At 36.6% G+C, this 144,179-nt stretch overlaps 1 protein-coding gene across 2 annotated transcripts; it reads left to right on the top strand.

The window, feature by feature from the left end:
* Window positions 1-3,426: 3,426 nt before the first annotated feature.
* On the top strand, window positions 3,427-77,804 carry stim2b (stromal interaction molecule 2b). Of its 2 annotated transcripts, none has more exons than XM_041274432.1 (12): window positions 3,427-4,815; window positions 39,246-39,376; window positions 54,679-54,790; window positions 64,039-64,150; window positions 66,465-66,580; window positions 68,305-68,482; window positions 68,715-68,892; window positions 71,743-71,904; window positions 72,615-72,715; window positions 72,851-73,089; window positions 75,978-76,176; window positions 76,954-77,804. In XM_041274432.1, the coding sequence occupies exons 1-12, from the start codon at window positions 4,683-4,685 to the stop codon at window positions 77,396-77,398; spliced, it is 2,106 nt and encodes a 701-aa protein (XP_041130366.1). In that variant the 5' UTR covers window positions 3,427-4,682; the 3' UTR covers window positions 77,399-77,804. The 2 variants fall into 2 exon arrangements, with proteins under 2 accessions (XP_041130366.1, XP_041130374.1); XM_041274440.1 differs by having other exon boundaries at window positions 3,428-4,815; window positions 77,004-77,164.
* Window positions 77,805-144,179: the final 66,375 nt, after the last annotated feature.

Genomic DNA, 144,179 nt, shown 5'->3' on the forward strand with positions numbered 1-144,179 from the left:
CTCTATCTTTGGACGTATTCTCTTATCAAAAACAGAAGGGTTAGCCAGATTGACATACCCATCTCAGTGGTTGTACGTTTCCCCACAAAATATTAAGTGCATAAATTCTGTCATCTTTAAATGTATGTGGTGTAACAAAACCATTATATAAGAAAGTCAACTAGTAAAAGGTTATTCAGAGGGTGGGGTTGACTTGAAAGTGATAAAGTGGTTAAGGGCTTGTATACACAATAGTGATTCTATAAATCAATCAACCAATCTTTATTTTATATGGTGCCTTTCATAGTGGAGCACCATCACAAAGCGCTTTACAAGATACAGTAAAGAAAATCCATAATATTTCAAATACAGAGAAATGCATAATACATGATATACAGTTACAAAAAAAAAAAACAATGGATAATACATTATATACACTGGAAAGTACATAATATATGGTAGTAGCCTAATACATGAAATAGTACACTAAATACAGTGGAAAGTGCAAAATACACAAAATGGTACATTAAATACAGTGGAAAGTGCATAATACATGATAGTAACGTAATACGTGAAATAGTAGCATCAGCTAATAGCAGACATAAGGTTTAAGGAGCATGGAAAGCAAGAGAAAACAGAGAGTTGATTTAAAGCAAGCGACCGTGGGAGCATCATGCACCAAAGCTGGGAGAGTTCCAGAGTTGGATCTATGAAGTTAAATGAGCATTGTCCAAATGTGGTGCACTTTTGCTTGGGAATAACAAGCAGGCCAGAGTCGGAGGACTTCAGCTTGCTGGCAGGTACTCGAGGTCCTGTGTGATGAAGAGCATTGTATGTGAGCAGGAGAGTTTTTAACATAATCGTGAACTTTACAGGTAGCCAGTGAAACTGGGCAAGATGGACGGACGGACAGGGGGTGGGGGGTTGATGTGTTCACATTTTTTACATCTAGTAAGGATCCTGGAAGCAGCATTCTAAACTAGCTGCAGTCGGTTTATGGTGTGTGCCAGGATAACACCACATAGACCGTTTCAATAGTCGAGTCGAGAGGAGACAAATGCATGACAAAGTATCTCCGCATCTGGGAGGTAAAGGTAGGGATGGACTTTGGAGATGTTTTGAAGATGGTAGAAGGAAGATTTGACCACAGAGGAGATGTGGGCATCAAATGAGAGGTTGTTATCAAGAAGTACACCAAGGCTTCATACTGTGGGAGGAGGCAGCAGCAGACAGTTTCCGAGGTTTAGGGCAGCTATATTGAGATTCTTAAGTTGAGTTTTGGATCCTACTAGAAGGAGTTCAGCTTTGTTACTGTTCAGTTGAAAAAAATTGGGAGACATCTAGGCCTTGATGTATTGAGTGCAGGCTGAGAGCCAGACCCATGGCAGAGAGGCTACCAGGGTTGAGTTTTAAGTACAGCTGGGTGTCGTCAGCACAGGAGTGAAACATGAGGTTGTGTTGGTGGAAGAATGTAGATATCGAAGAGAAGGGACCCAAGAACAGATCCTTGGGGAACACCACAAGGTTTCATGTTCCAAATAATTTATTCAGAGAACTGGGAGGTTTGGAGGTCTTAATTAAATGTGATTATGACTTTTTAAGACTTCCCATACAATTATCAGACTCTTACAAACAGGCATTGCTATATTGAAAAGTGGTCTTTTCTCACAATTTTACACCTCACAACTCAATGCTATGGAATAATAGTGATCAAAATAAACAAGAAATCTGTGTTAAAAATTAATGCTGTGATAGAGATTTACTAGTTACGCAGGGTTTATATTTATGTTATAACGTTTTTGTACACAAATTCAACCTATTACTTACTAATAAATGAATAGTTATTAAAGCCATACCCAGGCCTTAGTACTCCTCATTAGAGGTTCACGTCAGTATTAAGTTAGTCCTACTTACTCATCCTTATTGATTAATGGTTTACACTTTCTAATAATAAAGATAATAACAAATGGCTTTGTGATGCTCTAGAAAACCATGAACCTTCTATTTAACCCATCCAATTCCACCACAAGCTAAAGAAACTCACTTTTAAATTATTAGCTCTGTATGTCTACTCAGAAAAGTTTTCGTTTTGAAAATCACGCTTGTGTATTTTGTCTCTCTAATATTAAATCTCTGAACACTTATTTTATTCCTGGCCTCTACTAAACAGGTCTGGAATGGAAGTCATACTTGGTTGTCTATAAAAATTTTAAAAGTTCCAAATTTGATGTATGATGACGTTATATGGTATTTTAATGCAACCTGTAATAATGACATTTTATTTATTGTAAATCTGGTTATCATTTTTCATTCACGACTTACAGCCTTCATTCATAGCTGTTACTCATGAGATAAAATGATGTAAAATCTCTCAAAATGGTCAATTCTAAACTAGCATGTAAGTCACGTGATTTGATAACCCAATACCTCCTTATGTAATGGGGTTATACAGTTTACAATGTCTACATGTTACTCATCTCCATAACAAGTCAGTAATGCAATCTGAACCCCTGGTAATGACTATTGTATTTCTTCTTTCTTCTCATGTTCCTTTCCAACATGTTCCTCATTTGTACTGGAATTTCTTCACTGTTAAAAATAAACATATATATATATATATATATATATATATATATATATATATATATATATATATATATATATATATATATATACACACATATATACACACACACATATATTAGAGTATATAATGACAGTCTGTATATGTGATGTCACAGAACGAAAACGAGACCGGCGATTCTCTGACCTGACTTGACCCGGATACAGAGCCTGGGAGCTAAATACTTCTACCAAACAGAAGCTCAAACAAAAGAATTAGGAGTTTCCTGCTTAGCCTACTCTTGGTAAACAGATGACAGATTTAGTATATTCCCGCAAATTACAACCTAGTCCCGCCCGCAACAAAGTTCATGTTTCCTGCCCCCACCCAGTATCGTGTCCTGGAGCCCACGGCGGCTCCGGTCCACGCTTTGTTTGAAGTCTCCATGGTTATATCTTCATCCTCCCGATCCTTTGTAAGTCTCCATGGTTATATCTTCATCCTCCCGATCCTTTGTAAGTCTCCATGGTTATATCTTCATCCTCCCGATCCTTTGTAAGTCTCCATGGTTATATCTTCATCCTCCCGATCCTTTGTAAGTCTCCATGGTTATATCTTCATCCTCCCGATCCTTTGTAAGTCTCCATGGTTATATCTTCATCCTCCCGATCCTTTGTAAGTCTCCATGGTTACATCCTCATCCTCCCGATCCTTTGACTGTTTCCGTGCCCGAGTCCCGCGCAGTGGTTTTAAATGCTGCCAACAAGATCCCTCAAGCAACCAATCATGGCTTGACATGTTGAAACACTCGGACCAATGGCAGGCTAGAGCAAGACTCCGATAGAAACGCCTTGGAGGCAGCGCCGGTTCCAGCGACGTGGGGTGTGTGGCTGTACAGCACGACAGAGTGGGAAAAAGGGAAATAGCGAAAGCTCACTATGATAACAAAAAAACTATTGCTTCATTAATGGCATTGCCATTCTGGTAATGTTTCTTATTCGTAGAATGTATGCTGCGTTTTTAACTGGCCGTTCAGCTAACATTTTGACATAATATTTTAAACGTAAATGTTGCAACGCGGTTATAAGTCCTAACGAAAGTGTTATTTTAGCACGAAAAGTTCAAACACAATAATATCACTAATCACCCCAAATAAAGAAACTGAATTTTCGAAGGTTTCATGTAATTCACCACCAGCAGGGCTAAATAAATTCCTGTTGCTGGTGTCAGGTTATTTGCATATGGACTTCCGCCCGACACAGACCGGGTTTGCATCAGGCAAGAGGAGTCTGATGAAGATATGGCACACTGGAGGCATAACATCTTGACATAAAGTTTTCTGTTCAAGTGTGGAGAAGTTTTGGACGAGGGAGTTAAGACTTTTTATATGATTTTAAAACTGTGGACGCGTTTTGCAGAGCAAATACATGTTTTCCTGTGTTTTTCGTAGAGGATTCGGCATGACCCTTCTATCTACAGAGAAGACGGATCTGCACCAACTGCGTGTTCAATATGTTAACACCACGGAAACTCATATATCTGGAGATACCATGAATATCAGGCCTTAATTAAATCATAAGGATTACTGTTACATTTTGAATATACAGGACAGGATCTGTCAGCGCATTGACAGCACGTATTTTCTGCTTTGTTACCCTACAGACTGTACAAGATGTTCGCTACTTTTTATTTTTGTTTTAATTTGAAGATGCAAGTCTGCATTAGCATTACTTCTGTGTATTTATTTTGATGTTTTGTTACTTTTTTTCGAGGTATTCGTTGTACCACGATATAAACAGCACTGGGATATTTTCACTTTGGCTGGAGTTTTTATGTTTTCACTTGCCTTTCTTTTTAGTAAACGTTCCATTTTAACGACATATGCTTTTTACATAGTACATTTTCTTAACATCTCTTTATTGTGATATAGATGGTCTTTTTTTATTATATATCAGACACATGATCATTTAAAAAGTGGTATAAAGTATACACGCTGTGGATTTCGTTCTTTTCTGTACTGGATTGATTCCCACTTTCTATTCAAACCGCAATCGATCACATTGTTTCTGAAGCCTGCGAATAAGTCGTTGATACATTTTTTTTTTCGCAGAAAGGGATTGAAAGGCTCTTTCTGTTAGCGATGATTTTCTTCACTCAGCCTATACTAACTGTGGTGCTACATGGATTCCTCGTTTCTGCAGTATTCGGATCGGAGGTTTATTCTAACAACCAGGCAAAACGAGCCACGTCTGACAATACAGCCTTTCCTACAGGTAAATATAATTTACGTGGACCAGTAATGTGATTCTGATGTTTACGGGTACACTGATTAATGGTAAGTGTTTATTTCACAACCAGGAACTATATTCAAATGTTCTAACATAGCCGTAAGTATGATTGAGTGCATATGGATATACTAATTGTTTTGCATTGCTTCAGCAACAACTATGTGCTGTGGCTATAACGTTACCTCAAAAGCAAAAAACAAGCTGTTTTATTTGTTCCACTGTTGTGTACTGGTACATCGTCAGAAAGTGGTACACATACCAAAATATGGCCTGTGTAATGTCAGCAAGTGGTACTCTATCAGATTTTAGTAATTGTGCAATCAATTGTGCCCTGATGTGTGTTTCTCTAATGTGAAAAGGAGATACATTGTTCACTTTCTAATGAGTGTTTTGCAGCTGTGCCTAAGTGGTACATGCTTATTTAACCCTTTCAGGACCAAGCATTTTTAAGTGGGATGCTCCCCCAGGACCAGGCATTTTTTTTGGCTGTATTTGACGCTCTTCCTATAAAATGTCACTAAAAATCAATTATGAAGTACTTAAATATTTATAATATTTAGGTTTGGTTTATATAAAGTATTTTTTGTTATGTATTCTGCTTAGAGATACATGGATTAAAAAATTGTTATTCTATGACCCGGCAGACGTTACAATACTTCATGAAAGTTTTGTTGAAAAATATTGATGTCTGGGCAAATTACAAGACATTGTTTCACCTGGGTGATTGCAATGACATAATACACGTTTATTCTCAGAGTCTTTATAAGCAATAATGGATACTACTGTCGATTTTATTTTCTCAAAATAAATACTTATTCATAAAATAGTTATTAATTCTGTTGCGGGAGTTTCCATATTGTTACATTTTCTTTGCACACTGTACAGTAGCTATGTTTTATTTCTATCCCGGGTTAGTTTAAGTCGTCCTGATTTAGCGCCCTCCTCCGTACAAAGCAATAGAGATTTGTAGGAAAAACACAAAACAAAAGTTAATTATACATATTTTTTGCAAACTTAAACTGGAAACAATGAATTTCTCTAAAACGAAGAAGAAAATTATGATTAATTCAATTGAAGACCAAAAGCAGCATAAGGTACCAGATTTGAACGGGCACTTGTGTTTTCAAAGCAGTACCTGAAAATAACACTACACCTGTCTCTTGAGAACACTGTATGTGCTGCATATTCTGAACTATATCCTAGACATGAATTTGGGATAGAGAGATAACCCATAAGTCAGAATATTCAACACTAAACATATAGTATGAAAGTAATATATTGCTACTACGACTACTGTGTTACCCGCCTTTATCTACTGATGATAATAATATTAAGACTTAAACTCATAAAAAGTGTGGGTTAGAAGTGCAAATGGCAGTATTTAGTGACAAGCGGACTGAGTTGTTTGCATTAGAAATGCTTCTTGGGGGGGAATGCCATGTCATTTTAAATGGGATAAGTGTATGTGAGGAGATCATTATCCCTGAACATGCTTCCTTGATAGCAGCAGTGGCGAATTAGCAAATTCACAAGCTCCCCTAACATGGATGCTTAAAATAGTTCATCATTTGGAATCTGTGATGTAAATGAAAAAATGCAGTTAAAGGACAGTTCTGCTCTGACGTGTTCGATTCGGTTGTGAAACACTCGTGGGAGAGTGGAAAAAATGAGAAAATTTGAGGACTCAATATAAAAAGATATTCTCGGCACAGGAGGCTTATTTTATAGCTTGAATGTGGTAGCAGTTTCTTGATTCTGTAGGTGTTGGGTGTGTAGGACTCTTCTACAAGCTGCAGAGTAAACATCAACAGCACATATAGTGATAAACCACTTCCTCCTCACACCTTTATCTGAACACTGTACGTTATACTGTCGGCAGTTAAGAGACACAACGTATTTCTCTTTTCATTTTGTTCAAACGTTTTCTGATATTTACTGTGCAGATATAACATAAATTGCATTGACTTGCAAATGCTTGTCTGCTGAGCACACAATGTACAATCGTGGTATTTGCCATATGCAGTTTTCTACCAATACCCATTCAACACTGAACTTGAGGGTGTGTGTTGCCTGTGTTTCACTGTGAGAAACCAAACAGCAAGTCCTGGTACTGCACTAAAGTAAATTGCAGTATATGTGACATTTTAAAATTTAACAGTGGCTCTGCAGTAGAGCCAGAGTGTCTGAAAGGAAAGCATGTCTAGATGTGATTAGTGTTTTACAGAAGAGTTGCCAGTGAGCCAGGTTTATAGTTTGGATACTTTGTGGTTATCCCTCCATCGACTGAAATGGTCCATTTGGACCCCATGGATCTAAATTTCAAAATGCTTTGTCACCTTTTAAGGTGCCTGGCGCCAGCCTCTATAAACAGTTACAGCTTTGTGTTCATGCAGCAGTAATTTTGATACCCCTCATTAGAAAAGAAAAAAACTCCCCTTGTTCTGGTTAGGGGTTCACCCGGACCCCACATGATGTGAAATGACCAAACAGGTTAAGGTTAGAATCTTCTGTTTTGCAATTTGAACCTATCAGAATTTTTGCATTGTTTATTTTTTAACTATGGCAGGTGGCAGGGTAGGTTTAACTAAAGTTATAAAGCACTTTTTAATACTCTCTGGGTGTTAAACACACACACACACACACACAACACAATATATATATATATATATATATATATATATATATATATATATATATATATATATATATATATATATATATATGTAAACAACATTAAATTGTACAATAGTATTGACAAAAAATGTTTTAGTTAAGAGTTACAGGATCTTTCCAGTATTCTATTTTATTATTACTTTATGATTTTTGCATTAGCTACAACCTCTGCTAGAACATTAATTTATTCAGTTGTGTGTTTACTGTAGTCTTTGTTTCCATTCATCTGTGAAATGTTTGCTATATAGTCTGTACCAGGATAGGATTGATCTATACTGAGAAGTTATTTTAATACACTTGGCAATAAACTACTTTGTCCACACAAGTCTTCGCTATTCAGACAGATATGGTGTAATATCCTGACAGTCATCAATCAAACGAAAAAGCTGTCGTTGGTATTTCAAATTTTTACCCTTACTGTACATGCGCCTGTATGTGTGTGTGTGTGTGAGAGAGAGCTGGTCCCTTAGTAACAGCCTCTGGTGTCTAAGTGCACCTCAACCTGTGCTTCACCTTTTAACAGTTAAAGGTCTATTTCAAACAAATACAACATCCATTAACAATACCATCAGCAGTTGTCACATTTAAGCATAAAACCACATGTACAACCTTCATTGTGTGTTGGATTCTGAAGATTATGGTACTTTAAACTAAAGTACTTGAATTGTATACTGTAAATAGAAAATAACATTTGCATTTTAGGTGAGACTGAGATTGAGCTTTTATGTGGGCCTTACCTGCTTCGGGTTATAGACTTCTGAAGTTGTGTATACTGTAACTTGGCAATGGGATACTGTTAATCTTCTTGAACTGACTGCAACCTTGTCTAACCTTCACGTTTAAAGTACATATTTTAATTTATTTTAACCTAAGTTTACAGTGGGTTTACGTTATATAAAACTTTATTATTGGTTCTGTGGTTAATATTAAGGACAGAACTTTATTTTCTGATGTATTTGAAACAAGAGTCATGACTGGGAAAAAAAAAAAAAAAAGTTATTTTAATGGTGTATTTAGATTGATTGAAGAACTTTAATATTGGGTTTACGTGTAAAAAAAAATAAAAAAATAAAATAAAAATAAAAAGCTGTATTAAACTTTGTATGCTATTTTTGAACCATAATTTTTATTTAAGTGTACAGAACAAAATTTTCTCTGTCATAGGCAACACAATACAGTGGAATGCAAATATGTACTTCCTGAATGGAAAATTGTTATAACATGTTATTTGGGAGTTTAGCTTGTAAAGTGCTGCTTTGTTAACCTAAAGGGCGTGTGTCCTAAGGAACAGTCAGCATTACCAGTTTGGCAGGAGTATACAAAAGCAAAATACTAACCGTCAATTTAAAATGGATGCAACGGTTCTGTCGTTGTTCACACGAGAGATTACATTAGATATTCCCTCTTAACACATAACCTGTTTTGAGAAAGCCAAACATGACAGAATATATTGCTCCTAATAGGAACAGTCACACCAGCTGTCGCGCAAAGTGAGCGCATTTGTAAGTAGGGCTTTTTTTTTGTTTGGGTACTGGCCCTATTTGCTTTGGAACTGACCGGTATGAAACAGGAAGGTGTGTCTTTCATGTGGACACAGAGTTTATTATTGCCTTGTTTTGGTGTTGCTCCTTCAGCAAAGGACATTTTTTCCATTTAATACTCAAGATGAAGAGGTTATGGGCGATGTGGTTAAAGTCTAACAGTTTAAGAGACCAGCCCTGATTAAGCTGAAACTGTAGTTGGATGTAGTTTGGTTCAATGTATGTTTTTACCTTGACATTGACCTTCGCATTCCATGCAAATTGAGACATCACCACAGCAGGATTTTTTGCTGCAAGTACTGTAGCAACAGAGAGAACAGTGCAGTCACATTTCATTTTCCACTCTCACAGGCCTAGCATATTATTGACTGTTAGTCTCTTAATGTTAACCAGGAGTCTAAACAAGTTTGAGTGGGTTTTTTGAAAATCATGTTTTCAATGCTTCCAGGCTACAGTATTGTTAAGTTATGCTAAAAGGGGAAAGTTTTTAAATAGGGCTTTTCTTGGTCCCATTTTCTCAGGTCAATTATAAATGTAAGGTTAAATCTTTTTAAAATGTGTAAATAATTATGATTGGTAACATAAAAATGTACAGTATTGTAAAGTTCTAGGAGGTTTTCTTTTCTATTTCTAATTTTTTTTTATATCTTCAAGCTGTTTTCCTGCAACAGCTTGAAATGCCATTTCTTGGTTTTCCCATGTTTCCTGGTGTAGGACCAGAGGTCCATAGATGTTATGGTCTTGCATTGTCAAAGTCTTTCATGTTCTGTCTATCCATTAGCCACTCAAACCCGGAAAGCCACAGAAAATGTGTGGGTTTCTTCAACGGGTAAATGCAAAGTGTGAATCTTGCAAACTGATTACTGTATTTACAAATAACACTGGAAGGAAGAGATTTGGGATCTTTATGGGAGAAGTGCAAATCTAATCAAAATCAACTGAGCTATAACATGCCTTTGAATGTAGTTTAGCTTTAAAATGCAAACTTGTTAAAGGGGGAGAAGATGCCTGTCCTTTCATCTAAAATTACCTTTCAGGAATATAAACAAACTTGACATAGACTTTAACTGGAGAAGAATTTGCTGTAAACACCAATAAATTAAAGTTTAGAGTAAAACTGGATTGTGGGGTAGCACAAAATAACTAGATTTGGAATGGAATGTTTTGCACACAAGGGCCACCGTAGACATGTACTAAACAGTATACAGAATGTAGGAGAAGAAACATTGGTTTGACATTTTTTGTTAGTTCTCTAAGGATGCTGCAAAAATAATTTTTGCTAAATGAAAAATATAAACTTATATTGAATAAAAGAAAATATCATTAAAAATGGAGAAGTAACAAGTACTTTAAAATTAAAGCGTGGATAGGAGGGACCCTTATGGTGAACACTGTAACTGTCAGGAACTTTCATAGTTTACAAACTTGTGCCTGGATCAGTAGGGCAGGATTGAAAATGATAACTCCAGTGTTAATCAAGAAATCGGTATGCAGCACTGACTGTGACATTCTCAAGCGGTCAGTATGCCTATCTCGTTATTTAATAATCATGCTAACGTGATTTTCGAAGTTATGTTGATTTATGAAATAATGTTAATATCTGAATGAGCAGGGCTTCTTCCGACTATTGCATGGGAATTTAAAAGCATATCCTTGTTAATTGTCATAATTTATCAGGAGTTAATTTGCGCTTGGAAAAGGAGGGTTTTAATTAACAAAAGAGTATATAACTCACCTTGAAACAGAAATTTAACAGATTGATTCTAAATTCAATATTTGTAGTTATGAAAATATTTTAGCCTTTTCTGTACTTGTGGTTATAAATTAGATTTATTCACTTATTTTAACCATTTTAACCTTAGAGCGTTCGTTGTATTGCTAAAATTATACGTCTTTATTTGCACCCGGTGACCAAGAATTTATCAGCTGTAGCTAATTGAATTGTGCATAAGTATATTATGACAGCTGACATCCACTGTAGATTTTACTTTAATTATACAACTGAAATCTTGGTATAGAAAATGGCATATTAGATAATACAATAAAGTTTTCATGGATGATTGCGGATTTGCTTTTACAGTGGCTTGCGAAAGTATTGACCCCCCCTTGGCATTTTTCCTATTTTGCTGCCTTACAACCTGGAATTAAAATGGGTTTTTGGGGGGTTTGTATCATTTGATTTACACAACATGCCTACCACTTTGAAGATGCAAAATATTTTTTATTGTGAAACAAGCAAGAAATAAAACAAAAAAACAGAAAACTTGAGCGTGCATAAGTATTCACTCCCCCAAAGTCAATACTTTGTAGAGCCATCTTTTGCAGCAATTACGGCTGCAAGTCTCTTGGGGTATGTATCTATAAGCTTGGTACATCTAGCCACTGGGATTTTTGCCCATTCTTCAGGGCAAAACTGCTCCAGCTCCTTCAAGTTGGATGGGTTCTGCTGGTGTACAGCAATCTTTAAGTCATACCACAGAGTCTCAATTGGATTGAGGTCTGGGCTTTGACTAGGCCATTCCAAGACATTTAAATGTTTCCCCTTAAACCACTCGAGTGTTGCTTTAGCAGTATGCTTAGGGTCATTGACCTGCTGGAAGGTGAACCTCCGTCCCAGTCTCAAATCTCTGGAAGACTGAAACAGGTTTCCCTCAAGAATTTCCCTGTATTTAGCGCCATCCATTATTCCTTCAATTCTGACCAGTTTCCCAGTCCCTGCCGATGAAAAACATCCCCACAGCATGATGCTGCCACCACCATGCTTCACTGTGGGGATGGTGTTCTCGGGGTGATGAGAGGTGTTGGGTTTGCGCCAGACATAGAGTTTTCCTTGATGGCCAAAAAGCTCAGTTTTAGTCTCATCTGACCAGAGTACCTTCTTCCATATGTTTGGGGAGTCTCCCACATGCCTTTTGGTGAATACCAAACGTGTTTGCTTATTTTGTTCTTTAAGCAATGGCTTTTCTCTGGCCACTCTTCCGTAAAGCCTAGCTCTGTGGAGTGTACGGCTTAAAGTGGTCCTATGGACAGATACTCCAATCTCCGCTGTGGAGCTTTGCAGCTCCTTCAGGGTTATCTTTGGTCTCTTTGTTGCCTCTCTGATTAATGCCCTCCTTGCCTGGTCCGTGAGTTTTGGTGGGCAGCCCTCTCTTGCCAGGTTTGTTGTGGTGCCATATTCTTTCCATTTTTTTAATAATGGCTTTAATGGTGCTCCGTGGGATGTTCAAAGTTTCGGATATTTTTTTATAACCCAACCCTGATCTGTACTTCTCCACAACTTTGTCCCTGACCTGTTTGGAGAGCTCCTTGGTCTTGATGGTGCCGCTTGCTTGGTGGTGCCCCTTGCTTAGTGGTGTTGCAGACTCTGGGGCCTTTCAGAACAGGTGTATATAACACTTAGATTGCACACAGGTGGACTTTATTTAACTGTTTATCTGACTTCTGAAGGTAATTGGTTGCACCAGATATTATTTAGAGGCTTACTAGCAAAGGGGGTGAATACATAAGCACGCACACTTTTCCGTTATTTATTTTTTAGAATTTTTTGAAACAAGTTTTTTTTCCATTTCATTTCACCAATTTGGACTATTTATGTATGTCCATTACATCAAATCCAAATTTTAATTCCAGGTTGTAAGGCAACAAAATAGGAAAAATGCCAAGGGGGGTCAATACTTTTGCAAGCCACTGTAACACCAGTGTTTTATCTATACAAGAAGAAAGAGCAGGTGTCAAGAACACACAGTTTATTTATCGCACAGGCCAAAGATTAACAGAGAAAATGCATATTGTGTATTGGGTTGGGGATTTATCGTAATTGTAAAAGCTTAATAAATATATAATGAAGTTTTACATACATGGTATACATGTATAATAACTAACTACAAACACCAGTGACACTTGAAATGTATGTATCTATATATAGCTGTGACAGGGTCTTGCTCGTGTCAGGCATGTGGGTCGCCGCTGTCAAGCATACAGAGAGACAGACGCGCAGGTTTTATTCACACACAAACAGAAAACAAAAGTAAAATAAAGGTGGTAATGTGACGTTACCAGCGATGGTAACGCACAGAGGACTAATACAGCAAACTGTACAAAAAGTGCAAAATAAAACACAATACCACAAACTATAAATCAAAAGGTGCCGTGAAAACGGCAGGCCTTGCAGCAGCCCCGATCAATCTCCCGCGGATGTTTTTAAACTGACGGACACTCAGTCGAGACCTGCCCACCTGCTGATTGAGAACCAGCACAGCCAATCACTTGCTGCCCTTCCCTCAACCAAGCATAGCAGGCAGCAAGTCTCAATCGAACGCCCGTCTGTAAACAATAATTCAGTCAAACAAATCAAGTCCCAAAACGACACAAAATAAACCCATTCCCACATATAAACCACACCAACACTAATTTACCACTGTGCAGGGCAATCGCACTGCCACAATGACCTAAAATCCTACTTAAATACATACAAAGTAGATATCATCATAAGAAAATACATTCCAACCAACATACATAGATGGCTTACTGTATTTTTTCTTTTTAACCAAAAAAAGCAAAGTTAAGATTAAATGAGTTGTATATGTGGCAAAATATTCCTCTGAATGAGGGTAAAATTACTAATGGGGTTTAATTGTTTTTTTAATTGTTTTTTTAATCCGTGCCTACTCACGCACATGCACAATTTTATATGAGGTTTTAGAAATCATTCATACAATAGATATTTCCATTTGGCTGCTGCAAGCTAGTGGGAGAGCCGTCTCCCTCTGCGCTAGTAGTTTCCATAACAGCAAATTCTGCTTCTATTAATTTCTCTTGAACTTCTTAGCATGCATTTTGATTAGCAAGTCCCCCTTATTTAGTCGTTGAGACAGGAAATGATATGTGACCCGCGACAGTTGAGCTTTTTAACAAGAAATGTTTTCATTAATGACCTCATAGACTCACATTTCACTTGCTACTAAAGCTGTCGTTACTATAGCCCAAGTTCTATACAATAACGCTGGCTTTTGAAAGGCGTGGTTGTAGTGTCTTATAAAGTAGTTTTATCAGATTGTGTTTTGGTATAGTTCAAGAAAATGCTGACTTTACAGGAATGTGTCTGTTTTACATTACTTACAGCCAGATTTTCTTCCGATTTTCTGCTTGTGTTACTAGTACTTGACAGCTCTGATATGCAAAAATGACCTTTTGATTAGATTTATGTTTACAACATACAACAATTAGTCCTGTGTTCCTCTAGTAGTGTGTGTTTTTTTTTGTGTGTGTTGACCTACAGTATGTTTTAGAATTGCTCTTTTTAAATGATTAAGAATATTAGTATTGCTAGATAGCATGTGGAATATGCTGTTGTGGGTTGCCTCAGTTCCTCTAATTTTAAATTGTATGCAGCGAGTGCAGGTAGCTACAGTAAGAAGTGTATTGATTTAGCAGCACTGAAACTATGAGTTTGGACTTCTTACCATTCTGGTAGACAATCATGGAGACTGAGTTAATAGTCACACTAGTCAAGGTAGGTATACATATGTATATATGATATATATATATATATATATATATATATCTATATATATAATATATATATTTATATATAGCCATAATTTGCCATAATTTCCAAACATTCTAGGCAAATTCTGTTTGTACTGATTTTCATCCACTAATTTATCCCATTTTTATTTTTTATTAGTTTTTTTTAAATGTAGTCATCTCCAATTTTTTACCCCGGTTTTTCTTCCTAATTTGGTGTGCCCAATTATTATTTGTATCCTCGGCTCACCGCTCGCAACCCCCCTGCTGACTCGGGGGAACTGAGGCTGGAGCACGCGTCCTCCAAAACGTGCTCCTGCCAGTCTGTCATTTTCTCGCACTGTGGATCCACAGCGAGGCCACCAGACCTATAGTGCCGGAGGACAACACAGATCCGGAGGCTCAACTGCAGAACCACAGGGGTCGCTGATGCGCCGTGAGCTGTGGATTCCCCTGCTGACCTAGACCCACCGTACCCGGGTTAGGGTTAGGCCAATTGTGCTCCGCCTCTTAGGAACTCCCGGTCACGGTCGAACCTGCGATCCCCAGAATACAGGGCACATCCGCGTGTTGCTGGATGCGCCACTCGGGAGTCCCCACAGTCTTGTGAAGCAACGTTAATTAAAAGTTGGCCGCGCTGACATACTGTTGCATTGTACTGCTTGTGATTGAAGGCTACATTTTGTGAATCGCTTCTCTGCTTTTGACTACACCAGTACTGTACATACCCAGACCATTGATTATTAGCATGTGTCATTTATTTCAAACAGTTAGTACATCTGAAAATGTGTACACTGAGATAGCAGAGTGCATGGTGGTAGCAATTTTTTTTTGTGGTAGTTTAAACTTTCAGTGAAAGGATAATTTGAAATCAGGGTAAGCCACATGGCTGTAATGAAAGGCATCAGCAACACTTGACTGAACATCCCATTAGAAGTGTTGATGTTTCAGATTTCCACTGCACATTATACCTGGTCGGGTGCAGAACTAGGTGGGTTCTTGAGCCATGTCACTATTTAATGGAAACTACTGGTAAAGTCTAAATGGCTCTACTGTGCTTCCTTACCCTTTGTGAACACATTTTAATTCATGCTTAAAGACTTCAAATCCAAAGTTTCACCTATAACCTGAGTATCATTGCTACTGCATGATAATTGTTTGCGAGCAACTATTGTAACTAACAGTTACAAAACAAGAGCATGGATGAATATGTCTTAAGCTTCCACAATGTCCTTGATGTGGGGGATAATAAGAAAATACATGTTACAAGAAACATTGCATTCTTCAACAGATCATTCTTCGACTTTCCCTCCGTTTCTGAATGTTTCATATGTATGTTTCATATTGATGATCGCTGAGCAATCTTGCTTGTAAAATGTGTTTTATTTTTAAAACTTTGTGGAGGTGGTAAAGAAGAGCTGTAATACAAAAAACATTTGAAGAACATTTACAACCATACAAAAAGAACTGAAGAATTTAAACTACCAATAATTCATCAGTTTAAAGGGGTATGAGTTGTTATTGTATGTGTTACCTGATAACCTGTGGTAGGATTCATTTTATATGTTTAGTATTGCTGTATAGTATCTCATCAATTAGTTTTTGTTCTATATAGCAATAATGTACATACTGTACCTGATGATAACTGAGTCCTGTTGCCTGAGGTCCCTCCAACAAAGTTTGTCAGATCTTTTGATTACAACTGACTTATAGGGTCGTAATTTCCAAAATAAATTGAAAAGTCATGTGAGGAACAGTCCATTAACACAAACTAAACTTTGTGTACAGTCATATTAACATGGGGTTTCTCTCATTTATTTACTTATTTATTTTAAAGGGTGAAAAAGTATGCAAATTATTGAAGAGTAAATTGCCTCAATTTGGGTTTTACTGTCCTCTTAACATTTGATAATGTTTGCAAACCGGAGCAGCTTTTCTGTTGCATTGCCTGCCATAGGCATACAGCTCAGGTTTGTACGGGTTCTATCTCCACACTAAAAAGTAGTAGGTGAACTCAGTATTTGGGTATGTGTTAAGAACCACTCAGGAATGCTTGTACATATCATAAATAAGGCAAAGGGGCAGTAACACGCTTTGACATTTTTTTTTTTTTTTTATCTGACAGTAATTCGCTGTTTTCACATCTTTTTAAATAAATAGCTACACAGTTGCTGTTGTACAGTAAAAGCTGAGAATTTGTCATGAGTTACAAATCAGTAAAAAGTAAAGCTATAGAGCCTTGTTCAGGTGTGGACCGTGTAGTTAACCCTTTAGTAGATTGTAGTCTTGGTTGAACCTGCATAGCAAATCTTTAAACTATTTCAAATTCGAGCCTATATACAACATTTAGGTGTAAGCTGAGAAAATATTTATTGGTTATGAATCATTGGATGGTTTTAACCTTCCTGGTTATGTAATGTACAGTATACTGACAAGCAAATTAAAATGAGCTTTTTATTTTGTACTGACAACAATTTACATAGTTACTGTAGAGTTTAGAGGTTACTGTAACTCCTATAAAAAACTCCAGAAATAACCCTTTCTGCCCCCCCCAGTACTTGTAACCATACCAAATTCAGATTTGTACATCCCTCCCCCAATATTGCCTTGGTGAAAGGGTTTGAGATTTTTAGTGTGTGTACAGGTATATGTGTGAGAGGTAATTTGAGTAAACTGTCACTCATTTATCCAGGGGTACAGATGTTATGACATCATCAGAATCATTGAAACAGAATCACTGAAACAAAATGCATAGCTTACCTTCGTGTAGTATAGCACATTGAAATACATAACATGAAAATAAATGTTCTGTAACTTCTCCTGGGTAATTAGCTTACCTTCGTGTCGTATAGCACATTGAAATACAACCAATACTTCCACATCCAACACTGAATGAAAATTGCCGACATTTGCCAAGCTTTTTGAGATGTTATAATAATAAAATAATGACTTGGTTAGCAAGGAGTTTGGTGATAAATCGAGTGATCAGGAGATGATTTATCAGTATGCATGACTATGAAGTAATATGTGATAAATACAGCGAACAAGGAGTGGGGCTTGGCTGGAGATGCAGTACTGAGTGCCATGCTGATATGCAGTGCCATTTAAACCTGTTTTACTGTGAATAAAATTACTTTTAAACAGTGCGTGCAAAATACACAGCTTGTGTGAAAATAAATTAGACCCAACGCGCCTGAGAGGCGCTGAATAACAGCTCTTTCAGGTATAGCACAGCATGTTAACTAACCGTAGTTTGGCAATACTAAGGTTCTGCCCATATTACCATTTTCATACCATGACGATAATATAAAAAATGTTGCAATATTCGATAATAACGTAATTTTTGAGGCCCCAACGCCACATATAGATTTGAGAACGTAACTTGACAACATACCCGCAGCCCACAAAAAAACATACGCAAAGTCAAAACCATGAGCCCCCCCAAAAAATAACACACGCAAAGTCAAAACCATGAGCCCCCCCAAAAAATAACATACGCAAAGTCAAAACCATGAGCCCCCCCAAAAAATAACACACGCAAAGTCAAAACCATGAGCCCCCTCAAAAAATAACATACGCAAAGTCAAAACCATGAGCCCCCCCAAAAAATAACATACGCAAAGTCAAAATCATGAGCCCCCCCAAAAAATAACATACGCAAAGTCAAAACCATGAGCCCCCCCAAAAAATAACATACGCAAAGTCAAAATCATGAGCCCCCCCAAAAAATAACATACGCAAAGTCAAAATCATGTACCCCCCCCAAAAAATAACACATGCAAAGTCAAAATCATGTGAGGCCCCCCGCCCCAAAAAATGGCCAAGTCAAAATTGAAGCACATCAACAAACGGAAAGGAAAATGAAATGACCAGCAATGGACGTTTTAACTAATTTAGTATGATTGCATTGTAGCTAGCGGTCAGTTGTTGAACGTTTTGAATTACAGTACATCCTCGCTATAATGCACTTCATTAAAACGAATCTTTGGCTATAACGAACCTGACCCCTGGACCCCAAATAATAATAATAATAATAATAATAATAATAATAATAATAATAATAATAATAATAATAATAATAAAAAGATAATATTGTTATGTATACTATGCAAGGTCTGTGAAGTGCAGGAACACTTGGAGTAGGAGCGGCTGTGTGTCACATCGGTTGAACAGCCTATGGGGGACAGGCATGGACCACAGGAGCTTCTGGTGACTGGCCATGAAGTGGGACGAGGCGGGACTAGCTGGGTCTAAAAACAGGGGGTGGTGGTTGTTGTTGTGAAGCAGAAAGAAGCGAATAAACAGAGACAGAATAGTTCCAAAGCGAACTGTTAATTGTTAGTTAACAACTGGCAGATTGTCTTTGATCAGGTATTAGTGTAATAAATATCGAGTTTGGCCCTGAATCGACTGAAGGCTCATTCTTACAGTGTTAAGATTTTTTGTTACAATATACACACACTGTCAACATCCCGGTCTGTACACATGGGAGGCCACCTCACAGTCAACTCTTTTGTCTTAATAAGAATGTGTGTGTAATCATGCCTCCGAAACAAACATCATTTTATGTTGCAGCAAATCTGAAAACTATATTGATCGTTTGAAAAAAAATGAGTAACGCAGTGTAGCAGGGCAGGAGCCCTGCACATGAAGAGTGGGTTTTGTGTGTAAATATTGTAAATAAGTGTGTAAATTGTTGTAATTAATTTAAGGAAGTACCTAATGCTCCTGGGATAGCCTGCCTGCTGTGTGTGATTGCCAGCTGCGGATAATCAGCAGGTAGGTGTGTTCCAGCACGGCATCGGGTATAAAGAGGTCCTGTTTGTTCACCTCGGGGCTGCAGCAAAGCCGCGGACAACGGGCAAAAGATCGTCCACGCTACCCGGACATGGAGAGCTGGCTGCGTGATCCTGATCGCCGTGAGAGTGACCCGGGATCAGAAGCGAAACCGCCAACTGCCCTGCTAGTAGTTGGAAGTCGGGGTTTGTTTATGATTGAACAGAAAAGATTAGTTCAGGGATTGTAAATCCCACTAATGTATAGTGAGCGAGGTGTATAGAGCGGGACCTCCATGTCTTAGGGAGTAGCGCACGCCGTTATTACGGCACCTTTATTTTGATAGTTTTTTGTGCTGTTTTATTTAGCGTTATTTTTTTGTACAGCTTGCTGTAGCAGTCCTCTGTGCGTTACCATCGTTGGTAACGTCACATGACCATTTGTATTTACTTTCACTTTCTGTTTGTATGTGAATAAATCCTGCGCGCCTGTGCCGGCGTTTCAACTTCAACCCCTGTCTTGATCTCCTGCCTGTCACTCAGCAGTGAATGCACACACCCAGAAGCAAGACCCTGTTACACGCAGGCATAGCTCTGTCATGAATATAGGTTGTCAAAGCATTTTGTTTTTTGGCTTCAGCAACCACGCAGCAAAGCAAAATTCATTTAAAAAAAAAAAAAAAAAATTTTTTGAAAAACTTGAGGCTCTGAATAACTTTTCTTTCATCTCAAACTTCATGTTGGGTTAATTTGGAATAATATCAATCTGGGATTCTTGCATGTTGGATTATAATCTGGTGCACTTTAAAACGATTCATGTCAGATTGATTTTTCAAAGTTCAGCTTCAATTTTTTTTTTTCCTTTTTTTTTTTTTTTTTTTGTTTTTTTTTTTTTTTTTTTTTTTTTTTTTTTTTTTTTTTTTTTTTTTTTTTTTTTTTTTTTTTTTTTTTTTTTTTTTTTTTTTTTTTTTTTTTTTTTTTTTTTTTTTTTTTTTTTTTTTTTTTTTTTTTTTTTTTTTTTTTTTTTTTTTTTTTTTTTTTTTTTTTTTTTTTTTTTTTTTTTTTTTTTTTTTTTTTTTTTTTTTTTTTTTTTTTTTTTTTTTTTTTTTTTTTTTTTTTTTTTTTTTTTTTTTTTTTTTTTTTTTTTTTTTTTTTTTTTTTTTTTTTTTTTTTTTTTTTTTTTTTTTTTTTTTTTTTTTTTTTTTTTTTTTTTTTTTTTTTTTTTTTTTTTTTTTTTTTTTTTTTTTTTTTTTTTTTTTTTTTTTTTTTTTTTTTTTTTTTTTTTTTTTTTTTTTTTTTTTTTTTTTTTTTTTTTTTTTTTTTTTTTTTTTTTTTTTTTTTTTTTTTTTTTTTTTTTTTTTTTTTTTTTTTTTTTTTTTTTTTTTTTTTTTTTTTTTTTTTTTTTTTTTTTTTTTTTTTTTTTTTTTTTTTTTTTTTTTTTTTTTTTTTTTTTTTTTTTTTTTTTTTTTTTTTTTTTTTTTTTTTTTTTTTTTTTTTTTTTTTTTTTTTTTTTTTTTTTTTTTTTTTTTTTTTTTTTTTTTTTTTTTTTTTTTTTTTTTTTTTTTTTTTTTTTTTTTTTTTTTTTTTTTTTTTTTTTTTTTTTTTTTTTTTTTTTTTTTTTTTTTTTTTTTTTTTTTTTTTTTTTTTTTTTTTTTTTTTTTTTTTTTTTTTTTTTTTTTTTTTTTTTTTTTTTTTTTTTTTTTTTTTTTTTTTTTTTTTTTTTTTTTTTTTTTTTTTTTTTTTTTTTTTTTTTTTTTTTTTTTTTTTTTTTTTTTTTTTTTTTTTTTTTTTTTTTTTTTTTTTTTTTTTTTTTTTTTTTTTTTTTTTTTTTTTTTTTTTTTTTTTTTTTTTTTTTTTTTTTTTTTTTTTTTTTTTTTTTTTTTTTTTTTTTTTTTTTTTTTTTTTTTTTTTTTTTTTTTTTTTTTTTTTTTTTTTTTTTTTTTTTTTTTTTTTTTTTTTTTTTTTTTTTTTTTTTTTTTTTTTTTTTTTTTTTTTTTTTTTTTTTTTTTTTTTTTTTTTTTTTTTTTTTTTTTTTTTTTTTTTTTTTTTTTTTTTTTTTTTTTTTTTTTTTTTTTTTTTTTTTTTTTTTTTTTTTTTTTTTTTTTTTTTTTTTTTTTTTTTTTTTTTTTTTTTTTTTTTTTTTTTTTTTTTTTTTTTTTTTTTTTTTTTTTTTTTTTTTTTTTTTTTTTTTTTTTTTTTTTTTTTTTTTTTTTTTTTTTTTTTTTTTTTTTTTTTTTTTTTTTTTTTTTTTTTTTTTTTTTTTTTTTTTTTTTTTTTTTTTTTTTTTTTTTTTTTTTTTTTTTTTTTTTTTTTTTTTTTTTTTTTTTTTTTTTTTTTTTTTTTTTTTTTTTTTTTTTTTTTTTTTTTTTTTTTTTTTTTTTTTTTTTTTTTTTTTTTTTTTTTTTTTTTTTTTTTTTTTTTTTTTTTTTTTTTTTTTTTTTTTTTTTTTTTTTTTTTTTTTTTTTTTTTTTTTTTTTTTTTTTTTTTTTTTTTTTTTTTTTTTTTTTTTTTTTTTTTTTTTTTTTTTTTTTTTTTTTTTTTTTTTTTTTTTTTTTTTTTTTTTTTTTTTTTTTTTTTTTTTTTTTTTTTTTTTTTTTTTTTTTTTTTTTTTTTTTTTTTTTTTTTTTTTTTTTTTTTTTTTTTTTTTTTTTTTTTTTTTTTTTTTTTTTTTTTTTTTTTTTTTTTTTTTTTTTTTTTTTTTTTTTTTTTTTTTTTTTTTTTTTTTTTTTTTTTTTTTTTTTTTTTTTTTTTTTTTTTTTTTTTTTTTTTTTTTTTTTTTTTTTTTTTTTTTTTTTTTTTTTTTTTTTTTTTTTTTTTTTTTTTTTTTTTTTTTTTTTTTTTTTTTTTTTTTTTTTTTTTTTTTTTTTTTTTTTTTTTTTTTTTTTTTTTTTTTTTTTTTTTTTTTTTTTTTTTTTTTTTTTTTTTTTTTTTTTTTTTTTTTTTTTTTTTTTTTTTTTTTTTTTTTTTTTTTTTTTTTTTTTTTTTTTTTTTTTTTTTTTTTTTTTTTTTTTTTTTTTTTTTTTTTTTTTTTTTTTTTTTTTTTTTTTTTTTTTTTTTTTTTTTTTTTTTTTTTTTTTTTTTTTTTTTTTTTTTTTTTTTTTTTTTTTTTTTTTTTTTTTTTTTTTTTTTTTTTTTTTTTTTTTTTTTTTTTTTTTTTTTTTTTTTTTTTTTTTTTTTTTTTTTTTTTTTTTTTTTTTTTTTTTTTTTTTTTTTTTTTTTTTTTTTTTTTTTTTTTTTTTTTTTTTTTTTTTTTTTTTTTTTTTTTTTTTTTTTTTTTTTTTTTTTTTTTTTTTTTTTTTTTTTTTTTTTTTTTTTTTTTTTTTTTTTTTTTTTTTTTTTTTTTTTTTTTTTTTTTTTTTTTTTTTTTTTTTTTTTTTTTTTTTTTTTTTTTTTTTTTTTTTTTTTTTTTTTTTTTTTTTTTTTTTTTTTTTTTTTTTTTTTTTTTTTTTTTTTTTTTTTTTTTTTTTTTTTTTTTTTTTTTTTTTTTTTTTTTTTTTTTTTTTTTTTTTTTTTTTTTTTTTTTTTTTTTTTTTTTTTTTTTTTTTTTTTTTTTTTTTTTTTTTTTTTTTTTTTTTTTTTTTTTTTTTTTTTTTTTTTTTTTTTTTTTTTTTTTTTTTTTTTTTTTTTTTTTTTTTTTTTTTTTTTTTTTTTTTTTTTTTTTTTTTTTTTTTTTTTTTTTTTTTTTTTTTTTTTTTTTTTTTTTTTTTTTTTTTTTTTTTTTTTTTTTTTTTTTTTTTTTTTTTTTTTTTTTTTTTTTTTTTTTTTTTTTTTTTTTTTTTTTTTTTTTTTTTTTTTTTTTTTTTTTTTTTTTTTTTTTTTTTTTTTTTTTTTTTTTTTTTTTTTTTTTTTTTTTTTTTTTTTTTTTTTTTTTTTTTTTTTTTTTTTTTTTTTTTTTTTTTTTTTTTTTTTTTTTTTTTTTTTTTTTTTTTTTTTTTTTTTTTTTTTTTTTTTTTTTTTTTTTTTTTTTTTTTTTTTTTTTTTTTTTTTTTTTTTTTTTTTTTTTTTTTTTTTTTTTTTTTTTTTTTTTTTTTTTTTTTTTTTTTTTTTTTTTTTTTTTTTTTTTTTTTTTTTTTTTTTTTTTTTTTTTTTTTTTTTTTTTTTTTTTTTTTTTTTTTTTTTTTTTTTTTTTTTTTTTTTTTTTTTTTTTTTTTTTTTTTTTTTTTTTTTTTTTTTTTTTTTTTTTTTTTTTTTTTTTTTTTTTTTTTTTTTTTTTTTTTTTTTTTTTTTTTTTTTTTTTTTTTTTTTTTTTTTTTTTTTTTTTTTTTTTTTTTTTTTTTTTTTTTTTTTTTTTTTTTTTTTTTTTTTTTTTTTTTTTTTTTTTTTTTTTTTTTTTTTTTTTTTTTTTTTTTTTTTTTTTTTTTTTTTTTTTTTTTTTTTTTTTTTTTTTTTTTTTTTTTTTTTTTTTTTTTTTTTTTTTTTTTTTTTTTTTTTTTTTTTTTTTTTTTTTTTTTTTTTTTTTTTTTTTTTTTTTTTTTTTTTTTTTTTTTTTTTTTTTTTTTTTTTTTTTTTTTTTTTTTTTTTTTTTTTTTTTTTTTTTTTTTTTTTTTTTTTTTTTTTTTTTTTTTTTTTTTTTTTTTTTTTTTTTTTTTTTTTTTTTTTTTTTTTTTTTTTTTTTTTTTTTTTTTTTTTTTTTTTTTTTTTTTTTTTTTTTTTTTTTTTTTTTTTTTTTTTTTTTTTTTTTTTTTTTTTTTTTTTTTTTTTTTTTTTTTTTTTTTTTTTTTTTTTTTTTTTTTTTTTTTTTTTTTTTTTTTTTTTTTTTTTTTTTTTTTTTTTTTTTTTTTTTTTTTTTTTTTTTTTTTTTTTTTTTTTTTTTTTTTTTTTTTTTTTTTTTTTTTTTTTTTTTTTTTTTTTTTTTTTTTTTTTTTTTTTTTTTTTTTTTTTTTTTTTTTTTTTTTTTTTTTTTTTTTTTTTTTTTTTTTTTTTTTTTTTTTTTTTTTTTTTTTTTTTTTTTTTTTTTTTTTTTTTTTTTTTTTTTTTTTTTTTTTTTTTTTTTTTTTTTTTTTTTTTTTTTTTTTTTTTTTTTTTTTTTTTTTTTTTTTTTTTTTTTTTTTTTTTTTTTTTTTTTTTTTTTTTTTTTTTTTTTTTTTTTTTTTTTTTTTTTTTTTTTTTTTTTTTTTTTTTTTTTTTTTTTTTTTTTTTTTTTTTTTTTTTTTTTTTTTTTTTTTTTTTTTTTTTTTTTTTTTTTTTTTTTTTTTTTTTTTTTTTTTTTTTTTTTTTTTTTTTTTTTTTTTTTTTTTTTTTTTTTTTTTTTTTTTTTTTTTTTTTTTTTTTTTTTTTTTTTTTTTTTTTTTTTTTTTTTTTTTTTTTTTTTTTTTTTTTTTTTTTTTTTTTTTTTTTTTTTTTTTTTTTTTTTTTTTTTTTTTTTTTTTTTTTTTTTTTTTTTTTTTTTTTTTTTTTTTTTTTTTTTTTTTTTTTTTTTTTTTTTTTTTTTTTTTTTTTTTTTTTTTTTTTTTTTTTTTTTTTTTTTTTTTTTTTTTTTTTTTTTTTTTTTTTTTTTTTTTTTTTTTTTTTTTTTTTTTTTTTTTTTTTTTTTTTTTTTTTTTTTTTTTTTTTTTTTTTTTTTTTTTTTTTTTTTTTTTTTTTTTTTTTTTTTTTTTTTTTTTTTTTTTTTTTTTTTTTTTTTTTTTTTTTTTTTTTTTTTTTTTTTTTTTTTTTTTTTTTTTTTTTTTTTTTTTTTTTTTTTTTTTTTTTTTTTTTTTTTTTTTTTTTTTTTTTTTTTTTTTTTTTTTTTTTTTTTTTTTTTTTTTTTTTTTTTTTTTTTTTTTTTTTTTTTTTTTTTTTTTTTTTTTTTTTTTTTTTTTTTTTTTTTTTTTTTTTTTTTTTTTTTTTTTTTTTTTTTTTTTTTTTTTTTTTTTTTTTTTTTTTTTTTTTTTTTTTTTTTTTTTTTTTTTTTTTTTTTTTTTTTTTTTTTTTTTTTTTTTTTTTTTTTTTTTTTTTTTTTTTTTTTTTTTTTTTTTTTTTTTTTTTTTTTTTTTTTTTTTTTTTTTTTTTTTTTTTTTTTTTTTTTTTTTTTTTTTTTTTTTTTTTTTTTTTTTTTTTTTTTTTTTTTTTTTTTTTTTTTTTTTTTTTTTTTTTTTTTTTTTTTTTTTTTTTTTTTTTTTTTTTTTTTTTTTTTTTTTTTTTTTTTTTTTTTTTTTTTTTTTTTTTTTTTTTTTTTTTTTTTTTTTTTTTTTTTTTTTTTTTTTTTTTTTTTTTTTTTTTTTTTTTTTTTTTTTTTTTTTTTTTTTTTTTTTTTTTTTTTTTTTTTTTTTTTTTTTTTTTTTTTTTTTTTTTTTTTTTTTTTTTTTTTTTTTTTTTTTTTTTTTTTTTTTTTTTTTTTTTTTTTTTTTTTTTTTTTTTTTTTTTTTTTTTTTTTTTTTTTTTTTTTTTTTTTTTTTTTTTTTTTTTTTTTTTTTTTTTTTTTTTTTTTTTTTTTTTTTTTTTTTTTTTTTTTTTTTTTTTTTTTTTTTTTTTTTTTTTTTTGTTTTTTTTTTTTTTTTTTTTTTTTTTTTTTTTTTTTTTTTTTTTTTTTTTTTTTTTTTTTTTTTTTTTTTTTTTTTTTTTTTTGATTTTTTTTTTTTTTTTTTTTTTTTTTTTTTTTTTTTTTTTTTTTTTTTTTTTTTTTGTTTTTTTTTTTTTTTTTTTTTTTTTTTTTTTTTTTTTTTTTTTTTTTTTTCGCTATAACGAACCCCTCGACATAATGAACAAAGGCTTGGACCCCAACAGGGTGTAATGTCCATCTACTGTCTCTGAGAATGATTTTCCTGCGAACACTACCATGTCCTGTGTATTTATTTATTTATTTATAATTTCTTGCGTGTTTGCGTATGCCAAGCGACGAGCTTGCTCGACAACAATGTCTCAGATTTGCATCTTTTCACATTGAAGCATTAAGTTTAACAGTCTCATTTGATTGACAAAATTAAAAAAAAAAAAAATAATTTTACCTTACCTCATATTTGAACATAATGGGTCAATTGCAACAAATTTACAGAGTTAGTCCGGAGCTGCGTACTCCCTCTCCTGCTTGTTACATCCAAACGAACACACAAAATGTGGATAACGTTTCCAGTCTAAGACACGCCCTCCCCCCAACATCACACACACAAGCACACATACAGTTGAAAAGTAACAGTGGTCTTGTTCTAAACCTCCACACAGTTCTCTGGGGCGCTACAATGTTTTAGCACAGCATGGTATGAATGAATATATTGAATATAATGAATTTGTAACGTGTCTTATTTTATTAGTTATGTTTATTTAGGACTAGTGAAGATATATAGAAAAAACCATCCACATTTTCTAATAACGCGATATATGACAATATCGAATGTTGGCACAACCCTAGGCAATACCCTTATGAAAGGTCTTGAAGCTTCCGAGGAAATGGCAAGGCCTGCTTTGCAAAGCCATTCTTTGCTGCACACCTCTTCATTAGAACTGTTTCAGTTTAAACAGACCTCATAGGGTGGAGCTCAGCCTCAATGGAGCCATCCCCGGTATCTGTAAATGTACTGTTTGAGATGTAAGATATCGTAGGAAACATTTTAACCATCACTGGTAGAATAACACTGAATTGAAATGTACAAACACAATGGCAACTGAAAACAACTGACCAAGCCTACATTGAGAACCTCAAGACTCATTTTTACTTTTGTTTCAGAGAATGTCCAGGTTCCTTATACTGGACACTATATGTGAACAATACTTGTAAAGATTCAATAAAACTCTGTCAATTTGTAATGAGATAGCACAGTTTGGGGACGTCAGTTCAGGAAATCACTTTCTTGACAAGAGTTCCCATATTAGAGTCTGAATATTTCTTTTTTGCACTCTGCTGCTTGTTCTTGACTGTGCTTAAACCCCCTTTTGCTTTATTAGTCAGCTGCTCTTGCCTTTCTTTGTCTAACCCTTACTCTGAGGGGGTAGTAATCCTCTGGGTTTTAACACTTCACTTACAGCAGTTCACCCTGAGGTGATTTCCTGCCAGCAGCAGTCTGTAGAAGGAGGATGGGGTATGTTATTCATAGTGTTCCGCATTTCTGGTTTATTCCGAATTTTACAGAAAAGTTACAGGATTTTTTATTTATTTTTTTGCTGGATGTCGGTTTTTACTGATTAATACCCAATTTTGTGTCTTATTCAATATTTCCCAAGTGCTATTTTCTAGGAAATGCACAATATTTTGATTTAAAATTCTGTTTTATTTTGACTGACATTGTAATAAGCAACCCTACACAGTATCCTAGGATACAACAGACGTTTAATAACTTTCAAACGTGGTTCTCTGTCACTTCACAAACACTTTATCACCTGATTATGTTGGCCAGTCAAAGTCTGATTATGTGGTAATTGATGGCCGTAGTAACTACTAGCTTGATCAAAATCTAAATTGAAATACTTGCACGAAAACATAACATTTTTAGTGGATGAGGAATGGGGAGAAAATGTAAATCAGTTTATGAATATTCAAAAGAAAACTTTTATGTTTCAAAGCATACAAAAAGCAAGAATAGCAGAGTGTGTAAGATGAGGCAGAGCATGCATAGCGCTGTAAATACTGCTGCACTGAGGCACATGGTCACACAGACAATAAAAGAACCTACTGAAAAATAAGCGACACATTAAACTAAAACAAGAAAGTGAACAGAGACTAGCAATCCATTTATGAGGCTTTTACACATGCTTTAATAAAAGAGAGCGCAGAGTGACTGCGCTAATGAGTTTGTCAGAGCGCTGTGCTTTGCTGGACAGCCACTGTTTATTGCAGAGAGGTGTGCTGGTGACTTTGTGCGGCAGTACTGTCTGTCCCTCATCGAAAACACTGCCTAACACTGACAATCTAAATCGGCAGTATTTGACAGGAAATGGTGATGCTTTAGTTTGTAAACTTGTGGAACGCGTTGATGGAAATGTCCAGTGTTATTTTTGAAGCGTCCCCGATGGCTTGCACCGCCCTAATCAGAAACCAGAACTGCTGCGCATCATATTCCACATGTGAAGTGTGTATACTGAGATTTCTTCCCCCAATTTTTACTGATGTTTCAATTAAAAATTATTTATTACTGATTGTATCCCTTTTTTTAATATAGGTAAAATAAAAACAAAAACTCCAGGGATTTTTCTGAGTTTAAAGATAAAAATTGAAAATGCGGAACCCTAGTTATACATCAGGTTTAGTTAGGGATATGGAAGCACCAAAAACGTATGTCTTTTGACAAGTAAACCAAAACTGTTTGATACTTTTTAATATAGTTTATATAAATCCAGTAGCCCCTAGGCACATATATAGAAATGCATACAGCAATAAGGGCTATAAGTAATACAGGTGCCAACATGATTCGTTTTTGATGTGGTAACTTGTTTTTAGAATTATTTACTTTGTTTTCCCCTGTAAATGAAATAAATAAATATTTAGGCCTGTATTTTAGACTTGGGGTACTGTGTCCCACTCAATGTAAAACCAGGCATTTCTGAATGACATTTTTGACAGAAGGTGGCATGACACTTTTGGATGCTCCCTATGTGTGTTCAGCAAAGAATGACTGGCCCTTTAAGAGCATGTCTGCTATGAAACTATAGGAATTTGGCTTCCTGCCAGTTTTTACTGCACCGAAAAGAGAACTGGACACATTATACATCCAGCTACGGTGTAGACCGCTCAGGGTTACATTCCGTGCCTGGGCTGACCCAAAAAACATGAAAGTTTGAATCCAACATGTGTCTTGAGAAATTGGCATACAGCAACTATGAAAGTAAATGCAATACAGTGAAGTGGGCCAGCATGATAATGTATGACTGATCAAATAGAAAGCAGGCAGTACGGTTTTCAAAGATGTTCCTACTTGAAGTTGTACAGAATAGACATATGAGGTCACTTTGTAATTTCAACTTCAGCCACTGTGCTGTAATAGGTAATACTGTGCAGGCATTCTGTGATGTAATAGGTAATACTGTACAGGCATACTGTGCTGTAATAGGTAATACTGTACAGGCAAACTGTGCTGTAATAGGGAATACTGTGCAGGCATACTGTGCTGTAATAGGTAATACTGTGCAGGCATACTGTGCTGTAATAGCTAATACTATGCAGACAGTGTGATGTAATAGGTAAAACTGTGCAGGCATACTGTGCTGTAATAGGTAATACTGTACAGGCAAACTGTGCTGTAATAGGGAATACTGTGCAGGCATACTGTGCTGTAATAGCTAATACTATGCAGACAGTGTGATGTAATAGGTAAAACTGTGCAGGCATACTGTGCTGTAATAGGGAATACTGTACAGGCAAACTGTGCTGTAATAGGGAATACTGTGCAGGCATACTGTGCTGTAATAGCTAAGACTGCAGGCATACTGTGCTGTAATAGGTAAAACTGTGCAGGCATACTGTGCTGTAATAGGGAATACTGTGCAGGCATTCTGTGCTGTAATAGCTAATACTGTACAGGCATTCTGTGCTGTAATAGGTAATACTGTGCAGACATACCTGGATGTAATGGGTAATACTGTGCAGGCATGCTGTGATGTAATGGGTAATACTGTGCAGGCATAATGTGCTATAATAGGTAATACTGTGCAGACATACTGTGCTGTAATGGGTAATACTGTGCTGTAATAGGGAAAACAGCAGTTTGATTTGAAAGCAGTTGAAAAATAATTAAGAGCCACATGCATACCATTCCAATAAATGTGCACAAGTATACATTGTTGATTTTAGGATGTTTTCCTACTGAATAATTTAAAACTTGGATTTGAATTCCTTTTTATGTCCGGTGAAGTTAGATTTCTAGTTGATGCATAAGACTGTATTCACCCCACACACCTTGCTGGTGGTCTTAATGAGTGAATGCAGCTTAAGTGAATGCAACAGGGTGGCGCTGTTTTTATTCACAAATACATGTTTTGTACTTTTTTGTTGTTTGAATATACCTGCTTTTATCGTATTTCTGTTGCATCAACAGAACTTGCAAGTGATGCACACATACATTGGCGGCTGTCGTAGTGATGTCGTGGGTCTTCTTGTTTTCTTTACACTAAGGAATGTTTAAATGTTTAAACATGTAAATTCTAATACGTGATACGTGAATTTGAATACTTCAAGTTATTTAGTATTACGTGATTGCACAATAACTTAATATATTACTTGATTGTGTGTTAATTTGGCATTTAGGATTTGTTTGGGAGGTTTATGTACACTAGTACAGTATGTAAAGGAGAGTGGTGTTTGAACACTTGAAATTGTAATGCTCAAGTACTCGTCTCGAGCAACAATAGACCTCAAAAACCCCACTACTACTATCAAAGAACACAAACTTTTAAATCTGTGAGGCTTCAATATCAGTCACAGTGCTCTTTAAAATTCCAAAATATTATATTATTTTATCACGAGTAATTACCTTTTTCAAAAGTGAAAGTATGTCCATCTTTTTTCAATTGTAAGCACTTCCTCTTTCCTGTAGTAATTTTGCATTAGTGCTGTACAGTGGGAGGTGGTGTGTATGGTTTTTTTTTTTTTTAACCATATAATTTTGGGCAAAGTTACTTATAACCAAAAAAAAAAAAAAAAAACGGAACCGGTTCCTGTTTTTTTTGTTGTTAAATGAACCTTTAAGAAACACCCTATTCTAAAAACATTATACTATCTGAAATGTGTTCAATAATATGTATGTATATAGTTATATCTCCACTAGCAACTTTAATTACAACCATAAATATACACATTTCAATGTATACTTTGATGTGTACATGGTTTTTTGTAGTTAAGTCTTTGGGATGTTAAAACGTTATTTACTTTTTTAGGGTTTATTTGCTTAAATACTAACCAGGGCTGTCAGTATCAGAATAGTAATATAAACAGTGTGTGTGTATAGATATGGTTTAAACACTGACATTGCAAAGTGTTTAAACATTCAGAAAAATGTACAGTACTGTACCTATTATTGCCAAGCAGTACATGAATAGAAAGGTAGCAACATTATGCTGTGCTTTACTGTTAAAACGTCAGTCTCCCTCAATCCTTTTACATTTTACAGTAAAATGCTTAATTCTTCTGTAGCACTCAGTGTTGCAGTCCATTTCATATAGCTCATGTTTTTATTATCTGCTCATAAGTTTCTGACAGGGTAGCTGAGTGGTGAGGTCAGGCCATATGCAGGAAGAAACACAGGCAAAGGTACTACGGTGCAAAAAGATGGTACTGCGGTGTTAGTTTTAACGCAAAAATAAGTGTTTTACAAAAACAATGCCCACAGAGCAAAACAAAAAGACAGACAAAAACAAATCACAAACACTAATCACTTCACTGATCCTTTATAGTATCTGTATTTTAGTTTTGTTTTTTCTCTTGCTCCCGTTCTCTCCTCTGAACACCCTTCCGGAGTGCAGAGAGCTGCCGGCTGTTATGCAGGTGAACATCTCCCAATTAGCAATAAATTAAACAATTAATTAACAGGGAGATGGCCACCTTCTGCACAAGGTTTTTTTAATAGTGGATGGGGCTTCCCATCCACACTACCAAACAGTACAAAAACAAAACATTTGATTACGCTGTCATATTTACAATAAGTAAATCATAATACAAAAATAAATACAAATTGTGCACCCGGGCGAGGATTACCCCATTCTAAATAAATACTAAATCAAAACAATAGTGTGGCACCTCGCTCGTCCTCCACAATTAAAAAGATTTTATAGCATGGCTTTGCCCTGCTCCCTTTTAATAATGTACAGGGCTGTCTCCTGCTGCCCTGCTACAGTGTCTATTAGGCAAATAAGCAATGGTAAAGGTTATTATAAAAACTGAATGCTTTGCTGATGCCAGATGCTTACACAGATGAGTAAGAAGGCTGTAACTGAAAACATTGTAAGCCTCAGGGAGAGTCCCTATCCTCCCCAGCGAATGATATTTGCGTCTTAATAGCTGCTGATGATCTGAAATCCTAGACCCTTGAGAATCTTTATTTACGCTCTTTTATCAGCTGGATGTCTAAATGAATGATGGGCTCCCAGGACAGTTTCAGTTAAAGGGGAAGTACCACGCATCTATGTAGTGGCATGTCTATATAATTCCTGTGCTCCACCAGTGATAACTGTGTTAGTTACAATACCATCCTGTGGCAGTGTGCCCTCCCCCTATGTGTATTTGTGTGTTATGTGTTGCGTGTGGTGTGTTAATGTTGGTGTATATGGTATAGGGTCTGTGTAGCATGAGTGATTTAAAATATATAGTTGTATTTATGCACTTCACTTCATGTGCATTTAAAGTAATTAGTAGTATGTGAGCACGGGGTTGCACATAGTAGTTCATGTGCTGGGATTCAAGTGAAAAATGAATTAGTAATTGAATCCTGGCACAACAGTATATATAGATGCACATTTTACTCACCCGGGGTTGTGTGTTCAGGGCGATGGAACGGGAGTGAGGCAGTAATAATAATAGTAGTAGTAGTAAATAATAATAATAATAATAATAATAATTATTATTATTATTATTATTATAATAACAACTGCAATGAGTGCTGGAAGCACCAGCACCGTACTTGTTTTGTTTACTGTTCGTTCCCTGTTTGTTAATGTCTGTTTTGTTTAGTGTTAGTACGTTTTGTTTGTCTATTTATTTTGGTTTAATGTGCCGTGTGCTGATTTTTTGTTTAAACCTTTTATTTTGTTCACTTATTAAACTGCACAACAGTGCAATTCACATTTCACCTGGCAGTACTCTGTGTTTCTTCCGGGTCCAACGTCACCACTACAGCCTGCTTGTCACACATCCCTACTCAACAGACAACAAATGGATGTCCATTTGGAATTCTCCAAAGCAAAAGAAAGGATACTGGGTGTGTCTTGTGGAAGGATAGGAATGATATCCCAGTTGCTGCATTTATCGTAGTGCTGAGACAAACGTGGGCGTTCGGATATTTGGATCTGAATATTCCAATAGTTGCCTGAAATATTGAACATTTGTTTGCAAAAAGTTATCAAAGCTTTTATATTTAACACTGTATTAAAAATGAAAAATATCCCAGAAGGAAAAACAGGTTGTGAAGGTCTTACTTTACCCTATAGTGAATTAACTACAAAACAAACAGTAGTTCTAGTTTAAAAATATATATTGTATTTCAGGTAAAAGCCATACAAAAAGTAGACCCAACTAGGATTGCATCTTAAAAGAAAAACAAAATGTTGATCATGATAGGAGACGTTTCTTTTGCAAGTTGGACCAGTGTTAGAAAGTGTGAGACATTCTGGAGTGAGGTACCAGATCTGTATCGTATTGCAGACAGAAACGGACCCAATTGACTCACTTTCCACTAGTATCAAATCTTCTTTATTTGGCTAAATTGCTTGAACAAGTGCTGATCAGTTACTCTCGCATCTTTCACAAAATAATATATTGGAAAAATTTCAGTCTAGTTTAAGAATTGCACACAGCACTGAAGCTGCTGTGGTTAGGATTGTAAATGATCTTCTGAATGCTGATGCTGGTGCTCTTTCAGTATTGGTTCTTTTAGGTCTTTGATACTATTAACCACCGGATTATGCTGAAGCGTCTTGAAAACCTGGTGAGTGGTGAGGGGGGCAGGTCTTGATTGGTTCTGCTCATATTTATCAGATCATTTTCAATACGTGTCCTATACTGGTCATAATTCTACAAATACTCGCCTTGTTCATGGAGTCCCATGGTACTTTTTATCATTTATATGCTGCCGTTGGGTGATATTATTCGAAAGCATGGGGTTCAATTCCATTCTTATACAGATGATACACAGATATATTTAAAAATAAATTCTAACACTGATACAGTCCTATCTGCTTGTTTGGCAGATATGCAAACCTGGATGTCAAATATTTTTTTTAAAATTGAATGCTAGTAAAAGTGAGCTGTTACTGGGCTTTCATGCTCTTCTGGTGACTGCCTTGTAGATGCCTCTTTGGCAGTCCCAGTTTAGGTGTTCAACTTGGCTCAAAGCTTTTATTTGAAAAACATCTCTCATCAGTGGTAAAGACAGGGTTTTATTACTTAAAGAAAATTACCAGAGTGTGTTGTTTTCTGCCCCCTAGTGATGCTGAGATTCGCGTTCATGTATTTGTCATGTCTCGTTTGGATTATTGCAATGCTCTTTTTGTTAATCTTCCTGCTCACCCTTTACAAAATGCAGCAGCAAGGGCTCTTACCAGTACCAAGCGGACAGAACACATTACTCTTGCCGTTAAGCATTTGCATTGGCTTCCTATCCAGTCCCTTGTTTCCTTTAAAATATTATCCTAGGGTCCTAGTTATATAACGGACCTTCTTAACCCTTGCATCCCTGGGAGGCAGCTTAGATCCTCTAACTCTGGATTGTTAAAATGCATGCTTCCAAAACACGTTCCTCTCGGAGGGCTTACTTTTTAGCTGTGTTGCTCCTTTTCTTTGGAACTCACTACCAGCATCTATTAGAGAATCCACAATGGTAGTCAAATTTAAAAATACCCTTAAGACGCACATATTTTCTGCTGTAGTTATTTATTTTTTACGCACTTATTTTCTGCTGTAGTTATGTATTTTTTTACTCTTCGACTATGCTGCAGTCTGCACTGTATTATACTGTACTTTTATGATTGAATTTATCTATTTACCTATTGTAGTTTTTATGTGTATGTAGAATTGAACTGATTGTTATTCATTGTGTTTTGTAATGTTGATTTGTGTTTGATTGTTTTATACAGAGCCTTGAGACACCTAGGTGTGAAAGGTGCTATAATAAATTAGTTGTTATAATAATAATAGTAATTCAAAAGTAAAGAGACCGGGTATGACATTTGTTACCCTCTGATTATTTGGCATAAAGAACTCTTTAGAGCTGCTTGCAGAAGCGTGGTGAAACTATACATTTTCTATACAATGTTATTTCTGTTATTCTTACTGGTTTTTGTTCTTCTCATTACTTAGCAATGTGCGGAGTAGTTAGTAGCGGTAAAAGTGCATGATCATGTTTTAGTCGACACAGTGTGTGTACAGCCCACCCTTTAAGGAAGGCATGCATGTTACTCACATCCCTTGTTTATTCAGTTCAGCACACTGGTCGAGGCATGTAGTCACATTCTGCTTGCAATGTATCTCTCCACACGTGTTATCAAAGTCACTTTAAACTGATAACTGATCCAGAATACATAGAAGTGCATGTGACACCTAATTTAAGATACAGGATCTAATTCTGTGGTGGATGAGGAGCGCAGAATATCAAAGACCCACACATTGAGGGCAGGGCCTGGTATTAACCAGTGCTTGGTCTGATGACCCTGAATTAATGGCATCTTTCTGATGTCTTAGCCTTGAGGTCAGCTTTCTGATTTCCATCCTACAGTTGCTGTCTTTTTTCTGTAAGAGTTATTAAATGGTGTTGAATTACAGGGCATGTCTGTTGCATCACATCACTTCTGTCCAATGGGTATTTCTCAATTTATGACAATCTTTCCTCATCTTCACTTGATGTAACTTCCTCTAACTATGTGTGTTCTTCATGGGTTCTGTGATTACTCTTGTATCATTGTGACTCGGTTGAAAGCGTAACTGTAAATAAAGTGATGTACTCTGTGTACACCAGATTAGGAAAATTACGTCACAGCAAGGCTAGGGTTCTACACATTCGCTGTAAGCTTCCAAGCGTCATTGACACTGTGACGTGGTGGTTTTCAAAGCTGTTTTTATAAAACATATTTAAAAAATAGCATCCCAAAAAAGTCACCAAGAATATTCCTCGGACTGTAATCGCAATAACATAACGAAACAAAATGGGGGCCCTCTATTGTGATCGCCATTAACATCGTATTAACAGTACCTGTTCGGTCAGTTGCTATAAAAAATATATTCTGTAGCACTTTAATACATTTGACCTTTTGTTAAAATTACAAACGGACTCCTTCCCACTCCTCTTCTACTATTCCCACTTCCCACACAGTAATAACACAACAGTAGGGGTTGGAAGCAGAACTGCTTCATACATTTTTACTACAGTCATTTTATGCATTGATTTTGTATCCACGTTAAATGTTTCCTGCAAACCCCTGTCTTTGCAGAGTCATGACGTGTGAAGCTGTAATCTTCAGTAGTAGAATATATATATATATATATATATATATGAATTAATCAGAACCTTCAATTAATTTGTTCTTTTTTTTTTTTTTAAATGGGACTTATCAACTATATACTGATGGCTTCAGTTGATGGGTTATATATGTTTAAAAGTATTGAAAATCAAACCCTTTGGTTGATTTTGTATACGATGTATTCACAGGCAGCAATGTTCTGATAATTGCACTCCTCAGTATTCAGCCACAACAGCTTTTGTTTTTGTAGTTACTAAATATTTATACAGGACAGCATCTGCTAGCACAAGGTTTAGTTTCCTGGGACCTACTTCCTGGTTGTATGGCTATTGTTCCTGTGAGAAACAGGACTCTGATTTTCCTTTTTGCAGATTAAAAAAAAAATGTTGCAGGATAAACAGGATATAGCCAACCAAACTGAATATTGTATTTATATAGTGTAGTTTATTTTCTGTCAATGCCTAACACTTCATGTTAGTCTTACTGCTGATCTCAGGATACCTAAGGGGATTGAATAAAGATGCAGAAGGCATTTTTCCAATTACGAAAACAGCTGATAAAAGGAACCATTGTTCAGTAGGATTTATTTGGACATTTCGTCGCAGCTGAAAGCTAGAAACTGGTTGAGCTACGTCATGTCGGGTGCAAAATCAAAGCTTATTATCCAAATCTATATACTGGTTAAGCTGGTCCAAGAAAGAAGTTTCATTAAAATCCCTTGCTTTTGCACTTTCTTAAACCTTCATGGGCATATCCTTGAGTGTGAATTGTCCCCAGCCCTTCAGGGTCTACTTTGTTGTCAGTAATCAACTAGCTGACATGCAGCCAGTAAGATGTTTAACTAAACACACTGCTGAAGTGAAATCACACACCCTATTTTTAAGAGGCATTGGATAAAGGCATCTGCTAAATAAAGAAACAGTAATTGTTTCTTTCAAAGCTGCACACATTTATGACCTATATCACAAGTAGATGTGCACAATATGACATTATTTTGTTATCAACAACCATTTGTTACTTTTTTCGAAAGGCTTTTACATATTGCAGTCTTTGGGACCAAAGAATAACCCTCTTTTTCCCAGGGCAATTTATGCCAATATAAACCTGTCTAAACATCCCATTAATCAGCCATGAAACAATCTGTGTAAATAATAATAATAATAATAATAATAATAATAATAATAATAATAATAATAATAATAATAATAATAAAATTGCATTTTATAATAGCATCATTTTAAATAGGGTCCACCTTAATTGTGTAATGATGTGTACTTTTATTTTGTTATACAGCAGGCCACAAGCATGAATTGCAGGCTTTATATATTGTCTGTTTTGCAGCATTAACTTTATAACATAACATAAACTTTATTTAGGCCCACTCTGTAAAATATGCCAAAGCACCCACAGCCTGTATGCAGATAATTCATTTGCCAAGTTCGAGGGTGAACAAGCTTCAATTTAATCATTTTTTTTTATTTTTTTCCGTTTTAAGACCTCTAAAGAAAAAATATTTAGACAAATGACAGCTTTATTGAAATAAAAAAAAAAAAAAAACGACTTCTCTGAACGGTTTGCAATCAGTTTGTATGAACTTTCTTGCTGGCATGGTGTGGTGAAACAGTAGTAACGCTGCATTGCATGGGCCACTGTTTGTTTGTTTGGATGTAGTCACATTAATTCACATCGAGAGCAAACCTCTCAACCTCCTAAACGAATAGTCAATGTCACTTTCAGGAAGACAGTGCTGACTGCCTAGTTTGTGTCCGTAACAGTATGGATAAAAAAATCAAAAGCCCTAATCCGTGCTGGAAAAGCCTGCTGTATTTGGGTTGTGGTATGTTAGAGAGGAATTTAATGTGATTACAGACTTTATTAATGACAGTGTTGTTTTCAGGTTTACTAAGCTTTTATTACTAATGACATGAGACCCACTGCAGTGCATTAAAGCCTTAACAGACTGAAGTAATTTTATTGTAGCGCCAGCTCATTCACAGCAGCCTGTAGTATAAATAATTCCTATTTATAACAAAATTAATTATCCACATTTTTAATAAAATATCTGTTAGCATAAATATAAAACAAAGCCACAACAGCAAATTTATCAATCAAAAAAAAAAAAAACATTAAAATACATTAACATCCATACTGTAAATAGGCTTCAAAATTCTAAATGCGTCTAAAAATGGTTTTGCCAACCGATTTTAGGAATAAATGTATACACATTGAAATAACCTTAGCACTGAAGCATATTCTTAAAATGTAGTTGCTTTTGTCAGCTGCTTATGTCACATAGGAACAGCTTGTCTTGTTCCAATATGAATAGGTTGCCAGTAGTTGTATCTAGTATACAATCCAATAGAATCTGAACTGGAGCAGACAGAGTCCCGATTCAACCCGGTTTGAGCTCAGGCTGCTGCGGATGGAGACAAACTGTGACAGATGAAAACATGGCCTTAGGTCAAGATATCTGGAGCACAAAGGGAAGCAAGATGAATGCTCTCAATTCTGAATGTGACCCAAAGTGTCTGGGAATGTTTGTTGCAATTATTGCCAGAGTCAATGAACTTGAAGAACAATGAAAACTGTTCTACAGGCATACACAGTGTAAACATCAGGAAGTTTGATGCATTTGAACCACTATTATTTTTTTCTTGTGGTTATTTATACCAACTTGTACGATGTTATTTTTTCATGAATTTCTTTTTTGGGGATATTGGAGTGTAAAGGTGACTGTTACCTCAGCATTTGTAGGACAACTATAAAGGCAGGAGAACCTTAATGAGCCATTTTCATCTATCTCCAGTGACCTTTGACTTTTCCATTTCAGATCCTTGCCTCATTGTGACACCACCATGCATCAGTGAAGCAGACAGGCTGAGTTTAGAAGCGCTACGCCAAATCCACAAGCAACTTGATGATGACAATGATGGTGGGATTGAAGTAGATGAAAGTGTTGAGGTAACATGTTTTGCTAGCCAAAACCATTCTGATTTCATCTCGATTTTGTCTTTTACGAGTTGTTTCACTCTATTAATAATAATTTAACTGCTCGGGATATCATTATGTTTTAATTTCAAGCAGAATCCTAGCAGTAAAAATATCATAGCAGTTTATCCTTGTGAATCAGTTTGTCTTTAATCTGGGCCGGGATCTGTTCTGGTCTCAGTGGTTATTAGGTAAATACAAATTGATGGTAACAATAATGCCAATGTCTGGCCTTTGTTTACGATTCATAAATTAGTAGAACACCACAAATGTATATTGATTTTTTTCCAGTACAGTAGCAACATCCTGCATTACAGAGAAAGCTGAGGGTTAACTGCTACTCTTAGCTGATGTAATCGCTGTCTGTTGTAGACTGAGGCATTTCATATTCAGTTATATATATATTCAATAATTTTCCTCCACAGTATCCTTGAACATATTTATGTATCCTTGATGAAAATATAAATGTATATAATTTGGGATGCACTTCATATAGGTAGTTATTTTGTCAGTGTTTGGTAATTTTGTCTTCTCAGAAAAAAAATAAAAATAAAAAATAGTGCTTGTGACACTTAGGAGTAAAATGCTTTAGAAATTACCTTTTGCATTTGGGAAACCAAGGCTCTGTTTTATGATTTTAAAATTATTATTTTTTCAACCAGTCCTAAAATGTTTAGCTGGATATTAGAAACCCTTTTCATGAAGGTCAACTAGAGTAGGGCTTTAGTTCAGGCCGGAGGAAAGAAAGACGAGGAATTACTTTTCATACATGTTGTGAAAAATGTCCTGAACTGTATGGAAAGTCTCAGGGGGTGACAGGTGTGTGCCTATGAAAGGAGTCTGCTCTTAACTTTGGGTCGTGCCAAGAAGTCACTCAATAGGATCAAATTGCAGCACTTACTGTAGGAATACCAAGACAGAACATAATGCACGCCAAGGCCAAAAGTACTTTTAGAAACTATCAATTTTAGTCTGAACTATATCCATCAAAGATTAATTCAGAATCAACTACCTGCATAATGAACACCTATTGTATTTTCTTCCTTTTTGAATTTTTAAAAAATCATGAACTCTGTTCACCAAACTTTAGCTTGTTAGTTATTTAAATAATGTTTTTAGTCTGTTTTTGTGAATAAAATAACATTTGGTATTCATTAAACGGTTATATGTTATTTTCACTTCATTGAATGCCGAACTGTATTTCATTTTTAAGAACACACTAGAAATTAGAAACTTCTTCAGAAACTCATTAGTTACAACTTTGAAAATATGCCCAGCTCTCTTCAATGCACTGACAAATGAAAAAAGCCCAGCCCTGCCAAAAGCTTTTTCTTGTTTACTTGTGGAAGAAAAGTGATTGGTGTCAAGTTTCAGGATTTAGAACTTTAGCAGGAACTACCAAGTAGTTAAGAAACCAGGAGCCACATTTACAAGATCTGTTGCTATTTAAACACCAAACGCATAGCAATGCTACATGCAAATACGTCGGGAGAATGTACTGCTGTTTTTTTTTTTTTCTTTTACTACAGCAACTACAGATGCTGTGTAATATATGTATGCAATGGGGTACTCCGATGGGGTGTCTGTCTACGGGCGCCTTGGGGCGTTGTGCATAACGAGGCGGAGCAGAGTGCCTCCAACCCCTGAGAAGGCCATATGTTTTAAGTATATGAACACTCTGGAGGGCCTTATTGCATTTATAATCCAGGTCAAACAGAGGATTTGAAAGAAAAAAGCGGAACTCATGTTTAGGGCAAAAAATTATTATTTTTTTATTAAATGTCCTTACGCCAGTGCAGGGACCAGAAAAGAAGTCCCATTTATAACTTTGAACTACACACTAGGCCTTTCAGGATGACAGTGCCCCCATCCACAGAGCTCGTGTGGTCGCCCAGTGGTTTGGTGATCATGACACTGATGTTATCCATATGTCATGGCCTCAGTCACCAGATCTGAACCCAATCGAGCATTTATGGGATATTCTAGAATGATGCCTACAGCGTTTTCCACTTCCATCAATCAAGCGTGAGTTGATTGACTTTCTCGTGGAAGAATGGTGCCACATCCCTCCTGCAGAATTCCAGAGGCTGGTAGACTCTATGCCATGGCGCATACTGGCCGTACATTAAGTGACTTTACATTGGTGTTTCAGTTTTTTTATCCAGTACCTGTAATTGTTTTCTAAATTGGCTGCTTACTATTTTGGGGATTATTTTTGGTTACTGTAATTGTAAACAAGAGGGCTGCCGATGCTGTAAATTCTGTGAGGCAGCGCGATGATTTCTAATGTGTGAAAAGGCTCGAACTGTCCGTATCCATCCAATATACGGACAGCTGGAACCTTGCTCGACCAATCGTATTGACGTTGTATTGTCAGCCCAGGATTATATTAAATAGTAATGAAATGCATTCCTATGAAATATCTGTCTGTCTTCCGTCACTTTAACACCAGATTATTTAAAACTAATTCAGTCTACTCTGTTATGCACTAGGACACTACAGCTTACTAATTTTGTAATTTGTATAAAACAGAACACAGTTGTGACCCACTGATGTGGTATTTTTATAGTCTGTTACAACAAGTAGTCTTGTGTGTGCAAGTGTAATTTGGTGACACATAAAAATTATGTGTTACATGCCTTCTCTTTAAATTTACACTGAACAAAAATATAAACACAACATTTAAAGTGTTGGTCCCATGTTTCATGAGCTGAAATAAAAGATCCCATAAATTTTCCATACGCACAAAAAGCTTATTTCTCTCAAATTTTGTGCACAAATTTGTTTACATCCTTGTTAGTTTCTCCATTTCTCCTTTGTCAAGATAATCCATCCACCTGATAGGTGTGGCATATCAAGAAGATCATTAGACAGGTGCACCTTGTGCTGGGGACAATAAAATTCCACTCTAAAATGTGTAGTTTTGTTACACAACACAATGCCACAGTTGTCTCAAGCTTTGAGGGAACGTGCAGTTGGCATGCTGACTGCAGGAATGTCCACCAGAGCTGTTGCCAGAGAATTGAATGTTCATTTCTCTACCATAAGCCGCATCCAGTGTCGTTTTAGAGAATTTGGCAGTACGTCCAACTGGCCTCACAACTGCAGACCACGTGTAACCACGCCAGCCCAGGACCTCCACATCCGGCTTCTTCACCTGCAGGATTGTCTGAGACCAGCCACCCAGACAGCTGATGAAACTGTGGGTTTGCACAACCGAAGAATTTCTGAAAAAATGGTGCTGTGTGGGCAAGCGGTTTGCTGATGTCAACATTGTGAACAGAGTGCCCCATGGTGGCGGTGGGGTTATGGTATGGGCAGGCATAAGCTATGGACAACAAACACAATTGCTTTTATCGATGGCAATTTGAATGCACAGAGATACCGTGACGAGATCCTGAGGCCCATTGTCGTGCCATTCATCCTCCACCATCACCTCATGTTTCAGCATGATAATGCACGGCCCCATGTCGCAAGGATCTGTACACAATTCCTGGAAGCTGAAAATGTCCCAGTTCTTCCATGGCCTGCACACTGACCAGACATGTCACCGATTGAGCATGTTTGGGATGCTCTGGATCGACGTGTACGACAGCGTGTTCCAGTTCCTGCCAATATCCAGAAACTTAGTACAGCCATTGAAGAGGAGTGGGACAACATTCCACAGGCCACAATCAACAGCCTGATCAACTCTATGTGAAGGAGATGTGTCGCGCTGCATGAGGCAAATGGTGGTCACACCAGATACTGATTGGTTTTCTGATCCACGCCCTTACCTTTTTTTTTTTTTTTTTTTTTTTTAAGGTACCTGTGACCAACCGATGCATATCTGTATTCCCAGTCATGTGAAATCCATAGATTAGGGCCTAATGAATTTATTTCAATTGACTGATTTCCTTATATGAACTGTAACTCTGTAAAATCTTTGAAATTGTTGCGTTTTATATTTTTTTTCAGTGTAGCTGAGAGTCCAGTCTTAAAGGAGAGCCTATATGTTCAGAACTTCATGAACTGTTTATAACATGCAAAAGGAAGTTAACAATATTTATGTGGTTGTTTTTTCTGTATTTCTTTTAATAATGTGCATGCATTATTAGCATTCCAAGAATGCAATAGTGCAGTACAATCAACATTTAAACAGCACTCTTAACACTGAAAGTTATTTTGGCCACTGCCATTTCATGTTTTCTAGTCAAATTGTACTTGTTATTGATCTACTTTCATTATATTTCAAGCCATATCTGTAATGCATGCGAACAGTAAAATCAGATAACATGATATCGTCAATTCATAATTGTTTAGATTTGAGGTGTCTCTCTGTCCAATTTTGTCCTGCTTGTTCCGAATAGTTCCCTCTAACACTGATAGGTATATAGCAGTACTGTACATGCTGTCATATGGGTTTTCTTGTGTTTTTCATGTGTTTAGCATGGAACCTTTAGTATTTCTGTGTGTCCTCTCTGTCTTTTTTTATGGCCCTGTTGCAGACACATTGCTGTCAGACTAGTGTCAGACTAAATTTAAAAGGCAAAACTGTGCAGCTACTTTGCATGTCAAAATAAAAATTCAAAGATGTAAAGAAATTTCTAATGTGCCTGTAGTTGCCTGTGTGAGAAATTAAAAAAAGGTTGCTCAAAAAATTAATAACATAAATTGTCAACACATTTTTTGATTGTTGTTGAAGTTTACAATAATTGAATAGAATGAACAAACTAAAGGTTTTTGAAGAAGCTAATTTAAATCTTGCCTGTTATGAATCTTACGTGTTGTGCATTTAAAGTTGCTATGCATCTGTGTAGTTTTAAAAGAACCACTTGGATGTAACAAACAATTAACTGTGAAAGCCAGTGCATCAAAGGTCTTTAAAATTGGTACTTTGTCATTCAATTCCAGTGCTGTGCTTTTACAAACTGTCAATCACATGGCCTGCCCCCGCTGTCAATAATCAGGAAGCTCTACAGACTGCCAAACCAGGCAACCAATGAGAAGCATGATTGAATTGCATGTTATGTCACATGTTGCACAAGGTCTGTGTGTGAATATTCGAGTGGTGCACATTATTTTCTTAAAGGTGTGAATTTTCTCCGCTTTTAAAAGTTATATTAGCAATGATTTGTAATCCAAATTTAGTTAGCTTAATTGTGTTGTTGTTGTTTGATATAATTTACATAGCATCAGAAACTTTGTAGTTCAGTGTATTTAACTTTAACCAAACAGTAACCATAAATAAAATAGAATTTGTATGAAATAAAAAAAAATTTAAAACATCTCGGCTATGTTCAGCAATGGCCAGAGTGCCTGCAGAGCTCTGGCTGAAGTATCAAATTCAGCTAAACTGCAGGATGTGAGATCAGGGTGGGGAGCAGGGGCATTGCATGCTAACACTGCATTGTAATGCACACTGATGTCTGCAATTGCTGTAATGTGTTTAACTTAAACTATAGTTTTGAAAACCTTGGTCCTTCGTTATTAAGGTCTTTGACTACCTATAGACGGGCCTCCTGAAATGGACATAGTTTTGCAATGATCACATCTTGTCTGTCCAATTAAAAATGGCATTATAAATATGCAATGGAACATGCCACTCCAGTCCGTGTAAGAGTGCTGTGTGAGTCGTGGTAGTATCCTACTGTAGCATATTTTGTTTAAGGTTCTTGAGCTTTGTATATTTGACAGTTTGCCATTCTTTGTCATGGCACATATCATTTTTGAGTAAAAGATCAATTTAAATTCAGTGGGTCTAACATCCCTGAGTTTGGTGTAAATTGGAGGGGCCTAGTGCTAAATCCAGTATGTTTGGGTGATTTGTGGTGAAAGGACTCAGTTGTTTCACTGTTGATGAACTTTGTTGTTGATGTTTGATTCACTGAATGTTCCTCTCACCTGTCATAGCTAACCTGTACCTGAAAATGAAATCTCTTTCCATACTAGGGTAGATCTGTTTTCATGATTTTACACTGTCCTTTTCGAAGATAAAAAAAAGTTCCGGATTCTGCCCTGTCAACACCCCACCACAAGTTTCAGCTGAAAGTCAAATTTTCACCATTCGTTTCCGGTGTCATCTAGTTATTGATAAAAACCTGCACAAATAATGCCTCGGGGATAATATTGCGGCTCATGTGATTAGAAAAAGCTGCCAGGAAGTAGTTGTTGTGTGCATTAAATGGTTCATGGTTAGGGTCATCTTCAGTTCAGATAACGAAGACATTCAGCGGCTTCAGATCAGATGATACAGGCTTGGCAGTCTGAGTGATTACACTTTCCTGTTCTTATGCTGCAATCCATATTTTGGATTCTATTTTTTTTTTGTTATTGTACATTTTAATGCTTTAATGCTACTTTGGATATTAATTTATTATTTTGTGTTGTGTTTTCACACTGGACATTGCAATTTCTTACTTGCAGAGATTATGTACAGCTCTTTATTTTAGTGGCCACGTGTGTATGTTTTTTAAATGTAGCGACATTTATTTTAGAGTTTTTCACTTAAAGATGTGTTTTTTCATGATGTGGGTTTGCATAGGACACTGCAGCTTTAAACTTTTGTTTGTTTTGTGAAAAGATTTGAAATGACAAAATAGTGGACATACTGCAGCAACTTTGTATTTCTCCAGTCATTAAATATGTTATCTGCACTTCTTGATTCTTTATCGTGACTGTGTGCTGTGCTCTACCTTTTGAATTTTAAGCATGCTAATTGTAAACGTAATCTATCTGCCTAATGTTAAAAATACTCCCTCTGCAATAGTGCCTGTAATTTTGCCCCTGTCTGAGTCAACACCCCCCACACACTTGCATTAAGGACAACTTTACACCCCCCTGGGCGTTGACTTGGCGGAACCCGGTATTACAGGACTGAATTCACAACAGTAGATGCCTGATAAAGCAAAACCTTCTAGGGAAATTGCTCTTCTACTAGCACAGTTTTACTTACAGGGAACTTGGTTGAGTTCCAGTTCATTCTGGGTTTCATGTATTGGGCCATTTCCATGGCAATGACAGAGCCATATGTGAGTTTGTGACGTCATTGAAAGCTGAAACTTGTACATTTTTAAGAAAACAGTGATAGTGCTATTGTGTCAGGATTATATCACTTTAACTATAATTGAGCTTGGTTGTTAGGTATGCACGTAACTGAGCTGTAAAATATGCAAACGTTCTGTGTAAATACAAGCTAATGCTTTCTGCACCAATCTGATACTATATAGGTATGGTACAGTAGGAGCTATTTGTCAATCTTAAAACTTTATCATTATTATTATTATTATTATTATCGTATTTATTTTAATTACATTATAGAACTATTTAGGAAATATAGGCAGCTTAGTTTCTTGACATACTTTAATTCACTGTGAATGTTACTAAAGGTCACAGGTGTAAACCCATAGCCTCTAAGACTGCCATCTTTAGCTTATAAGATGAGGCTTTGTTATCTGTCCACTTTTCACAAATAGCCTGCTCATAGTTAACATTGTAAGTTTCCTGAGTTTGATATGGAGACATTTAGAATTAGCTGTAAAATGTTGTATTGAGAAATGTGATTGTTTGTAAATGCAATGAAGTCATTTTAAACAGCTCTTTAGGGAGCAGTCAGCCATTGTGTGGCATTGCGTATCTTAATAAAACAGACAATACTGCTGATATTTAATTCCCAGGGTGAAACAGGAACTACTGGATATATATATATATATATATATATATATATATATATATGAAGCCAAGCTAAAACTATTTTGTTTCAAGAACTTCATTCATCAAGAAGCTAAAGACAGAGACAGAGGGCCAGCCCCACACAAAGCACAGCTCATATTCATACAGCACAGCATGTTCTCAATCTACAGTGATGGCAAAGCCTTGCCTCACCTACAGTATTAGGATTGAGACTAATCAAAAAAAAAAAAAACTTTCGACCATAGCTCTATACTCAATTTTTATTCTAACAAACAAACTTCTTTCACAAAACCTGTTTTTTTTTTATCAAACAAATATGAGCAGTTCTGGAGCTGTTTCCTGAAACAGATTAAACACAATCTTTGGATGTGAAAAAAAAAATGCAAAGTATCACAAAATTGTGTTTGCATACACAGGTAGTTTTGGATTACATTTCTATATAACAAAAAAAGGTCTTTGCATGTGACTAAGTCGTAATGATCACAGTCAAACCTACCCCGATCAACACCATGATAGGCAATTAGAAAAATAGAAAAATACCAGTGCCCTGTTTTAGTGGCCAGGTTGAACAGCTTGAGAAACATGGAGTTGGAGAAGAATGATGTAGAAACAGAAGTACCATGCAGACATGATAGTGGTATGAGGAAGCAGTGATGACGACTTATTTTATTGAAAAACGGGACCATAAAAAAATGAAAGGCAAAAGCACTTGTAATTTATCGTCTGTCACTACATGACCCGTTACAAAAGTTTACTAAAGTACAAGCATATACAAGTGTAATAAAGTCGAGTTAATGCATGGGTAAGCACTGTAAAACCCTTTAGAGGTATGTTAAAGTAAACCCTAGTAAACTATGGTAAATGCATATTGCAAGAATTTACTATGGTAAACTTTTTATGAAGGTTTCATCATGTACTTAGAGATTCTGTCCACCTGTAGTTTTCCCTTATTATATTGAACAGCACAAGTTCATCAGCCAGTGATGCTGTTACATGCTGGTAAATATATATTTTTTTAGTCTGTGGTTGTGACAAGACGAGCTTGGAAGCCTACCAAACAGGCACTGTCAACACAAGAAGAAATCTCCTGCATAAGACAGAGATGAGGTGGTTTCTAGTATACAGTATAAAGCATGTTTAAGATTAAATATTATTTATTGTTTAATAAGAAGTTGTCTTATTTTAACACATTCATTTTGAACGAGGAGTTTTATCCCTTTCATATGTTTGTGTTATTGTGTGGTAAATTAGACCCTCTAGACAGTGCTGCATGGCCCCTCAAATCGTTCATTTATTCTCTCCGGTTGTCTGCCCCCACATGCATTCTCTAAAACACAAAATATATTAGGAGGGAGGGGGTGGGGGTCCAGCCTGCTGTTTGTACTCTGTATCAGCTCTTGAGAGGGGGCTATTTTCCTAATTCATCAGCTGACTTCCACCAACACACTTTACTTCCTCACCCTTCTAAAAGGTCTAAGTATTTGCTGATGGAAATATTTGAAGTATTCAGATCACACATGTGCTATATGCACCTGCTGCTCCCCTTCGTTAGGAGGGTGAACGAGCAGTTCTGTTACCACGCTTGTCTCAAAACAAAAAGGGAAACTTGCTTCTCACTTGTATCTGTTATTTGATTCTATTACTTTGTTTAACATATTACACAAACTTTCAACATGCAAAACAGTCATTAAAATATCAGAGATGTTAAAGATAGAATCAAAGTCACTTTTACAGCAGTCCTCTGTGCTGCGCAGCAGATGCTCTTTAATATTTTAAAGTGTTATACAGTTTAAATTAAACCGAAAGCTGTGCATCATGTAGCTCGTATACTTTGACTTCCTTCTCTTGAGACAAGTTTAATGTTAAATTGGGTAAAAGACTCGGCTTTGAACTCATTAGTTGTACGAAGGCAGAAGTCTTCCACACATGACCTAATAGATATCATACAGGGGATTCAGTAAAGTAATATCTGAGCCTCTGCGCTAGGCTTAAGTGCAAGCTACTACTCTCTACTGTTGGTGGCACCTGTATCCATTACAGAAAAAATATGATCCAAGCATCTAGATCAGGTCCCCATTGCAGTTTGTTAATTGATTTAAAGCCAGTAACATAAACCAGCCTTTACACAGCCAGGCATGCTAACCCACAGTACCCTGTCCTCTCTTTCGGATTTGATTCTGTGCTGGCTGCAGGTCAAGCATGGGGACTGAAAATATTACTTCTAAGGGCTGGTTCATACTTCTTTTGCAGATTAATGCAATATGACCGATGCAGACAGCTATAAAAGCTGTGCAGCTTTACTGTTTGCTGTACGAAGGACACATCGTGTCACAGCTTCACTGTTTGCTGTAGGAAGGACTCATCATGTCACAGAGCTTTTGACTGCACAGCTGTTCATATTTTTAAATACAGGCTGCATTTGCGTAATTGGGGGAAAAAAAGTGACATATTGGAGGATGTGCTGAGTTTGTGTCTCTTATATAGGTTTAAAAAAATTTAAGCAATGTTGGTACATCTGTCGTCTCAACCAACAGAGAATCCGAAAGGGAGAATTTCAAATTCTGAGAGTTAAATTGGAGAGATTCTTTAGGTATTTTAGAATAACAGATTTGATGATCTGTTAAACAGATTGGAGCCACTGCTTCAATACAAAAATACACAGGGATGCAGCGACACCTGCAGACAGACTTGCACTCACACTGCACATAAGTGGCAATTCCAGCAAAGCAGGGCCACAGGCTTTGCAGTCTCCCCAGCACTTTTTTTTGAATAATACACATCAACACTGTTATATTCTGTTATTTGGCCATCTCTGTATTCTTTAAGTGCTGAGTTATAATAATGTGGATATTTACCAGTGTACGACCATGCAGAAAATGTTGAAATTGTTCAACATCATCTGACCCCGTGCAATTTCAGGTCTCAGACGCATGAAAATGTTGTTTGACTTTCCAAAAAAGACACACGTCGTAAGAGTGTGGATGACATAATTCCGACCTGTCGCACAGTGTCTGAAGTATGAACCAACCTTATGGTTTACACATTTTAGGATGGAGGTATTGAGATTGTCCATTATTTTGATCTTTTGAAATAGACCCCACTGTACCTACAACTAGTGATATTAGGTTCTTTACATGTTTTTTTTTTTTTTTATTGTATATTCGAGTGTAATAATCTGTGTTATTGATTTCACAGTGTAACAAATTTTAATTTTTTTTTGGTTCCTGGGTAGTAAGTGTTATTTCCTAATTGCTTATGCCTCAAAAGTATAGAAAATGGCTGCTATTCCCCACAAACTTTGCTTTTGTGACCAGGACAGTGATATTTTGAAATGTACCTATTTTCCAGAACATTCCAGATAGATTCAGTGCTAGTAAACTTGGAGTAACTTCTAGAACTTTCCAGTAATATAAATAGTAGTATAAATACAGGGGCCTTAAGCTCACCAGTTCAGTTTAGTTCCAGCTGCCTAAGTGGATACATATCTGCATTTTTCTGAGATGGCATCAAGAGGCTGCAATGGTGGCATTCCTGATTGGTCTCCAAGGCGGTTTTACCAAGTTTCCCTGCTATCTTTGCCTTTGGGACAGCAGGGACACCAAGGCGCACTACCACAGGCGGGACTGGCCACAGCGGACCGAGTTCTCTGTGGGGAGGAACAACATCAAGTGGGAGCCACTGGTGGACCCCCGGAAGGTGCTGATGCCACCACTGCACATCAAATTGGGCCTTATGAAACAATTTGTCAGAGCTCTAGATAAGGAGTCGCCAGCCTTCACGTACCTTCAAGACTTCTTCCCTAAGCTGTCTGAGGCAAAGGTCAAAACCGGTGTCTTTGTCAGACCACAGATAAAGAAGATCCTGGAGTGCAATGAATTCCCCAAGAAGCTCACTAGTAAGGAGAAAGCGGCTTGGAACAGCTTTGTCACAGTGGTTCGGGGCTTCCTGGGCAATCACAAGGCCGAAAACTATGTGGAGCTGGTTGAGACTTTGGTGAAGAACTATGGCACAATGGACTGTAGGATGTCCCTCAAAGTCCATATCCTTGATGCTCATCTTGATAAATTCAAGGAGAACATGGGAGCATACTCGGAGGAGCAAGGCGATTGCTTCCACCAGGATATACTGGACTTTGAACGCCGCTACCAAGGACAGTATAACGAGAACATGATGGGAGACTACATTTGGGGGCTGATTCGTGAAAGTGATTTACAGTATAATCGTAAATCCCGAAAAACTACTCACTTCTAAATCTTTGGTAGTCATTTTTGTATTACTTTAGTATAAATACATGTTAATTTGGATTCATATGTTGTTTTTTTATGTCTTTATGTGAACGACAAGACAGTTTTCTCATTGGAAATAGGTCAATTTCAAAATATCACTGTCCTGGTCACAAAAGCAAAGTTTGTGGGGAATAATAGCCATTTTCTATACTTTTGAGGCATAAGCAATTAGGAAATAACACTTACTACCCAGGAACAAAAATTGTATTGCATAGTGTTTTCAGTCTTCAAGTTAGATACTTCAGATTGGTTGCAGGACAATTCTCAATACGAAAGCAATCTCAGTGCAGTTGTTTTGTTAACCACACGCACATGCTTATTTAAGCACACTGTTTTATAATGTACCGTTTGAATTGTAACAGGTGTGCCTTAGTCTCTGTGAAGTGTTTTACAGATCTTTGTATTTACAAAGTGGTAGTTAAAAAACATTCCCTTTCCGGGCTGCTGTGATTGAGGCTTTTATTTTTTATTGGCATGTGAACGTTCATCTTGGAGAATGGACAAACCTGCATAAACCAGCGTAGAAAATGAAGCACTTTGCTGTTGCAGCGCTAGTACGGTACATGCATTATCTGTGCCACATTGTGTCTATGGCTCAAGACATAGATGATTTGTAGTAGCCTGTTGTACATTAATGAATGATTACCTTGGAAGGGCTTTCTCGATAGTTTCAGATATACAGTAGAATGTATCTTGCCTGATTGATTTCAGGAGCCAAGTTAATGGATTGGCTAAAATTGCTAATTTATCTAGACTTGATCGACCTGTATTACAATTTAGGTGGTTTTATATTACATTTGTAATAAATGTAACAGCATAATTTTCAAAAAATAGAAAACTCTTAAAGTTGTATTACATTAGTAACTTGTTGAAATCCGTTTTCCTGCCATTTCCGCTGTATCCATATTCAGTACGTCAGGGGTTCCCAAACTGGGAAACGCCAACGAAAGAGCCTGAGGAAGAAAACACATGCAGTGATGCTTCAAACAGTGAAGGCATCAAAATCTTGAAAATGTGACGCAGAGTACATTCAGTTTGGGTTTTCTTGCGTTACAAAGAAAGACGGCCTTGATTACCCAGAATGTGTGATGTGCTTCGAAATCCTATCTATTGAATGCCTCAAGCCGTCAAAGCTGAACAAAACCACCCAAATGAAGCTGGGAAATCTATACATTTTTTTTTTTAAATGCCAAATTTTAAAATAAGCGAGTACTTTTAAGCAGCACGTTACTGTTCCAGAGAGGGCCTTAAAGGCACCTTTTCCAGCCTCATACCACATTGCTCGCACAAAAAAAACGCATACAGCTGGGGAAGAGTTAATTTTGCCAGCGACTGTTGATATTGTTCGTGAAATACTGGGTGAGGAAGCAGCTAAAAAAACTGAAGTGGTGCCGTTGTCAAACAACACTGTGTGCCGAAGGATAGGTGACCTGGCAGAAGATGTTTTTTGCAAGGTTGCGTGCGAGCCCGTATTTTTTCTTGCAGTTAGATGAAAGAACAGACGTTGCAAATGCTGGACAGCTACCCGTATATGTTAGGGTTGTTTGAAGAATTCCTTTTCTGTAAAGAATTACCAGGGAGAACAGCCGGTGAGGAAATATTCAGAGTGCTAGATGGATATATTAAAGAAACTTCAATAGACTGGTCTCTGTGTGGGAGTGTGCACTGAAGGTGCAGCTGCTATGACTGGCAAACGTAATGGTATTGTAGCCTTTATAAAGACATTATCTCCAAATGTCGTTGCAAGTCATTGCATACTTCACTGTGAAGCACTTACTGATGAGTTTAACCAGCTGCTGCAAGAAGTGATAAAAATTGTCAATATGATAAAATCTAGGCCCCTGAAACACAGAATGTTTGCGGCGCTTTGTAGTGAAATGAGTCTGAGCCACGAGCACTTACTGCAGCACTCTGAAGTATGCTGGCTGTCAAGGGGGGCAGTCATGCAACGAGTGTTTGAACTTCGACATGAGCTGAAACTGAGACTATCGTACTTGTCGGATATATTGGGAAAGTTAAATGCTCTGAATCAAAGCATCCAAGCCCGTGATGGAACTGTATTAAATATGCAAGACAAAGTTAGATCATGCACTAAAACAAATAAACAATAAACTGAAGGAGCGACAGAAATGTTTCCACTTTTACGCAAAGAATGAGTACTAGCAGCATCCTGCCACTCGTCGTGGCTCATTTGATTCATCTGCAACAGTTCTTCAGTGAATACTTTCCAGAGCTCGAAAACGAATATTTGAATTGGATCCAAAATCCCTTTGATTCTGAAATCGATACAAACCTGGACCGGAAATCCCAAGAGGATTTGATTGAACTGTCAAACGACGGGACTTTAAAAATTACATTCTCTGCTGTTCTGGTACTACAGTTCTGGATACACATTGTGGATGAGTACCCTGTTAGCGAACAAGCTCTAAGAACTATTTTACCCTTTACTACAACATATATGTGTGAGACTGGGTTTTCCACACTGACAGCACTAAAGACAAAGCACAGATCACGTCTGCATGTGGAGAGTGACATGCGAATATCATTGACTGGAATGAAATGGCAATTTAATGACCTGTGCAGGAATTACCAAGCGCACCCATTCCATTAGGCATGCAGATCCCAGAGAAGTAGTATTATTTCCTTAAATTTATTTTTATCCTCATTCTTTTTTGTTTCATTATTTAATTTGTTGTTTGCAATCAGAGTGAGGTGATCTGCTCGGTATCTACAAGAAAAAATGTTGGCACTACTACTGGTCTGCCTTTATGCTCACCACGTGTCTCTTTTTCTCACGTAGTGAGACATAATGTGTAGCAAGGTGTATTTTTTGTAGTGATGTTGTTACCCTTGTTATGTATATGTAGTACATTTTATGTAAGTTAAAAAAAAAAGTCACACTGGATAAAGGCGTCTGCAGCTAAATTACATAATAATAATAATAATAATAATAATAATAATAATAATAATAATAATAATAATCATGCAAATTCATTGGATGGTGGGCCTCAGCCAGGATTCGGAAAGTTTTAGGGGGACATTGAGCTGAGAAAGTTTGGGAACCCCTGCTGTATGGCACAGCTTGTGATAGGGGACGTTTTATTATTTATAACATATATAACTTTAAGCACTCTGTTTAGAAGAAAATGATTGTTTGGATGTTTTGTGTTACAGTGAAGGCAACGTGCCTGCAAATGTGGCTGTATTTATTTTCATTAAAAAGAAATCTCTTCCAAAACTTTTTTAGGAGACTTGCTTAAGGCAATTATGATTGTCATCATTTTACTTGTTCACTAATTTATGTATTTGTTTTTACAGTTCATTATTGAAGATATGAAACAGCAACAAACCAACAAACACAGTAACTTACACAGGGAAGATCAGCACATCACCATCGAGGAATTGTGGAAATGCTGGAAATCTTCAGAAGGTTGGTCTAAACAAAGTTCCTATTTAAAAAAAAAAAAAAAAAAAAAAAAAATGTTTAGGTTGAAATGATCTTAGTAAGATTTACATTTTGCACTGTCAGCACAAAGGTAATAAAAGGGCAGATCTACCAGCTACTGTATAGTAGGTTAATAGCACTGTTAGGAAGAAGATTAACAATAAAACACACTTTCTGTAAGCAGAGTTCTAACTAAGTAACTAAAATTCTTGAGTGAAAAAAACATATACAATTGCTGTATTTGTATACTAAACATAGAATCAATGAAAATAAATTAAAAACCCATTTCAATTGAACATGTTTTGCACATTTAGCAGCAGTTAATTAAAAGAAAAGACACAGCATATAGATGAACATTGCTACAAATAATATATATATATATATATATATATATATATATATATATATATATATATATATATATATATATATATATATACAGTGCCTTGCAAAAGTATTCAGACCCCTGACCAATTCTCTCATATTGCCGAATTACAAATGGTACATTGAAATTTTGTTCTGTTTGATATTTTATTTTTAAACACTGAAACTCAGAATCAATTATTGTAAGGTGACATTGGTTTTATGTTGGGAAATATTTTTAAGAAAAATAAAAAACTGAAATATCTTGCTTGCATAAGTATTCAACCCCTGTGCTGTGGAAGCTCCCAGTTTGCACCGATGAAAGAAATTGCCCTAATGAGGGCACAGTTACCTTACCATTGGCCTCCACCTGTGAACCATTAAAGTTGCTGTCACATTTTCTGGATAAAAACCCCACTGTTGAAGGATCATTGGTAAGGTTGTGAATCTGAAGGAAAATGAAGACCAAAGAGCATTCTACAGAAGTTAGAGATAAAGTAATACAAATGCATAGATTAGGGAAAGGGTACAAAATAATATCCAAGTGTTTGGATATCTCAGTGAGCACAGTTGGATCAGTAATCAGGAAGTGAAAGCTGCATCACACCACCCAGGCACTGCCAAGAAAAGGCCGTCCCTCAAAACTCAGTGCTCAGACAAGAAGGAGACTTGTGAGAGAAGCCACAGAGAGGCCAACAATCACTTTGAATGAGCCACAGAGTTCAGTGGCTGGGAGTAGAGTAATGGTGCACCAGTCAACCATATCAAGAGCTCTGCATAACACTGGCCTGTATGGGAGGGTGGCAAGAAAGAAGCCGTTACTCAAAAAGTACCATCTGAAAGCACGTCTGGAGTTTGCCAGAAAGCATGAGAGTGACCCAGCTGCGATGTGGGAAAAGGTTTTTTGGTCAGATGAGACCAAGATAGAGCTTTTTGGCTAAAACTCAAAGCGCTATGTGTGGCGCAAACCTAACACTACCCATGCCTCAAGACACACCATCTCTACAGTGAAGTATGATGGTGGCAGCATCATGCTGTGGGAATGCTTCTCATCAGCAGGGACTGGGCATCTTGTTACAATTGAAGGAAGAATGGATGGAGCAAAATACAGGAAAATACTGCAAGAGAATCTGCTTCAGTCCACTAAAAAACTGAAGCTTGGGAGGAAATTCATCTTTCAGCAGGACAATGATCCCAAGCACAAGGCCAAAACAACATTGGAGTGGCTCAAGAACAAAAAGGTGAATGTCCTGCAGTGGCCCAGTCAAAGTCCTGATTTCAATCCCATTGAGAATCTGTGGCACTATTTGAAAATTGCGATCCACAAGCGTCGTCCAACCAACCTGAACAACCTGGAGCAAATCTGCCAAGAAGAATGGGCCAAAATCACTCCGACACTGTGTGCAAAGCTGGTACATACTTACCCCAAAAGACTTAAAGCTGTTATTGCAGCAAAAGGTGGCTCTACCAAATATTAACGTGTGGGGGTTGAATACTTATGCAAGCAAGATATTTCAGTTTTTTATTTTTCTTGAAAATATTTCCCAACATAAAACAAATGTCACCTTACAATAATTGATTCTGAGTTTCAGTGTTTAAAATATAGAACAGAACGAAATTTCAATGTACCATTTGTAATTCAGTAATGTGAGAGAATTGGTCAGGGGTCTGAATACTTTTGCAAGGCATTATAAGTATGTATGTATGTATGTATGTATGTATGTATATATATATATATATATATATATATATATATATATATATATATATATATATATATATATATATATATAAAAATAACATTGCTATATTAATGCTGAGGTTTTATTGTACGAGGTATGCTTTTTGTTCAGAACTCACATTAAAAAAAATAATGCATTTTCAATTAGTACGTGGTGTAGAAAATGAAAAAGTGATGGTCTTAATAAGCTCAATCTCTAAATGGTAATACTTGTAACAAGAGTAGAGTTATTTTGTAAAAGGCATTAAACACTTATTTCATCCAGATGCAATTTACTTGAGGGAGTTTAATGTAAGACGTAATAATGTTTTCATTGCATGTATGGATGGATGTTTCTGTTTTGTGTTTTGGATGAAAGGAGTCTGACTCTATTAACCCTTTAATGTGGATACTGCTACAACTTAATTACCCCAAACTTTCCAGCACTTCCTCTCTGAAATGTGCAGTTTTGAAATAAGCACATGTTCAAGCAAACATTTGTTTTAAGGTACAGTAGTCTTGAACTTCATTGGTCACGTCACCTGGAGAGTGAAATTGTCCCCGTCCATGCTTACAATATTGACTGTCATATTTTGCAACCAGTAACATCCTCCCTCTGACCCCAAAAAACTGTTGAGCTGAAATGAACTAAGAAGTGCAACAATAACAGGCTTTAAGAAAGGCAAGGAATGCAAACGGGACATTCTTCCCATATATAGTACACAGTAGCATGTTTTAAATTAAGAGGCATGTTTTCTTTCAAAGTTGCATATTATTTTGAGGCCGCCTGCATGTGGTGAATGGAAGCGCATGAGTTTTTTGAATTTTGTCAGCTGCAACCTACTTTAAGGAATCTGTTTCCTGCCTTTTAAGTCAATATGGTTTCTGACATTTTAAATGCACTATTTTAAAAGACAATAGGATATTAGCAGTCCTGATGAAGGTCTGCTTTTTTACCACTCAATAATTCTGTACAAAATGATCTTTTAATGACAACGCAGGAACAATAGAACGGTACTTTGTTAAACCACATTGGTGGTATTAGCGCATGGCTGTAGAGTGATACCACACTGCTAACCCTATCACCGTGCTACTGCTTTATACCTACACATTTTCTGGACTGTTATAAATTGTGCTAAGGTTGCTTTATGGTAATGTACTGCTATTTAAATGGTAGACTCGTAATATTTGTAATACCATGAATAGCAGGAGGGCTGGCTCAACAGAATATCATTTTGAAAGCAATTGTCAGAATGTCATGTAGAGAAACATGCAATACAACGACAAGAACTAATATATTGACTGTTATCATAATCGTTTTGTCAGTACAAACTGTAACTGGAAGGCTTGAAATAACATTCCTCTTCTACACTGTGTCAAACAACAGAAGTTGTGTGAGAGCGAGTTGGAAGCCTTTCTTCAACTAGTTGTTTGTTCTGTACGTCTTCAATTGGCACGCGAGGTACACTCTTTCACCATGAGACTGGGTCCACTGTACATGTCAACTTATTATAAATCATGTTATCATTTTAAAAAACACAATACGATGCTGGTTAGCATTGTCGTCAGTTTACAGTCAACAGTAAGTAAAATGTAGTGGAATGTTGTGAGAGCTGGTTTTCTGATTGGCCAAGACTGCCCTCATGATTTTATAATGAAAATAATACTTGCTCAGTACTATAAAAACACTACTTATTTGACTACCGAGTGATTGGAGCACAACGAGAGACGGTAGCCTTGACCAGTTATGTAGTTTATGCAAATACATTTAAATTAGTGTTAAAAAATGTGGAATAATGATGTGCACTGCTCTCTAGTAAATACTAGAGTGCAAGTCTGCTTATCTTACTGTTGATTCCTCCACGGTTGAAACACACATACCTTGAAGTTATCAAAGACAGTGCTCCTAACTGAGCTCTTATCTGTCATGGATGATCCATGCATTTAGGTCCACACTTAAATTGTTCATATTTTTCTCAATAATATTTCCAACAAATCCTTTTAATGTTTTATTGTTCTTTTAACAGTTGCAAGATTTACTGGAAGTGCACAAGCTATAGTCTTTTATCACAGAAATTGCTCACAACTATAATAGACAGTTGTTTGATGGTTAATCTGCTGCAGTCATTTCTTTTTTTGAAAGTGTTTACACAGCTTCTGGTGTTCACAGAATTGGTATGCTATTCTTGGTATTTGATCACTTACTCCCCCAGAAATGTTTGCTTTAAAGCATTATCATAAATGGAAACTGCTTAATTCCAGCTCACTGAGTCAAGTGCTGGAGTGCTGGTGCAATTGCTGCCATAATGTGTTTGAACTGTGTACCTATGCTGTCAAGGACCAGCTCGGAAATATATTTAATGCAATAAATACAACTACAGTAAATAGAGTTGTAAAGTTTGTATCTACTGTAGATTTGTGTAGTGAGTGAGGCTGTTTAAGTTTGGGTTCACAATATTAGACCACAACTATAAAGTTGTGTTTTTACTAGTGTGTGTTCTTGCTTTGTTGTAAATTAGTAGGAATATGTATGGTACAGTAATTATTTGCATAAAGATAATGTTAAACCGATACAGTAGAACTTAACTGCCTCTAATAAACACATTGGTGTCTGTTTTAAATTATCTTAACCCTCCTTCCCTTCTCTGTTCTAAACAATGCACAGCGCAGGGTTTTGTTAGAAAGGATCCTGACAGGAGAAAGTCATTATTAGCAGGCATGTGTGCAGTTCACTGGAAAGGTTCATTCATTCCTTTTTGAACTGGGCTCGAAGCACACTCTTTCCTCTGTTTCAAACATTATCATTTATGAACTGGACTCGAAGCACACTATTCCCTCTGTTTCTGTTTGATAGTCAGTGGCAGTATACGTGTGTGCGAGACACTGGCAGTGTGTGTGTGTGTGTGTGTGTGTGTGTGTGTGTGTGTGTGTGTGTGTGTGTGTGAGAGTGTCACTGGCAGTATGTGTGTGTGTGAGAGTCACTGGCAGTGTGTGTTTGTGAGTCACTGGCAGTATATGTGTGTGTGAGAGAGAGAGTCACTGGCAGTATGTGTGTGTGAGCGTCACTGTTAGTATATGTGTGTGTGTGAGAGTCACTGGCAGTATATGTGTGTGAGTGTCACTGTTGGTATATGTGTGTGTGTGTGTGTGAGAGTCACTGGCAGTATATGTGAGAGAGTCATTGGCAGTGTGTGTGTGAGAGAGAGACAGAGACAGAGGCAATATATGTATGTGTGAGTCCCTGGCAGTATATATGTGTGTGTGTTTGAGAGTCACCGGCAGTATATGTGAGCGAGTTATTGGCAGTGTGGGTGTGTGTATGAGAGAGAGTGTCACTGACAGTATGTATGTGTGTGTGAGAGAGAGAGAGTCACTGGCAGTGTGTGTGTCTGTGTGTGAGAGAGAGTCACTGGCTCTGTGTGTGTGTGAGAGAGAGTGTCACTGGCAATGTGTGTGTGTGTGAAAGAATCGCTGGCAGTATATATGTGTGTGTGTGTGTGTGTGTGTGAGAGAGTCCCTGGCAGTGTGTGTGTGAGAGTCACTGGCAGTATATATGTGTCTGTGTGAGAGAGAGAGTCACTAGCAGTATATATGTGTCTGTGTGTGTGTGAGAGTCACTGGCAGTGTGTGTGTATGAGAGAGAGAGTCACTAGCAGTATATATGTGTCTGTGTGTGTGAGAGAGTCACTGGCAGTATATGTGTGTGTGAGAGTCACTGGCAGTGTGTGTGTGTGAGAGAGAAATAGTCACTGGCAGTATATATGTGTGTGTGAGAGAGAGAGAGAGAGAGAGAGAGAGAGAGAGAGAGAGAGAGAGAGAGAGTCACTAGCAGTATATATGTGTCTGTGTGTGTGAGAGAGAGAGAGCCCCTGGCAGTGTGTGTGTGAGTTACTGGCAGTATATGTGTGTAAGTATCACTGTTAGTATATGTGTGTGTGTGAGAGTGTCACTGACAGTATGAGAGTGTATGTGTGTGTGTGTGTGAGAGAGAGAGAGTCACTGGTAGTATATGTGTGTGTGTGTTAGAGAGAGAGTCACTGGCAGTGTGTGTGTGTCTGTGAGAGAGTGTCACTGGCAGTGTGTGTGTCTGTGTGAGAGAGAGTCGCTGGCTGTGTGTGTGTGTGTGTGTGAGAGAGAGAGAGAGAGAGAGAGAGAGAGAGAGAGAGAGAGAGAGAGGACTCACAGTGTGACCGTCTGTATATAACACACACAGGTGTCAAGCTGTGTGTGAGTGTGTGTGTGTGAGAGAGAGAGAGTGAGAGAGAGAGAGAGAGAGAGAGAGAGAGAGAGAGAGTGTCACTGGCAGTATATATATGTGTGTGTGTGTGTGAGAGTCACTGGCAGTGTGTGTGTGTGTGTGAGAGAGTCACTGGCTGTGTGTGTGTGTGAGAGAGAGAGAGTGTCACTGGCAGTATATATGTGTGTGTGAGTCACTGGCAGTGTGTGTGAGAGAGAGTGTCACTGGCAGTATATGTGTGTGTGTGTGAGAGTCACTGGTAGTATGTTTGTGTGAGAGAGTGTCACTGGCAGTATGTGTGTGTGTGTGTGAGAGTCACTGGCAGTATGTGTGTGAGAGAGAGTGTCACTGGCAGTGTGTGTGTGTGTGAGAGAGTCACTGGCAGTGTGTGTGTGTGTGAGAGAGAGTGTCACTGGCAGTATATGTGTGTGTGAGAGAGAGTCACTGGCAGTGTGTGTGTGTGTGAGAGAGTCACTGGCAGTATATGTGTGTGTGTGAGAGTCACTGGCAGTATGTGTGTGAGAGAGAGTGTCACTGGCAGTATATGTGTGTGTGTGTGAGAGTCACTGGCAGTGTGTATGTGAGAGAGAGTGTCACTGGCAGTATATATGTGTGTGTGTGTGAGAGTCACTGGCAGTATGTGTGTGTGAGAGAGTGTCACTGGCAGTATATGTGTGTGTGAGAGTCACTGGCAGTGTGTTTGTGTGAGAGAGAGTGTCACTGGCAGTATATGTGTGTGTGAGAGTCACTGGCAGTGTGTATGAGAGAGAGAGTGTCACTGGCAGTATATGTGTGTGTGAGAGAGAGTCACTGTGTGTGTGTGTGTGAGAGAGAGTGTCACTGGCAGTATATATGTGTGTGTGAGAGAGAGTCACTGGCAGTATATGTGTGTGTGTGCAGTGTGTGTGAGAGAGAGTGTCACTGGCAGTATATATGTGTGTGTGAGAGAGTCACTGGTAGTATATGTGTGTGTGAGAGTCACTGGCAGTGTGTGTGAGAGAGAGTGTCACTGGCAGTATATATGTGTGTGTGAGAGTCACTGGTAGTATATGTGTGTGTGAGAGTCACTGGCAGTGTGTATGTGAGAGAGAGTGTCACTGGCAGTATATGTGTGTGTGAGAGAGAGTCACTGGCAGTATATATGTGTGTGAGAGAGAGTCACTAGCAGTATATATGTGTCTGTGTGTGAGAGAGAGTCACTGGCAGTATATATGTGTGTGTGAGAGCCACTGGCAGTATATGTGTGTGAGGGAGTGAGTCACTGGCAGTGTGTCTGTGTGTGTGTGTGAGTCACTGGCAGTATATTTGTGTGTGTGTGTGAGTGTGTCACTGGCAGTGTGTGTGTCTCTGTGTGTGAGAGAGTCACTGGCAGTGTGTGTGTCTCTTTGTGAGACTGTCTCACTGGCATTGTGTGTGTGTGTGTGAGAGAGAGAGAGAGTTTCTGGCACTATGTGTGAGAGAGTCATTGGCAGTATATGTGTGTGTGTGTGTGAGTCACTGGGAGAGAGAGAGAGAGAGAGAGAGAGAGAGAGAGAGAGAGAGAGTGAGTGAGTCAGAGAGAGAGTCAGAGTATATGTGTGTGAGAGTCACTGGCAGTATATATTCCAGGTTGGGAGAATGTGACAAGCAGCAGCATGATGTATTTCTGCCAATAGGAGTCAGAGTTGCTTTTTTAGATGACTAGTTGTTAGAGCAATATATCGTTCAACGATTAGAGGCACATATGTGTTTATTGAATGTAACATGACTAGGATTTCAGCTATTCTGTGTGTTTTTACCAACAAGTACTACTCGCCTTTTAGAGCTACATATTTGTTCATTGAATATAACACTATGTAATTATTCAAAACAGTATTTGTGAATAGGGCCCAATGCTTCAAGACTAGAAATAACCAAGATTATTATTTAATGGCCCCTACTGAGTCTGCACCTGTTGTTGTTTTAACTTTTTGAAGAAGCTTGAGAAATGTGTATTATAACTATGTTAGAACCTTGAGCAACAGGAATTCAGTAATAATGCCAGTGTTCTGTTTCTCTTGGTGTCCTTCTTGCACAATGCTTGATGAATTAGTCAGTTGGCAACAAATTACACCCTGGGCTGAAATGCAATAATGCATTCCTAAATTGCTTCCAATCATGATAAGATATCCTCTTTTGGAGCCCATACAAGACTTGATTGAACACAAAGGCTGCTATTCTCTGCTTCTAAGTAACTTTCCAAAACTAACTGCTTCACTGTGCTCAAGGACTGAAGGTTTCCAGCAGCAGTCAGGCTTTGGTACTATATTTCAGGAAATACAGTGAAGAGAATAAAGTAGGAAAGTTGATTCCAGGCTATTAGGTAAGATATTCATTTAATAAGTGTCGTTCACCCAAGTACCCTCCCAAATATGTGAATTATATACATATATAATATATATTATATAATATATATAGAATATATATATATATATATATATATATATATATATATATATATATATATATATATATATATATATATATATATATATATATATATGTGTGTGTGTATATATGTATATATATATATATATATATATATATATATATATATCTATGTGTATATATGTGTGTATATATATGTATATATATATATATATATATATATATATATATATATATATATATATATATATATATATGTGTGTGTGTGTATATGTAAATAATGTTTTAAATATATAAATTAATATAATTTGTTTTATTTTGTACAAAGCTGTTATGATTAACTGTAGTTGGGGAAGAAAGTTTCACATCAGGACCCTTAAAAAAAGGGAGGTGGGGTATCCCATTCAAACTGATCAAAGTTTACAATGTTTGCTAATTTTCTTTTTAGTGTAAAACGGAAACATAACTTATTTGAATCTATAACAAATGTGACCCTTTTTCTTTCAGTACACAACTGGACATTGGAAGACACAGTGCAGTGGGTGGTTGACTTCGTTGAGCTGCCTCAGTACGAGATGAATTTTAGAGATTATAAAGTCAATGGTAACACCCTGCCACGGTAAGTCACTTGTGTAGAGCATGCCAGCTCATCTTACACTAAACACACAAACACAAGGCTTAGTAAGAGCACTTCCACATCATAATGGGTGCTTACCTTGATGTATTATGCATTTGTGACAATTACTATTTTAAAACAGTCTAATTTTATTTTCTAAGTTAGTTTGAGTAAAATGAGTCGAATAAAATTCTAACATGTACCTAAAAATAATTTTACCCCCGATTTTCTTCTCAATTACCGCGGCCTTGCCTGTGCTCCACTGACTGTATGACTCGCCCTGCGCACCGCGCGGCCTTGCCTGTGCTCCACTGACTGTATGCCTCGCCCTGCGCACCGCGCGGCCTTGCCTGTGCTCCACTGACTGCATGACTTGCCCTGCGCATCGCGCGGCCTTGCCTGTGCTCCACTGACTGTATAACTCGCCCTGCGCATCGCGCGGCCTTGCCTGTGCTCCACTGACTGTATAACTCGCCCTGCGCACCACGCGGCCTTGCCTGTGCTCCACTGACTGTATGACTCTCCCTGCGCACCGCGCGGCCTTGCCTGTGCTCCACTGACTGTGTGACTCGCCCTGCGCACCACTCGGCCTTGTCTTTTTACCAAGTGAGCCACTCGGGAACCCAGTATCACTTACATTTTTATGTGAAATTACAAAGGGTGTTTTTCACTTTATTATACTTTAACTAATTTTGTGTTTACAGCTGTAGCAGAGGATTAACTTGAGAAAACGCTTTATATAGATTTTGCATCTACTGTCTAGCAGTCAGAAAAGCTGCATCCAAGTTTCTCTCTGTTTGGTTTTACTAAAGTGAATGAATATTGTGAAAAATGACATATACCTTGACCCAACAGTGCCGACTGCTGGTAATGGAAGAAATTAACATAGTGCTGCGAAAGCTTACAGAAGAAACAAATGAGTTATAAACTGAATCGAACACACTAGGCTATACACTTCGAGCTGGCTGGAATATCACAAATACTCAATTCCTAACACAGTTATTTAAATTACCCTAAGGAACCCCAAATATAGTTTTCTTCTAATAGTAAACATTATGTAAGGGTAAAAAATTAGAATTATCTGTCGATTTTTGTCTTTTAATAAAACTGCTGACAGTTGCAGACTGTTGTAATTACTTTTCAGTGAAAACTAAAAGTGAATTTCAAACAGAAATTTATGGCAATTCATTAATAAGGTTGTCTCCATGTATAGAAGTTATGATACCCTGTCATTTTCATCTCTTAAAAACAGTTTGTACAATTTTGTGCATGTCAGGGCTGGATTAAAGCAATGACAAAGTATGTATAATTGTCTTCTACTTAGGAAAAGTGAGGTCTGTTAAAAGAAAAGCAATCGAAAATGACTCATCAGTAGTTTTTGAACACTGTCACCTAAGTGACACAACAAAATTGGATTCCTGCATTTCTACAGCTGTATTGTGATACTTTGCCCTACAAGTAACCCTAGTTTGATACAGTTTTGATCTAGAGAATGGCTGTTAAATAAATAAATATAGATAGATAGATAGCCTTTAGTGTGCTCTTGATTTATCTGTTTGTTCTGATTTGCATGATCTCACAGCTTTATTATTTGTAGAACTAAAATGTTATCCTAGACTTCTCTTGTTTGGGGAATTGTTTGCTATCCCTTCAAAGTATCAATGCGGTTTCCTCTGGTATTTTTCGATGTTTCAAAAAACAGCACCAGTGATAGTTGTATTGTTCTTATTTTTGATTCAGTAGATGTTTATTTAACAAGAAATGACAGAACCAGCAATATATGCTGCTTTTATAGAAAGACTTTATTTAAACATTAGAAATGTCAAATATTTTACCTGGTTTGAAGAGTGCTGTTTGTCAAGATATGTGTCCCAGTGAAAAATGCTCAGTTGTGCTATTTTATATCTTGAAAATTGGACAATAAAACAATTCCTGTATTTATTTAATGCAATCAGAAACATACATCAGCCACATGTTGCTCATTATGTATTGACTGAATGTAAAATTTATATTATCAAAACATAATAAAAACAAGCAGTAACTCTATTTTGAGGCATTTGCAAAATTAATTTTCAGAATAAAAAAATGTAACTGTATAAAAAAAATGTGTTGCAGAACCAGTTATTTTACTGAGTACTTTTTCAAATAATTTTACTCTAACCTCAAATTATCTCTATATTACACGCCTGGCTTAAAGGCAAGATAGGCTATTGCTTTTAGAAACTCTTGATGAAGTTCTAGACACTTGCATCAAGCATGCAGTACATTCCAAGTAGGAGAAATGAAATGTGTTCATTGATTTTGTTTGTTGTTATAGGATCGCTGCTAATGAACCTGCGTTTATGACGTCCCAGTTGAAAATCGTGGATCAGCGCCACAAGCAGAAACTAAATCTCAAGGCCCTGGATGCTGTGTTATTTGGACCCCCTCTTCGTTAGTATATTGGTTTATTGATTTATTTCAGAAACTAGTCAATTTGTATGCTAGAGATAAGGCAGTTAATTGTTTCAATAAAGCAACAATGTAGCATGAGTGCTCATGCCTGCTGTGGTAGCCTACATTAAAAACATCACATGTTTCTCTTGAGATACACTTTCATTTAGTGTCTTCAAATAGTGTATTTTGTCTTCAGTCAGCGTTCAATACAGCAGACTGGTTTCAAACAGCCTCATGCTGTAGGGCTGACACATGGAAAAAAAAGGGCCTATGGATGACTTGCTTTGCACACTGAATACTGAGAGAAGTACTAAAGTGAAGTAACCCATATCCTTATAGAATACACAGTGCAGCTCCAGTTGTGTTTCACAAAACTGCTTTGTTGATAGGGAATGGTTACTTTCTTCACTTGTCTTGGGTGCTAACCTGTCAGTTAGATGCCAAAAACACTGAGCATGTGAGACTGCTTTTTATCAGGAGTTGCATTTGGCAATGCCAGAGTTTATCAGTATCAAAGACAATGGTATATCTTAATCTGTGCTGAAAACTTTTAGCCAGAGCTGTGGGCTACAGTATGTTTCAACCAGAGCCACTTGCTGGTACGGGGCATTAAATATTTACACTATATTTTAAATAAATAAATAAAAATTCTGAAACTACTTATATGCTCTGACATATAAACAGGAATCACTTTATCAAAAGGGGATGAAGTCTTATGAAATAACATTCTTTATTCTAGTGATTCTTCTGTAAACTTCAAGAGCTGAAATCGTTTTACAACACTTTTTTATTTTGAAAAACAATGGCTCACCTTTGGCTCTCCTGATGGGGCTGCCTTCGAAACTGCTTAAATATAAATACATCAGGTTGTGCCTTGATTCCCTCATTGACATCTGACAGACTTGCCTTCTTGTAGAGGCAGGAAACACTACTTATGGCAGACTGCTTATGCTGACAGTATATATGACTATTATACTGTATATTAGGAAAGCAGAACATTCCCACTTTTTTTTTGGTTTTAAGCTCAAGACTATTTATGCAACCTTATATATACTATATTTATTTGATAGAGCTTCGAAAGAATGATGTGGCTACTTAGCACATTACTAATGACACACCTCTATAGGACAGTGTGCTTTTGTGGACCAAACATTGCATCATTGTAATGCCTTGGTTCCAAACGTCACTTCTGTATAGTATAAGTGAATTCTATGGATGCATAATGTTTCTTGACCATTTTTTTTTTTTTTTTGCATTTAAGTAAGACTCACTCATTTATTTTTATTCAATAACTTGCTTACAAAACAGTTTTCCCCTCCTCACATGTGTTGCTTCATTGTGATTGGCTACAATGTGCAGTGGCAGTGAGTAAGAACAAAATAATCGCTGTGGAGAGCGATAAGGGAAAGTTGCCTTGTTAGAGCCCCTGTCTCTTCACAGCAGTGTGGACACTCACATTGAAATGCATGGGGAGCACATTCTATTTTGGTTTTATTCCGCTCGCCTCTCCTCACCTCGCTCTAGTCGTGTATGAGTAAATCCGCCTATATACTCAAAACTAAGTCAAAATGTGCAGAGATATTGACATTGGATCTGTTTACTGGTTTGAGTTGAAGTTTATGTCCTATAATGTTTGAGTAGCCTGCAGTTTTGAGCTGAGTTACTGTAAAATACACTTTGTAAATAAAAATAAAAATAATCTTCTGATTTTGTCTATTAAGGTCCTCACCACAACTGGCTGAAGGATTTTGTCCTGATGATTTCTATTATTATTGGCGTTGGAGGCTGCTGGTTTGCTTACGTTCAAAATAAATCCTCCAAGGAACACATTTCAAAAATGATGAAAGATTTAGAAAGCCTCCAAAGCGCAGAGCAGAGCCTTCAAGAGCTACAGGAACGGTAAGCAGGTTTAAATCAAGCATGCAGTTCCATCCAAAATGTTTGAATAGGGTTCATTAGTGCACAGTAGAGTGTGTTTTCAAAAAACATTGTATTACTAGCATTGGTTTTAACAAGTCCTGCTTTTACTCCATATTACTGCATAATGACACTAAGAAACCATAGTAGCAACCAAACATCATTTATAAGCTTTCTTTGTGACACTGTTTTCTTAATTTGGTCAATTTTGTAGACTTGAAAAAGCCCAGGAAGAGAACCGAACCGTTGCTGTGGAGAAGCAAAATCTAGAGCAAAAGATGAAAGATGAGATTAGCGATGCCAAGAGGGAAGCGCATCGTTTGCGAGTGCTGCGGGAGGGGGCAGAGTGCGAGCTGAGTCGGCTCAAGTATGCAGAAGAGGAGCTGGTTCAGGTACAGTAGGCTCCGATTGCAGCGAGCATGAACTGTACAGATTGTGCTGCAGCACATTATAACAGTGCTTTTATTAGGGTGACTAATAGTTAAAGTTGTAAAACTGCTACAATTGAGCAACCCATAGAAAACCACAACCTGATATTATCCAGTCCTGTGCTTCCAGAAAACCTACAAAATAACCGAAGCTACGAATTCACATTTTTGGTCACACCTTTTTTTAAAAAAAAAAAAAAGGTTGTGTTTTTAAAATGTTCTTAGTGCTATAAAAACTGGACCGTCAGTATGAATTCTAATGTTTAAGTCACTTTAGCAGCTTGCAAACATGTCCTCCTTGCACTGATAGTTTTATTAACAATAATAAAAAATAGGAGTAGAAAACACGTTTCTTCTTAGACTAACCATGCAGACAATCATACCATTTACACGCAGTACGGTATGACATTGTTGAAGTGCAGTGATTGTGAAAGTACATTAGAACTTTACACTTGCTATAAGAACAAAATGTGGAATACAAAAAAAAAGTAACATTAAGAAAATGAATGTTTTAATAGATAAATAATGATCTCTTTAAATTTATAAATGGTCTTAAAACAATTGTTATTATTTTTAATGAGTCCTGCTTTTACTCCATATTACTGCCTAATGACTTGGCTTATGATATATGGCATCCTGACAGTGAGGATTTATTTCGATCTCCTTTCTGTTGTTCAGTGAGTACACGCTGTTAGTGCAGGCATTGGAACACGTGTTATAAATAAATGCATGGTGGAGCTTGCATCCAGCTGATAAGTGTTACAGCCACAGTAAGCCGACGGCAGGGTTCATGTTCAAATATTGAAAGACTGCGTTATCAAATGTCAGAAAATATTTCTCTGTGTGCTGCTGTCCCCACTTTGGGACTGTGGTGTACATTTTCTGATAGTCATTGTAACATAAATCTTTAAGATATCTCGAGACACACCTTTATGTATTTGAATACAATATCAAGACACACCTTTATGTATAAACAGTATTTTACTATAAATGATCTAGGGTGTTCCTACTATATCTTCCTATGTCGCCATCAAAACTACATTCATATGAATATATATTTTACAGTAATCATTGAATTATGGCTGTAAATTTGATTAATTGATTTGGCATATGATTTAATGTTTAGACAATATTGAACTTTGGTTCAATTCAGTGTTATCTTTAGTGCTGTTCAACAGTCAGAATCAAAACAAACAAATCTTGTTGAAAGTAATACCTTTATTATAAAAGGTTATATTAGATTGTAATAATTTGTTTCCAATGTATAATAAACTATTATAATAAGTATGTTTAAGAAAAAATAACCATATATTCAGTTGAAATTAGGATTCTAAATATATTCAGCATTTAGCAATGCATTCATATATTTTATCATATAAATTCAACATAGGTTAATGCCATTACTTCATACTCAATTTAAACAGAATTAAGTCATACAGTAGATTTATGCACCATGGAAATTCGTAAGTTGTTTAGCTACGAGTACTTAAGTGAAGAAAGTGGAGAGTCTCGCTATGTAGAATTACTGTATATAGCTTTCTCCTTGTAGTTAAAAGTTGAGATCTTCAGTTTGTAGTCCTCTCCACAGTTAAAAGATTTTGAAGAAAAACAAGATGGCGATTTTAGGACTCCCTGTCCCACGATGCAATGAAGTCACACAAAAAGTGGTTTCCTCTTCCTGTGTGTTAGAAGAGTTCTTATCAACATATTTCTCATCATTATTTCAGTAATTGGCTGTTTTGAATGCAAACAGGATGATATAACTTCAAAAGAAAATACCTTCCCATCTTCATTCAAACAAAGCATTGTAAATCACAGAAGATGCATTGAGTTAGAAATACGCTTTTGTGAAATTACTTTTTTTTCCTAGGTTTTGTTTTAGGACCATGTGCAATAAAAAAATTCAGCTACAGCTAATTTACATTGATAGTCCCACAAACTGACAACTACAAATACAATGATAATAACAATAAAGTTTAAAAAAAGAATACTAAAATAAAATACAATCAAAAAACAGTAAAATACAGTAAAAGAAAGTCAACAAATGGAGGGGGACTAGACGTGGTCACAAACTTGTCCTGTTTTAGCCCTTTTTTCAATTCTGTTAAACTTTTATAGTCTGATATGTTTTTCATGGTCTGGATCCAGAACATGGCACCCTTGATTGAGCAAGCTGTTCAATGTGTTGAACATTTTTACTTAATAATCACAATTAAATTTTCTTGATGTGATTTCACACAATGCGGTGCCAAATTAAACCATAAAAGTCCCATATTCGTCATTTGTTCAATGATAAATGACTTCATTTTTTGTGATTTAAATAAGGCTTTTAATATACTACATCTTCAATGTTTGTAAATTTACAATTATAACAGTTAACATTTAATGTCAAACTGAACCATCTCCATTGTCCACCAGATGGCAGGATTACTTTATTTTTGACCAGATTTTGTATGGAATACACATTATGCAGACATCAAGTCTGTCTTTAGGGAGATAGGAATTTACATCATCCTGTTATCAGTTGCAAGATGCAAGGTGCAAATAAAATATGTGAAGCTTGGTACTTAGTTCTGATAACAATCTGCATTTGTTTAAAAAGGTTCTTCCTGGCTGGTCTTCACAGCAGGTGATTTAGCTTAACAAATGGTACTCTAGTCCGAGATGAGTTTTTCCAGACTTCTTGTCAGAGTGGTTTTAGGATTAAAAATTCAATGGGCATATTATCATTTAAGCAAACATAAACTGTACTTTCTACCTTACATGATGATGTTTCCCTATGGCGTAAACGTGTTTATCTTGACTCATTGTTAGGTCCGCATGGCACTGAAGAAGGCAGAGTTTGAAATGCATGGGAATTGGTCAGTTCCTGAGGCTTTGCAGAAGTGGCTGCAGATGACGCATGAGGTGGAGGTGCAATACTATAATATCAAGAAACAGAATGCTGAGCTGCAGTTAGCCATCGCCAAGGAGGAGGTAAACCAGCGGCCTTTACGACACTGTTTTATAAGAGTCTTATTCCATCTGAAATGTTTTGGTGTGCATTGGGATCAATATAATAAGATACCTGTAAACCCGAACACCACTTATTTAAACCCCTGCCTATAGGAAATGAATGAATGTCTTACCTAGAAGCTGTACTGCACAACACCTGTGTAGCGTTTAGGCAGGTCCTCTGCATTGCACGTTGCAGCTTCAACAGGTTGACTTACTCTAGAATTCCTTATTAAAACATTTCACAAAACATTTGACTATATACAGGGTGATTAGAAAGTTTACCACATCAACGCACCATATTCATGTGGTAAACTTACTTTCTAGTCACTGTATAAACGACACCTTGTGTAGGGGAAAATAACGACATTCCCCCTTGCAACTGTTTGTTTTGCTGTCATCAAAAAAGAGACTTGTGTGTTGCATAAAATAAGCACATATTTGGTTCCGCAGTATCTCCATTGTGGTTTTAAAAATAGATGTATCGTATCACAGCGGGCAACACATTTAAGCTGATAAGGCACACACTCTGGGACTCACACAGAGGAGTGCACTTAATGGTTTTTGTTGTCTTTGCAGATGAAAGGCGTTGAAAGACTTAACCTCTCCCCCTTCCTGGCATTATGTTTGTGGTGTGCCTTTTCAGTTTTCTACACCACTGGCATGACATGTCTTTGTTAATTCCTTTTTAGGCAGAGAAGATCAAAAAGAAGAGGAGCTCTGTCTTTGGCACACTACATGTTGCCCACAGCTCCTCTCTGGATGAGGTTGACCACAAAATTCTTGAAGCAAAGTAAGTTTAGTAACTTTGCTTTTTTTGTCTTGGGTTTTTGGCCGCTACAGCCAATCAGCTGAAATGCTGAATGTGTAATTTTAGCACCTTTTCCTAAACCCTAAGATCTTTTATGTGACTTTTTTTTGCTTTCAGGAAAGCGTTGTCTGAAGTAACAGCTTGCTTGCGTGAGCGCCTCCACCGCTGGCAGCAGATTGAGAAGATCTGTGGCTTTCCTGTAGTTCACAACTCGGGGCTACCCACCCTGACAGCCACGCTCTACTCAGAACCCAGCTGGGTAGTCATGCCAAGAGTGTCCGTCCCTCCATATCCTATTGCTGGTGGAGTCGATGACTTAGACGAAGATACTCCTCCAATCATTCCACAGTTTCCCTGTACGTCCTCATCCAGGGAGTTGCATAGTTGTGATAGAGTAGCTAACGTGATTGGTTAGCACTGACACAGGCTATTCTATTGATGTCCTGGTAACCTGGGGTTACCAGCAATAAAACAACACTAACAACTAGGGGTGCACCGATAAGATTTTCTTGGCCAATGCCGATGGTTATCTACTCATATCCACCAATACTGATAATAAATAGACAGTACAGGTAAACTACTAGAACAAGACATATTTAAACTGTTTTATAATTATAAATGCTAAACAATTAACAGATATAATTTACTTGTATTTATGCATTTACTTCAGAAAATGAATACAAAGAATACATAGTATTATATTGTGTGCTTGTCAGCAATTTATACATTTGTTTTACAGCATAGTCACACAAGAATACGAATTTGCATTTGTACTAGTTAAAACACTTCTGTAGAAAAAATGTGACATTTTTCATAGCCAAACATTGCGTATTTATAACTTCGACCTATACTGTACAGCAGAAAAAATAATTAACCTACGCTATGTCAACTACAACAACGTTCGTTAAATTCTTATTTTAAGCATTCACTGTTTAAAAATGCAGCCCAACTTAAATTGTTCACTTAATCAAAAACAAAATGATGTCATGAAAATATCTGGTTACAAAATTCAGTCAAACGTGAATTTGTTACTAAACAAGACGACACAGTAATCAAGTCTAGCTTCAAAATGCTGCCTAATATACCCACAACCAATGCAGATTAAGATAAACAAACGGAGCAAAATAAACAAAAATTACAAAACATAATCGCCACTTAATGTTTAGAGAGCCCACAGCTTCTTGGAAGTTAGGGAGATTGTTGTCGTTGCTGCTCTAGTCTAGTTTTAAAAAAGTGCTTTATAGCTAAACTGTTTACGGTCAAGGATTTGATCAAGTGAGTTGCCAAAGAGAGAGAGACGGAGCAGAGAAATCACAGAGGCAGTTTTGTAACTAACCATGCTGTATTTGAATAATAATTTGCCCGGTTAATACTATTTTCTTACGAATGATGAATAGCTGTAGATTTATTACAGTTTTGTCAGCCTGAAACTAAGTACAAAGCTGAATGTTAGCCTGGTAACTGTACAGGCTACATGTACTATAAACTACTACTACTATTATTATTAATAATAATAATAATAATAATAATAATAATAATAATAATAATAATAATAATAATAATAATAATATAAAAAAGGATAATGTGTTAGTTACAAATAAATGTTTATTTAATTTTTTTTTTTTTTAAAGCATAATATTCTATTCGTAGTTCATTGTTGGATTTAATGTAGCATCTAGTGTGTTCTGCACACAGCTCACTATCCTATTGTTGTCTTCAGATATAAAAAAATAAAAATGAAAATCCAAACACTGCTGTTTTTGAGACATATTGACTGCATTTTGGAAGCACGTTGCACAGCACTGGGAAAATTAGTGTCTCAGTGGTTGTGTGTCATTAGTATGGTAAGTGTGCCTTACTATACTAATGACGCATAAATTTAGTGCTGGAAGAAATTCAAGCATGAATCTCAGTGTACATTATCGGCTAAAATAACAAAAACTGCCAATAGCAGTTCCTTATAACGGTACCATGCCGACAGGCTACCAATTATCGGTGCACCCCTACTAACAAGTTGAGTAAATGAATGAATTGAAATGTGTAGATGAACACTTTAGTTTGCTTTTCCTTTACTTCTAGCCATCGTTTGTTATGTGTTTATGCTATGCAAAATGGATAAGTTGCCCAATGCACATAGCTGTCTCCTAGCAAGTGAAGGCACCACTGTGTTCTGCATGCTGTAGTTTATTCTAGGAACATGTGACGGAGGCGCGTGAGATATCACTGCAAAGCGCCTGGCTGGAACTGGAACGCTGTCTGTTGAAGTGACCGAGTAATAGGCAACAAATGAAACTTTAGAAGCCGACTCATGTCACTTGAGCCTTAGTTTTGGTTTATTGTAGTTTCATATAGGAATGTGTGTTCAGGACATACGGTACAGCATTGGGTGCTTGACAACTACCTAAAAGGAAACAAAAGTCAAGTCATAATAACCGATAGTGAAGCACCATGGGGTCCAAATGGAGGGTTACATGTTACAAATAGGTCCAAGCCTGGCATTGTACACACTTTTAAATGCAGAAATACTGAAATTCGCATTTCTTAACCATATAATTGTAATGTTTCATTGAATGCTATGCCGGTTTTACTATAGATAATTTGAGTTGTGTTTGATTGTCTGGAAGACATGTGGTGCATACAGGCACACGTACAATGATAACAGGAAAAAGAACAATGAACCTGCCCTTCAGCAACATTCCTGAAGAATTATTAGACGTTCTCAGTAGTTACAGGAATTTTGATACTCTACTGAGCTTTCAATGTTGAATCACAATGGGGCATTTCAGCATTACCTATGTGCCTCCCAAGTGTGCAAGTCAGGGACAGCGGTCTAATTCAAGAGCAAACGTGACAGGAAAGGAGGCCTAAAAATAACTGCTCAAGCTATAAATAAGCTGTGTGCAGGTAAAGGTACCTTTTACTGTTACAGTATTACTGTTTTAAACTTGAATCTCTTGCCTAATAAAACATTATAACATAGCTACAGCTAATTGAAATAAGAGAAATATGAGAATTTAAACTTACTAAATGATGATTTCGAAAGTACTATTTGTCTATTAAAAAAGATCAGTAATGCTATGTGGAATTAATAGAACACTTAGCATATAAAATAAATACATTTCCATTCAAAGAGCTAGTATTTCAAGGAGAGTTCTGAAGCTACCTTCACATTAGAAAGTCGATGTCTTGCGTTGTGTAACCAACACTAGATAACCAATTGTATTTTCACCTTTACCCTATTTAGCTCCACTAATGAAGGTGGGATCATTAGCAAGAAGCAGTAGTCAGTGCCGCTCCCGATGCAGTGTAAAGAGCTCACCTCCACAGCCCCAGCCTACCCTGCTTTCCCCAGATCCGGATCTTCTGTCAATGGCTGGCTGTCCTCCAACTTACCGTACAGAGGAGGAAGAGGATGCTATCTATTTTAATGCAGAGAAAAAATGGTATGTAATGTATGTGAACAAATATGTGTCGTTCCTATTGTTTGCTATTTTATATATATATATATATATATATATATATATATATATATATATATATATATATATATATATATATATATATATATATATACACACACACACACATTAAAAGAAAATGAAGCATGCATGCTGTCATGGAAAGGCTCTGTTCCTGAGCTGGTTTGATGTTTACTTTATTAAGAGTACAGTTTCCACTCACACGTAGGGTCGTTAATAGTTAGACAGCATGAAATCGCTTATATATTTGTTTTTGCCTGCAGTTACTTTGTTACTGTGTTGGGTTAAGGTACTGGGGTTCTTTTTTAAAGCTATGTTACTGTTATTGAGTAAAGAGTTCTATAGGCCTTGAATGACCTCAGCCGTGGTTAGCTGTAAACACCAAATAAACAAACAAAAAGAAAAATTACACACATACACTGTACACACACAGGGTGACTAGAAAGTAAGTTTACCACATCAACGCATGGTGCATTGATGTGGTAAACTTACTTTCTAATAACCCTGTGTATATATTCGTAATTCAGATCTGTGGTAAGTGAATTCCTTTGTGCATCATAGTGACCTGTGCTTTTAGCAGATTTGTATATTTACTTGGAATGATATGCTACCCTTTTAAAACTGTTGCATTTGTTATTGCTTGTGAGAGAAGTTCCTCCACAGAGTAATCCTGACTCTGATGGTAGGATTGTAGAACCAAGTAATCTTAAAAACTCCTCAACGCTATGTGTTCTGTTACAGGGACTTGCAGGATACATGGTCAGATTGTGATTCTTTGAACTCTTCTATAGGAAGAAAACAGTTTGCAAGCACAGAAGTACAGGAAGTTCCTTCTCGAAAGACCTCCAGGGATGAGCTGTTTGATCAAGAGCTACATTTTACAGATTTGCCAACGTCCTTTGATCAGTCCAAAGGTTCACCTGACATCGAATCCAAAAGCATGGTCTACAGCCCTGCCAGTAAGATGGTCTACAATGGCATCTTGGAGAAGTCCTACAGTATGGGCCAGCTGTCCAGTGGGCTACCTGTCTCAGAAACCCGCTACCCTTCTCTTACCTCACTGAACATTGAAGGCAAAGTAGCGAAGGAACAGAAGATGCACAGTGTGTCTCAGGACTCCTGTGATGATGGTGACAAGACGAAGAAGTCATCCAAGTTAAAAAGCTTCTTTAAAAAGAAAAAGTAAGAACGCTTCAGGAAGGCTGTCATCAAAGCCAAAATCTGCCATTTCAGATATTTTAGTGGAATGTAGCTCTAATTCAGTGCCCTAGATTGGAAACCATTTGGAATGCCTCTTTATTCACTGATAGCCTCATAGTTAACTAACTTCAGAGGCCAAAGGTCATGCCAGCCATCACCTAGACATTGATGAAGTGTGGACTGTTTACTGTCACTTTTTGCGGATTTATTGTTTTTGGGTTGTTTTTTTTTAGTTAGAAAAAAGTTCTTGTTTACTGAAGCCTTGAGTTATCTTTGCACAGAGCTAAGAAGTTTCTGTACCTGACTAACTTACCTGCAGTTTGTTGCACTACCACTTTCCAGATGCAGAAGGTACCTCTGCAGGAATTAAATAATATATATATATATAATATATATATATATATAACCTCATATAGGTATATACATATATATATTCTAGAATGCTTACAGAGCTAATTTACAGAGTTCTAGTACAGGTTTGTATAAACACAGGATTTCTGTTGGTTGGGTTTCAGTAAGCAAGACTGTTTTTTATTGAAATAGAAAATAAAATCAATCCCTTTCATGTGCTTCAGATATAAAATGAGCCCTGCTGTTTAAAACTGTGTTCACAGGGCTTGGCTCTCACTGTGATTTATTGCAATTGAAGGCTGACTGGTATTTGAGTGAATAGCTGAACAAGGCTGCAATTTCCCTGTTTTTCTTGTACAGGTGGTAGAGTCTGGCCTGGCACACCTATTTTTTTTTAACTCATCATTGACTTGCTTAAAAAGAAACTAGTTTACAAAGGTTAAGAGTTTTAGAATATTTTGTGTGTGAATCATTGTACTGTAGAATAAATTAATAAATGGAGGCATTATGGCATCCGTGGTGTTTATTTTCCATTTCACAGAATATATTTTGTACCTTAAAGTTTTTATTTTATTTTATTTGTAAGGCTGTTGTTACTTCTGGTGGAGGGTGTGGTAGTTCCTTTTAAATGAAAGAACACACCCTTTGACACACGAGGCTATATTTTTAAGTTGTGTACCAACAATCTGGATTAAGGTTAGCATCCAGTGTGTACGAGTTAGTGCTTAATGCTTGCTTGTGGTAACCTCCTGTGATTATCTTTTCTTTTGTAAATTATCTCTCTGTCTTTGCAATACTGTCATTTTGGTAGATTGGACATCATTTTGCGTTGCAGTTGCTCTACTTTCTGAGAACAAAAGCAGGATGGGGCTCGATTATCAATGTGCCGGTCCGAAAAAATCACTTTCAAATCACTGAGACATGACTTCTTGTCATGAAGACATTTGCGAGTCTGGTCTTCAGGATCTGTGAACCGTTGTGTGACGTAGCCTACTGTATAATCTAAAGGGCGTATATGTGCATGTTTTTCTTCATGATAAATCGAGATAAACAGCTCGCAGACAATGAAATATGACTCAAATTACTCACTCCTTTCGCGTTTGCTTTTGTAACCAGGTGAAATGTTCCAGGCAGTAATACAATACAGTTGGATGCAATAAATAATTGATTTACGTTAAAATAACATGAGTTTAAAAGCACACCAGTTTTGCATAGTAGTTCTGCCAAGAGCAGGAAAATACGGTGCTTGTCTCCTAACCTGTCCACTGAGAACACCGGGTGTCTGCTGCAGTCAGCAAGAGATGATCTTGTGCTCAGCAGGTAATGTTGTGCGCACGGATACTAAGATATTAATTCACATCATATCCCTTTAGGAGTCCTGTGTTTTTTGTGTCTGAGTAGTGCAAATATGAAGGGAATGCCATAAAGTTAGACTAACACTTATATGTAGCCTATTTATTGCATAAATGCTTGCATACATATTGAATCAGATGCTATAGTAATGTGTATAATCTTGTTTAAATCTTCAAAACAAAAAATAAATACAAATGCTTTATGAATCAGGCCCATTTATAAAAATAAAAAAAATTCAAAAAACATCATCAGTTGTGAATCAGACCCATAGTACTGTTAGCACAGTTTAGGTTAAGGTTTCTTTGTTTAATCTTTGTTAATGTCCTTGTTTAGAATTGTCTAAGTAATTTCCTGTTAGATAAGGTGCAGTGCAGCCATATATTTTACACAACAGAGTTGTTGATATTAAATTCCCTTATATAAATTGGTTATTTTTAAATAAAAATACATTGAATTCTGTTCAGCTTTATTTGAAGGTGTTGTGAGCTCTTGGGATGGATCACTTACCTTTTCTCTTTTGTAATTTTCTATACTGTTAAGAACAGCAAGCTGGTCACACATTTCCATTGCCCCTATGGTCAGAGACATTGTTTTATAGATTTCCCAAAACAATCTTTATTCACAGAGCAGTGATTTCTTTTTTTGCATAATGCATTTAAACAAATTCCTGGTAAACTGAAGAATTTATTCAGGAAAATAATTGGTCTGTTGGGTACAGTACATGAACCATAGCTTCTGTTTGGGACGCACACCCAACTATAGCACACATACTCACACGCACAGTTATAGCACACATATGCGCACACACACACACACACACACACACAGCTATAGCACACATATGCACGCATATACACGCATGCACAGAAACACACCTATAGCACACATACACATGCACACACACCTATAGCACACATATGAATGCACGCACACACACACACCTATAGCACACACGCACGCACACATGTGAATGCAGGCACACACATACACACGCTCAAGCAGCTGACACAGTTTCAAAACAAGCCAATTTGTTGCTGGTGCACTGACTAAGAATAACAAACATTTATATTCATTGACAGCAGCTCCAATGTTAAATATGCCCTGTCCATATGTTTGCTTGTGTGGAGAGGAGCTTTGAAAAGAACAGAATGTAACACTTTCTTCAGTGACTGTTCTTTAAAAAAAAAAAAAAAAAAAAAAAAAAAAAAGTGAATAATTATTATTTTTATGGCATATGCAGGTTGGTAGGTTTACATACGCATCTAAACAGTGCCACTTGAACAGCACTATCAACCCACACTGATCATGCTGAGGTGTCAGGATGAAATCTGACTGCCTGCTAGAACAAACGCTGCTGTACTTCATGACGATTAACCAGTCCACTACAAATCAGTGGGTTACTGATGCCTTAAAAACTACACGTACTTCATGTGACCTGGTGATTAGAGCACTGGACTGTGCATTGAGCTCTAGTGAGGGTGTAATTAGTCTTATACTGTTAGTTTGTTTATAGATTTTTTTTTCTTTCTTGGCTCATTGAAAGTAGAGGTTGGGGTGCTCACCGTGATACTGGGATAAGAGTAGTGACCGTCCCAGTGTCTGTAAAGGACTGTGTAAGCTGTGCTAGCCTCAATCTGCAATAAAATGTGCCTTGTTTGACTTCACTTATTTCTTGACGTTTTTTTTCCTGTTTTTTATGGTACCTGTGCATAAAATGTTCCAGGTGGTTCAAGTTGACACCAGCTATCAAGTGTTATCAAAAGATAAGACAGCATTTGGAGAATCACATGATTATGGTGAAATGTGGGGATTTTCAAGTCAGGTCCTTGTCCACAAAGCTGGACAAATGAAGATCTACTTGAACATCAGATGGCTGGAGGCAGTCCACGGAGGATTCTCACCCCTTCAGTCTGGACATACAGTGTCCGGTAAAGTAAAGGGCATTCTAATCCCTGATCAATAATGAGCAGTGACTCTGTTTTCCTAAGCAAGACAGAAAAACTATTTTGCACATACTTAACATTCCTTCTTTGGTATTCAATACTTTGTTTCAGCTTGTTTTACAGCAAGATCAGTTATTGAACCACTAGGTGGCCACATTTACCAATTTAGAGTTAAGACCAGACATTTTTAAACACATATTGTTTATTCAAATAGCAGAATATAATTACTAGAACAAATAAGAATATATGCAGCGATAAAAAAAAACAGTGAGAAATACTGTTGGAGATGCAGGAAATTGATAGAATATGGACTATCAAATTAAGATAAAGGTGAACAATAGGCAGGCTAGAAAAACATGAAATTCATCAGCATGTAGCATATTATGAAAAAAAATATCCAAAGCAAAGATGTTCATGGAATTTGAACAGTAAAATCCACAGAAGAATCTTGAATTGTTAAGTCCAACCTGAAAGATGCTGCAAGTACCCTATGATTTAAAAGGCTAAATGGAATTTGTACTGTACTTTTGTTCTGTAAAAGAAATTAAAAGTGCTGTAACAAATGAGTGGCCACTGAAGGGCTATTTGGGTGGTGGTAATGAGCCTGAGGCAAAGCTATATAGTAATTTTCTTATTTCTTCCTTTTGTATTCGGTTATTTAATTCCTCACAAACAATTTCTTGACCCTACAGCAAACAGCAACGTGTAGTTTTGTGTAGTAAAAATGCAAATATCGTATTACTTCAATTTGGCGCCGCTGGGTTTATTTTAAATTGATCAAAATTACTGCAGCGCTGAAGAGGGCGGCTTTTATTAATAATACTACGATTTTCAAATGCTGCAATATTTTATTACATGATTTATGACATTTTAGAAGTATCGCGGTTTCATATGTTCTGTAATACGGTAGCCTACCTATATGTAGCAGCTTGTGGCTAACCTACTTTGACTACAGTACATTTATCGGTGACATTTACCGAGAACCAATTAGGTGGGGGTAGGAAGGTCAGGGGAATACTGAACCAGCAAATCAGGAGTGTGTATTGGTTGTTAAGGGGCGGGACAATGCTGGTGTGGCAGTTAAATCCAAGAGTGTGATGTACATGTTTTTCTGCATCAAAAATTACCTCAGAATATCATCTCAATTTCTGTATAAACTGCAATATTTACTACTTGTTGTTTTTGTTTTTTTTCCCACTGTAACTTGCTTGTTTGTAATTTCTCTGCAAGATAGATAGTAAGCACTTTGTTTTTATTTGTATGGGATTGAGTACGGGAATTACAATTGAACAAAAAACAAAACAACAAAACCACCTGTATAAACTTCAGAAGGACTGCTGTTCTGTACGTATTTTATCTTGGATTTTCTTTCAGAACTGTACCATAAAAATAAATGTGCTTACTGCGTGTGTGTACATGACATTAGCTTGTCATTTATGTGCTAGATTGAGGCTCCCCTCTCTTCTGGGCATTACATGTACATAGTCAGTGTTTATTTGTTTACTGTGTGTGTTTTTTTAGTAGTGGGAGAAAAAATCCCTTACTGTTTTGTCACATCTGCTGCGTTTTGCAGATTTTCACGTACTCTTTTTATTCGGTCTTATTTATTTTCTGTTCACTCTGCACACACTCTTAACTCAGGGGAGACGTTAGGAGGACAGAGATGTTATAAACTCCTAGTGGTTTATGTTCGAGCACTGGACGAGCTGTATGCATGTTCATATAACCTTTATTTAATCGGAAAGAAAGACACTCAAGACTCATTCATTTTAAGTTTTACGAATCAGAGCAATGCTCCCTTGGTTTATTAAAATGCTTTTAATATTTGTTAAAAGGTAGGTTGATCAGACCTCCAAATTCCAACACAAGCAGTCTACAAGCACCCACTTCTATATTTCAGTTTTATTCAATATAACACTCTCTTAAAACCAAAACATAGTTTCAAAACCTTATAGCAATGGAACCAATACATGTGAGATATAACAATGTTAGTAATATGCTTACCTCCTATTATAAGCGTGAACAAAGGAATCAGTCTAGTGGAGATCTGCAAGTGATGGACCACTTCACCCTGTCAGGCAAAGATCTTGAATGTAGTACCCTTTTCCGAAAAGTGTGAGTTTTTATAGGATTCGTCTCCATAGGAATACATGGAGAATCCTTATCAAGTCTAATTCTTATCGCTTTGGCACACAAAAGCCTTAAAATTTAGAGCCTTGTGCCAACAATTAATAAAAATATAACACCTGGTCCACACACCCGATCATGATCTCACCCGCTCATCTCTCGACCCCTCCTCTATCTAAAAAGGTAGGTGAAACAAAGAAAATAATATTATTTTGAATATATGAGTGTTGTCTGAAATATATACAACACTATTAGTTATGATTATATTGATTATATGTATTAATGTCTAATAATATATTCCCTCATGCCATTCTATTCTTCAAATTAGTTTTCTTTCTCTCTTTACAGGCATGTGCTTAACAGATATTATAGGGAACTTCCATCTTATGTTTTTCCCAATAGAGTTTCTCTTCATGGATAATCTATTTGTTTTTTATTTAAGTGTAAGATTTTAACGTCTCTGTCCTATGAGTTTCCTAACAGCACAAATTCAGCTGAACTGCGGACGACCTCCTGTTTTTTTCAGCTGCACAAAAACCAGCTAAAACCAGTTTTCTAGTTGTGCGCTTAGCTTTCCAATTTCCAGCGATAATCAAGGTTCTTTCCAATTTTTTATGGTGAGAAGACACTCTCTAACCTTGACGCTGTTCGATCAGAGAACTCCTCTCTTCGTGCCAACTATCCCTTTACTTTCTGGCACGACTTCAAGACAGGCTCACAAGTTATAAAGTTGTTACTTTCTTAAAACCCATCTATTCTTTTTCTTAAAATTACCTTTTTATATTTCAACATCATAGTACGCACATCAGGTATTTCATTCCATTCATCTTCTCCATTCCCCAACTTCTCAATATAGGAATAGAAGAGATGAGCTAAGAGAAACCCCATAGTTGTTTAAATGTGAAACAGGCGCTCTATGCATTTTATCATAGCAGGCAGTGTTTAAGCATGTGTGCTCATTTTAGAGTATTGTTCAAACTACTTCTTAAGGCAAGCATACTATATAAAATTCTACTTCATCCTACTTCACACAGTAAAAAAGTGCTACAGAAACCTGTCTTTTAATTCTGGGAATCAAGCCCATCTTGATAAAAAACTGCTCAAAGACTGGCCACTGCCCAAAAGCTGGCTATGTATCAAATTATACCAGTTTCTTACGGCATCATTTTATACCTAAAGAATGCATGATTTTCACAATTATTGATTAGAGTAACATTAAACATTACTTTTGATTACACATTCACATAATTTGCCAAACTAAAAGATTATACAAACACTACAAAAGATTATAATTTTCCAAACTAAAAGATTATACAAATACTACAAAAGATTATAGCACATATCATTACATTAATACGTTTCATTTTAAATTTTAATGAAATTAATAAATTTAATAAATTTTAGATTCAGTGTTTTACTGACCAGCCTAGCTGATTCAGCGTTATTTGCGACAGTTTCTTTACTGATAGCGACGATTATTCGAGGACGGCCTCTATTATAAAACTGATATATGACTGTGGTGTCAATACGAGGGCGTCTTTAATTCGAGGGCGGCGCCTAATTGAAGTAATACAGTAGTTTATTCTGTGGGACAGTGAGTGGTTTATACAGAGAACCACACGTAAGGAGCTGGAGATGCATACTGTTCAAACCAGAAGTGGTACTCCAAGCAGCTGACCTGGAAGTGACAATAAAATAATTCAGTGTTCTGTTTTAAAACTGAATCCAGCATTCACATAATATGGAACGTTCTGAATAAAAAGAGGGTTTACCAGCTAATCGGAGTGCACGAAATCTTTCCATTGAAGTATAATTCACATTAAAAAAAAAAGTTCCAATCCTCACCTAAAAATAGTATCAATGCATAATGCGTTCTTTTTTACTTCTTTGCATTTACAGCATGTAACAGCAAATGGCAGGTCCATTTAAATGTGTACTATAGACATGTGTATACATGGTTCAAACTTATATGCAGTTCATCGTTAGTTTAACTTCACACTCAGTATATACACAATAACCCTATTTTGTATACTTGCAAACCTTAACCGACAGTAATAGAAAATATATATATATATATATATATATATATATATATATATATATATATATATATATAAAAGAAACACAATTTCTAGTAAAGTTTACTACATAGGATCAAATGCAACCACACTTGAGGTCTTAATAAAGATGATTTCAGTTGCAAAATGTCAGTTAGGGCTTATAGCACCATGACAACCATTCCTTGCTAAGTGATCCATCTAAACTGCTAATTGCTTTTCACAGTCTAATATTGCACTCTGTGCAGCAAACTCTCTCCACATAGCTCTTGTCTTTATCACCCTGTCTGCAGCCATCTCAGCTGTTTAAGTCTGTTCTGATCAATAGATGTGGCAAACACTACTACTATTTGAACAGATCATTTAGTACCACCCCTTTCTGCCCATCATTCAGAATTTGTAAACAGAAGTTTAGAGGTTGCTGCTGGTGTTCATTTTCTCTCACTGTCGGTAGTTTTAAAAGGTTTTAGAACACAGCACGCTTAAGTTACTGGAGATTTTCTGCATATTATTTACTGGTTTGGCATTTGAGTATACTTCATAGTATATTGTACAAGAGGTGTGCCTTCCAAAGATGTAACCCAAGGTGGCTCGTTAATTAAGCAGTAAACCACAACAGTGTGCATATTGAATGCCTCAGTGCATTATAACTCGCCATTAGAAATCGCTTTATTTTGTATTAAGGTGATTGTATTCTGCTGCTAATGCAAAGTAGTCTCTGTACTATAAAATTACCCAAAGAACATATTACTGCTGAATTAATAGTTAATTTATTTCTGTAGATATGTAAATGTGCGTATATATAAATATATCTATACACTGAACAAAAATATAAACGCATGTAAAGTGTTGGTCCCCTGTTTCATGAACTGAAATAAAAGATCCCAGAAATTTTCTATATGCACAAAAAGCTGATTTCTCTCAAATTTTGTGCACAAATTTATTTACATCCCTGTTAGTGAACATTTCTCCTTTGCCAAGATAGTCCATCCACCTGACAGATGTGGCATATGAAGAAGCTGATTAAACAGCATGATCATTACACAGGTGCACCTTGTGCTGGGGACAATGAAAGGCCACTCTAAAATGTGCAGTTTTGTCACACAACACAATGCCACAGATGTCTCAAGTTTTGAGGGAGCCTGCAATTGGCATGCTGACTGCAGGAATGTCCACCAGAGCTGTTGCCAGAGACTTGAATGTTCATTTCTCTACCATAAGCCACCTCCAACGTCATTTTAGAGAATTTGGCAGTACGTCCAACCGGCCTCACAACCGCAGACCACGTGTAACCACGCCAGCCCAGGACCTCCACATCCGGCTTCTTCACCTGGGGGATTAGTCTGAGACCAGCCACCCGGACAGCTGATGAAACTGTGGGTTTGCACAACCAAAGAATTTCTGCAGAAACTGTCAGAAACCGTCTCAGCGAAGCTCATCTGTGTGCTCGTCGTCCTCACCAGGGTCTTGACCTGACTGCAGTTCGGTGTTGTAACCAACTTCAGTGGGCAAATGCTCACCTTCGATGACCACTGGCACGCTGGAGAAGTGTGCTCTTCACAGATGAATCCCGGTTTCAACTGTACCGAGCAGATGGCATACAGCGTGTATGGCGTTGTGTGGACGAGCGGTTTGCTGACGTCGTGAACGTTGTGAACAGAGTGCCCCATGGTGGCGGAGGGGTTATGGTATGGGCAGGCATAAGCTACGGACAATAAACACAATTGCATTTTATCGATGGCAATTTGAATGCACAGAGATACCGTGACGAGATCCTGAGGCCCATTGTCGTGCCATTCATCCGCCACCATCACCTCATGTTTCAGCATGATAATGCACGGCCCCATGTCGCAAGGATCTGTACACAATTCCTGGAAGCTGAAAATGTCCCAGTTCTTCCATGGCCTGCACACTGACCAGACATGTCACCGATTGAGCATGTTTGGGATGCTCTGGATCGACGTGTACGACAGCGTGTTCCAGTTCCCGCCAATATACAGCAACTTCGCACAGCCATTGAAGAGGAGTGGGACAACATTCCACAGGCCACAATCAACAGCCTGATCAACTCTATGCGAAGGAGATGTGTCGCGCTGCATGAGGCAAATGGTGGTCACACCAGATACTGACTAGTTTTCTGATCCACGTCCCTACTCTTTTATTTAAGGTATCTGTGAACAACAGATGCATATCTGTATTCCCAGTCATGTGAAATCCATAGATTAGGGCCTAATGAATTTATTTCAATTGACTGATTTCCTTATATAAACTGTAACTCAGTAAAATCTTTGAAATTGTTGCATGTTGCGTTTATATTTTTGTTCAGTAACACCACACACATATATATATATACATACATATATATATATATACACATATATATACATATATATGTGTGTGTATGTATGTATGTGTGTGTGTGTATATATATATATATATATATATATATATATACAGTGCCTATAGAAAGTCTCCACCCCCTTGAACTTTTTTCACATTTTGTTGTGTCAGTGTCTCAGAGTTTCATACATTTAAATGAGGATTTTTTTCCACTTGTCTACACATCATACTCAACACTGTTAATGGGGAAAAAAAGTTATATGTTAAAAATACAAAACTGAAAGATCATAATTGGATACGTATCCACCCCCCTGAGTTAATACTTGGTGGAAGCACCTTTGGCAGCAATTATAGCTGTGAGTCTGTTGGGATAGGTCTCTACCAACTTTGCACACCTAGATTTGGCAAAGCCTGTCGGACAGTTTTGGGAACCCCTTGAATTACTTGTTGTTAGAAGTTAAGTACCACAAATTATATATATATATATATATATATATATATATATATATATATATATATATATATATATATATATATATACACACACACACACAGTGCCTATAGAAAGTCTACACCCCCTTTCAAAATTTGTACCTTTTGTTGCCTTAGCCTGGAATTAAAATGCTGAAACTGGGACGGAAGTTCACCTTTCAGCATGACAACGACCCAAAGCACACAGCCAAAGCTACACTGGAGTGGCTAAGGAACAAAAAGGTAAATGCCCTTGAGTGGCCCAGTCAGAGCCCTGACCTAAATCCAATCGAAAATTTGTGGCATGACTTGAAGATTGCCATCCATCAACTCTTCCCAAGGAACTTGACAGAGCTTGAACAGTTTTGTAAAAAAGAATGGTCAAATATTGCCAAATCTAGGTGTGCAAAGTTGGTAGAGACCTATCCCAATAGACTCACAGCTGTAATTGCTGCCAAAGGTAATTCCACCAAGTATTAACTCAGGGGTGTGGAGACTTATTCAATTATGATCTTTCAGTTTTGTATTTTTAACATATATATTTTTTCCTCAATAAAAACTTTTTTCCCCTTAACAGTGTGGAGTATGGTGTGTAGATAAGTGGAAAAAAATCCTCATTTAAATGCATGAAACTCTGAGGCACTGACACAACAAAATGTGAAAAATGTTCAAGGGAGGTGTAGACTTTCAATAGGCACTGTGTGTATATATATATATATATATATATATATATATATATATATATATATATATATATATATATATACATAGGCATGACGAATGTAGAATGTATTGTTTTTCTGCAAAAAAAAGCTACATCAAAAAATTAAACGGCGTGTTTAAATGTGTTATACACATTGGTATGTAAACGTGATGTATACTTTCATAAATCATGCTCTACACCTTTACATTTTAACAGTAGAACTGTGGTCAATTTGACCATTTGAAGTTTTTTAAAATTTCATTTACTCCACCTGTCTGTCAAATACAGGGCTGTGGGTTTATGACTTTTCCTAAATACACGTATAAAATGCTGTAGACTGGCCCCTTTGCCTCTTATTGTTTGGGCTCGTCAAGTCTTTTAACCACAAGTTCCAGCTTTGACCTTATTAAATAAACTCCTCATCATTAGATTAGAGAGTTCACATGAACAGAGAAATTCTCAAGACAGGTTCAAGCAATGTACAAATGTTTTCATTCTGCAGTGAGAGGAGAAAATAACATTGGATATGTTGTAACTGCAAATCCACTTAGTACAAAAAGAATGTGCTGGAGATTTTATGCTTTTGTGAAAGAAGTGACCATGGTACACAGTAAAAATCAGACAAAGCAATCAGCAGATAGCAAATCTCTGAACGACTTTGCTTGATTATGTATTTGCAGATCATTTCAGCATCTTTATTATCTTCTAAAGAAACACAGGCAGTATCAAGGATCTTGAGATTGATTACAGTTATTTCCAAAGTGCTGAAGATAGTGATTTGCAGCACTAACGTCAGCTTTCTTCTGTTTTAACAATGGTCACTCATCTCAGAACTAGTTATTTAGTATCCTCTTCATCTCCTCAAAATAAAGAACTGGAGACCATGCATTACATTAAAGGGACTATCCAGCACAACTCATGCCTTCAAGCATCTTATTGCTTTTATTAAACAGATTTATTAAAAATGAAAGGAGAAATATATATTGTTTCTAAAGAATTATTAACATTTTGAGGTATTTTTTTTGTTTCAGTAAATACAACTAATTAGTTTTTTTTAACAATAAAAACCTTGCTTAGATGTGTTTCAGTTCATTTTTCTGACTTTAAATAACTATAAAAACCTTGCTTAGATGTCTTTATGTCTTCATTTGTCTTTATAGACATTGATTTGAATGTTGCTGCTAATTGCACAATTATTAAAATAACTGTCAATTGCTGCAGGAGGAAGCATTACAATGCAGGAAGAGGTTTTGCTCTCATCTAATCTTGTTTGTTTATTTGGCAATGCCATGGAGTGTTACCCTGACAAGATGTTGCTCTGTTTTCCAGTGAGAGTGCCAGTAACTCTCCAGGGAGGTCTCGGATCTTCGTTTTGTACAAGGAATGCACTGGAAAAATAACAGTAGGAGAGATTTCATCTTGAAGCTTCAGCGCTTCGGCAGAAACATTTCAATCAGAAAACTACAAAGCAACAGAGTGCTGCAGCAGCACAACCTGGATTCAATGCTGCACCAGTGACACCCGCAAGAGAAAACACATTACTTTCGTTTTTGCAGTTTTGTATGTGCATATGCTTATTTACACACTAGTTTATTTTGAAATGTGTATGTTATTATAGGTGTTCATTTTTTGAAGTAGTGCTTTATTAAGTTAGAAAATAAACCCTTTTATGTTTAATTGTTCATTTAAATACAGCATTTTGGCTGTGCAGATGTTTTATATGATGTGCTTGAATAAACTTTTGTATTGTATCTGAGTTTGTCTTTCATTTTAATATTGATGTTGTTTAAAATGTTACCGTCATAATGACTGCCGGCACCAGTTCTACTGTTAAAGGTCATGGTGCCTTGCTGTTTTCATCTGTTTTTATAATACAAGTCAGCTTTTAGCTGTCTGTTTCCTTCCTTTACTCTGCGTCCAAAATGTAACTGGACATCGAACCAAGCGTTACTAGCAAGACCAGTAGCTGGTCAGGGGTTAGGGCATCAGAATGTCTATCAGCGTGACAGGTTAACTTTTTCTTTTCTTCAGTTTCAGGAGAGTTGCTTTTATGAATTGATGCAGCTTTGTTTTGTAGCCTTTCATCAATTGTCATGGGCGCAAACAGTTCAAAAGTGCTGTATTCAGTATATTCCATGAATGCAGCTATTTTGACAGGATTTTTCTTTGATTTTGAGTTGCGCAGTGATACGTGGTCAGCACAGGTGCAGTGATTTGCCTTCCTAAATAGTACCTAATCCTGACATTGTGTTGGATATTGTAACAGCTTGGAACGCTGATGGACCAATCAGCATGCAGCATTCTAACACTCATTTTTATAAATATTATGCAATCACATTACATATTATATATTTACGTATACAGTACATGCTGAAGAGTATTAGAAACATAATACTGAGGATGATAAGGATGCTGAGGATAAACCAGGTTTCTCTTCTACTGCTGTTTTTAAGTAAGCGAAACAGTTAACTCCATCTCACACTAACCTAAGCAAGCACCTGTGAAAATATATTCGTGCTCCTCTACCTCACCTCAGAACTAAGATCCCTGTATCACTATTTTTAATATTACTACTTAATTATCTACTGGACACATTTCTATTCTTGAGCTTATAACTTTACCAAGCACTTTCTACATAATTATTATACCAAATGAATTACGATATATTGTGTATTAAACATAATTGTGTTTAAATAAATCGTGCAGACTCTCGCATCACTATTTGTGTTTCATTATTTGAAGTTTATCAATGTTCCAAAAAACACCCTGTTTTACTAAATATTTTACAACTAATACTCTGTCCATCCATTTGCCATTTCTTTATGACATCACTGTGATCTTAGGCTGTATACACATTTGACATCCGGGGTCTTTATGAACCACGTATTTTCACTTCTCATTGGTCAGTTTCCCTAGTAAAGGCGTGTGCAGCTCCAGGATTTGGATCAACATTACTGATCAGGGGAGCCTGATCCAGAGCCTTATAGTAAAACACCATCTCACGATCCGGGTCCAGGGATCTCGGATCCAATCCCATTTGTTATTAGCTAGTACAACCAGCTCAGTGTGCAAGAAGGAGCAGTGTGGTGCTGTAATTCTGCATAGATTTTATATAGGCCTACATTTTTTGTACCTAAATTTCAACCACTGCAAAAGAAGGCTTGAATAGATGACCCCTCAAGTCACAGACTTAACTGAAACCGAGGATGGAGATGATGAAAGTAGACCCAATGAGGATGAAAGCAAGCCTGTCGATTTCTGGGGAGAGGCAGCGACAAGTGTGATGATCAGTTCATCACCATTTTAAACGCAGTGGCAGATCCAGACCCATCTGCGTAAACCAAACCTCTCGCGACCAGCCCATAGACATACCTTGAACTCAAGCACAATTTCAACAAGTCATTGCATATCTGTTCTTACCATGCTGTTATCATTCAAGTAGGGTAAAGTTGCTTTTAGGAAATAAAATAAGCAACACAAAAAAGCCCACAGCAAACACTGAGCTATATAGTAGCAGCTCTTAGCTGGTTTTAAATGGTCTGTTAAATCAACTAAAACAGTCATGCATAACAGACAATGTGCTTAATGATCTTGGTAAATAGCAGGTACTGCAACTTAAGCCTACATCACATGTACAGTAAGAGCCCTTGATTTGCATTCCTCACCCAAAGTGACTTTCTAATGTTATCTGCAAGCCGACGATGTAATGTCTTTTCATATCATTGAGGAAGCTTTTTATTTATTTATTTATTTATTTTTTGGTCCAACTGCAGGATTGGATCTATAATGCCTTGAGTATACGCCCTTAAATCTCATTAGAGCTGATTTGATGGGAAAATCATAGGGCAATTAAATAGACACACATGTGGTTAATTGGAATCTCAAACAAGTTCCTACATGAAGCTTTCTGAAATGTATCTATATACAGTAGTCCTCGTGTATAGGACCTCCTAAGAGAACACTTCACCTAAGGGAACACCGTTGTGGTGAAACTGATTTTTCCCATTGTAAATGTTCCAGCTAAAGGAACAGGAACTTTGCTTAAAATAACACCACCTTGGCACCGATAATGACTCGATCACAATGGATACAGTTCTGTTTTGTAACCTGATAACTCATTATCATCATCAAATTTAAATTGAAATGGTTTATTCAGTCTTTTCAAAAGTAACTTCTCATATCATTGACTAGTTTTGCGTTCTGATTTCCAGGAGTGCACCTCATCGCTACTAAATGGCATGTAAACAAACAGCGAGAAGCGCTGCTGTTGCTCTTGCTACAAAAAAGATGGAAATTGTTTGAGCTCCTGAGAAAAACCTGAATCTCTGAGCAATTTGGTGTTTCCCGTTCTGGTGAGGTGCTTCACCATTTTGTTAAATAATGTTGTGTATGTCTTGTATATTGCTGCTGCATTTTTTAACATCTGCAGGGGTGCTGTGTTAATTTAGTTTGACAGATAGTTTATTAACATTAGTTTGTCTGTTACTTTCTTATTATAGTTTATTAACATACCATTGCCTATTGCTTTTCTCTTATTCAGTTAATTTCATGTCTTGATACACGTGCATCATGACAAATAATACATACTTATTTATTGATTGATTCATATTGTGTCTGGTGGTTAACTCTGTCTTAGAGAACAATTGGGCTATAAGAACACTTTGCTTGCTTCCTGAGGGGAGTTCTCTTAGTTGGAGACGACTGTATTTGTAGCTCAGATATAGTTTTGTGGCTATAGTTAACTTTTGGTTTTGGTGAAATATTCAAAGTATTTTGTCATCAAAGTTATACTTGATTTTAAACCATGAAATACTGTTATTTCAGTTGTTATTAGAGTCCAGTTAATGACTTTATGAGTCTTCTTTTTATTATGTTTATTTTTTATTATCCCACAGGTTAAGCTGTATATTAACACCATCAGCCAATTGAATAAATGACAACATGAAACTCCTCTTGTTTGGTCTTGATCCCCAGTAAAAGCTGTTGCATATTTTTCTAAAGGATGCACATGGTAAATTGCAGCATGACAATGTTAGTTCGACTCCTGATAGGAGCTAGTTTACCTGGCAGGCTCGAACAGAAACATGCCATTCTACAAGGCAGGTCATCAGTGATTAAATCCCTTGGTGTATTCATTGTCATTATGGGAGCTTAGGTGGGAGCTGTTCAGAACCAGTAAAAAGGGGCGATGAGTCAGAGAGAGAATTACAGTAGCTGTGACTGACACAGCAATGAACTGTATGGGAGTGCTTCAAGTAAACTGTAACATGGTTAAAGGTTGCTCCCCCCTGCTGTACACAAAATACATCTGTTTCCCCTGCCATTACCACCCTGTGGCTACAGTATGTTGGAATAAACACAGTTCTTCTGGCAGAGTCTGTAGAGACTGCAGACAAACTAGCTTAGGGTGACACCAATAGCATTACAGTTCAGAACCCACCATGGGGCATAGCAGGCCTTAATGAATCAGAGAAGGAGATGTATTAGGCTTCTCCCGTAGGCTATTGGCATCATTAACATGATGTTTTGTCGCTCTGATAGACGTTCCAGCATTTCTTGTTGACATGGCTTAGGTGAAGTAGTGTTAAATAGATTACAAGGCTCTGTCCGTGTAGTCTGCGTGTATTGATAACAGTGACGTAAGCACTCATGTGACATAACATATGCACCTGTAGGTTCCTACTGTGATCATGTGACACAGAACTGTCAAATTCCAATGAACACAATTTCAGCAGACGTTCATTTTGAAGCCTGGATCCCTGTAGAGTAAGTTAACATGCAATCAAGTATTGATTACTGTTTTATTTGTTACATGCCAATAGAATGTAACGTTTGTTTTCAAATGCATCACATTACCTAAAATTGTGAAAGATGCTGTTTCTCTATGGTTCATTGTGCTGACAGGAAGGTGAAAATATCTATCTTCATATTTGAAGTACAGAAAATATCTGGGCTTACATTCAGCCAACCAAAATTAATAACCAGTTCATGTTTTAAACATTTTGCAGTTGCATACCAAACTAGATGGTTTTACGTGAGAGATGAATGCACTACCCTAGCAAGATTTGATTATGCTAGGGTTGATTTGTGAATGCCAGAGATGTCTGTGTACTCATTAATATCAATGGATTCATGTCATTTTCGTTTTTGTGTGCTCCATATGCAAGAGCAGGCATAATATCAGTACTTGTTAAAAAATAAACAAATAAATAATAATAACAATAATCTTGTTTAAATCACAATTGCAACTTCACATACCCCCATGCATATGTATTTGGTATTGTGTGAGCAGTGTTTAGCTTTTCTGTGTTATTCCAGTAGGGGGCAGGCTTGTGCTTCAGACACACAGTAGAATGCAGTGTGAGTCATCAGCAGGATAGCAGTAGAAACTATAATTAATACCGCTGTTATTAAAGCATGTGGTACTCAACAGAATGCCTTTAATGGTGTTGTCTGATACCCTGGCCTGTGATTATGCTGGTACAGGGATACTTTAAATGCAGCTAATGTAAGTAAAAATAAATAAATAAAAACATGCTGGGATTGTATTGTATTGATGCAGAAGTTCCTAAAAGTGAAGGTAGGAATTTTGTTCAACATATCTTTTTGTATTCTTGTTTACTGTATGTGTACAGTCCCTGTTAACATCTATACTACACTGAAGAATCATAGCCAAAACTACAAGGATCTAAAATTATTCAAGATTGTGTTAAGTGTTGTTCGGTGGAGCCTTGATATTTTAGATGAAAAAGATACAGTAATAGATCTCTGAATTGAATGAACTCTTCCTGCAAAGTACAGCCTACCTATTTTTAGTGTAAGGTCAGATTCTAGCATGCTCCCATCTTTAGTCTTTAAATGTACTCTTCAGAAAGTTGTATGAGTGAATTTGACAAATTACAAATATTCAGCTATGGTCAGACAGGTAATTAGCCATGGTAAGTCAAGAACAATGAATTATACATGGTCAGACCTTCAGCATCAATTTAAATCATGGTACAGTGAGAATATCTTTCTTAGTTTGGTTTACTGTGACTTGTTTCTTAAATCTATAAAGGAAAATCAGTATTTACTCTATAGAAAAAACAACCAGCATTTGCTTGAAGGAGGGTAAGATTTTATTTCCTGTTCTGTTTTTAGCAATTTTCATGCCTTTGATTGGGGACCACAAATTGCTGTTTTTATTATACAGTATGAAAGTGATTAGACTTGAACTATCTGGCACTGCCTAAATATACTGTTCTGGAGCTTTGATGGTCAAATCAAAATAAGAGCACAGATAGAAATCACAGGATTCACTGTATGTTCACACCCCGGAAGCATAGCTACAAACTACCCCCAGGGAACACTACACCACTAATTACTGGTTAAAAAACAGATACCGAACCCGAGAACATACAGTTAGTGGTTACGTATTCTATTTGTGCCAAAAACATTCTGATACATTAGATGCACCGCTCTCTGGTGTTTAAGGTTGGCTTGCCATTGCATTACAGCACCCTTTTCTGCTGTGTTATTTCTGCTGAGGTCACAGGATGTTCCAGCACTCATACAGTCATGCCAAGTCTGACGTTGCTGTGCGTTCGACTGACAGGTAGACAAAGCCTTGTCGGCTTCCTGAGCTGTCCTGCCCTTGTGAGCCAGCCATTCTTCTCTCTTCACTCACATGAGCTTACACTGCGAGGAATATAAAGAAATGCTAGCCTCTGCATTGTCAGTGCTCCCCTGTGCATTTAGCCTGTTTATGTGAATGCTTTTTTTTTTTTTATTTCTGTAGTTATGACAACTCGAGTAGGTGAGTTTGCACCACACCAAAGTGTGTATGTAAGTACCAAATCATGGTCACACTTAGGGTTAATAATCTATTGCTATGAATAGACATATTAAAGGTGCTGAGGATTATGAACTAGGGGTAGGTTTATTCCAAAACCACTTCAATGAAAGATTCGAGTAGTGCTGTAAAGTAACTACAGCACCAAGTTCTTATAACGGCATTGTTCACAACACTAGCATCGCCTAATGAGCTAATATTTTTTAAACATACATGTTGTAAAAATCCTAAAACAGGTATTATCTTCATCATTTACTTCAACACTCAATCATGAATTCTGATTGCTGGAATTTTTTTTGTGTGTTGAAACATTGCTGTTGCTTGTTTTATAGATTTCAGAAGACTACTATAAGGATTAAACATCTGATTTTTAAATATCTTTTAAAACTCTTTTTTTTTACTACAGTAATTGCAGTACATGTAGTATAAAGCCCACAAGTGCTATAAAGTGTTTTTAGGGTTATTAACCCATTCGCTCATTAATACTGCATTTCACACACTTGATGCGGAGAGTTAGGGAGAGGATGGAGGTGACGAATGAACTGTGCAAGTTCATTATTAACATGCTGAACTGGATTGAGATCTGGCGACTGTGGCAGCCATGAGAGATTCTGCCAAGTCAATGCCCCGGTTTGACTGCTCTTTATTAATTTCCAGTTTTTAATAACCATGCACAAGCAAATAATGGGAAATATCGCAGCTCACGTGAATAGAAAAAAATAAACTGCCTAGAAGTAGCTTCTGTGTGCATTCACGATTCAGGGTTAGGGTTATGTAACAGACCGCAGTCTGATTGAGTACGCTTTCCTGTTGTTAAGATACAATCCATATTTTGCAGGCGGTTGTAACTCAGGCACCGTTTTTTTTGTATGCTATAGTGCTACTTTGGATATTAATTTATTATTTTGTGCTGTGTTTTCACACTGGACAATGTAAATCTCGTGAGTCATGTTTATTGCGATGAATTCCAATATGTTTACCATTTTTTTTCTTCCAGAATTCTACTGGCGTATGGCGTACTTTGAAAATAAGTAACGTCCCATGGTGATATGCTATAATGTCAACGCCCTTGTCTGACCTGTTTTGACCAATCAGGATACAGTATTTAAAATAGACATTTTATATTATGATTTATGGATTTGATCTTCTCTAAAAGAAGAGATAATTCAGGGATTCTTTTTTAAGATGGCTGTTTTCAATGAAGAGGTGGACAGGATAGTAGAACAGCGTGCCAGGAAAAAAACCAAAACAAAACAAAAACAACAGTTTCACTAGTGCTGGGAGGAAAAAGGTTTAAAGGCCAGACAGCATTAGGCACAGGAGGAAAACTGTGTCCTTTGGCATCATTTTTCATGTTTAAGGAATATGACATGTATTGCATGTGTGGTATGCTTTATAACAATTTCTTGTTTCCTTTTAGGGTTACTCTTAAAAAGTAATTCTGTACTTCTTTTACTTAAAGTCTTTACCAAATTATTATTTTTGTTTATATAAATACCATTTGGTATTTGTTTCTGCTTGGATATAAATTTAAAAAAGAAGCAATTTGGAATAACTCCAAAAATGGTTTTAATTAACTTTATGGTAACCCTAAATTACACTAGGTTTCACCAGAGTCGAGTTTAGTTCAATAGGCTGTATAAATGTACTTGATGAAAACAAAAAAGACCTCGCTCATTTGCATCAGCCTTTTGGTTATTTACACATAAATCCCTGAGACCACCAAAAGCAAACTGTTTCAGCACATCTTTAATAAAAATTAAAACAGGGTAGCGGTGGGGGGCACTTCATTTGTATGTCTATATAAAATAATAATAAAAAACAATAAAACCTGACCCCGAAATAATGTAACACAAGTTTCCTTGTCCTGCGTTTCCTGGGAGTCTGTTTGCTTTAGCGTATTGTAATCAGTGATATATGGTTCAGGGAGTTTTATGACCCTGGGGATTTTGTCACTCTGCATGCTAACTACCGCTGCTGCAATAAAACCATTTATCAATATATAAACCTCGAAGGTCTACAGTAGAGATTGTGCTATGCACCACTAAATATGACAAGGCTAGCGTTTTTACAGATTATTCACAGAAAAGTATCAACAGAAAGGTCATACAGGATTGGCTTCTATTTACCATAATCGTATTACTTTACTTTTCATATTTTAAATGTGAGTGGGGAAAAAAAAAGCTAATTCATCAATATAGATGAGCTGTATTACAGATCACCCACAATATGTGTTTCACTGCAGTGGGACATGCTTGCTTCTCAGCAACAGTGGCTATTAAATACTCCCAATAGTGTGCTCCCTTTGCTCCACTGGTTATATTACCTGTGAATGTCAGTGCCAATACAGTGGCTCTTTACTCACCTTTTTAGCCATGCTTACCAGTGTCACTGAACTGTACACAATTTACATTTAGACCTTGAATTAGATTTCTACTCTACATTGCAGTGATATGCTGTCATATGGGTTTGCTGCATATCAGAATTTCATTTTTATACACATATGTCCGGATTTATGTTTTGTAATGTTTTGTGCATTTTTTTTACAGTGCATAATATCTTTCACTTATGATGTATTTTGCGACATGTATGCTTATTATTGTTCCCTTTCAATTTGAAAATGATTGTAACGGGAGACCTGGATGATACTGCAGGAAGACGGTAGCAGCCCCGGGGTATCAGCCAACTAGTCATGGCAGTGGGGAAGAGGGCGTGTGGGCTTTCCCTCTCTCTGACTGGCTGGGAGGTGGGCTTTGGGGGGTTGCTGGGCTATAAATGAATGCTCTGTGTTTCCTCAGGTCTGCCCCTTTAGACCATACCAACCCTGCGGAAGCACGGCTAGTCCTGACTGGATGAAACAGAAAAGGAAAAGGAAAACGAAACTACTGAGAGAAGATAAAAAGGAGATAGCGAGAGAGAGAACAGGGAATCCTTGGGCAGACCTCGATAGTGTGCCAGGTAGCTGAGGAAGCAGCAGAGTAGGATGGAGACCCTGGCCTTGTGGGTAGAGATGGCTGGGGTGACGCTGCCGAGTGCAGCACCTTTTATTTGTAGATTGTTTACTGTGTTTTATTTTACATTTTTTCTCCTGCCTTTGATTTTGATTATTCTTTTGAGCACCTGCAGGTGTACTGTACAGTTTACCTGGTACTGTTTACCGCACGCGGTATGCTTGTGGTCCTGTTTATTGTAGTTGGTAAGCAGGCCACGGACAACAGCGTCCTCTACGGGCTAAACATAAAATAAGCAAATTCAGTACTGTGTGTGAGTGTGATTTTATTAGTTGTATATTGCCCTTGCTCGATTTGCATTTGTTATATGTTGAATATAAATTCCTGGGGACCCCTGCCAAGAATAGGGGAACCACGTGACCATCAGGTGGAGGCATCCCTAAAGAAGAAAAGTGTGATAGTTTGTCTGGTAACAGTGTGCAAAAACAAAAGGACCATTGGTTCTGGGATAATAGATAAGAATCCAGGGCCCTTACTGTTAGGTGCAAGGCCTATTTGTGTAGGGGTAAGTGAGACAAGTGTTACACCAATAAGGATATGCACATCAATCAGGGCAATATAGAAGGGTTCAGGTTGCAGGAAAAGGCATGTGCATTTTATTGAAGTCTAATGTGAACTGAAAGATACTGGTCACTGTTTTGTATATCTTGAACACAGAAAAAAAAAAAAAAAACGGTTGCTCAGTAAGGCTGCATGACATGATATCCATTAAGCTGCTAATGGCCTTGCCAATGAACAATTACCCCATTATTGTAGGAGTGACCCTGAATAAGTATATGGGCTTTGCTGGATGTCATAAGCCATCCTGATGTATTTGCAATAACATGCAGATAGAATCTAGTCTTCATTCCTAAAACTTTGTGTACTGTAACATAGTAACTGTGTACTGTAACATTCCTGCCATGCATGCAGCATCGTCCTTGAGGTAACTATCCCTGCCATGCATGCAGCAGTGTCCTTATAACTATCCCTGCCATGCATGCAGCAGTGTCCTTATAACTATCCCTGCCATGCATGCAGCAGTGTCCTTATAACTATCCCTGCCATGCATGCAGCAGTGTCCTTGAGGTAACTATCCCTGCCATGCATGCAACAGTGTCCTTGAGGTAACTATCCCTGCCATGCATGCAGCAGTGTCCTTGAGGTAACTATCCCTGCCATGCATGCAGCAGTGTCCTTATAACTATCCCTGCCATGCATGCAGCAGTGTCCTTATAACTATCCCTGCCATGCATGCAGCAGTGTCCTTATAACTATCCCTGCCATGCATGCAGCAGTGTCCTTGAGGTAACTATCCCTGCCATGCATGCAACAGTGTCCTTGAGGTAACTATCCCTGCCATGCATGCAGCAGTGTCCTTGAGGTAACTATCCCTGCCATGCATGCAGCAGTGTCCTTGAGGTAACTATCCCTGCCATGCATGCAGCAGTGTCTTTGTTGTGGTTCACAATGTATATGGAGCATCAAAAGAAACTTATGACTAGTATATCACTATTATAACATCTATTTTAAAAAAAAAAAACCATAAAATATTAAATTACTACAAAGAAAAAAGAAAAAGTTTAAACATTGTAAAAAAGTTTTACAATAAACCAAAAAAATTTACTCGATCGTCGCAGTCAGCAGAGCAGCCTTCGTGCAATCGGCATGTTGGAGGCTGGACTAGGGAAGTGTACTGTGGCTGTCCGTCTTGGGTGCTCACAGACAGCAGTTTCAGACCTGGCGAGACGGTATAACCAGACACACTCTGTCAATGACAGGCCACAAACTGGGAGACCAAGAGTCACAACACCTGCCCAAGATCAACAGATCATTTTGCAGCATCTTCGTGATGTCAGTTGTTAATCAGCACAATAAAAAATCACTGCAGCTATCCTAACATTTTATCCAAATATAAGTGATAAGTTTACCTTGACTATCAGTATATGTGTGAATGATTTCAAGCATTCACAACCCTCGAAGCTGTAAATGGCATCTCTTCTGTCCATAAGTACATGTTCCTGTTGCCGTCGGGTTTCGTCAGAGATGAGCACTGTGTCCTGATTCAGGCTTCTATCAGGGTAGGGTGCTTATGATCTCATTGTTGCAGTATTGTTTTGAGATACCGTGGCCAGAGACACTGCTGTAGGTTCACAAGCAGATGGCCTCAGTCATATAATGCTGATTAATAGTACCAGGCTTAGAGGTTCTGTTTCTGTTACATTCACCCCCCACAGACAGCCCCTCACTGAAACCATTAACACTCTATTCAGCATGTAGTTCTTATAAGCCCTAGGCCTTCATTAAATCTAGCTTCACTTGATAATAATAGCACCTTGATTCTGTAGCAACTGCAATCTTGCATAACATCTATTCTCAATATGAAGGAGTAAACCGTTTAGGTGACTGCAATACAGGGTTTCTTTAAATGGCAGGTATTTAATAATGACATGTCAGGGACTGCATTTAAAATTTAGGATATGCATTTTAAAATTAATAGAGCTTTCCTCCACCCGCAAGCATAGTTTGTAAGACACCGCATTATGCTGAAAGATCCTAATACACAGCCAATATTAAAAATGCTCCTCAGTGAAATTGCTTTCCCCGCGTCTACTGTACGCAGGTTCGTTGGTACCATGCTATTTGCTCGCTGCATTCCCTTTCTTCTTCCTTCACTGGGAGAGCGTGTGGGTTTGTGTGTTTGTGATGTAAACAAAGACATAACTATTAAACTTGTAGCCCTTTCCCTTAACATGCAAAACTGCTTCTGGTGCAGAACACCATAAGATTGCAGTATCCAGTGGCCTGTACATTTTACACAAGAAGTCCATGCACATATATATTACTTACTGGTCCATTATCAACTTGTTTTTAAATACTCTTAAACGCTTTAAATACATTTTTGGTTCATTTGGTAGAAAATCCATTAAAGTATCCTTCAAGTGTGATACAGCACATAAATAAGCAGACTGATCAGAAACATACATTAAACATTTTAATAGACCCTTGGCAACTGATCTGAAAAGCACTGAAGACAGTGAAAGATGAGAAAAACAACGCTTGGTGCTGGGAAGGTGAACCAAAGAGTGAGTTAATGGAGGCTGCAGTTCTTGCAAAATAAATAAACGGCAGCAATTAAAATATCTTTCATATAGAAAAACTAGAAATCAACAAAGCGATACAGGTAAGATTGACTGGGATTATGTTGTTAGCTTTATGTACTTTCATTGACAATATTGTGGCAATACCCCCATAATATTTACTATAGTAAAAGCATAACAAAGTGTAATAAAGTCTAAGTGAAAGCTTGGCTATTGTAATGCTTTGTATGACCATGTAACAAGAGCAAAATTATAGTGCAAAAATACTGTGGTAAACTGTTAAGTGTACTGTGGCACTATGGGGCAATGGTGTGAATTCTGCTGCAGTTTCTTCAGGGTAGTGCCAGTGATAAATTTGAAACCTCTGAATGAATTTGGTTAGTTTAAACAAGAAATCGGACCTAAATCTTTCTTAACATTTTTTTTATGTTGCTTCCAGAAGATTCATCGATACTTGAAATAACTAGCTGTATCCCCAAATAAAACATTCCCCATATGTCCTTCAAAGGTGTGGTGATATGTAAAGTAGCCTTGTGTGTGCGGATCTGGAAAAGGTGATACATATTCCCTTAAACTGTGCATCGCCGGAGGTCATGATGAGGAGGAATGGAAACATAGCATCTCCTTTTATCTTTGTATTCTCCAGAGAGATGTCCATCGATGCCCACAGTGCTCTCTGACACATCATAAAGGGCTCAAATTATTTGGGGGATTCTATGACTAACACCATTTTATATCAATGAAATCAGAAACCTTTTTGAAATCAATAAAAAAAGAACGACAACATAAATTGTGATCATTCACCCCTTCCTTTACTTGACAGAGGGTATTGATCATGTTTTTATCCACTGGGAGGGTCCTTTAAAAATGATGTCATGCAAGTTTCTTTTCCTGAACTCTCCACCATCCCACTATTTTGAAGTTACTCTTTGGTGTTTTGTTATTTTTTTAATCTGCAAAGACATTGGAGACACATGTCTTCAATGCAACCAGATGTTGTGTTTCAAATTAATCTTGCTGATCGGCTATCAATAATAGAACTGATGCATTTGAGCAATAATCAAGGAACTGTAGATTTAAATGCAAGACAACTAAGGGTAAGCAGGATGCCTAATCTTGTGACATCCATATTATTATTTATTTAGCAGATGCCTTTATCTGAAAGATGGAGCACAAGGAGTTTAAGTGACTTGCTCAGGGTCACACGATGTGTGAGCTGGGATTTGAATCGGGGACCTCCGCTTACTAGCCCTTTTCTTTAACCGCTGGACCACCAAATCTGTCATTGCTTTGTTGGTGGAGTTATAAGCTGCCTTTATAATTGGTGAACCTAATCTAGACCGCTCGAGGAATTTCCCGAATGGAGGAAATAGATATACATTCAAGTTAACGTAAAAAACCAGAAAGAATCAAACACAAAATGTCTTTGCTGTAGGATTCTCAAAAGTGGCTTATGGCTGAAAGATAAAATAAAGTTCTCATTATTTTATGTGTTATGTAAATAAGGGGACGTAGTGCTTCCCAGATTTCCATCACACAGAGGTGGTGAATTGTGTCCCAGACAAGAGAATCTTGCCTCATGAGGTGAGTCAGCAAACTCAGCATATTTGAAGACAAAAAGAATGTCTACCCAGCCATGCTTGGTATTGACCTTTTTATCTCCTTCATTAAATTCATGCTTTTTAGTGGAATCAAAAAAATGTAAATAAAAAGGGTGTTCACTCTGGGATAGCAGGACAGCAGTGTCATAAAGCACATGTGGGATGTATCGTCATGGCATAAAACAGATAACAGCTGCTCATATAAAAGCTGCTGTAGAAAGAGTGCAAAGAAGAGCAACCAGAATTATTCTGGGTTTAAAAGGTGTGTCATATGCACAGGCTAAAATAACTGAATCCATTCAGTCTTGAACAAAGAAGACTATACAGCAATCTGATTCAAGCATTCAAAATTCTAAAAGGTATTGACAGTGTCGACCCAAAAAGAAACAAGCACCAGGGGTCACAAATGGAGATTAGATAATGGGGCATTCAGAACAGAAAATAGGAGGTACTTGTTACACATAACCAACTCCCCAGTAATGCTGTTGAAGCTGACACCCTCCTTCAAGAAACTGCTTGACGAAATTCTGGGATCAATAAGCTACTAACAACCAAACAAGCAAGATTGGCTGAATGGCTTCCTCTCGTTTGTAAACTTTCTTATGTGTGCTATAAATACCTTGCTGAGTACAATTTTTCCATATGTTTGTGATCTTAAGAACAGCTGTCATCTGTGCAATGTGCTACTGTACACTTCAAACGAGGAAATACTTTTTAAAACTTCATTTGAAGTTAAACAACATGAATTACAAATATATCTGGAAAATATACTTTTCTATTAGGGAGATACTTCAAAGCCAAGGTACTTAAGATTGTAGTATGCCTATGGGAAACAAATGTAGAAGGTATTGGACCCGCTATAAGAAAAAAAGGAAGTGGCAGAAATATTTCTTTTCTTCTCCTTATTTGTGTTGCTTACCTCTTTCCCACTACACCCTATAAGAAAAGCATCACAGATCACTTAAAAAGGAATTATACAGATAATAATGCATGGGGTAGTATGTGATATGAGAATTTAATGCATGGGGTAGTATGTGATATATGGAGAATAATGCATGGGGTAGTATGTGATATGAGAATTTAATGCATGGGGTAGTATGTGATATATGGAGAATAATGCATGGGGTAGTGTGTGATATGAGAATTTAATACCCACTTGATGGGTGGGATGCTACTCAAACAAGCATCCCACCCTGAGAGGGGCATCCAATTTTCACTTACCACTCCCTACCCCATGCACTATTTTTTATAATGTCTGGTGAGCAGTTTTTTCCTGCCAGAACCCTAAAGTTCTACGTTTCTTGTTGTGGAATTCCTTTCAGTCTGACGGCTCGCGCTGCGGTCACATTCTGTTGCTGGTGTTAATGAGCACGTGTTTCTCGGAAACCAAGGCCGAGCCCATTGAAAAAATTGCTCACCTGTTATTATAAGGATTTCATGCTAATTAATGACTAAAATCCAGGCAGAAAAGTAACCTTTCTGCTCTTTTCTAAAAACATTTTAAAAATCAAAAGGTCACTGGTTCACAATTTCTTTTCATCCTGCACATTAATGTGGTGTCAAAATGTGATTTGTTGCCATGGATTAAAATGAAGGCTACTGCATTTTGATAGGCACCATAATTTCTGGAAGAAATGTAATAGCATGGTACTCTGTAGAATGGAGACTAAAGATTAATGAACGCTTTGACAAAGTCTGTCACCCAGACTATTAAGACATCCTAAGGAAATATTTCACAATGGAATCTGTAAACATTATGTATTAATAAAATAAATTGAATTCAGTTAAACCATTTTCAGGGTGATATGTAACATCTTCATTTCTTTTTTTTTTAGGTAATTTAATAAAAAGAGAAATATATAGTGTGGTTGTCAGTCAGTTTGACCTGTATCTTAAATGTAGCAGACAAATGATTTCCTTACGGTTGGAATAACTGGTATGTTAAATGCTACAGAGGGTTTCAAATCAATTTTACTACCTCATATTAGCACTGGCAACATTATCAGCCCCCCCCCCCCCCTCTTTTCTTGTGTTAGATCTTTCGGTTCTTTGCCTTTTATTTAAATTCTGTACATTCCAAATGAAAGTTAAAAACAAAACAAGACCCACAAGGCTTCAATAAAGAGACACAAGGGAGCTGGTTGCTGACACCAACAGGCTGTAGGAAAATAGTAATCATCCATTTAACCCCTTTGTAAATGAAAGATTAGGCAAAATCATTTTTTACTAAGACTTTTAGTTCCAGTTGAGAAGTACAAATTTCAATCTTGTAGACATGTTTTTTTACTAAGATCATTTCGATATGTCCAGTTCATTTCTAACTTAAATAGCTGCTAATTGGTTGAACATTTCTGAGAAATAGAGGCTTTACAGGAAAATTAACATACACTTAGCAAGTTAGTTGTTAATATTGTGGTTCCTATTCATTTCAGTGAAGGATTGGGTTCAGGTTCTCTGCATAATGCTTCAAAATGAGTCATGTCAACCCGTGACATCATTCTTCAGTATTTATAAAGTGATAAAAAGGTTGGCTCGGGCTTTGCTGCTATAGACACTGTTGAAAAAAAGTCTGACAGATTCTCCAACAATTGATTTCAGGTTGCCATTCAGATTAAACTATTAACGGCAAGAAACGTACATCCTAAATATGCCTTAATCAATAAATAAATGATATTCCTGCATGGTGCAGTACCAGCAAGTATCTATCTGGAGGCAACAGGTAGACATTAATCCATTTACTACTCAAAATACAAAAATACACAAATAAGAACAAACACATCCACAAGCACACACACACACACACACACACATTGTGTGTGTGTGTGTGTGTGTGTGTGTGTGTGTGTGTGTGTATATATATATATATATATATATATATATATATATATATATATATATATATATATATATATATACATACAGAGCCGAGAAAGTTTGTGAACCCCAATGATAACTATGGAAATTCCGTAGTTTTACCATAATAGCCTTCTTGAATCTTTTCTTAAATATACAATAGTGTTTATATAAACCAATTCCACGTCTTTCGGAACAAAATGATGTATAAATTAGACAAACAATAAGTGATCAAGATTCAGTTTATGTGATAAAGTAAGTGAACCCCTGGTTTTATCAGCTCAATTAAGGGGATAATTAAAATCAGGTGTTTAAATTATTAAGTAGCTCTTCAGGGGTGAGTTTGGGAGGCCCCACTCTATATAAAGATCAGAAACTTTGTGAGTTTGGTTATCACCATACAGGTGTGTGGAAACACCTCATGCCACGATCAAAAGAAATCTCTCAGGACCTCAGAAAAACAGTTATTGATGCTCATCAGGCTAGAAAGGGTTACAAAACCATTTCTAAGGATTTGGGGCCCCACCAATCCACTGTCAGACAGATGACAAATTCTACAAATGGAGAAAGTTCAAGACCACAGTCACTCTACCCAGGAGCAGTCGTCCTACCAAAATCTCTCCAAGAACAAACCGGAAAATCATTAAGGAAGTCACAAAGAACCCCAAAGTAACATCCAAGGATCTGCAGGCCACTCTCACCTTGGCTAATGTGAGTGTTCATGACTCAACTATCATAAAAAGACTGAACAAGAATGGTGTTCATGATGATCTACAAGACTTCTGGAACAATGTTCTCTGGACAGACGAATCAAAGGTAGAACTTTTTGGCCTCAATGAGAAAAGTTATGTTTGGCGAAAACCAAACGCTGCATTCAAACAGAAGAACCTCATCTAAAACGTCAAGCATGGTGGTGGGACTGTGATGGTTTGGGGCTGGATGAATGGACTGATGAATTCTGCATTGCATCAGAAAATTTTAGAGGAGAATGTCAGGCCATCCGTTCCTGAGCTGAAGCTGAATCAAAAGTAGGTCATGCTGCAAGACAATGATCCTAAACATACAAGCAGATCTACAAAAGAATGGCTGCACAAGAAGAAATTTCTCATTTTAGAATGACTTAGTCAATGTCCGGACCTAAACCCCATCGAAATGTTGTGGCAGAACCTGAAGCGAGCTGTCCATGCAAGGAAGCCCTCAAATGTCACCAAGTTGAAGCAGTTCTGTAAGGAGGAATGGGCCAGAGTTCCACAAAACCAATGTGAAAGACTGACCGTTACAGGAAATGCTTAGTTGAAGTCATTGCTGCTCAAGGGGGTGCCACCAGTTACTGAATCTAAAGGTTCACATACTTTTTCACACATGGATATTGAATGTTGAATCATTTGTGGATAAATAAATGTATAAAAATTATCATGTAAGCTATCTTACTATATCAAGAAAGGGATTAAGTACAACCTCATTCATGTCAAAGGGTATAGTTGTTTTAAAAATATAAGTCCAGAAGGCCTCACGTCTCAATATTTTCTGATTAATATCACCATCCCTTCTTTCTATATAGACCTTGTCAATACCAGTGCATTTCAATGCTTGTACATTGTGGTTAAATTCTTTGAATGTCCAACTGCCAGTGACATGAAATCGTTTCTTCTAATAGCACTTTTATGTTCCCCCAATCAGATTTTTAACTGTCTTTTGGCCTTACCTACATAACCAGTTCCACACAGGCATAATAAAAGATAAATAAATTAGCACTATGACATGTCAACCTTGTGTGGATCTTAAACCTTTTCACTGTACTTGGATGGACAAATGAATAGGTTTTCAATAAGGTTGTTGCAGGAGGCACATTGATGGAAATGATAGCAGCCTGGTGTAATTGGGAAGAAGGGACAGGGTAGTTTAAAAGCATCTGCATGGATTAAACGGTCCTTAAAATGACATGCTCTGTGATAAGTAAAAAGGGGAGGATCCCGCAAGATAGGCAACAACCTTGAATTAATAGAAAGTACATGCAAATGTTCACGTATAACAGATTGTATAGCACTACTTTGTAAACCATATTGACGAGAAAATTACAGAAAAATACTCTAGAACTTGCTGTTTGTAATGCTTGTGTTAGCCAGATATCGGGATAACCTCAAATCTTAAAAACATTCAAGCATGGCTGCTGTCTCCCTTTCAAAATCCTGGTCCTCCTCACAGATTCTGCATAACCTATACAGTTGACTCATTGTAGACCACTCTTAAGTGATTTAGGAAGAAACTGTTTGCCATAAGCAGTGTATTTTTGTCAGTTGGCTTTCTATAAACTGTTGTTCTCAGTCTATCCCCATCCTTAAGAAAAGTCTTTGCTTTTAAAACAGACAAATTTAAGTGAATACTGTTTAAAAAAATCAACAAACTTCTCCAAATCATCTTCATTACCAGACAAAAAAAAAACAACAACAAAAAAACATCATCTATATAATGTCCCCAATATTTAACATGATCTTTAACAGGGTTATTGCCATCATTGTTATCCCTCTCAAATTTCTCCATAAATAAATTTGAGTAATTGGGAGCCATTGTTGAACATATGGCTGTTCCTTGAATCTGTATATAATATTTTTGTTCAAGGAGAAAATACATTTTTAACAAAACCAATTCAGAAAATCTTATTAACAATTCAGTTGGGGATTCTTTCTCTTGTTGTTTAATCAAGGTGCATTCTTAAATCCTCTAATCCTAAATCATTAGGGATGTTAGTATATAGACTTGAAACATTCAATGTTAGAAGCCAATCATTTTCAGAAATCAATAGAAGCGGAATGACTTTTCTTAAGACATCAGATGTAGTCTTTAAGTAAGAAAGTAAAGTTTTAAATAGACGTGCTATATGGAGAGCAACACATTTACCCAAATGTTCTGTTAAAGATCTAATTCCTGCCACAATCGGGCGACCCAGTGGATTAGTTAAAGTATAAAAAACTGGTCCTATAGGATTATCATTAAACAGACATTTCTAGTCTTGTTTTGTTAATAATTCATTATCAAAATATACCTGTAGCACTGTTTGAATTGATTTTTTAAAAATCAATGTAGAATCATCAAGTAAAATCAGACAACCTTAATAACCTCTTCTCTATAAGAGTGTCTATGTCATGAACTACAACAGCACCCCCTTGTGTGCTGGATGAATTACTATATCGTTGTCATTCGTGAGTCCCTTCAAAGCCAAAAATTCGTCCTTCGTTAAATTATTATCTACTTTATACCCCATAGAATTATGTCTTTGATCTTTTAGTAATACATCCACATTTCTTTCAACACGTTGACAAAATATGTTAACAGAAGCCTTTGTTACTTGTGGTGTGAAGGTGCTTTTAGATCTAAAAACTTTGTCGATCTTGGTTGGAGTTTTAGTTCCAGTTGAGAAGTACAAATTTCAATCTTTTTGACATGTTTTTTACTAAGATCGTTTCGATATGTCCAGTTCATTTCTAACTTAAATAGCTGCTAATTGGTGGTATTGTATGCTTGACAGGTGAACATTTCTGAGAAATAGAGGCTTTACAGAAAACTTAACATACACTTAGCAAGTTAGTTGTTAATATTGTGGTTCCTATTCATTTCAGTGGAGGATTGGGTTCAGGTTCTCTGCATAATGCTTCAAAATGAGCCATGTCAACCCGTGATGTCATTCTTCAGTATTTATAAAGTGATAAAAAGGTCGGCTCAGGATTTGCTGCTATAGACACTGTTGAAAAAAAGTCTGACAGATTCTCTAACAATTAATTTCAGGTTGCCATTCAGATTAAACTATTAACGGCAAGAAAAGTACATCCTAAATATCCCTTATCAATAAATAAATTATATTCCTGCATGGTGCAGTACCAGCAAGTATTTATCTGAAGGCAACTGAAATACTCAATGAAACACTCTTGTCATGGAAAGACTATTTGAAACATGTGCTAAGACACTTGTGAAGTGAACAGTCAAGGTTTAGCTCAATAAAAACGAAAAAGGATGAATTATATATATATATATATATATATATATATATATATATATATAGAGAGAGAGAGAGAGAGAGAGAGAGAGAGAGAGAGAGAGAGAGAGAGAGATTTCACATTAATCAGATCCCACTCTAATATAAAAGAGCTGGTAATTAAATTAGCAACATTGGTCTTTTAGCAATGTAGGCTTGTTTAGTAATGTTTACCCTCTAAGAACGGTGAAGATACGTAAGAAATCAATTTTCTCCCGACATTCTGAATGGAATTCTGAGTATCAAGACTGCTGTTAAAAAAAAAACAGCTTCAGACCAACGATCCAGTCTGCAAATGTGTCCATATAAGACCTAAAGAAATGTACACAAAACTAAACTATTTTCTAAAGTATTTTTATTTCTTGTTTCTATTCTGGTCCATATTTGAACTGCTGTTTTTTTATTCAGTAAATTGCGAAGGCTTCAAGGTTTTCCGAATTTATTTTGAAATGTATTTAGCATACCGCCTTCAAATAAACTGTTTCTGGCAGATTTGGTCAGTCATTCATTTCAGTCATTCATTTCAAAGCAGTTCGCGAAATTTTCGTCATAATTAATATTTGACTATTTCTGATCAAAACATAAATAGCTTAAAAATGAAAATTGGCGGAATGTGAGTTAAGTGAATATATATATAAATATATTGATATATATATATATATATATATATATATTATACATACATACACATACATACATACACACAGTGCCGTGAAAAAGTATTTGCCCCCTGCCTGATATTCAGCATTTTTGCAAATTTTTCCTATTGAATTTGGTCAGATCTCCTTGTAAGTTATTGTAGTATATAGAGGGAGTCTGAGAGAAAAAAAATGACACCAAAGTTTGGTGCTTCTTTCATTTGTTTGGTTTGCAAGGTAATCAAACATGCAATCTTCAGGTGTGAAAAAGTTATTGCCCCCCTGTGACAGGACTGGAAGGAGTCCCTGTCGTAATTTGCCCTCCCGACCACCGGCAGCGCTGTGTAGGGTTGACCGTGATTGGATCAGGAGGCTGAACTCTGACCATGCAGGAAGTTCCGGGTCAGGCAGCCATCTTGGCCCAAGGTAGAACCATGCGGCCGTCGGGTCCCATCATTGCAATCAGCTGTGCTGTTCTCGTTGATTGGCTGACGTGGGGCAGCGTGCTGATTGCAGGGGTGGGACTTGGCAGTATTTAAGCAGTATGGTTTTGCCATTCGCGCTGTCTGGGCTGAACTGAAAACACATGCTGTGCTTGCTTTGTTGCTTTCATTCACTGCTGTTATTCACAGAAGCTTGAAAATCTTGGACACTGTTGGATTACTGGAGTGAGGAACCGAGGACTGGCCATTAATCTGTGAAAGGGAGCTAAGAAGCGGTGAGAGGAAACCCACCGCAGTACCACAACGAAACCCAGTGCTTCCTTTGTTGTTATTTTGTAACCGTGACATTTTTGTTTACTCTTTTTATTTCAAACCTGAGTTTACCATTGCTGGTATTCCAGGTGGTTTTCTTGTTTATTTTTGCAATACCGGACTGTTCTATTTTTATTGTTTTTGTAAAATAAAACCCTGCCCTGATACCATTGATGGTACAGGGCTCTAAGGACTAATTTCCATTTCCGGCTCCTGTGTGCTGTCATTTCTGGTCCTTCCCAAAAGTGGGATGAGCATGGACCGGCACACCCTGCAAGCCGTTCTGGAGGATCAGGAGAGACACCGTGATGGTATAGAGCGGCGTCGGGAAGAACGGGATGCTCAGAGGGATGCTGAGCGTACAGCCCACATGACTGCGATGGCTGACAAGATGGCTGCCATGTGTCTGGCCATTCAGAACCTGGTAGTGGCCCAAGCCCAAGCTCAGGTCCCGGTCGCAGCAGCTGGACCAGTGCTGCCAGTGCCCAAAATCCGTCTGCAAAAGATGACCCCAGAAGATGACCCAGAGGCCTTCCTGACCACATTTGAGCGGATGGCTACAGTGTCAGGGTGGCCAGCCGGATGTTGGGCAGCCCAACTAGCCCCCTGTCTAACTGGTGAAGCGCAGGCAGCATACCAGGCTCTGAGCAACGTGGCGGCGGAAGATTACTCCCAGGTGAAGACAGCTACCTCCGGCGCCTTAATATCACCCCGGAGACGCATTGCCGGCGTTTCCGGAGTTACAAGCGGCTGGAGGGAACCCGGCCTCGCATCATGGCCCAGCAACTCTGGGACCATCTGACCCGCTGGCTGCGTCCCACTGAACGGACCACCCAACAAATCATGGAGTCTGTGGCGGTCGACCAGTTCCTGGGGGTGTTGGAACCAGAGACTCGAGCCTGGGTCGCTCGCCACAGTCCCGAGACGATGGACACGGCCGTCGAGCTGGCGGAGGCCTTCGAGGACGCACTGCTTCGGGTGGACCCCAGTCCAGCTCCAGTGAGGCATCGGCCTTCGCCAGCGCACCCAAAGACTGCAACGAGGCCTTCAGTTTTCCCCGTCCCTTTGAGCGCCTCTCCTCCAAAGTGGAGACAGAGGTTAGCTCCCAGCTGGGCTAGAGAGAATCCTTGGACCTCCCCTAGTGGACCAAGGGACAAACAGCCGTCTCCCACAGCGCCGCCTTCCCCTACCTGCTTCCGGTGCCACGAGGTGGGGCACATCGCGAGATTCTGTCCCATCGCGATGGAGTGTGACGTGGCCTTGCGATGTCCGGCTGCAGAGGGTGGTGAGTACAGGGGAAGGGGTCGGGAGGGGCCTTGCATTATTAATGTAGATGTTGGTAATATGAGTACCCACGCATTAGTGGACTCAGGGTGTAGTCACACTATAATTCGGTCTGCTCTCTTGGAGGGTACGCCTTGGCGGCCACAGGGGTCTGTGACCATCTCGTGTATTCATGGAGAAACCAAGGCATATCCTACCACTAAAGTTAGAATGACTGTGGAAAGTCGGACGTGCCATGTAGTCGTGGCCGTCGCTAAAAAGGTGCCATACCCAGTGATTTTGGGTCGAGATTGGCCTTACTATTCAGAAGTTAAGGTCAATGCGGCTCGGCCACCCATTGTAGAAGGGGTGGTCGCAACGGGGGATCCAATTGGCCGGATCTTTCCCTTGCAGGCCGACATATTTACTTCCAGGTTCCGGCCCCGTAAAACTAAAAGAGAGCGGAGGGCTGAGAAACTTGAGGGGGCATTAATGAGACAAGGCTGGGGATTGGTGGGGGAATCTGCTTTGCCTGTCAAACGAACACAGAAGGGTGTGGGTGTCCAGTGTGACCAGCAGGAGCGGGTTACTAAGATCCCTAGAGCAGAAGCTACTGAGGCCCCGCTCGGCATACCGCAATTCTGGGACCGGGGTGTGGACCTAGAGTGGGAGCAAAGTAACGACCCCACTCTGGTGCACATCCGGGGGCAGGTTCGGTCTGTCGAGGGGAAGGAAGTTGAAGGCTGCGGGCCGCTCACATTTCCTCACTTCATCGTGATGGGGCATTTGCTGTATAGGGTATCCCAAGCCCCGGGCACAGGACAGCCTGTAACCCAGTTATTGGTTCCGGGGTCTTTCCGCCGGGAGGTCATGAGGTTGGCACATGATATTCCCTTTTCTGGCCACCTGGGGCGGGAAAAGACCTTGGAACGAATACTGGCCCGGTTTTATTGGATGGGACTCCACATGGATGTGAGGAAATATGTAGCGGAGTGTCCCGATTGTCAGAGAGTAGCGCCGGGACGGGTTCGCCCGGCCCCGCTGGTCCCACTGCCCCTGGTTTGTACTCCCTTCGATCGCATAGCAATGGACATAGTGGGCCCAGTGCAGCCCGCCGACTCTGGATATACGCACATTTTAGTAATGGTGGATTATGCTACTCGATATCCAGAGGCGGTGCCACTGCGCTCCACTAGTGCTGTCGCCATTGCTAAAGAACTAGTTAAGATTATTGCTAGAGTAGGGGTGCCCAAAGAGATTCTGACAGATCAAGGAACTAACTTCATGTCCGATACCCTCAAAGAAGTTTACAAAATTTTGAAAATCCATCCCATCAGGACCTCTGTGTACCATCCACAGACAGATGGCCTGGTGGAAAGGTTTAATCAGACCCTGAAGCAGATGCTGAGGCGATTCGTGAACCAGGAACAAAAACATTGGGCAAAACTCCTTCCCTTCCTGATGTTCGCAGTGAGAGAGGTGCCACAGAGCTCAACTGGGTTCTCCCCGTTTGAGCTGCTGTATGGGAGACAACCCCGAGGCATTCTCGATCTCGTGCGAGAAGGGTGGGAGGACCAAACCTCTACGTCTAAAAATGTAGTCAAATATGTACTACTGCTACGAGATCGCTTGGAATTAGTCGGTCGTTTGGCTCAAGAGAACCTGCGCAATGCTCAGCATCAGCAGCAGCAGCAGTACAATCAAAAAGCACGAATTCGGACTTTTCGAACTGGGGATAAGGTACTGCTGCTTCTTCCCACAGCTGAGTCTAAGTTGTTTGCCAAGTGGCAAGGGCCTTATGAGGTGGTTCGAGCTATAGGGAGAGTCAATTATGAAATCAGGCAGCCGGACCATCGAAAACCACTTCAAATTTATCATGTAAATTTGTTAAAACCTTGGAGAGACAGAGAGGCCCTGTTTATTGCTAATGATATCCCCGAGGAGGATTTTGGTCCTGAGGTGGGGCCACTTGGTCAAACAACTAAGATTTCAATGGGGAAACAGTTACTTCCCTGTCAGAAACAGGAGCTGGGCCAACTAATTGAGGAATTCAGTGATGTTTTTTCTGAGTTGCCCGGTAGAACTGACATTATTGAACATGCCATTATTACTCCGCCAGGTGTTCGAGTGCGTCAGAGGCCTTACCGGATCCCGGAAAGTCGGCGGGGTGTAATGCGCCGGGAAGTGGCCAGTATGCTCGAGCTGGGAGTAGTGCAACCTTCCCAGAGCGAGTGGTGTAGTCCTGTGGTAATGGTACCTAAGAAGGATGGCTCCACTCGTTTCTGTGTGGACTTTAGAAAGGTGAACGCTATCTCCAAGTTCGATGCGTACCCCATGCCCCGAGTGGATGAGCTCCTTGACAGACTGGGTAAGGCGAGGTTCTTGTCCACTCTGGACCTGACGAAGGGATATTGGCAGATCCCATTAACACCCAGCTCCAAGGAGAAAACCGCATTTGCTACCCCGGATGGCTTGTTTCATTTCAAGACCATGCCCTTTGGGTTGCATGGGGCCCCGGCTACCTTCCAGAGACTGATGGACAAGGTGTTATGTCCCCATCATCAGTATGCTGCAGCGTATATTGATGACGTGGTTATTTTTAGCTCTACCTGGAAGGAGCACCTTGATAGATTGGCGGCTGTCCTGCAGTCTCTGAGGGAGGCGGGGCTAACAGTCAACCTAGGTAAATGCGCGTTTGGCAAACAAGAGACCCAATATCTTGGATTTAGCATGGGTAATGGTCAGGTAAAACCAGTGGCTTCCAAGGTCCAGGCCTTGGTGGACACTCCGGTTCCACGAACCAAGGCTCAAGTGAGGTCACTTTTGGGGCTGGCAGGCTATTATCGCCGTTTTATCCCCGAGTTTTCCACCATTGTTAGCCCCTTGATTGACCTAACTAAGAAGAGCGCCCCAAACACTGTAAAATGGTCAGATGAGTGTCAGGAAGCATTTGACATGATAAAGCGGATACTTTGCCAAGCCCCTGCACTAGTGTCACCAGATTTCGACAGGGAATTCATCCTCCAGACAGATGCCTCGGATGTCGGTCTGGGGGCAGTCTTGTCCCAGGAGATCGATGGGGTAGAGCACCCCGTGCTATACATTAGCAGGAAAATGGCTCAGAGGGAGCGCAACTACTCAGTTATTGAGAAGGAGTGCCTGGCCATTAAATGGGCCATGAACTCTCTTCGATATTATCTCCTGGGGCGGTCCTTCACTCTTGTCACAGATCACGCTCCTCTTAAGTGGCTAAACACGATGAGGGACACGAACGCCCGGATTACTCGGTGGAGTCTGGCGCTGCAACCCTTTAACTTCACTGTTAAACATCGTTCGGGTAAGGAGCATCAAAATGCTGATTTTTTTTCAAGGGAGGGTGGTGATTTAGGGGAGTTAGGGTTGGCCGAGTGTGCCTATGGCTCCACTCTGAGGGGGGGGATGTGTGACAGGACTGGAAGGAGTCCCTGTCGTAATTTGCCCTCCCGACCACCGGCAGCGCTGTGTAGGGTTGACCGTGATTGGATCAGGAGGCTGAACTCTGACCATGCAGGAAGTTCCGGGTCAGGCAGCCATCTTGGCCCAAGGTAGAACCATGCGGCCGTCGGGTCCCATCATTGCAATCAGCTGTGCTGTTCTCGTTGATTGGCTGACGTGGGGCAGCGTGCTGATTGCAGGGGTGGGACTTGGCAGTATTTAAGCAGTATGGTTTTGCCATTCGCGCTGTCTGGGCTGAACTGAAAACACATGCTGTGCTTGCTTTGTTGCTTTCATTCACTGCTGTTATTCACAGAAGCTTGAAAATCTTGGACACTGTTGGATTACTGGAGTGAGGAACCGAGGACTGGCCATTAATCTGTGAAAGGGAGCTAAGAAGCGGTGAGAGGAAACCCACCGCAGTACCACAACGAAACCCAGTGCTTCCTTTGTTGTTATTTTGTAACCGTGACATGTTTGTTTACTCTTTTTATTTCAAACCTGAGTTTACCATTGCTGGTATTCCAGGTGGTTTTCTTGTTTATTTTTTGCAATACCGGACTGTTCTATTTTTATTGTTTTTGTAAAATAAAACCCTGCCCTGATACCATTGATGGTACAGGGCTCTAAGGACTAATCTCCATTTCCGGCTCCTGTGTGCTGTCATTTCTGGTCCTTCCCAAAAGCTCCACCCACTACCCTCCCACACCCCCCTAGTTAACTCAACCCAATTAAAGGGATAATTAAGGTCAGCTGTTTGAATACTATGGTTAACAATCAGGCCTGATTTGGGCCAGCCCTGCCCAATATGAATCTGACTAACTTTGGCCCTTACCATCAGAGTGAAGTTGTCAGCGCACAGGTTCTAGAGGCACATCATGCCACGATCAAAATAAATTCCTGAAGTTCTCCGGAAAACAAATTGTTGATGCCTATCAGTCTGGAAAGAGTTACAAAGCCATTTCTAAGGCTCTGGGGCTCCACCAAACCACAGTCAAAGCCATATTGTCCAAATGGAGAAAGTTTGGGATAGTATTGAATCTTCCCAGGAGTGGCCGTCCTGCTAAAATCTCTCCAAGAGCAAGGCGTAAAATCGTCCAGAAAGTCACAAAGAACCCTAGAACAACATCCAGGCATCTGCAGGCCTCTCTCACCTTGGCTAAAGTCAATGTTCATGACTCCACCATCAGAAAGACACTGGGCAAAACTTGGATTCATAGCAGAGTAGCAGGGCGGAAACCGCTGCTCACTAAGAAGAACATGAATGCTTGTCTCAAGTTTGCCAAAAAGCACCTGGATGCTCCTCAATAGTTCTGGAACAATGTTCTATGGACAGATGAGTCAAAAGTAGAACTTATTGGTTAACATGGGCCCCGTTATGTCTGGTGAAAACCAGTCCATAGTCCACCACTGCATTCCATAGTAAGAACCTCATACCAACGGTCAAGCATGATGGTGTTAGGTCATGATTTGAGGATGCTTTACTGCATGAGGTCCTGGACGACTTGCCATCATTGAAAGAACCATGAATTCTGCTCTGTATCAGAGAATTCTACAGGAGAATGTCAGGCCATCCGTCCGTGAGCTGAAGCTGAAGTGTAGCTAGGTCATGCATCAAGACAATGATCCGAAACACATAAGCAAGTCTACATCAGAATGTGTTGAAGAAAAATAAATTTTAAGTTTTGGAATGGCCTAGTCAAAGTCCAGACCTTAACCTCACTGAGACCTGGAATTAGCAGTTTATGCTCTCAAACCCATAAATGTCACTGAGTTGAAGCAGTTCTGCGTGAAGGAGTGGGCCAAAATTCCTCCATGGCGCTGTAAGAGACTGATCAATAACTACAGGAAGCGTTTGGTTGCAGTTATTGCTGCTAAAGGTGGCGTAACCAGTTATTGAGTCTAAGGGAGTAATTACTTTTGCATTGGGTGTTGTATACCTTTCTTTAATAAATAAATGAAATAATGTTATTTGTTCACTCAGGGTCCCTTTTATCTAATATTAGGTTTTGGTTAAAGATCTGATAACATTGTGTCAAAAATATGCAAAAATGCATAAAATCAGACAGGGGGCAAATACTTTTTCATGGCACTGTATATATATATATATATATATATATATATATAATATATATATATATATATATATATAAAATTGTATATTTGTTGTTATTCATATAAAAAGATAGGGGCCTGGAAGTCTTTGTTTTCCCCTGTGAAAGACAGCCTTAGGATACAAATACTTTAAAGTGAATTTCTTTGAGAATTTTAAAGCATGGAAATGCCTTTCCTGGGCGTCTGTTTTGTTTTGCCTTGTCTGTGCAATGTTTTATGACTAGGGTTTACAACCAAATCTCATGACTTACTGTCGCGGTCTTTGTTGTACAGCACAAATGTCTGCAAGGTCTTTTTCAACATAATCATAACCATTTCGCTTTTTTTCACATGTCCTTGGTTCATAAATCAGTTTAGAACCTTTTAGATGTCTTGATTCATCAAAACATCTCCTAATTTCTTCCAAATGTGAGATCTGCATCCAAAAGTATTGCAAAGCACTGTACAGTACATTGCAAAACGTATTTACATTTACACAACACAATACATTTGCATAAAGGTCCCCAGACATATCCACAGGCAGGACTCCACATCAGTGTTGAATTTTAAATCCACACATTTGTGCTCAGCAGCCTTTTAACAGTGATCCCATGGACTTGCTCTTAAAACTTTTAATGTTTTTGTAATTACTGTTTTTTTTATGATCTTTAGTTTTTTCATATTGAGACCCCATGGTGTGAAGGGTGCTATATCAAATTCAAGTTATTGGTGTAAGGATAGGGCAGAGGAAGCAGAAAGGAGCAGTTAGTAGGACAGGGTGCCGGTTAGAAATAACCAGATTTAGGATCGAGGAGCGGGCAAGGCCCTGACTGTAGTAGCAGACTGGCGGAGCTGGACATGGAAACTAGGAAAGAAATTGATCACTGACTGAGGACAACGATGCCGACACATCTCAGGGGCAGAGGACCCAGCAATTGTAACAGGATAAAAAGGTAGTTGCTGACTGAGGGTGACAATGCCGACACATCTCAGGGGTGCAGGACCCAGCAACCGAAGACAGGATAGAAAAGTGGTCACTGATTGAGGGCGACGATGCCAACAAAACTCAGGTTCAAAGGACCCAGCAACCGAAAACACATACAAGGGTTATGACTTGGGGAGCCGCCCCTCGGGAGGAAGTCAGTCCTGGTAAACCAGGACATGAGAGAGGGAGAGATGAAATAAGAAGACCTGAAATAAGGACAAAGCATGAAGGTTAGTATGGGACTCTCGCACCGGCAGCGGCTACATTCCGAAAGAAAGTAAGGATAAAGAACATAGCCTCAAGGTGAGACAAGATAAGTGCAGGAGCTGCGAAAGGACAGAGTGTGGCTGGGGGTCTGCTCTGACTCACATGGTTAGAACCCCCCTGAAGGGAAGGGAGGCAGATGCCTAGCCCTGAGGTTGGGGAAGTGAGACTCCACTTTTTCCCTCCAAAGGATTGACCCCCGTCTCCTCGAGAAAATCACCCACACTGTGAGACAATCAAAGACAGCACATGCCGATGCATAACATAGACACAAGATCAGAAAGACAATGGGACAAATGGAGGGATGGCTAGTAATTTAGTAGGATGTGACTGTGTATACCTGCTGCTCAGTTGAGAGGAAAAAACCCCTAGAGGCTGATTAGGGGAAAACCTCTGCTGGGCCCAGCAGACAGGAAGCCCCCACTCCAGGCATACTAGCAATTTTTTAAATGAGCAGCAACTATTTCAGAGGAGGATGAATGAATGTAAGAATCCATCGCAGAGGAGGAAGAGCTGCCTACATTCTTGATCAAGCTGTGATTGATGTTGGCCCTTGAGGAAGAGGAGGCTGCGTCTATATGGAATGATGGGGGGCAGGGTTGCCTGCTGGGGAGATACCTTGATGTTGAAAAGAAAGGGGAGATAGGGGACTTAACACATGATGCCTGAATGAGCTGACCACACTGAAATTGATCCTTCTTGGAGGTACGCAGCCAAACGATGAAGTAAGCATCGAAGGCGGCTGAGAGGCAGACAATCTCCATAGGTAGATCCTTGTAGGGGGAGAAGCGGCCATTCCGAAGAGTAGAAATGAGTAAATGGAGAATGTCCATTGACATAGACAGACGGGAAGGTGAGGCAGGGGGGAAGCTCTTAAGAATCCAATGGAGGGTCAGACGAACTGCTGGTATGGAGAGAATTGAGGGAGATGGAGAGAATTCCTAGCGTGGACAATGAATGGTTTTGATTGAAGGAATATGATTATCCGATTCTGGATGCAGAAGGCTGAAAACACTAACCAGGCTGTAGAATAGCAAGCTCTTGAAGAAAGGGCGAGGGCTGCAGACATGTAATGCTGAGCAGAATGAAGGAGGTTACTGAGAGTAGGATTCAGTCGAATAGCAGCTGGAGCAGCTGGGGATTCTGAATGGGGGTTTGTTGAAGCAGATGGAACCAGCTGATGGAACTTGGATACCGAAAGTAGAGGCAGAAGGAGAGCTCGAACTGAGGGCTGAGGTGGCAGCTGGAGCTGAACAAATGTATGGGGAAGCTCAGCGCCTTTTGTGCTCCATATTCTGGAAACGAGGGCAGAGAGATGAGATGCTGCCATTCTATGTGTTAATTAATACGGAATCGATCAGCGGGTTGCTACTATCATGTCTGCCTGTAATGGAAAAGGTGAACTCACATTCAGAGATTTGGGTTTCACAACTTCAGTCATTCTCCTTAACTCATAATCAAAACAGATTTCCAGTCTCGTACCATGTCTCTTGCCATGTATTAATACTGTAATATTTGAGAGGATGAGCGGGCATATGAATAGATTGCTGAGGAAGTCAAGTGCCCCATGTTTGATTAGATGGGGATTAGCATTATCCTTGATTGTGGAAAAGCTGCTACGATCTGCATATTGGAGGAAAGCTGGAGCACTGGAAGCTCTGGAGAAGTGCAGTTGCAGATTTAAACAGTAAACTAAAGCAGCTTTTGCATGCTACAGTAGTGAGCAGATATGAAGAGGGAGCAGAGATCCGCTGTAGTGTGGTGTGAATAACAGTAGAGGACGGGATCTGCTGAACAGTGCGGAGTTCTGAGGAAGTAAACGATGGAGTGCTGTCAGTAGTGTGCAATGGCCTGCTGTAGAGAGCAGAGATCTGCTGAAGCAGTGATCTGTAATAGTGAACAGTGGACTGCCATCGGTAGAGTGTGGAGATGGGGCTGCCTTTGGGCAGAGATGAAGAATGCAGAGATCTGAGGCCACTCCAGTACCTGAGAGGATGAAGACTGCATTGTTCCGAGGCTTCTGCAAAACCTATTGATTTGGTTGGGAGCAGTCTATGAGTGCATTGTCTATTGGGGGTAGGAGGACACTGACTGAAATGTTGATAATCGTAGGACATGGTTCTGTATCTGACTGGTGGCTCACATTGATGAAATTATGACTTTGAAAGTTGAATAAAGTGCTTTTATGAAGTTGGTTCGGTTTGGTGGAGTGGAGAGAGATGAGGAAGTGCGAATCCGGGAACAGGAAGAGGTTGCAGGAATGGATGCCTGATGCAGGGAAGCTGGAAGTTAATGTGATGGTAGATTCTGAGCATGTCAAAAAAGCCAATAAGCATGTTGCTTCATGACCAGGTCCTTGTTCGTCGCTTGACGACCAGGTCCTCGAAGGGAGGAAGAGTTGAAATTGAAGAATGTCAATTGATGTAGGTAGGTAGGTCTAGGAATCCCTCAGAATGACAACGAACTGCAGGAATGGATAGAAAAGTTGGTGTGTGTGAGCATAGCGGTGATAGCAAACTGGCTTAAAAGACTGTATATAGAACTTGGTGTGTTATGCTGCCATCTAGAGGTTATGACTAGAATTAAACTATTTGCTTGAGTGAAGCAGGGTAGAATATATTTGGTTATTGTGATTAAAATCCTTGTCTATGCAGAACAACATTTGCGTATGTTTTTTAGATTTGAATAAATATATTTGATGCATCTTTTAGGATGGTTAGTCTTGTATGTGATTACGTTAACGCAGTATTTAGATGTCACAATTCAGCGAGTTGAACTTGTCCTCACAGGTTGTGAAAGCGCAGCAACAGGAAGCCAGAAGATTGCAGTACTGAGGCACGGAATTTGCAGTGCCTGATGAAGCTGCTTGGTCACTATGGCAACTTACCACTCCCACAGACACTCAATGAGGGCGTTCATGTGGTAACCATGGTCTGTGAGGAAAGTCGCAGTACAGCAGTGTTGTTGGAGCATGTTGTGACCAGTCAATATCACAAGCCGCCACAGGCTGAAATGGAGTTTGTAATGGGCTGGACAGTTGAATGTAGTTGATGGAAATCCAGGGCAGGATCTTCTGATGGAATGATAAACTGTGCTGGCTCTGTGGGAGTGGGGGAGGGGTGCCTGATAGCCAGTGAGGAGAAAAGAAAGATTCCGCAGCTTTGTAGTGAATTTATATAGAGCTATGGCAAGGCAATCGCTGATGAGGGAATGTTGATGCTTTGAAAGTTTAGTGGAGGCCAGTCTTTCTGATAAAGACGCGGACAAGATGAATAATGAACCTACACTGTTGCTGGGCTGGAGACTGAATGGGAGCGCTGCGCAGAGAAGTGACCTGCAGTGGAGCACAAAATGACAAAGCCTTAGCATTTGCTACAAAACGAAACATTAGACAGTGAAGGTGCAAGTGATCAGGGCTTAAATAGAAAATAGGTACTAATTGACAAGAAATTAGAAGCCCCCAGCTCCACGCCCCCTGAACTACACAGTTAACATTTAAATAACAGTATATAAAATACGTTAAAAAGCAACAATTTAAAAATTACATTCAAACCCACTAAGATAAGAAAACCATTTTATAAAGGTATGCTTTCAATCTTGATGTAAAACCTGTAAGAGTTATGATCTCTAATTGAATTCACTGCTTCTTAAGCCGGGCTTACACTGCACGATTTTTGCAATTGGGAGACGCAGTGCCACTCCCATTTACCGACTGAGCTACGATTTCCCGCTGTAGATCGGGGATTGCAAGCTACACACACTACACAAGATATCTTGTCGCAGACTGCGTCTATTTTCACTGCAGAATTGTAGACATCATTTGGGAGAATCATGGACTCAAACAAGGAGGCGATCTCTGTTGTCTGTGCATTATTTTGCACAGAAAAAAAGAAGAAAGAGAAGATCCATTTGGATGCGCAATTGGCTTAGTAGACGTGGCCAATACGGACTGATGATTTTACAGTCAGAGCTCGAGGTGAGGCAACACTGGAATGTAATATGAAATACATTGTATTACTCGTATGAGGCCATTACAAATTAAATAAACTGACAAATATTTTGTACTACGAGCGAGTGTGCACTTTTGAACAGACTAGAATACAATTTAATAGTAGGCTACTACAAGTTTGTCATAGGGTTAAAAATGCAACCACGTAATCTACATTCTCTCTATTTCTCACACACACAGACGCGCAACACTGCTCCTCGTATTTTGATTAAATTAGCAATACAAGCATACAGTAGGGGTTTGAAAGGGATATCGAATACAAGTGACTGTAGAAATTGATTACCACGAGAGCACACACTACTACACACAGTATCTGCTTCGACGTTAACAAGTTATAACAATTATTTACTTACCAGGTACCTGAAGTTCCAAAGCAATTTCCCTTCATCTTTGTTCCTTCAATGAGCGATCGTGACAGGAAATGTCACTTATGTCAAAGAGATGCAGGTGTTCCTGTCACATCTCCACCATCCTTTTCTCAATTTCGAGGATCCACACCTTGCTGGGCACAACCTTTCTCTTTGTCGCAATTATTGCTAGCTTGTCCTATTGGCTGCTGGCAGCATTCGTCAAGAAATCAGCCTGAAGCCCCTTACACATTTCACAAATTGCTTTGTCGGGGACTAAAGTTTTCTGACATGTTAGAAATGTGTTGGGATGTGTAAGAGTGTCGGGAGATCGTAAAAGCCATTAATGGGGCATCGTAGATCCTCTCACACTTATCGACCATTTTGTCCCAGATTTTAAGAAATTAGTCGTCGACTCCTCAGCTCGTCAGCAACCAGCAAAAACCGTACAGTGTAAGCTCGGCATTATTTCAGCCCCAGGATCCTTGCTAGGAGCGTGGTGTTATATTCACTGGGTACTTCCCTCATGACACCAATTGCCAATATTAAATAAAACAACATGGAGCTTAAATGCATAAAAAAGCACTCAAAGTGAATTGTGCTATTAAAACGTTAATAATTCTAAAATCCACAAGTACAAAAAAAATTACATTTCAAAAGGGCCTTTCATGGCAAGACTAACTTGCTTGATTTTTTTTGAGGATGCAACATCGATAATGGATAATTGCAAAGCATATGACATGGTTTATTTAGATTTCCAGAAAGCTTTTGACAAAGTCCCGCACAAAAGATTAATTCTCAAACTGAACGCAGTTGGGATTCAAGGAAACACATGTACATGGATTAGGGAGTGGTTAACATGTAGAAAACAGAAAGTACTGATTAGAGGAAAAACCTCAGAATGGAGTGTGGTAACCAGCGGTGTACCACAGGGATCAGTATTAGGTCCTCTGCTATTCCTAATCTACATTAATGATTTAGATTCTGGTATAGTAAGCAAACTTGTTAAATTTGCAGACGACACAAAAGTAGGAGGAGTGGCAAACACTGATGCAGCAGCAAAGGTCATTCAAAATGATCTAGACAAGATTCAGAACTGGGCAGACACATGGCAAATGACATTTAATAGAGAAAAGTGTAAGGTACTGCACACAGGAAATAAAAATGTACATTATAAATATCATATGGGAGATATTGAAATTGGAGAAGGAATCTATGAAAAAGACCTAGGAGTTTTTGTTGACTCAGAAATGTCTTCATCTAGACAATGTGGGGAAGCTATAAAAAAGGTTAACAAGATGCTCATATACATTGTGAAGTGTAGAATTTAAATCAAGGGAAGTAATGTTAAAACTGTACAATGCACTAGTAAGACCTCATCTTGAATATTGTGTTCAGTTCTGGTCACCTCGCTATAAAAAAGATATTGCTGCTCTAGAAAGAGTGCAAAGAAGAGCGACCAGAATTATTCCGGGCTTAAAAGGCATGTCATATGCAGACAGGCTAAAAGAATTGAATCTGTTCAGTCTTGAACAAAGAAGACTACGTGGCGACCTAATTCAAGCATTCAAAATTCTAAAAGGTATTGACAGTGTCGACCCAAGGGACTTTTTCAGCCTGAAAAAAGAAACAAGGACCAGGGGTCACAAATGGAGTTTAGAAAAAGGGGCATTCAGAACAGAAAATAGGAGACACTTTTTTACACAGAGAATTGTGAGGGTCTGGAATCAACTCCCCAGTAATGTTGTTGAAGCTGACACCCTGGGATCCTTCAAGAAGCTGCTTGATGAGATTTTGGGATCAATAAGATACTAACAACCAAACGAGCAAGATGGGCCGAATGGCCTCCTCTCGTTTGTAAACTTTCTTATGTTCTTATGTTCTAAATAATTACCATGAAAAAATGAATACGTCTTAATTGTTACTATTAAGAAAGCAACAAATACAAATAATAAAAAAAAAAATCTAAGAGAATGCTGTCAAATAAATATGAATATGACTTAATTATTATTAAGAAAGCAACAAATACAAATAATAATAATAATAATAATAATATAATAATAATAATAATAATAATAATAATAAAAATCTAAGAGAATGCTGTCAAATAAATATGTTTTTGATTGAGACTTAGAGGCTGTGACCAAATCTGAATCTTTAATGTGAGCAGAACTAGAATTAGAACTAGAATGTGCGTGAAAAAGTCTTGCACAAATATTCTTGAATATTCATATAAAATTCACCTCTGTTACTCGCAAAACAATAACCACATGTAAAAATTGCTAAAAACAAACAAACAAAAAAACACAACTGTAATCCATGACAGATGTAAATATCCAATCAATGACAATTCTATTGAAAATATATTGCTGCAATATGTATAACACAAGCATTCAGCAGTGGTGATAATGTGGAGTATTGTAATTTTCATTACCCTATTGTGGGTTACTGGAAGGCAGTGGTGGCTGGTGGGCAAAAAAAAAAAAAAAAAAGGGTTGGTAAAAAAGTCCCCAGCAGTAATAGAATCTTATTATTGTGTTCTGACTGACAACACCTTTTATATCTTCTTAACGTTTACCCCTATTTGGTTGTTAAATACACTTTCTCCACTAGCCAACAGAGAAAAGAAAACAGTAGCCATATGTTTAGAAATGCACTGTATACAACATTAATATAACAAGTCGAGTTCAAGACCACGTCACTTTGACATTCTGTAATATTATATATAAGTCACATGTAGACTTAATTTCATAAACTTAAATAAATGACCAACAAAATAATGATATACCGTTTTGTACATATGAAACGTATCTATTTAATAAAAAGGAAACAATTCAGCCAAAATTTATTTCCAGAGCTAGGTACATTACAATTCAAAGAAACCAACAAAAACAGTACTCTTAATTGTAATTTTGAAAAATGTATTACAATTTAAATGAATTGATCTATAATACATAATTAATAAAGCTTATTTATTTCTAAATTGATAAGCCTCCACTGCTGGAAGGAGTCTTGAATATATTTTCTATGACAGGTTATTTGGTTTTCTTGAGACCCAAGTGTTCAAGTTAAAACCAAACAACAACAAGACCAAACATTGGACTCACAGTCACATTTTTTTTTAAATTAAATGTTTCAGTGTAGGTGTTTGAAAAAGTCATGAGGAATTCTCTGTATGCCTGGTTTACTTGACTGCATTTATCACTCAACCCACGTATTTTAGCTTCCAACAATAATTCCTGTGCTGCAATCAGCTCTCATGGGGAGATCATTCAAGTCTTTCAAAGTTTTAAGTGCTTGAGGGACAAAAAAGAATAAAATAGTTTAGAAAAATGTTTGTGTGTTTTTCATTGATTGGAACTTTTAACTTCTGTCTTCCGCATGTGCAATGTGATGTTCTCATTGTTAGATGTTTCGCATGTGTAATGTGATGTTCTCATTGTTAGATGTTTCGCATGTGTAATGTGATGTTCTCATTGTTAGATCTTCCGCATGTGGAATTAAGTCTACATATGACTTATATATAATATTACAGAATGTCAAAGTGACGTGGTCTTGAACTCGACTTGGAAGCGACAGCGAGTGGGAGAAGTACAGCGTGGAAAAGTACAGAGCAGTTTCGAAGCAGAAAGGAGAAATTGCATCTTGAATTGCTTTAATCAGAAAACAGAGGACATTGGGGAAACACAGCCAGCCGTGTGTTTTTCTGATAACAAACAAGCTGAAACTCGGAGCAGCTGATTCAAATTCAGCGCCGTTTTGAGACACGGGCGAGGGGAGGAGCCGACAGCACAGCAGAACAACGCAGTTAAACGAGGCAGTCTTCCCAGCGACAGCGAGTGGGAGAAGTACAGCGTGGAAAAGTACAGAGCAGTTTCGAAGCAGTTTGAAAGCAGGTTGACGGCTGCAGAAGAAACTAAACTTCAAAAAAAAAAAAAACCCTCAACATGGTCTTCAAGCCAGTAATCTGTGACACCTGCTTGATGTGGGAAATCCGAGAAAACCCAGCGGAGCTAAACCAAGTGTGCGTAAAGTGCTGCGCGATCCAGGATTTGCATAAACTAGTAAGCATGCTAGAAATGGAGCTGGAAGAAGTGAGACAGCAACAGGATCTTGAGGAACTGGCACACCCACAATTCATGGAAGTCTGCATCACCCCTAACAGACTGAAAGCCACCAGGGAGATAGAAGGTCAGAACAGCTGGGTTCAGGTAGGCAGAAGCAGGGAAAAAAAGAAACTTCGTCAAACACCACCAGAAATCAAAACAACCAACAGATTTGAGTCACTTCAGAATTTTGATGAGCAGAACCAACAACAAGAGAATGAAAGGAACAACATCCAGGACCCTATTGACAGTGGTGACAAGACAGTAAAAAGAAGGGAGGTCATGATTGTTGGGGACTCCATATTGAGAAACACAGCAAGTTCAGTTTGCAGTTTGGACCCCCTTACTACAACAGTGTGCTGCCTTCCGGGAGCCTCGGTCAAGCACATCACTGAAAACGTGGACAGGCTCCTAGAACGAACAGGAGACGACCCGGTAGTAGTCGTCCACATCGGTACAAACAACATTGGAAGAGACAGACCAAAATCCCTGCAAAACAAATTCAGAGAGCTAGGAAGGAAATTAAAAGAGAAAACCAAAACTGTGGTATTTTCTGGTATACTACCCGCACCTTGCAAAGGACCATATGGACAGCTGGAAATAATAAATCAAAACCAATGGTTGAAGACGTGGTGCACACGAGAAGGCTTCACCTATCTTGATCATTGGACCACTTTCTACAACGAGGACTATCTGTATAGACGGGATGGACTGCATTTAAATAACAAGGGAACTAGTCTACTTGGAGAAAAGATCCTCGAGCAGGTTCGGAAGCATTTAAACTAGAAAGGAAGGGGGGAGAAATCAACAAAAAAACAGAAGGGAGACCGCATCAAAACAAGAACAACAACTCAGGTAAGACAACCATTAAATGTATTTATCTAAATGCTAGAAGTATCAGAAACAAAATTCTAGAACTTGAAGCTACTGCACTAACAGGTAACTATGATGTGATAGGTGTTACAGAAACGTGGTTATCTGAGAGTGATGGGGACGAATATAATATTTGTGGGTATACACTGTATAGGAAAGACAGGCAGGACAGAAGAGGAGGAGGGGTAGCGCTATACATAAGAAACAGTCTTGAAGCCCAGGTGTTAAACCTGGACAAAGAAAATAAAGCCGAATCAATATGGGTCAGAATAACAGACAAAAATTCAAAAGGCATAATAATAGGAGCATGCTATAGACCGCCAGATTCAGACGGTGAGCACAATAATCTGTTATACAATGACATTAGAAATGTGTGTAGCAAAGGAGAAGCCATACTAATGGGGGATTTCAACTTCCCCCAAATAAAATGGGAAAACCCGGTGGGTAGCACGAAGGATGAAATAGAAATGGTGGAAATGACAAATGACTGCTTCCTAACACAATTTGTGAAGGCACCCACTAGAGGGGAGGCATGCCTTGATTTAGTCTTTTCAAATAACGAAGATAGAATAACTAAAACAGAGGTCAGAGAACCACTGGCAAACTCAGACCACAACATGGTCTCATTTGAAGTGTTTTTTAAATCCTCAAAAGTAAAGACTAAAGCTAAGGTTTACAATTTTAGAAAAGCAAACTATGAAGGCATGAAACAGAGACTAACAGAAGTAGATTGGAGTAAAATAGAGAAAACACCCACAGAAGAAGGATGGTTGTTCTTCAAAAATGTAGTACTAGAGGCGCAAAACAATTATATCCCTAAAGTAGACAAATCTAAATGTAAAACTAAATTGCCAAAATGGTTTAATAGATCAATTAAAAAAAATATTCAGCGAAAAAAGGCACTTTACAGAGCATTAAAAAAGGACCAAAAAGAAAGTACACAGAAAGAGTACACAGAACTGCAAATGCAAGTCAAAAAGGAAGTTAGAAAGGCCAAGAGAGAAATAGAAATGAACATTGCTAAGGGAGCTAAAACCAATTCCAAAATGTTTTTCCAATATTACAACAGCAAGAGAACATTCAAAGAGGAGATTAAATGTTTAAGAGATACAAATGGCAAAATCATAGAGGAAGAAAAAAAAATAGCAAATATGTTAAATGATTACTTTTCACAAGTTTTTACAAAGGAAGATACTGACAACATGCCCCACATGTCATCCAGTTCCTATCCAGTTTTAAATAACTTTAGCATAACTGAGGCAGAAGTGTTAAAGGGACTAGGAGCTCTTAAAATAAACAAATCCCCTGGGCCGGATGAAATCCTCCCAGTAGTACTCAAAGAAATGAAAGAAGTAATTTACAAACCGCTAACCAAGATCATGCAGCAGTCTCTTGACACAGGGGTGGTACCGACAGACTGGAAAATTGCAAACGTAATACCGATCCACAAAAAGGGAAACAAAACTGAACCAGGTAACTACAGACCAGTAAGCCTGACTTCTATTATATGCAAACTTATGGAAACTATAATAAGATCCAAAATGGAAAATTACCTATATGGTAACAGGGTACTGGGAGACAGTCAACATGGTTTTAGGAAAGGGAGATCGTGCCTAACTAACTTGCTTGATTTTTTTGAGGATGCAACATCGATAATGGATAATTGCAAAGCATATGACATGGTTTATTTAGATTTCCAGAAAGCTTTTGACAAAGTCCCGCACAAAAGATTAATTCTCAAACTGAACGCAGTTGGGATTCAAGGAAACACATGTACATGGATTAGGGAGTGGTTAACATGTAGAAAACAGAAAGTACTGATTAGAGGAAAAACCTCAGAATGGAGTGTGGTAACCAGCGGTGTACCACAGGGATCAGTATTAGGTCCTCTGCTATTCCTAATCTACATTAATGATTTAGATTCTGGTATAGTAAGCAAACTTGTTAAATTTGCAGACGACACAAAAGTAGGAGGAGTGGCAAACACTGTTGCAGCAGCAAAGGTCATTCAAAATGATCTAGACAAGATTCAGAACTGGGCAGACACATGGCAAATGACATTTAATAGAGAAAAGTGTAAGGTACTGCACGCAGGAAATAAAAATGTACATTATAAATATCATATGGGAGATATTGAAATTGGAGAAGGAATCTATGAAAAAGACCTAGGAGTTTTTGTTGACTCAGAAATGTCTTCATCTAGGCAATGTGGGGAAGCTATAAAAAAGGCTAACAAGATGCTCGGATACATTGTGAAAAGTGTTGAATTTAAATCAAGGGAAGTAATGTTAAAACTGTACAATGCACTTGTAAGACCTCATCTTGAATATTGTGTGCAGTTCTGGTCACCTCGCTATAAAAAAGATATTGCTGCTCTAGAAAGAGTGCAAAGAAGAGCGACCAGAATTATTCCAGGCTTAAAAGGCATGTCATATGCAGACAGGCTAAAAGAATTGAATCTGTTCAGTCTTGAACAAAGAAGACTACGTGGCGACCTAATTCAAGCATTCAAAATTCTAAAAGGTATTGACAGTGTCGACCCAAGGGACTTTTTCAGCCTGAAAAAAGAAACAAGGACCAGGGGTCACAAATGGAGTTTAGAAAAAGGGGCATTCAGAACAGAAAATAGGAGACACTTTTTTACACAGAGAATTGTGAGGGTCTGGAATCAACTCCCCAGTAATGTTGTTGAAGCTGACACCCTGGGATCCTTCAAGAAGCTGCTTGATGAGATTTTGGGATCAATAAGCTACTAACAACCAAACGAGCAAGATGGGCCGAATGGCCTCCTCTCGTTTGTAAACTTTCTTATGTTCTTATGTTCTTATGCATGTGTAATGTGATGTTCTCATTGTTAGATCTTCCGCATGTGTAATGTGATGTTCTCATTGTTAGATCTTCCGCATGTGTAATGTGATGTTCTCATTGTTAGATGTTTCGCATGTGCAATGTGATGTTCTCATTGTTAGATCTTCCGCATGTGCAATGTGATGTTCTCATTGTTAGATGTTTCGCATGTGCAATGTGATGTTCTCATTGTTAGATGTTCCGCATGTGCAATGTGATGTTCTCATTGTTAGATGATGTTCGCATGTGCAATGTGATGTTCTCATTGTTAGATCTTCCGCATGTGCAATGTGATGTTCTCATTGTTAGATGTTTCGCATGTGCAATGTGATGTTCTCATTGTTAGATCTTCCGCATGTGTAATGTGATGTTCTCATTGTTAGATGTTTCGCATGTGTAATGTGATGTTCTCATTGTTAGATGTTTCGCATGTGTAATGTGATGTTCTCATTGTTAGATGTTCCGCATGTGCAATGTGATGTTCTCATTGTTAGATGTTCCGCATGTGTAATGTGATGTTCTCATTGTTAGATGTTTTGCATGTGTAATGTGATGTTCTCATTGTTAGATGTTCCGCATGTGTAATGTGATGTTCTCATTGTTAGATGTTCCGCATGTGTAATGTGATGTTCTCATTGTTAGATGTTTCGCATGTGTAATGTGATGTTCTCATTGTTAGATCTTCCGCATGTGTAATGTGATGTTCTCATTGTTAGATGTTTCGCATGTGTAATGTGATGTTCTCATTGTTAGATGTTTCGCATGTGCAATGTGATGTTCTCATGTGTAATGTGATGTTCTCATTGTTAGATCTTCCGCATGTGCAATGTGATGTTCTCATTGTTAGATCTTCCGCATGTGCAATGTGATGTTCTCATTGTTAGATGTTCCGCATGTGCAATGTGATGTTCTCATTGTTAGATCTTCCGCATGTGCAATGTGATGTTCTCATTGTTAGATGTTCCGCATGTGTAATGTGATGTTCTCATTGTTAGATGTTCCGCATGTGTAATGTGATGTTCTCATTGTTAGATGTTTCGCATGTGCAATGTGATGTTCTCATTGTTAGATGTTCCGCATGTGCAATGTGATGTTCTCATTGTTAGATCTTCCGCATGTGCAATGTGATGTTCTCATTGTTAGATGTTCCGCATGTGTAATGTGATGTTCTCATTGTTAGATCTTCCGCATGTGTAATGTGATGTTCTCATTGTTAGATGTTTCGCATGTGTAATGTGATGTTCTCATTGTTAGATGTTCCGCATGTGTAATGTGATGTTCTCATTGTTAGATGTTTCGCATGTGTAATGTGATGTTCTCATTGTTAGATCTTCCGCATGTGTAATGTGATGTTCTCATTGGTGGAGTTTCCATGTGTGTTTTTTTAGATCGAGTATTTTGCTCAAGAAAAATGTTTTTTGGGGTTTCCAGTTAATTTTACTTGAGTAAACCAGGCTTTTCACCGGACTTCATGCGAATGAAGGGGAAAGGTGGGGTTTGATATGTAAATTAGCTGCTTTTCAAGATTACCAGTGAAATTTTGTGAACATGTGGTTTCCATGCGCAGAGAACTGGTACACGAATGAATCTAAGCAGCTGTAATAAAGCAAAATACCTCATGCCTGGTTGGTTAATAATGTGTTTTACTGCTCTTGCCCACATTGTTTTTTTAAATGTCATTGGCGGGGTGGCATGTCATTAGTATTGAATCCGATTTCAACTCATTTATCTTAAGACTTTAACTGGGAGGTATAAAATAAAACTTACCAACACAGATATTGCAGCTCACCATGGCTGAACACCGGTGGATTGTAAAGCTGTGTGCCACTCATCTTTCACGTGTGCTCCCAAGGCTGTCTTGGGAACAGTGGATGTTTTCCTTTTGTTTCGGGAGCTTGAACCTCCAAACATTCTCTACCAGCAAATCCTTATGCCTTGTTATCTAATGCCAATGGCTAGCGAAAGGATGGTTTTGACACATACTTGTCTGTCTTGCTGGCCCTCTTTTGCGATTGTGTCATGATTTTTAAAGTGCTTCGGTGTGCTCAGCAAGATGATAGCAGAGCAATGGTTTAAGTTGTGTTAGTGCCATTCAAAAATAAAAACAATCTTATGGATTACCGTATTACTTCAATTTGGCACCGCCCTCGTATTGATGCCTCTTTATAATAGAGGCTGCCCCCTAATAAATGCTGCTATCAATAAAGCTAACAGTAAGGTATTTTTTTCTCCCCCTACTGAGAAAACATACAGTAAACAAATAAACGTGACTATGTACATGTAACGCCCCCAGAGACAGGAGCCTCAATCTAGCACGTACATTACAAACTAATGTAATATACTCACACACAGTAAGAACATTTTATTTATTGGTAGTACAGTTCTGAAAGAAAATGCAAGATAAACTACGTACAGAACAGCAGTCCTTCTGAAGTTCATACAGGTGGTTTTGTTGTTTTATTTTTAGTTCAATTGTAATTCCCGTACTCAATCCCGTACAAATAAAAACAATGTGCTTACTATCTATGAGAAGATTGAAAAATTTTGGTTTCTCTTGAAAAGAAATTACAAACAAGCAAGTTACAGTAAGAAAAAAATAAAGGAGTAGGACATATTGTAGTTTTTATAAAACTCAAACTTATATTATAAATCCACATGGTAATTTTTGTTGCAGAAAAGCATCTATGTCACACTCTTGGATTTAACTGCCACACCAGCATTGTCCCGCCCCTTAACAACCAATACACACTCCTGATTCCTTTTTATAGTACTGCTCTGACCTTCCAACTCCCACCTAATAGGCTCTCGGTAACAGTCACCCATAAATGTACTGTAGTCAAAGTAGGTTAGCCACACACTGCTACATACAGGTAGGCTACCGTATTACAGAAAATAAACAACTGTGATACTTTTGATTGTATTTATCACATTAAAATGGTAATGCTAATAGCTGATCTATATTTAAATTAGGAATTTTCTTTAACATGTTTGAGATGCCAATATAAAGAAAATCAAGACACCCGATGTTTAATTTTTAAACTGTTACTGTGTTATTATACTATTAACAGCTAGTACCGTGTAAGTGAATTGAAGAAAAAAAAAAGTACAAGATTTTCACTCTCAAATCTGGCAAATCTAATTACATGGAGAGTGTGAGAAACTAAAGCACTGATATAAATTTCGATGGACACCAAAATCCAAGCCAAACAACTGGAGAAAACACACACAAAAATAATAAAATCTATTCAGTCTTTTCTCAAATTGCCTACAGTGCAGTGTGGTGTAACTGATTACTGCACTATTCTACTGCAAGGGGGCGGGGCGGGACTGAACAATAATACAGTACCAGTAAGAAATGAAAGTTGTTGTATTGTTTATTGTTTTTTTCTGTCTGTGTTTTTACCGGTTATCTTCAGTGAATTATTTGAATAAATGTATTTGATGATAATAATAATTGATTTATTTTTATATAGCGCCTTTCACAGTGGACCCCCATCACAAAGCGCTTTATCCAAATGTTTTTATTTCTATGTGTCCAGCAAGATCTGCCAGGACTGTATTTAGACAGCACGGTGATCTGGTTGTGGATTTGTCGTTGGTTCCAGAGAAAGGAAGGGTGATTAACCTGTTGTGTTAAACGACATTCCTGACTACATTCTTCATTACACTATATAAATGCAATAAAAAAATAATATAAAACATTTGCTTTGAGAACCACTGGTAGTATATTGTTAGTTTTTTGTGTATTCAGTCATATGCTTTTTATTTCAGATAGAATACCTGGGTGTGGTTAAGATTAGTATCAATGCTCATCCTTTACAAACTGAAATAAATAATTCACTTCATTCACTTGACAACATCTAGTAAATCAACTGAAATTTGTGTTGTTTAATAAAATACTCAAGCTTACATCCTAACAACGTATTTTCATCAGTACCAAACATTTACCTATGGAAGCTTAATTTAGAGACCCTGTCATGGGGTTTTATAAATCTTATCTACAACATTTAATGTTGCTTATCATTTACTTTCTGGAAAGGAAAGTCTCAATACAGAATAACACATTCAATGGTGTGGATAGGCATGCTGCGATAATTATAATGATGTGTTTTTATGTTTGGTTTTTTTACCACTGTAAAAAATACAACATGTTGGTACTTGCACTAAGATAGCGGCAGTTGGATTTCCAGACCTTGTGACAGCACATCCATCAGATAACTGTTCATCTTAAACTACGTACGTGACAATAGTTTCCTCCCCAGGGTGCTTTTCTGAAATTCAGTTCTGATAACCAGTTACTGCAGCTACATAAACAACAGCACAGACCCAGGCCTCTGTGGCTTTCTTTTATGACATCTCACCCTCAATAAGACAACTGTTTACATTGTAATCTCTTCATAAATAACATGCTATACATTGAAGAATATGAGCAAACACATTTTCCACCTACCAAGACCTTTAAGATCAAAAATACATTTCTCATTATTTTCTACAGAGCCTACAAGGCTCCCTATTTTTACCCTTTTGTCTCCTTATTTTAATTATTTAGAACTAAACTATATATATATATATATATATATATATATATATATATATATATATATATATATATATATATATATATATATATATATATATATATTCTTCATAACCTTTATGATATGTTACTTAGAATGCACTGAAACCTGAAGCAATTCACTGTATAGTAATCATCATTATCTTCCTCAAGGTACTGATTGCACACCCAGTTGCTACCGAGGGATTGTATTGGTGCCAGACATGCCTCAATGGCTGAAAGGGGTCCAATGAAAATGCCGTTGTCAGGTATAGACCTCTAATTTACCCGTCGTGTCTTGAGTTGTTGGGTAAATTGAAGTTTTAATCACGCTTGTGTTGTTATAATCTGTACAGATGACATGACAATAAGAGAAACCCTGCTTGAAAAATTGCACTACCTCCTACAGTTATGGTATGTTTTGCTACATTAGCTTCTTCTGACACAGTCTCCTCACAGTATAATTTACTTCACTCCAAATCCAAGTTTGGAGGAGCAAAACAGAGTTACATACAAGTCCACCATTCTTGTCATTATTAGGTGAATATAAGCCACACCACACATATAATTTTTTTAACATTGTGGAATGCTCCTTGCCTGCTGTTCAACAAGATTGTTAGTGCACAGAAAACAGACACTTCACCAAAAAGGACCAAACATGAACATTGCAGTGTATGAAGGGCCTCATTCCCACTAGATATCATGTACAATCCAGGCCTCTCTCTCACTATTGAATAATGTCTGATACGACTTGAGTTTTCAGCAGGTGCACTTGTAACAGTTTCTTGTGTACAATGAACTATATGCAACATTAGTTGAAATTTGCAAGTTAAAAAATGTGCAATTTTTCGCAAAACACCACAACTCATTAATAGTTTATCTTTTTAATGAAAATACACGTAAAATAATGGTATTTCATTGCTGTGGCAATTTATCTTCAAATGTAATAATATAGGAAAGTAAGAACTGAACTGTAAGTTTGTGTGTGTGTTTGAAAATTGGACAAAAATTTGACAAAAAATACATACATAACATAAATATGTAAATTGGTCATGGCTGATTCTGTACACGATAATTAAAAACTAAATGGTTATCAGCTGCAGCATGCATAAGACCAGCTTTATAAAGACCAGTTTTATTTAATTTCAAGTTAGGAAATTATTTTTGTAAAAGAGAGAAAAGAACAACTATAAATAAGCACTGGTTGTATATAAAAAATTCCAATGATGGATTTATTTTTTAATCATAATTTGACATAAGTAGAGACTCTGCTCACATATATTCTATTTTGTTTAGAAGATAGTGAAGATTGATATACAGCACATTGCTTCAGAGTTTAAGTATATTCTGCGTAATGTTATAAGAAGGTAGTTCTTCAGGATTTTGGCATAGCATAGATGCCTGTAATGATAAATACAAATATGGTGATTTTAAAACTATTAATTTAAACAACATAATCATCCCACTTCAATTCTGCCTCCAGTGCTAGTATCAAAAACCCTTGACCTTGCCAGCATCAATCATTTGATTACTCTATTCTACTGATTGTGGCAAAAAATGAAAATAAACTGCATTGGCTGGCATGTGAAAAAATAAAATAAGTATAGAACAGAATGGAATACAATATCTATAAAAAAAAATAAACATGCTATACAGATCAACACAAAGATCGAAGCAGTGAAAATAATTCAAATTTTGCAGAATAAAGAAATCAATAAATACAACATTCAAAAAGGGTAATTGTACCACATACCCTTTGAAACACCAAAGGGTTGTGCATATCCCCGAGACAGGATATATTCGACACTACAAGGTATAAGAAGCTATGCTATTCCAGGAGGGTGTCGAGAAACATTTCACGAATTATCACACATACAGTATGGTTATGGGTTGACAGCTTTTAATTGAGTATATCTAAGACTTTAAAATCAATTCTGTCATTTTTAACTGCCATTTTAAATGGCTAAATAACCTAGCAGGACTTATGCAGAAGTGTTTTTTTCAAACTGCTCTCTCCCACTTGACTTTCTTTGAAATGTTGGAAACAGATATGAAACGGAGCATGTTCCAGGAATCTGTAGTGCTGCATATAAAACTATATTGAAAAGGGAGGAATCACAACATAAGATCATGTGGCTAATGCTAATAACCAAATACATGTGTCAAGTATAAATGTGAAATAGTTAATCTAATCCCTTTCAACTCTGGACCTGTTTTAGAGAAGGAAGTCATCCTAATATGAATCATTTGTGGAATAACTTGGAAGATTTTGGCTAATTCAGCACTAGCAGGGTGCTGAACATAATTCAGATGCACATTTCGGTAGGCTAAATCCCAGACATACTCTGCCTGTGTCGTGCATGAGAAATGTGTCTGTCTATTACTAAGTGTATTAAGTTTAGTGTAAACATCTATAAGAGTAAAAACAGAAAACCAAATCGCTTCAGATAAAGATAACTAATAAGTTTAAATGAATTTACAGTTTCAAAACTGTTGTAAAGAATTCCCTTGTTTGCTTACAGCATGGTTATAGTGTTCAATTGTTTACAAGAGACAATTCTGCACACGCAAATAAATACCATTTGCAATAATAACACTATTTTGTATGTTTTTTTTTTTTTCTGATATAACATGCAAATGAGCCAGATATCAATATGCGCAAACATTGATTCTACAATATACAAAGAAAAACATGACATCCATCAGTGGCTTTTCTTAGGAACGTGTGTGTGGCTCTTCCCTTCTGGACAAGGGAAAACTGTATGTTTTTTTTCTTATTAATAGTTCCTTTAGAATCCAGTAGGTGGCATTCATAGATTGCAAACACGATAACCCCTCCTATCCTAATCAAGTATGATGCCTGTTGTTTTATAAGAATGCAACGTGTCCTATAACCTATTGTTCTCGTTGTAAAGGGAAAAAAAAACAAATCACTGCAATGCATATTAAAACAACAGCAACGCCAGCATGTCTGCAACATTTAAAAAACGACATTCTTGACAACCCTTTCCACCCAGACTCAAAACCTTTATCACCTGGTTTGTCACATTAGAGAATGCAGCATAAAACCTCCACATGGACAGATTGCCTGAATAATTGTTCAAATTAGACAGTAAATAAAAGCTGTTTAGACAGTAAAGATCATTCTACGACTCTCCTTGTTGTTATGCTGAGGGCAGATTAAATGTTTAAGGCAATGTGAAGGCTTTTATACTCTACAAAGAGACATTTTATAAGATATGAAATAGCTCAGAATGGTTATAAATGCAAATGGAACATAAAGTCAATTAGTTTGCCTTCCTAACAGTTCCAGGAATGTTAATGTCTTATACAATTTTTGTTTTGTTTTAAATGTGTTAATTAAAAATAATAACAGATAGTGTGAATCCTGGAATGGTCAATGACCCTTAACATATTGTATTTTAAAATGCAGTTGGATGTTAAGTGGGGTTTTTTTGGGGGGTATATGGGGAATGCAACTCTAAACTACCTTTTAACAGTGCATATAAAATTCAGACACAGTGATTGCACTACAGAGTTACAATCACTTGGCTTGGAAGCTGTTCAGTATTTCTCAATAGGAAAACCAGTCAGGATCATTCTGGGGTTATGGCTGAACAGCTGACACACACTTTCTCAACAACCTATGGTAGCCAACGCCTTATTTAAAATGTATACATATTTTTGACCTAAGGAAACTGTACTGCTATTTTCAGCCCTAATCCATTCGGTATCTATTACATAATTATCATCAACCTTGGAGTTTTACAACCTGAGTGATAAATGGTGCCCTCCAATACAGTATGTGAAGATTTGTTTGGTATTTCATGTGTGTTGGGTAGCCATTTATAAAAATAAAAAAAAACAGTCATCTCATTCTTTTTTTGTATGTTGTTCTTTGGTAATAAGGCCACAGGGGTTTTATTGATAACTGTAATTTAAAATAAGAAAATACAGTCAAAATGAGAAAATGTGCATGCTCCTGATGCCTGGGTATCTAAATTAATTTTCAAATGATAAAACTGCCCTCAGTGAAACTCAAATCAACATAGAAATTACTTTCTGTACAATATTCCTTCTATAAGCAAGAACCGTTTTAAATCCTGCAGACTGTACTACGAGGTGAAGGAAGACTAGATACTCACACTGGTAATATTCTGAAGGTTTCACACGTATACTTTTGTAATTTGAGAATGTGTGTAACAACTAAGGCTCAGCTTGAAAACTACCACAGCTGGTAAACATATAGGGGCCGATGTAGGATAGCTGCAAGTGATTTGCCGCTGAAACACCATTAATGCTGCCAAAAATTGTGTTTAGCTGGCGTGAAGTGGGACTTTAGTAATCACTAAAAATGCGGAGTATGTAAAGAATGATTTTCACCTGCCATTCTGCACCCGCTTTCAAAGTAGCACTTTGCCATCATTTATCCATTTTTCTTTTAGACCTAAGCCCTCCCTATCAGGATGGCGCTCGGCCAATTGTGCGCCACCCCTTACGAACCCCCAGTCACGGTCGGTAATGCCTGGATTTGAACCTGTGATCTCCAGGCTATAGGGCGCATCCTGCACTCCAAAACTCCCTTACAGCGCCTACTGGTCTCTGAGCTTAACTCACCTCACATCTTGGCTGTAATTGTGGCCGCTAAATACTAGAGCGATGCACAGGCTGTGTTCATTGCGACCCTCATTAACAAGATATTTGTGCATGTTGAACAATTTCATTGCTCTTAAGCTTGCATAGGCCACAGAGAAAAATAACTGCCTGGCCACTTGCCAATTTGGATTTTGCAGCCACAATTATGTCCACTGCGTCCATGTTTACATCAGCCCCATAAAGTAAAAAAAAGTAAATAAAGCACCAAACCCATCAAATGTTAATAATATTCTTATTTTAAAGTGTAGTTAATAGTATGAAAATAGTCCATTCATTATTGGTACTTATACTGCACAATGAGTCATAAAACACTTAAAATAACAGTTTGTAATAGGATGCTCAGCTGAGGTAAACTGTTTGAGTCCACAAGTGGTGATAGTTTGCAGCTTATTGTTGCAACTATGTGCTGCAACACTAATTTTCACAATACATTAAACATCGGTATGTCCAGAGTGTGCAGTTCTATCACCCAGTAACCTGACATGCCTTGCATTAGAATATTTTCTGTGCCAGTGTTCCTTTGTTCCATCCAGATTGAGATGTTACCTTTGCTCCCGTTGTATTTAATTGTTAAGTGTAAAATTGCTATATTGCCAAATATAGCTTGTTTCATATTAGTGCTAATCATGTCTATGAAAGAAAAGTTTAAGAAAGTTAACAAAAATCATAATTAAATTAAAGGAGAAAAATGTTTTCATATATTTATTTATATCTTTCCTTACAGTGAACTCATAAAGTTAAAAAAGGGGAAATACAGGCCTGTCATAAAATCCAGTAAAAGAAAACGACTGCCTCCACCCTGCAGTTCTTTAAACTCCCTTTAATAGAAGCAACCACTCGCTTATCAGCTAAAGTGACACAATTCTAGTTCTGCGAGACTTATATATTAATTTCTGAATAAAGTTTTACTCCAATGATTAATCACGCTGCTAGACACACTTGTGTAAAAGGTTTTGTGTATATTACAAAAAGATTCGTTTTTTTTTTCCTTCAATGTATCTGGGTCCTATAGAAATGTTTTCTTTCAGTCTTAATATCACAAAATGATGCATGCTCTTCTCACATGACTTAAAAATCAAAACAGGGCTTTAAATCCCAGATTTTCTCTGTTGGAGATGATAACAACACAGGATGATTCCTTAAAAATCACATTACATATACAGTACAAGAGTCTAAATCCTCTGAGGAGAAATGCTCCATTAACATAACTCCTTTGAAAACCGAGTCTTTTATAAAATAGTTGAGAGACAGTAAACGCTGAAGACAACAGACACATCCCACAAAAAGCACAAAGACATGGCCTCAGGGATTTCATATAGATATACAGCAGTGCCTTTAAAAAGTCTTACAATTACAGTGCCCAAATGCCTTATTCACGTAGAACTTTTAAGTTGTTTGTCAAATTGTTTGAAATGGCTCAAGAGTGTGGAACTTTCCAATTCACATCACCTCAAGGCCACTTTTAAGAACTTGACCTAAGAACGAAAGGGAGACATGAGTTTGGAGCTCTCTTCCACAATGCCGGGCTGTCACAGACAATGCATCATAGAAGCGAGAAAGAAACATAGCTCTATTTACAAGAATAGTAAAATAAACCCTAAGTAAGCAACTAGCAAGTACAAACTGGTATTGGTCGCAGAATGGAAAGGAAAAGCACCATAAGCAAAACACAAATAGTAAAGAAAATAACTAAAAGGGGAAAGAGGCCATTTTGAGATGGTCTTGTGTGACATTAGTATATTATTTGTATAACACGTTACTATTGTGTGAAAGCAGCCAACCTCAGTTTGGTGTTGGTAAAGCACAGTCTTAACCACTGTGAATCCATCCTGTAGAAAATTAATCCACAAGAACAGCCAGAAAGGTCTCCAAATGTATAATATATAGACTTGGTCCTGATTTCATTTGTTCCCATGTGCCAGGGTTTAAACATTTCTTGAGAAACAGTTACAAAGCACACATTGTGAGCTTCTTACAGGGAAGGTCTGCATTTACCGATATGAGATTGTCCAAAAAAGAAAGATTCACTGTTACTGTCCAACACAGCGCCAGCAGTCATCAGGAGAGCTTCTGAGCTCAGATGTGAAGCCTTTGAGCTTGCTTGTGGCAATGTGGACTGTTGGTTACGGGTCAAACCTGGGGATTATAAA

The sequence above is a fragment of the Polyodon spathula genome, chromosome 2, assembly GCF_017654505.1.
Source record: "Polyodon spathula isolate WHYD16114869_AA chromosome 2, ASM1765450v1, whole genome shotgun sequence".
Classification (NCBI taxonomy): Eukaryota; Metazoa; Chordata; class Actinopteri; order Acipenseriformes; family Polyodontidae; genus Polyodon; species Polyodon spathula.

Excerpts from the sequence above, each read along its gene's own strand:
- stim2b (XM_041274432.1), top strand. The coding sequence starts at position 4,683 with ATGATTTTCTTCACTCAGCCTATACTAACTGTGGTGCTACATGGATTC. Across the intron at positions 64,151-66,464 it reads AATGGTAACACCCTGCCACG|GATCGCTGCTAATGAACCTG; the intron begins GTAAGTCACTTG and ends TTGTTGTTATAG. Across the intron at positions 72,716-72,850 it reads CACAAAATTCTTGAAGCAAA|GAAAGCGTTGTCTGAAGTAA; the intron begins GTAAGTTTAGTA and ends TTTTGCTTTCAG.